General features: G+C 55.5%; 3 protein-coding genes and 1 long non-coding RNA gene across 6 annotated transcripts; 2 read left to right on the top strand and 2 right to left on the bottom strand.

The window, feature by feature from the left end:
- Positions 1-14,670: 14,670 nt before the first annotated feature.
- Positions 14,671-30,056, top strand: PLCXD1 (phosphatidylinositol specific phospholipase C X domain containing 1). Of its 2 annotated transcripts, none has more exons than XM_070784030.1 (7): positions 14,671-15,453; positions 20,718-21,016; positions 23,303-23,439; positions 26,065-26,193; positions 27,414-27,569; positions 28,278-28,461; positions 29,412-30,056. In XM_070784030.1, the coding sequence occupies exons 2-7, from the start codon at positions 20,887-20,889 to the stop codon at positions 29,648-29,650; spliced, it is 975 nt and encodes a 324-aa protein (XP_070640131.1). In that variant the 5' UTR covers positions 14,671-15,453; positions 20,718-20,886; the 3' UTR covers positions 29,651-30,056. The 2 variants fall into 2 exon arrangements, with proteins under 2 accessions (XP_070640131.1, XP_070640132.1); XM_070784031.1 differs by lacking the exon at positions 14,671-15,453 and adding an exon at positions 16,468-16,675.
- Positions 30,057-33,920: 3,864 nt separating this feature from the next.
- Positions 33,921-42,163, bottom strand: GTPBP6 (GTP binding protein 6 (putative)). 2 transcript variants are annotated; one of them, XM_070784028.1, is made up of 11 exons: positions 41,794-42,163; positions 40,103-40,240; positions 39,627-39,697; positions 39,410-39,540; positions 38,861-38,931; positions 38,358-38,468; positions 37,952-38,110; positions 36,892-37,100; positions 35,384-35,532; positions 34,988-35,140; positions 33,921-34,284 (listed from the first exon to the last, which is right to left on the bottom strand). In XM_070784028.1, exons 1-11 carry the CDS (start codon positions 42,146-42,148, stop codon positions 34,161-34,163), a joined length of 1,671 nt encoding a protein of 556 aa, XP_070640129.1. In that variant the 5' UTR covers positions 42,149-42,163; the 3' UTR covers positions 33,921-34,160. The 2 variants fall into 2 exon arrangements, with proteins under 2 accessions (XP_070640129.1, XP_070640130.1); XM_070784029.1 differs by lacking the exon at positions 38,358-38,468.
- Positions 42,164-46,792: 4,629 nt separating this feature from the next.
- Positions 46,793-87,542, bottom strand: PPP2R3B (protein phosphatase 2 regulatory subunit B''beta). The gene is made up of 13 exons (XM_070784026.1): positions 86,441-87,542; positions 72,043-72,228; positions 57,472-57,575; positions 57,100-57,202; positions 56,079-56,153; positions 54,707-54,793; positions 54,104-54,260; positions 50,395-50,443; positions 49,697-49,786; positions 49,192-49,367; positions 48,335-48,453; positions 48,126-48,232; positions 46,793-47,454 (listed from the first exon to the last, which is right to left on the bottom strand). Exons 1-13 carry the CDS (start codon positions 86,777-86,779, stop codon positions 47,304-47,306), a joined length of 1,743 nt encoding a protein of 580 aa, XP_070640127.1. The 5' UTR covers positions 86,780-87,542; the 3' UTR covers positions 46,793-47,303.
- Positions 87,543-87,581: 39 nt separating this feature from the next.
- On the top strand, positions 87,582-88,502 carry LOC139181159 (uncharacterized). The gene is made up of 2 exons (XR_011565246.1): positions 87,582-87,818; positions 88,332-88,502. It is a non-coding gene; the product is annotated as an uncharacterized lncRNA (long non-coding RNA).
- Positions 88,503-135,435: the final 46,933 nt, after the last annotated feature.

Below are 135,435 nucleotides of genomic sequence, written 5' to 3'. Positions count from 1 at the left end.
AAACCAAAAGCTAGTTCTTTGAGAGGATAAATAAATTTTACAAGCCATTAGCCAGACTCATCAAGAAACTAAGAGATAAAAATCAAATCAACAAAATTAGAAATTAAAATGGAGAGATCACAACAGACAACACAGAAATAATAAGGATCATAACAGACTACTATCCGCAATTATATGCCAATAAAATGGACAACGTGAAAGAAATGGACAAATTCTTGGAAAAGTACAACTTCCGAAACTGAACCAGGAAGAAATGGAAAATCTTAACAGACCCATCACAAGCACGGATATTGAAACTGTAATCAGAAATCTTCTGGCAAACAAACGCCCAGGCCCAGACAGCTTCACAGCTGAATTCTACCAAAAATTTAGAGAAGAGCTAACACCTATCCTACTCAAACTCTTCCAGAAAATTGCAGAGGAAGGTAATCTTCCAAACTCATTCCATGAGGCCACCATCACCCTAATACCAAAACCACACAAAGATGACACAAAAAAAGAAAAATACAGGCCAATATCACTGATGAACATAGATGCAAAAATCCTTAACAAAATTCTTGCAAATAGAATCCAACAACACATTAAAAAGATCATACACCATGACCAAGTGGGCTTTATCCCAGGGATGCAAGGATTTCAATATCCACAAATCAATCAATGTAATACACCATATTGACAAATTGAAAAATAAAAGCCATATAATTATCTCAATACATGCAGAGTAAGCCTTTGACTCGATTCAACATCCATTTATGATAAAAACTCTCCAGAAAGCAAGAATACAAGGAACATACCTCAACATAATAAAAGCTATATGTGACAAACCCACAGCAAACATTATCCTCAATGGTGAAAAATTGAAAACATTTCCCATAAAGTCAGGAACAAGACAAGGGTGCCCACTTTCACCACTACTATTCAACATAGTTTTGGAAGTTTTGGCCACAGCAATCACAGCAGAAAAACAAATAAAAGGAATCCAGACTGGGACAGAAAAAGTAAAACTCTCACTGTTTGCAGATGACATGATCCTCTACATAGAAAACCCTAAAGACTCCACCAGAAAATTACTAGAGCTAATCAATGAATATAGTAAAGTTGCAAGATATAAAATCAACACACAGAAGTCTCTTGCATTTCTATACACTAACAATGAGAAAACAAAGAGAGAAATTAAGGAAACAATTCCATTCACCATAGCAACGAAAAGAATAAAATACTTAGGAATATATCTACCTAAGGAAACAAAAGACCTATATATAGAAAACTATAAAACACTGGTGAAAGAAATCAAAGCAGATACAAATAGATGGAGAAATATACCGTGTTCATGGATTGGAAGAATCAATATAGTGAAAATGAGTATACTACACAAAGCAATCTATAGATTTAATGCAATCCCTATCAAGCTACCAATGGTATTTTTAAAAGAACTAGAACAAATATTTTCACAATTTCTATGGAAATACAAAAAAACCTCGAGTAGCCAAAGCAATCTTGAGAAACAAGAATGGAACTGGAGGAATCAACCTGCCTGACTTTAGGTTCTACTACAAAGCCACAGTCATCAAGACAGTATGGTACTGGCACAAAGACAGAAATATAGATCAATGGAACAAAATAGAAAGCCCAGAGATAAATCCATGCACCTATGGACACCTTATCTTCAACAAAGGAGGCAAGAATATAGAATGGAGAAAAGACAATGTCTTTAACAAGTGGTCCTGGGAAAACTGGTCAACCACTTGTAAAAGAATGCAAGTAGAACACTTTCTTACACCATACCCAAAAATAAACTCAAAATGGTTTAAAGATCTAAACATAAGACCAGAAACTATAAAACTCCTTGAGGAAAACATAGGCAAAACACTCTCTGACATAAATCATACCAGGATCCTCTATGACCCACCTCCAAGGGTAATGGAAATAAAAGCAAAAATGAACAAATGGGACCTAATTAAACTTAAAATCTTTTGCACAACAAAGGAAACTGTAAGCAATGTGAAAAGACAGCCTTCAGAATTGGAGAAAATAATAGCAAATGAAGCAACGGACAAAGAATTAATCTCAAAAATATACAAACAACTCCTGCAGCTCAATTTCAGAAAAATAAATGACCCAATAAAAAAATGGGCCGAAGAACTAAACAGACATTTCTCCAAAGAAGACATACAGATGGCTAACAAACACATGAAAAGATGCTCAACATCACTCATTATCAGAGAAATGCAAATCAAAACCACTATGAGGTACCATTTCACACCAGTCAGAAAGGCTGCTATCCAAAAGTCTACAAGCAATAAATGCTGGAGAGGGTGTGGAGAAAAGGGAACCCTCTTACACTGTTGGTGGGAATGCAAACTAGTACAGCCACTATGGAGAACAGTGTGGAGATTCCTTAAAAAACTGGAAATAGAACTGCCATATGACCCAGCAATCCCACTGCTGGGCATACACACCGAGGAAGCCAGTATTGAAAGAGACACGTGTACCCCAATGTTGATTGCAGCACTGTTTATAATAGCCAGGACATGGAAGCAACCTAGATGTCCATCAGCAGACGAATGGAAAAGAAAGCTGTGGTACATATACACAATGGAATATTACTCAGCCATTAAAAAGAATACATTTGAATCAGTTCTAATGAGGTGGATGAAACTGGAGCATATTATACACAGTGAAGTAAGCCAGAAAGGAAAAAATCAATACAGTATACTAACACATATATATGGAATTTAGAAATATAGTAACGATAACCCTGTATGTGAGACAGCAAGAGACACAGATGTATAGAACAGTGTTTTGGACTCTGTGGGAGAGGGCGAGGGTGGGATGATTTGGGAGAATGGCACTGAAACTTGTATATTATCATATGTTAAATGAATCACCACTCCAGGTTCGATGCATGAGACAGGGTGCTCGGGGCTGGTGCACTGGGATGACCCTGAGGGATGGGATGGGGAGGGAGGTGGGATGGGGGTTCAGCATGGGGAACACATGTACACCCGTGGCAGATTCATGTCAATGTATGGCAAAACCAATACAATATTGTGCAGTAATTAGCCTCCGATTAAATAACTTCATATTTTTAAAAAAGAAAGAAAACAGGACTGAATTAATCTTACAAGTGTTTGCACAGCAAAGGAACCCTAAATGAAAGAGAAAAACAGTCTTCAGAATGGGGAAAAAAATTGCAAACAAAGAAATCACAAGGAATAAAGAAGATGGGGTACACAGACACGATGAACCATCACTCAGCCATAACAAGCAGGAAAGAATGCCATGGGCAGCCTCAGGGAAGAAGCTAGACATGATCATAGCAAGTGAGGTGAGGGGGACAGGAAGGGATATTAGCATAAGATAGCATTTGTATCTGGGATCTAAAAATGGATACAGATGATACAGACTTTCATCTTTACCACAGAGAAAGTCTCACAGGCTCAGAAGAGAATCAATGGTCCCCAGAAAGAAAAAACAAAACTGTGGGACAGTTCGGTTCAGTCGCTCAGTCGTGTGTGACCCTTTGCAACCCCATGAATCTCAGCATGCCAGGCCTCCCTGTCCATCACCAACTCCCAGAATCCACCCAAACTCAGGTACATTGAGTCAGTGATGCCATCCAACCAGCTCGTCCTCTGTCGTCCCCTTCTCCTCCTGGCCTCAATCTTTCCCAGCATCAAGGTCTTTTCAAATGAGTCAGCTCTTCGAATCAGATGGCCAAAGTGTTGGAGTTTCAGCTTCAGCATCCGTCCTTCCAATGAACACTCAGGACTGATTTCCTTTAGGATGGACTGGTTGGATCTCCTTGCAGTCCAATGGACTCTCAAGAGTCTTCTCCAACACCACAGTTCAATTCTTTGGCACTCAGCTTTCTTTATAGTCCAACTCTCACATCCATATATGACCACTGGAAAAACCATAGCCTTGACTAGAAGGACCTTTGTTGACAAAGTAATGTCTCTGCTTATCAATATGCTGTCTAGGTTGGTCATAACTTTCCTTCCAAGGAGTAAGCATCTTTTAAATTCATGGCTTCAGTCACCATCTGCAGAGATTTTGGAGCCCAGAAAAATAAAGTCAGCCACTGTTTCCACTGTTTCCCCATCTATTTGCCATGAAGTCATGGGACCGGATACAAGACAGGGAGTAATGAACTGATTCAGTCTAACATCAGGGAGGCTAATTTTTTTTTTTAAGTATCCACCAGGAACCACTGTGTAAACAGGAATGCTATTGGACACTGTAACATCCTAGATCAGAAAAGAAACTGGAAGAGAAGATATACACATCTAAGTACAAGTGAATCAAGTTGCTGTCGATCCAAAAGAAAAAAAAAAAAACCCACAACCTTGTCATTCAACTACATATGCCAAATCAAAATAGCGAATAAAGGTATAAAAAAGGAATCAGAAAGGCTGACTCTGCTGCCCTCAGGACATGGTGACCCGGATGGTGTCACATCCCTGGAGCCTGAGGTGGTTTTGGTCCCAAGACTGGAGGGTCTCAGTGCAGACGGAGCTGGGAGCGTGTGGCAGGAAGTGTTACCCCACGATGGACCTGGGGTGCCTCCTGCCCTCTGCATGAGCTACCAATCTGCAGATGCTGGCAGAACCTCCTGCAGAGAAACCAAGCCTACATCACCCAAGAATTGGTGGAGCCTCCAGGCTGAAACAGGTTTGCAAGGTCCCCTGGTCACTCTATGTCCCCTAGGCTGGGGTTCCTACCTCCAGCCTCCGTCCTTAGCGTCACCCCACCTACAGATGACAGCACCCTCTGCAGAGTGGTGTCCACAAACTGGGGTGTGTCCTGGAGACCCTGGGTAAGGGGGAAGGAGAAATGAGACTCAAGTCTTGGGTGTTTCTTCTGGCACATTCCACTCTAGCTGACAAGCCATAAACAGAGTTTTCAATGGGACGCAATGCCTGGGGACCAGAGTGGGGCAGGAAACAATGCTGTTTCCTTAGGGCCGTCTTCCAGAAAAACAGCTTAAACCTAATGCTGCTTGGCTCTTCATATTCACGAGGCCTGCGGACTGTAAACTACCCCTCCCTTCCAGTCATGTCCCGGGGTAAATCATCAGACAGGAATTCAAACAGGGCCACCTTTCAAGAAGGCAATGTCAAGAGGTAAACTGTAGTCATTCTGTACAGTATTGCAAAGTACCAGGAGAATTCCTCCGGCTCACCAAGTGTTCAGTTCCGTTGCTCAGTCGTGTCCTGCTCTTTGCAATCCCATGGACTGCAGCATGCCACTATGTATTATATCCACACTAACCAAAACTCCCATGAAAAATCCCTTCCCACAGGTCAGAGTGGCCACCGTCTAAAAACCTACAGAGAATACGTGCTGCAGAGGGTAGAGGCAAAAGGGAACTCTCCTACACTCTCAGTGGGGGTATAAATGGGTGCGGGAACTATCAAAACCAGCAACAAGGTTCCTTATCAGATAAACACCGAGAAACCACATGGCCCGACAATCCCGTGTCTGGGCTCAGACCCAGAGAAAATCAGAATTCACAGTGACCCGTGACCCTTGTTTTCAGGGCAGCTCGACTGACAATGGCCAAGAACTAGAATTGCTGCTGGCCAAAATCTTGGCCTTCTCTGCCCAGTGAAGCCAAATAAAAAATACAGAGACAGAGTTTGAAGGAGATGCGGAGGTGGCTTTTATTCTCAAGCCAGCAGAGAGGGGAACACAGTAGGGTCATGCCTCAAGGACTGTGCTCCCCTTCCCCTGCCCATGAGGAGTCTAGGGGCTTATATAAGGCAAGGGCTCACAGTCAGGAGTCAGTGATGAGGAACAAAGGGGATAGTATCTCGATTTCTTCCTCATGAATTTTTTCAATGACAGTCATAGGCTTAAGTCAGTAACCCAGGAACTGACTCCGGCAGTGCGGTGTCTCTGCGGCCTTCTTCCTGATATGTAAGAACAAGGGGAAGGGTGTGGTAAGGGTAAACACCAGAGGATGTATTTAGCATATAGTCCAAGGAAAAAGTGTTTATTGTAGCTCCAGCAGTTAGGGGGCAGAAAAGCAAATTTAGTTACAGACATTCCGAGTTATGAGCAGTTAAAGGTAAAAAAAAAAAAAATTAGGAATGTTCACACCTGCTCACTGCTTTATCTCCTTTCTTCTCAAAAAAGGGAAAGAATAAAAAACTCACTCCTCTTTTTTTCCTTTGCATGCATTCTCAGTCACTTCAGTCGTGTCCAGCACTTCGTGACCCCATGGACTGCAGGCCACCAGAATCCATGGGATTCTCCAGGCAAGAATGCTGGAGTGGGTTGCCATGCCCTCCTCCAGGGGATCTTCCCCAATCAGGGATTGAGTCCATGTCTCCTGCATTGGCAGGCAGATTCTATACCAGCTAACCCACCAGGGAAGCCCCTTTTTTCCTTCCCCCTGCAACAAATTCAACCAGGATATCCATCGACAGGAAAATGAAGACAGAGTGGTGCACCTCTGCACTGGAATGCTACCCAGCCCTGAATCAGAACGGAATAATGCCAGTGACAGCTGCGTGGATGGATAGAGTGATAACCACACTAAGTAAAGGAAGGCAGAGAGAGACAGACAAATATCAGAAGGTATCACTGACAGGTATCTTCTTAAAATTAATGCAAATGTAGGCTATTACACAGTAGAAACAGACTCACAAACTTAGAAAACCAACTTATGATTATTAAAAAAATCAAGTTAGGGATGCAGGACAAATGAAGAGTTTGCAAGGAACAAACAGACATCAATATACATCAAACCGAGAACCAGGAAACAATGGTTGAATAGCAAAGGGAAGCCTACTGGAGACACTGTAATCCTCTATCTGGGGAAAACGAACCCAAAAAAGAATTGATAAATGTCCGTGTATCACTGAATCAAGCTCCTGTACACGTGAAACAAACACACTACTGGAAATCAACCCTACTCCAAAATAAAACAAGAATGCACAGAAAAAGAAATTTACAAGTGGAGTTTGAAGCAAAAGCAATGCTGCCGCCTTGTGGCCATTTGTTGTAACAGCAACTCTAAAAGCTGTGTGCAGTTCAGTTCAGTCCTCAGTCGTGTCCAACTCTTCGCAACCCCATGGACCGCAGCACGCCAGGCTTCCCTGTCCATCACTGACTGCTGGAGTTCACTCAAACTCATGTGCATCAAGTCGGTGATGCCATCCAACCATCTCATCCTCTGTCGTCCCCTTCTTCTCCCGCCTTCAATCTTTCCAGGCACTCAGTATTCACAACGTCCGTGGGGTTGTAAGTAAACAACTGCCCTCCGGAAGTATCCCAGGGAGGGTCAACAAACAAGAATTCAAAACTTAGCAGACGGTCACAGAGCCAAGCTCAACAGGTACCTTTAACTCACATCCTTTAGGAAAAAACTCACACAAAATGACGTCCACATCGCTAAATATCAGGGAAGTGCCTGTCAACCCTGCAATGAGCTGTCACCTCAAACCGGTCAGAATGGCCACTGTCAAGCCCTTTACAAACATTAAGTGCTGTAGACGCTGTGGATAAAAGGGAACCCTCCTCCTCTGATGCTGGGAATATAAGCTGGAGACAGCCCCTCTGAAGAACAGTGTGTGGGATCTTTCAACAATTAAAACGAGAATGGAATTAGAATATTCCCCAACACCATACACAAAAATACAAGATCTAAATGGAAAGATGGAGACTATGACATTCTTGAGGAAAATATACACAGGACACACGTTGACATTCATCACGGGAAGTTCTTTTGGGCTCCAGATCTTAGAATAATGAAACATAAATCAAAAGTAACCAAACAGGACCTAATTAACCTCAAAGCATCTGCACAGAAGAGGAAACCCTAAACAAAAGAAAAAGAGAACTCTCAGAATGAGAAAATATATTTGCAATCAAACATACCCACAAGGAATTCGTGTCCAAAACATAGAGTTTGTGCAGCTCAATGTCAAAAAAACAAAGCAAGCAACCCAAGAAATAAAAGGGCCCGAGATGGAAACAGATCTCTTCCAAGAAGGCACAGGGACTCCCATGAGGCACAAGACAAGATGCTCGTCACCTCTGTTAGTGACAGGCCCATCAGAAGGCCCTGGGATGGGAGGATCCCTGGAGAAGGAAATGGCAACCTGCTCCCGGATTCCTGCCTGGAGAATCCCATGGACATAGGAGCCTGGGGGGCCGCAGTCCATGGGGTCACAAAGAGTCAGACACGGCTGAAGCAACTCAGCACACACTTAGCGATCAGAAGCGCAGTTTGGTATAATGCCACCGACAGCATCATGGATGGACACACTGATTAAGCGCAGGTCAGAGACAGACAAACGCCGTGAGATATCACTGAGAATTACACTCCAGTGAGTGCAGTGAAGTCGCTCAGTCGTGTCCGAATCTTTGCAGCCCCACTGACTGCAGCCCCCCAGGCTCCTCCATCCATGGAATTCTCCTGGCAAGAATATTGGAGTGGGTTGCCATGTCCTTCTCCAGGGAATCTTCCAACCCAGGGACTGAACCCGGGTCTCCCACATTGCAGGCAGATGCTTTACAATCTGATCCACCTAAAGGAAATGAAGTATCTCACCCAGTTAGAAACACTCACAAACTTAGAAAACCAACTTACAATTATCAAAAAGATGTTAAGGATGAGGGATAAATTAAGAGTTTGCTAATAACATATACATATTGGAGTGTTCTTAGTCACTCAGTCGTGTCCAACTCTGAGACACCAAGCTCCTCTGTCCAGGGGGTTTTCCAGGCAAGAAAACTGGAGTGGGTTGTCACTCCCTCCTCCAGGGGATCTTCCTGACCCAGGGATCGAAACGGCGTCTCTTGCATCTTCTTCATTGGCAGGCAGGCTGTTTACTGCTAGCGGCACCTGGGAATTATGAATACACATTATGAATATACACATTACTATGTATCAAAGAGATGATCAAGAGGGACTTAGTGAAGAGCATGGGAATACACAGTCGTCACCTATGTAGAACAAGAACCCAGAGAAAGAAGAGATAAACATCTGAGTATCACTGAATCAAGTTCCTGCACATCTGAACAAACACAGTTTCAGAAATCAACTCTACTCCAATAGAAAATAACAACGAATGCACAGAAAGAGGGGAAAAAAAGAAAAAACCTGGGCCCTGAAGAAATGCTGCTGCCTTGCGGCCACTTTGTGTAACAGCAACTCCGAAAGCTCTGTTGCCTGCGTCCACACCGACTCTGCAACTGCGTGGACCGCAGCCCGCCAGGCTCCTCTGTCCATAGGCTTCTCCAGGCAAGAGTACTCGAGTGGGTTGCCATGCCCTCCTCCAGGGGATCTTCCCGACCCAGGAATGGAACCTGCATCTCCTGCATTGGAGGCAGATTCTTTACAGTCTGAGCCACAAGAGAAGCCCCACTGCCTGGAAGGGGTTGTTTATAAAGACCTCAATCCCGGCACACCTGGGAAGGGCTGGCCGGCCGGGTCAGCCAATCCTCACCCCTCAGGGGCTCATAGAGGCAGAAAATAGGCCTTGCTGTGCTGGCCAAGTGCAAGGAACAGCAGTGCAGTCCTGAGGGTCAGGATGGACGTGGGCTGCAGCTCTGGCTGGTTTTCTAATCATTTTATCTGGCCCTCAAGTAGGAGGCAGTTTCGAGCAGACCTTCTCCTAGTGAGAGGAACCCAGGAGTCCGGCAAAGGGGGGTGGTGGGTGGAGACAGTGCCCGGCGCAGCAGAAGCCTCTGCAAGTCCTGGTGTTCGGAGTATGCACAGAGCGAAGCCCAGAGTCACTGACCTTCCAGGAGCGGCTGTCTGTCCGTCCAGGTCCTGCTCTGAGCGGCTCAGGGTCAGCTCTGGCCAGGAAACGGGCTGGGGGTGTGCGGCGGTGACCCCTGTGTGCTGAGCTGCGCCCAGACGGGCCCCTCCCCTGGGATCAGCCCCCATGAGCTCATGCCCTGGGAGGGGTGTGTTAACAAGCTCCCTCTCTTTGCAGCTGGCACACTGGCGATTAGGGTGCAGATTAAGATCAGCTGAGGGCAGAGGGTCAGGGCCCATTCGGTTGTGGCCCCGCAGGAATCCAAGCTCACTGTGCTCGCTACAGGACAGGAGGTGTTGAGACCAGTAACAAAGCTGTATTCTTAGAGCCAGATGAACAAGATGGCCAGTGAATGTCTCCAAATAAACATCTTGTTGGACTCTGGATGTCGGGTTCTTTCAGGAATCAGACAAGGGGGACGTGAGGAAACCAACTAAAAAGACCCTCATCAATCTTGCAAATACCCTGGAATGGCGAGCCTCAGGCAGGCCGACATGTTAATTTCTTCCTTCCTGCAGTCCCCAGGGGAACAGGGTTCTGAACAAAGGCGCTGTAGCTCATCTGTCCGAAGAGGGGCAGGATTCTCAGAGCGGGGCCATTAGGTGTGATTATAATAACAAAAGCAAGTCAGTCAGTGAGGCACCAGAAACAGTTCCAACCCGGAAGAACTGTCTTACCCTGCCCTGTGGGAAGGTGCAGGCTTTACAGGGTCCTGCCTGGGAAGAGTGGCTTCCCGTTGCCCTTCCCTCCCCAGCGCCTGGCACCACTTCCTGTCCCTGGGTTTGAAATCATAACGCCTAGGTGATGGTGTGACCAGCGGTGGGGGTAAGTGATGAGGTCATGAGTGGAGACCCCATGAACAGGATCCCAGTTCTTATGACAGAGACCCCCAAGGAGCCCCCTCAGCCCTTCCTCCACCTGAGGACACCATGAAGACCCCGCCCCCCACCAGGAACGTAGTTTCACCAGAACCTGCCCATCCTGACACCCTTATCTCAGACTTCTGGCCTCCACAACTGTAGAAGATGCATTTGCACTGCCGACGCTCCCATCCTTCTATTTTGCTATGGCAGCCCAAGCAGACTCAGACAGTGAGTCCTTCTGCGTCTGCTTCTCTGTCTGAGCATCGTGTGTGCAAGGTCCATCCACGTTGTATCCCGTGTCAGAGCTTCACTCCTTTTCATGGCTCTGTCCTATTCCACTGTGAGCGTGGACCCCATGCTGTTTATCCACCCATCCATCCATCCACCATCCCAGCATCCCATCCACCATCCATCCACCCATGCGTGGGACACAATCCATGGGGTTGCAAGCAGTCGGACACGACCGAGTGACTCAGCACACAAACAGCAGTCAGGGCGTCTGCCATCCGCCTCCACGGAGCTTGAACCTGTGCTGCTGCAGCTGCTGACTTTCAACACCCCCGAGGGGAATTCAGGCTGCAGAGTGAGGCTCTCTGTGCTCCAGGGAAACTGGTGGAACAAGTCTTTGGATAGTTAGGATATTTTCAGGAACTGATTTCATGATCCCAATCTTTGCATTTCCTCATATCTAGAAATTAAAAGACACTGCTCCTTGGAAGAAAATCTATGAAAAACCTAAACAACGTATTAAAAAGCTGAGATATCACTCTGCTGACAAAGGTCTCTATTGTTAAAGCTATGCTTTTCCCAGTGGTCATGTATGGATGTGAGAGTTGGACTATAAAGAAAGCTGAGCACCAAAGGATTGATGCTTTCTTTCTTTTTTTTAATTTTATTTTTTAACTTTACAATATTGTATTGGTTTTGCAATACATCAAAATGAGTCAGCCACAGGTAAACATGTGTTCCCCATCCTGATGCTTTTGAACTGTGGTACTGTAGAAGACTCTTGAGAGTTCCTTGGAATGCAAGGAGATCAAACCCGTCAATCCTAAAGGAAATCAACCCTGAATGTCCATAGGAAGCACTGATGCTGAAGCTGACGCTCCAATGCTTTGACGAGGTGAGATGTTACAAGGTTCGGCACCACTGTCTGGGGACCACACACCCTCCCCCGACAGGCTGGAAAAGGAGGAGGGGGTGCCAGGGGGCCTGTGGGAGGGACCTGGAAGGAGAAGGGGACTGCCAGGGGGGCATGTGGGAGGGACCTGGAAGGAGGAGGGGACTGCCAGGGGGGCCTGTGGGAGGGACCTGGAAGGAGGAGGGGGTGCCAGGGGGCATGTGGGAGGGACCTGGAAGGAGGAGGGGGTGCCAGGGGGGCCTGTGGGAGGGACCTGGAAGGAGGAGGGGATGCCAGGGGGGCATGTGGGAGGGACCTGGAAGGAGGAGGGGGTGCCAGGGGGGCCTGTGGGAGGGACCTGGAAGGAGGAGGGGGTGCCAGGGCAGCATGTGGGAGGGACCTGCAGCCCAGGCTGGGGCTGGGTGAGAGCGTCCACTGTTTGCTCATCCTCCCTGGGGTTGCTCCGTCAAAACAGAATTCACAGGCCATCACTTTTACCTGAACCTATAAATGGCTCTCCCATTCCCTGAAGGAACATCAGTCAGAAAGATAAAGCCCTGGCACCTGGTCCCACGTGCATGGACCCTGAGGACATGGGAGCAGACACCAGGGTCACGCGTCCTTGATTTCATTCATGTGAATCATCAGAGCAGCCAACCTATGGAGACAGAAGCACCCGCCGTTTCCAGAGGAAGCGTAGGGGGCACCGGGTGACTGGACTTCACTGGTGGCTCAGTGGTAAAGAGTCCGCCTGCAATGCAGGAGATCCCTCTGCCGGGAAGATTCCCCTAGGGGAGGAAATGGCAGCCCACTCCAATATCCTTGCCTGGGAAATCTCACAGAGGAGCCTGGAGGACTGGTCCCTTGGGTTGCAAGGAGATCCAACCAGTCAATCCTAAAGGAAATCAGTCCTGAATATTCACTGGAAGGACTGATGCTGAAGCTGAAGCTCCAATACTTTGGCCACCTGAAGCAATGAACTGACTGATTGGAAAAGATCGTGATGCTGGGAAAGATTGAAGGCGGGAGGAGAAGGGGATGACAGAGGATGAGCTGGCTGGATGGCATCACCGACTTGATGGACATGAGTTTGAGCAAACTCCAGGATTTGGTGATGGACAGGGAGGCCTGGCATGCTGCGGTCCATGGGGTCACAGAGTCAGACACGACTGAGCGACTGAGCACAGCTCTCACTGCGTGGCTGTGAGAGGCAGCCGGAGGGCTGCGAGGAGGCGGCGGCGGCCTCTGAGCTGTGCCTGGAGGAAGAAGGTGGGGGTGGGGTCAGGCAGGGGAGCAGCAGCAGCTGGAGCAGTGTCCAGAAAAAGCCTGGCTGTAAAAAGGCACAAGCTCATTGTCACGTCCACAGGTCACTGGCTGCACGGGTGGCTGCGACCAGGACGGTCCCCAACGGGGTCTCCAGCCGAGGTCGGTGCCCTGCCCACCCAGCTCCAGTGGAGGTCGGCACCCTGCCTGTCCAGCCCCTGAAGCCCCAGCATCCTTGGGGGGCCCTCTGCATGCAGAGCCAGCGATGCCAGGGGGATGCCTTCATTAGGGTCTCTGGTCCCTTCTACTGTCTCTGACCCCCCACCGCCCACCAGGGTGAGGAGGGACATCCCCCTGCTTCACGCTCAGCCGTCCAGAGGGCAATGTCCCTCTATCTGGAACCTGAGGGAACTGTGCAGTCCTGCCGCAAGGCCACAGAAGCAGAGCCAAGAACCAAGGTAACCTCAGAAGCTGACTTGAGCCCCTTTGTCCTGTCCTGTTAAGTCCGACTCTTTGCGACCCCATGGACCGCAGCCCGCCAGGCTCCTCTGTCCATGGGATTCTCCAGGCAAGAATTCTGGAGTGGGTTGCCATGCCCTTCTCCTGGGGATCTTTCCAACTCAGGAATTGAACCCAGGGATCCTGCATTGCAGGCAGATTCTTTATCATCTGAGTCACCAGGGAAGCCCTCAGGACAGAAAATTCCTGCTAGACGGCTGGCTTTAGGTGACTGGTTGGGGCACTATAGGGGTCTACTAGAGTGGGCATCTTTGTGTAATTTTGGGGTCTGGAAGCTTGTTAGCAAAGATCAGGAGGCTTTAAGCAACCAGTAGAAAGGGACTGGGGCTTCCCAGGTGGCGCTAGTGGTAAAAACCCACCTGCCAATGCAGGAGATTTAAGAGACCCAGGTTCAATCCCTGGGTCAGGAAGATCCCCTGGAGGAGGGCATGGCAAACAATCGGACACGCCTGAGCGACTGAGCACGCAGAGGGTATAAACACTGGCTCCTGACCCGTGCAAACTGTCGGGTCCCCTGCTGCACCAGGTAGTCAGCCTGCTTCGCTCACGGTGCTCACAGGATCTCTGCTCTTGGTTCTTAATCAGCTCACTCCCTTCTGAAATCCCTTCTGTGTCTGGAAATTCTTTTCCAGCAGAAAGCAGGACTTCTGGAGACTTGGAGAAATCCAGGTGCTGTGACTGAGGAGGGTGACAGTGAGGCTGGGAGGGGATCTGGCTTGGAGGGAGAGGAAGCCCTGCCCGGAGGGAGGGACAGGGGCAGGAGGGAGCTCAGATGAACGCGGGAGGGGAGCCCCCAGAGGGAACAAGCAGCTCCTGAAACAGGAACTCAGGGGCGAGGGGACCACCTGCAGCTGTTTCTCTTAGCCAACCTGTGCTGTCTCTTCCAGCCCCCAGGGACTGTGGCTCCCGGGCTCCTCTGCCATGGGGCTCTCCAGGCATGAACACTGGACTGGGTTGACGCTTCCTCCTCTGGGGTACCTTCCCCACCCAGGGCTTGAACCCGCTCTCTGGCATTGCAGGCAGATTCTTTACCTGCAAAGCCTGGCCACCAGGAGGGTTCCCGGCAATAAGCTGGAATTCATGGTCCGGCTCTGATCCCTTGACCTCCAGCCATGATGGGGGGAAGGGAGGAGGGGGGACTAGCCGCTTCACTGCGAGGAGCAGAGGGGCTCACGGAGGGCGAGGGACTGACCCGCCTGGGCTCTGTCACCTCAGGCCAGCAGGTCTGCAGGCGAGGACTCGCCCTGGGGATCCACCTTCAGCCGCAGAGACCACACAGGGCAGTCAGGGCTGGGACAAGGGCCACTTGGGGCACAAGGGCCGGACTCTTCAGTGGAGGACTTGGCCACCTGCCACCCAGTGTGACCCGGCGGGATCAAAGGCTTGGAGGCCTGGATGATGCAACGGAGCCCTGGGCTGACAGTCCTGTTTGCCCCGGTCCTGGGCAGCAGCAACCACATGCTGGACAGCGGCCAGCGCTCAGCCAGGTGGTCAGGTTGCCCTAGCCCAGCTCACGGCCCTCAGGGTCCCTGTGGTCACACCCGGGTCACGCTGGCATCCCACCGTCTGGGCACTGGGCCCACGACGGCCCCCGGGCAGGGCCGGGCCCTGCAGACTATCTGTCGGGGGCACCCGGGTCCCCCCACCCGGCCAGGCAGCGCTGTCCTCACAGGAGTCCGCCGCCTAGAGCCGGGCGATGCAGGGGTCGGGGCGGGGCAGGTCTGGGAGGCGGTCCCTCTACCTCGGGGAGTGGGTGTTCCCGGCATCTAGTCGGGCCTTTGAGGAAATGCCTGAGGCTCCCGCGGGCAGAACGAGCTCAGCGAGCAAGCCGGAGTCCCGGCTGGACTCCGCGGTCAGAGAGCGCGGTGCGCACGCGGCGTCCCCCGGCAAGACACAAGGGCAGACTTCCGAGGTGAGGCGGGGGTCCCGGGAGGTCTGCGCGCTCGGGCCCCGGCCCTGGGCGGCTGGACTGGGCGGCGGGAGGGGCTGGAGGGCTGGGACCTCCCGGGGGAAGGGAGGCAGCCACCTGGCGTCTCCACGTGGAAGGAGAGTCCCTCCGGGTGGTAGCGCAGAGCCCGACAGAGCCCCTGGACTGCGGCTCGCGGGGAGCAGTGACAAGCCCATCACGAGTCCTGAGCCGGTGCTGACCCTGTGCTGGCTGTTGCCACTGGGGGAGGTCTCCATCTTGTCCTGACGCTGAGGGGGTAGGGCCACGGGCTGGTCGGAGTGGATGGGCACTTTGGGAGCCCGGGAAGTGCTTGGGGGACCCAGGGAGCGTTTCAGGGGGCTGGCAGAGTTTGCGGGACAATGAGCCTTTAAGGGGGCTGGTGAGTTTGGGGATCCAGTGAGTGTTTCACGGGGCGGCGAGTATCTTGGGGACCCAGTGAGTGTTTCAGGGGGGCTGGTGAGTTTGGAGGACCCGGTGAGACTTTCAGGGGGCTGGCGAGTATCTGGGGGACCCAGTGAGCTTTTCAGGGGGCCAGCGAGAATCTGGGGGACCCAGTGAGTGTTTCAGGGGGCTGGTGAGTTTGGGGATCCAGTGAGTGTTTCAGGGGGCTGGTGAGTTTGGGGGACCCAGTGAGTGTTTCACAGGGCTGGCGTGTATCTGGGGGGGCCCAGTGAGCTTTTCAGGGGGCTGTTGAGTATCTGGGGGACCCAGTGAGCCTTTCAGGGGGCTGGTGAGTTTGGGGACCTGAGCAAAGGTCTAGGAGCCTAGTGCTTGTGAAGCCTGCTGACCACTCGGGGCCGGGTGAGCTGGACGACAGGAACGGCTTTGTGCTGGGTTCGCCGGCCCTGCGTTGCTCCATCCATTCATTCACCTGAGAACTATGCCCTGGGCGCCTCTGTGCCCATCCCACCCGCAGATGTGCGTGCGGTCACACGGGGCCTCCCCCGTCTCCCCCCAGGGCCCGCGGGGGCGGAACCTGCCCTCACCGGCGCACGCTCACCTGAGTGGCCGGAAGACACAGAGGGCGTGGCAGGCACATGAGGAAGTGCCCCGAGGAGCGAAGCCATGGGGGCGTGCTCCCTGGGGTGCTGTCCGAGGCCTCGAGGCTGGGTGGCCCTACTGCCGAGCACTCCTGAATCTGCACTTGGAAACCAGACAGCTGGGGCTCACAGCCAAGGGAGAGAGGGTAGGTGACCGACACATATGTACTTGGGAGACGGGAGAGTGCCCTGCAAGAACGGGATGGGTGTCCACGGGGGATGGAACATTTTCCCTCCTTTCACAGTGAAGCCACCACAGTCTCAGGCCAGTGCAAACAGGAGGGTGAAGGGCTTGTGACACAGTGACCTGGATTCTGATGGAACAGGCCCAGGGGTGTGGACACAGGAGGGCTCAGGACGGGGCAGGCCTGTGTTACGGGCAGACGTGGGTCAGGACTGGGCAGGCCTGTGTTACGGGCAGACGTGGGCGGGACACCCAGCGGCCAGGAGGCCTGTGTTACGGGGAGGGGACACAGGAGGGCTCAGGACGGGGCAGGCCTGTGTTACGGGCAGACGTGGGCGGGACACCCAGCGGCCAGGAGGCCTGTGTTACGGGGAGGGGACACAGGAGGGCTCAGGACGGGGCAGGCCTGTGTTACGGGCAGACGTGGGCGGGACACCCAGCGGCCAGGAGGCCTGTGTTACGGGGAGGGGACACAGGAGAGCTCAGGACTGGGCAGGCCTGTGTTACGGGCAGACGTGGACGGGACTGGGCAGGCCTGTGTTACGGACAGACGTGGACGGGACACCCAGCGGCCAGGAGGCCTGCGCTATGGGGAGGTCTCCTCTGCGAGGGGAAGAGACAGACAGACACACACACAGGCGTCCGCAGGATGCTGACGCAGACGCACCAAAGGAACCCTTCGAGACGGGCGCACACACCCACAGGCGCCCCCCACGGTGCTGTGCTCGGGCTTCCGACATACTGTTTTGCTGTGTGTTCTACTTGCATCTCGCTGAAGCTGATGAAAATCATATTCGGATTAGGCGAGACTTATTCTGAAGGGTTATTGTGAGGAGCAAAGGGGACTTCCATGAGGATAAGAGTCCTCCAGGGAGAAGGACTGCTACTCTAGAGAGCCGATTACATAGGGGTAGGGCTTTATTTGTACAAGTGGCACTACTACTGTGGAGAGGTGCCTAATATGATAGAGGGGAGGTACAACAATCAATGGGGCCATGACCACGTAGGGGGATATTCCTGTGGAGAAAGTGAAAGTCGCTCACTCTGACTTTATACAGGCCACGGAATTCTCCAGGCCACAATACTGAGGTGGGTAGCCTTTCCCTTCTCAAGGGGGTCTTCCCAACCCAGGGAGTGAACCCAGGTCTCCCGAAATGCAGGCGGGTTCTTTACCAGCTGAGCCACCAGGGAAGCCCTACTGTGGAGAGGGGACCCTTAATAAAGGAGGACCCTTACTGTAGTGGGGGACTCTTACTGTGGAGCGGGAACAGTGATAATAGGGTCACTCTGATACCTTGGGGGCTGTTACAGTAGAAGGACAACGACAATGGGGGAACTATTGTAATAAAGGGAACTATTACAATAGAGGGGGCCATTCTGCAGAGGGGGACTATTACAGAAGAGGCAGAACTATATCTGTGGAGGGAGGACTCTTAGCATAGAGGGGCTGTTACGAGAGGAGGGCTCTCAGCGTTGAGAGGGAACTGTTACAGTGTAGGTGAGACTGTTGCAGTAGAGGGTGGTCTACCACTGTAGAGGGTGGTCTACTACTGTACAGAGGCGACTACCACAAAGGGAGAGTGACTGTTATAACAGAAGAGGACTTACCTTAGGGGGACTATTGTAAGGAATGGGGTCTATTACTGCAGCAGGGACTATTACAGTAGAAAGGGGACTGCTGAAATTGAGGAGGACTGTTACTACAGACCAGAGAAGGCAATGGCACCCCACTCCAGTACTCTTGCCTGAAAACCCCATGGACGGAGGAGCCTGGTGGGCTGCAGTCCATGGGGTCACTAAGAGTTGGACACGACTGAGCGACTTCACTTTCACTTTTCACTTTCATGCATTGGAGAAGGAATTGGCAACCCACTCGTGCTCATGCCTGGAGAATCCCAGGGATGGCGGAGCCTGGTGGGCTGCCGTCTATGGGGTCGCACAGAGTCGGACACGACTGAAGCGACTTAGCAGTAAGTACTATAGAGGGGGACTATTATGATAGGGGAGAGACTATTAATATAGAGTAGCGACAACAGAAGAGGACTATTAGTGTAGAGGGGAAACTATGAGAATAGAAGCAGGACTGTTATAGTAGAAGGGGGACTTTGACTGTGGAGGGGGAACACTGACAATAGAGGGAGATTATTAGAGAGACTTTTACAGAGACAGAATTATTACAACAGGGGGTGGACTATGCCAGTAGAGGGGGACGTTTACCATAGAGGGAGATTATAGCAACAGAGGACTTTTACTCCAGAGGGGGGATATCAGAAGCAGACGATTATAATTATGGGGACTACTGCAATCAAGGAGAACTATTATTGCAGAGAGGGGACTATGAGAGTACAGGATTATTACTCCAGGGGAGACTACTACTGTAGAGGGGGAACTTTGACAACAGTGGGGGAGCCATCACTATATAGTAGGACTATGACATTAAAGGAGGCTTATTTTTAGAGGAGAGACTTTTACCACAGAGGGGGTACTATTACAAGAGAAGTATGACAACCGAGACAGGACTATTAGTGTATAGGGTGGAGGGCTATGACACTAAAGAACTATTACTCTATGGGGAAACTGTTACTGTAGAGGGAGACTATGACAATAGAGGGGAGCTCATACTGTAGAAGAGGAACTATTACTGTAGAGGGGGGACTATGACAACAGAAGGAGAGTATTACAAGTAAGGAGGACTATTATTACAGAGGAGGGGCTCTGACAGTACAGCAGCACAGTTACTGTAGAAGCGGAATTTTGAAATAGAGGGCTGTTACTCTAAACACTATGACATTAGTGTTAGTCGCTCAGTTGTGTCCGACTCTGTGACCTCATGGATTGTAGCCCATCAGGCTCCTGTGTTCATGGGATTCTCCAGGCAAGAATACTGGAGTGGATTGCCATGCCCTCCTCCACTATGAAATTAGAGGGGCTATTACTACAGAAGGGGAACTATTACTGTAGAGAGAGGACCTTAAGAATAGGGACAACCCCTGTCCGTGGAGAGCAGTAAACCTAAGAATAAAGGCCCAGGCATGTGTTTGCCATGAAAGGAGTCCTGATGGGACGTGGACCACAGGCCCTGACTCGGGAAGAGCCGTGAGGGGAGGCTTCTGCCCAAGCAGGGACAGTGGCTGCAGTTGGGGATGGGCAGGTGGAACCAGCGGGTCGCAGGCCCATGTTCTGACCGGTCCTGGGAATGACCGGGTCGGCCGAGACGGACGACCCTAGGGAGGGACTGGTCTGTGTGGCCGGGTCAGGGAAGTGAGGATCTCAGTCTCTACAGGGAGGGGTCTTTGCGGAAACTGTTTGCAGGACATGGGGGGTGAGGGCGGGGCTTCCTGGACCCCCGGGTCACCTTCAACACCACGCAGATGGCTCTGTCCCCTCTCCCCGGTGGGAAGACGAGGCACAGAAGCTCGGGGGCGATGTCAGGGGCCAGGCAGGTGGCCGAGTCTGCAGCCACCGCTCAAGTCCGGGTCCGTGTCTCCAGGTGATGGTTTTAAACCGTCTCCTTGCATCATGGGATGGCCGCGCTTGGCCCCACGGGGGTAAAGCCCAGTGTTTTCACTCCCCTGTCCCCGCCCTGTCACACCCACCCAAAACAGGAGAGGGGACACTCAGACCCTGACTGGAGGCGCTCCCAGCTTCTTAGCTGCTCAGCTGAGCTGGACAGAGCGCCTCGGGGGCGTGAAGGGGGTGTGGCCTAGCGCCTGTGCTCCATCCCCCTCGGATGGAAGCCCCCGTTCCTGGAGACCCGCCGGGTCAACCGGGGCCCCTTAGAGGAGGGGGCTGGTGCAGAGCTCGAGGGTCGGGGGCCCTCTGGAGGGGGTCGCCAGCTGCAGCCGCAGGGAGAACAACGTGAGCTGCTGGGGTCTGTCTGTTGGTCCCTGTCCCTCCTCCTGGTCCCTGTCCCTCCTCCCTTGCTCCCCCTCAAACCCTCACTTCACCTCCCGTGTCTCTCTTTACGTCTCGGTCCATTTCTCTCTGTCTCATTCTGTCTCTAGAGCTCATCTGCCCTCTGCAGCACCCCATCCTTTCTCTTGGAGAGAAGCCCGCAGGTTCCCGTTTCTCAGAGCCACGCCTCCGCGCCGCCAGCACCGTGCCTTCTGCACGTCCTGTTTTAACTCCTGCAGAGCCCCGTTTCCTCCCCAAGATCTCCCGGCTCGGCCTCCGATGGGCGGGCAGGTGAGCTCGCCCGGCTCCTTCAGCGGCCTGCCCTACGCCTCCAAGGCGAACGCGGACTGGATGTCGGCGCTGAACTCTCAGCTCTGGGACGTGCCGCTGCACCAGCTCTCCATCCCAGGTGAGGCCCCGCGGGCTCGGCTCAGCGGGAAGGCTGCCGCCAGACGGTCCGTGTGTGCGAAGCCTCAGTGCCAAACATGCACACATGCAGGCACACACACGTGCATGCACACACACACACACCACACACACACACACGCATGCACACATACACACCGAACACACATGCACACAGGGATACATGCACACACAGTGCACACACACATACACACACCAGCGCCTTCCCTTCTGAGTCCACTTTATCCCCATTCAACCTGGAAGGTACATGAACCCCGGAGAGGCTGCCTTCAGGACACATGGCACCCTGGGCGGGAGGCGGGCGGGGCGGGGCGGGGGGGGGGGGGGGGAGGTTGTCGTGCTTTCTCAGCCTCTGACCTACTCCCGGGGACCCCTGGGAACTTCAGCTCCCTCACCTTCGCGCCCACGTTTTCCATCAGAGCTCGTGCGGCACGTTCTGCACTTGAGCCTGGAGGGCCCAAAGTTTAAGATGTCCACCGGCCCCCAGACGACTCGGTAAGTGGTACCGGAACTATCTAATTAAAATGAGGAACTTCTGACTCCAGTCAGTTTGGTCGCAAAGTGCTGCAAAGCTCAGCCGTGGGCGGGCATCTCGACTTGGGAATGCCCAGCGGTGCCCAGGCAGGTGGGCACTTCCAAGGCAACACTGCTGTGCTCAGGCCATCGGAGGGGCAGCCACCAGGGCCTGGGCAGGGAGGGTCCCCACCGGCCAGCACCAGCCTGCTCACCTCCCAAGGTGCAAACGCTGTCCTCCACCCGCACTCCTCTGGCCGCGACCCTGGGCACTGCCCGCTGGACACGCACACGAACAGCGGGAGAAACAGGAAGTGCTGTTTCCTACGGAAAGCAGCTTCAGACCCCTCCTCGCCCTCTCAACGGCTCTGGGGTTTGATGCCCGCCACCCCACCCTCCCCGGGAGGAGGCCCCCACGGCCCTTCCCTGCGGGTGTGGAGCAGGCAGGGAACCGCGGACCCCGTCTCCGCCCTTCTGCTGCTTCCCCACGAGCAAGGCCATGGGGGCCCTGCAAGGAAGGGGCGTCCGGGTCTTCAGGCCACCTCCACCCACGAGGGGCCCGCTCTCCTTAAATAGAACTCCTGAGGCCCTCCAGCAGGCCCGGGCACCACTCACCTGCTTCGGTCTTTGCAAATGCACCTGTTCTGGACATTTCTTATAAATGGGCATGGAAAATGTGTCTTTCTGTGTCTGCTTCTCTCGCTGACCATCGTGTGTTCAAGGTCCATCCACGATGCAGCCTGTGTCACAGCTTCACTCCTTTTCACGGTGAGTCACACACCATGGTATGCATGGACCACATGCCGAGAACCCACCCATCCGGCCACTCGTCCACTCATCCATCCGTCCATCCACCCACTCACTATCCATCCACTCATCCATACAACCACCCCCCACCCATCCACCCATCCGTCCCTCCATCAACCCAGCTATGCACCCACCATCCATCCATCCATCCATCCATCCATCTACTTATCTATCCACCCTCCCATCCACTCTGCCATAACAGCATCAAATCAAATTATACTGTGAACTTGTAAATCCTCCTTGACCCTGAGAATAAATTTAAAAAAAAAAAAAAGGGAGAAAGAAATACAGCTCGTCCAAACCTATGTTCAGAGACGGAAGGGAAGGGTTTCTGGCTTGTCCCCAGGTGACTGCCAAGGTGTGGATCTGTCCACACTGTCTCTGCAACACAGCACACAGATTTAAAAGGAAAAAGAACAGATGAAACCGGCATCATCAAGAGCCTGAAAATCCTATGAATAACTTCAAGGAACTTGTGACTAGAGAGGGTCTGTCTGTGCTCACTCATGTCGCACTCCCTGTGGCCCCACAGACTGCACCCGCCAGGCTCCTCTGTCCGTGGGACGCTCAGGCAAGAATCCTGGACTGGGTTGCCGTGCCCTCCTCCAGGGGATCTTGCCCCGGGATCAGACCTGCGTCTTTTATGTCTCCTGCACTTGCAGGCGGGCTCTTTGCCACGAGCACCTCCTAGGAAACAACAAACCATAAAATCAAAAGCCATCTTAAGCCTTTGCTGTCCCAAAACGCGGCTCCCTGAAGAAACTGCTCTTCACTGTCTCACACTGCAGAGACCCCATTGCGAAATAGGGTTCAGTTCCCTGGTCTCGGTGGATGTGACTTTCAGGATTCCCCGTGCCCTACAGCGCTATAGCTGTGCGTCCCGAGGGCAGCTCGGGGGCACAGAGGACAGGCTCGGGGGTGACGTGTCCCCTGCCTGGTCTGCCCACAGGGAGCCATGACACGATGACCTACTGCCTGAATAAGAAGTCACCCATCTCCAGCAAGGAGCCGAGGCTGCTGCAGCTTCTGTGCAAAGTGCTGCCGTGTGTCACCCTGCCCATGGTGCTCAAGTGGTCCACCACCCAGGTGAGGGTCTGCGGGCACGCCCGGGCCAGGCCCAGCTCCAGCCGCTGGTGTCACCCGCGGGCTGTGCCCTTGTCCCTGTTGGGGAAACGGAATTGAGAACAAACTCCCTGTAAAGCACAATTGTCCTTCAGTCGCTCAGTCACGTCTGCGTCTTTGCAACCCCATGGACTGAAGTCCACCAGGCTCCTCAATCCACGGGATTCTCCAGGCGAGAACACTGGAGTGAGTTGCCATGCCCTCCTGCAGGGGATCTTCCTGACCCAGAGAGCCTCCCAGAAAGGCAGCAAAGGACAGAGCTTTACTGTGGACCAGCCTGAAGCCAGAGGGGGACCTGCGGACTATGAGCATCACAGGCTGAAGTCAGAGAGGCTGTGGGAGGGGGAGGGAAGGGGCAGGGTCCCGCCCGTTGTGCAACTGAGGACAGCTCCTTCCTGCTCCCAGATAAGCAGTAGCTGAGTTCTGGCGTCCTCTGAGGTGGGTTTGTGTTTGCGACACCCCCTCCAGGGAGGCTTCCTTGGTGGCTCAGGTGGTAAAGAATCCGCCTGCAATGCAGGAAACTCAGGTTTGATCCCTGGGTGGGAAGATCCCCTGAAGGAGGAAATGGCCACCCACTCCAGTATGCTGGCCTGGAGAATCCCATTGACAGAGAGCCTGGTGGGCTGCAGCCCGTGGGGTCCCAGAGAATGAGACACAGGCACTCCCTCCCTTCCCCTGCAGTGCTCCTCCCAGGCGGCTCCGGGTTTAGGGGGTGGGGAGAAGCCGCGTGGGCAGCAGTCACTGTGCAGGATGGAGAGGGGTCCATGGCGGGGCCTGTCTGTGGGGAAGGGGCACCGACTGGCAGCGGCCCTGTCGCTGGCACACACGCCAGCCGGGGGTGGATGCTGAAGCATAGAGAACCTTCCCCAGGCCCAGGGGCCCACCTGGGGGGCAGGCTGCCCCACCTTCCTGTACCCTGCCAGGGGGGGCACTCACATTCCTGGTTTTTCAGCTCCCAGGCTGGTCCTCCCAGGGGACCAGAGGCTGTCAAGCACACCTCTTGCCTCGTGTAATTGTTACGTCTTGCCTTGTGTAATTACTTCTTCCTGGGAGGTCCCCAGTTGCTGAAATCCTGCTGGGGGACCTGAGGGGCAGAGAGCAAGGGCTGGAATGTGGGCAAGCCTCATTCCTGCCCGGGTCAGGCACCTGTAGCTCGGGTCAGGCGCCTGTAGCTCGGGTCAGGCGCCTGTAGCTCGCACCCAGAGGGACGGGTCCACCAGAGCCCGGGAGGCCTGCAGGGCTGGGGGCCCTCGGCTCTGAGGGTCCCTTGGTGCCAGGGTCCCTCCGTCCTGGGGGGCCTGGGTGCCAGGGTCTCAAGTGGTACGGCTGCCAGGGAGGCCCAGGGTGTGCGCGGTGGCTGGGGGGGGTGGTCTTGGGGGGTGTTGAAGGTCGGCAGCTGCAGCAGCCCTTGACTTAATCCTTTTAGAGGTGGATGGCAAGTCGTAGCTGACAATATTCATATTAGTCTTTGCTTTTTCTTTTATTTTGGATTGGATGGAGGGGCTGTGACTTTCTTTCCCATTTTTTTATCCTTTTATTTTTTTCTTTTTCCATTACGACTCCATGCAGAGAACACAGTACCGTTTTCTGCTACTAGTTGATGTTAATATTCATTTTTACTTTTTCTTTTATTTTGCATAGAGGAAGACTATCGCTTTCTTTCCCTTTTTTTAAATCCTTAGATATTTTTCTTTTTCCATAATGATTCTGTGTAGCGAACACAGTACCATTTTCTGCTACTAATTTATGTTAATATTAGTCTTTGCTTCTTTTATTTTGGATAGAGCACATCTGTTATTTTCTTCCCAATTTTTTATCCTTATTTTTTTCTTTTTCCATTATGACTCCTTGTAGAGGACACAGTACATTTTCTGCTACTAATTTATATTAGGGCTTCCCTGGTGGCTCAGCTGGTAAAGAACCTGCCTGCAATGTGGGAGGCCTGGGTTTGATCCCTGGGTTAGGCATATCCCCTGGAGAAGGGAAAGGCTCCCCACTCCAGTGACCTTGCCTGGAGAGTCCCATGGACAGAGGGGGTCTGTGGGCTGCAGTCCACGGGACTGCCGAGAGGTGGACACGACTGAGCAACTCTCACTTTTCGTTTATGTTGCTGTGATTCTTTGCTTTTTCCTCTTATTCACACGCCGGGCAGAGGTTTCTTCCTTTCCTTCTCCCCTTGGTTCCTCCTTGCCTTCCCCAGTGCCTTTGTGGGGGTGGCGGCAGACCTCTGTGGCTCTCGTGTGTCCTCACATCCGAGGGTCCAGCTGGGCTGTCCTGGAGCCCGCGCTGGTGAACCCACTGGGGGCTTCCGCCCAGGGACTGCCAGGGAGGAGGCTGAGGCTGGACCCTGCAGGGGCCCCAAGACCACGGTCTGGGCCCAGGCTCTGTGGCTGCACATGACCAGTGACCCTGCAGACCCCGCTGCCAGAAGCAGGGCCTGAGCCTGGCGGCGCCAACACTGCTGACTTGACAGTGGACGACGCGGCCCTCAACTGGGCGTCCTCAGCGCGGGCCCAGCCCCCGAGGGCGGCGACGAGCTGAGGCGGGGCCGCCCTGTGCCCGGCACCGGTGACCGACCCCTGTGTGCAGGTGCTGAGCGTCACGGAGCAGCTGGATGGGGGCGTGAGGTACCTGGACCTGCGGATCGCACACGTGGAGGACGGCTCGGAGAGGAACCTGCACTTCGTCCACATGGTGTACACGACGGCTCTCGTGGAGGTGGGTACGCGCGGGCCAGGCGGGACAGGCTGACCTGTAAGGAGCAGCACAGGTCCACCCCGGTTAGAAGACGCTGACCCCTAAGGGGACAGACACACGTCTACTCAGACAGACACACATCCACCTCAGACAGACACACGTCCACCTCAGAAGACACTGACTCCTAAGGGGACAGACACACGTCCACTCAGACACACACATGTCCACCCCAGTTAGAAGATGCTGACCCCTAAGGGGATAGACACACGTCCACTCAGACAGACACACGTCCACCTCAGAAGACGCTGACCCCTAAGGGGACAGACACACATCCACTCAGACACACGCATGTCCACCCCAGTTAGAAGACGCTGTCCCCTAAAGGGGCAGAGGACAGACACCCACTCAGACTGATACACATCCACCCCAGTTAGAAGACGCTGACCCCTAAGGGGACAGACACACGTCCACTCAGATGGACCCACGTCCCCTCTAGTCAAGAGAGGCTGACCCCTAACAGGATGGACACATGTCCACCCCAGTTAGAAGACACTGACTCCTAAGAGAATGGACACATGTCCACTCAGACAGACACACGTCCACTCCAGTTAGAAGACGGTGACCCCTAATGGGACGGACACACGTCCACTCCAGGCAGGAGAGGGCTGGCCTCTGGCATCAGTCACTCAGAATCCCTGACCAGCGTGCATTTCTGAACTCACACCTGTAGCCCTGGCCTCTGGGGCATCTCCCGCAGTTTAGCTAAACCGGGTCCCTGGCGCATCTTCCTGCGTCCAGTCCATCCTCTCGGCTGCCAAGTCACTTCATGGCTCCCTCTGGCCATGGCCCCTGTGCCCCCACCACAGACGCCAGCAACCCTCGGGGTCTGGGGGCACCGTCCCTGGGTCTCACTGTGCACGCACCCTGGCCTCGCACACTCCCTGCACTGCATACCTTACACGATTCTATGAGCACTGCTCCCTGCTGCTGCGCAGGCACACACACGCGTATCTGTGCACACACAGGTCAGGACCACATAAACACACGCGTATGCACCCGTGCGTACAGGAGCGTGCACACACCCCACCCGTGGCCCCCGCTGCCCCTCGGGAGGCTGGGTCCCCGGGAGCAGCGTCTTGCTCGTGTCTGTGTGTGTCGGGACCCCCGACCTGTGTGTGCAGTGGCCGTGCTGGGGTCGTGCTTGTCTCTCACACAAGGCCCTTCTCGCCACCCCCGCTCAGGACACGCTCACGGAGATCTCCGAGTGGCTGCAGAGCCACCCCCGGGAGGTGGTTATCCTGGCGTGCAGGAACTTCGAGGGCATGACGGAGGACCTGCACGAGTACCTGGTGGGCTGCATCAAGAACATCTTTGGGGACACGCTGTGTCCCCGCGGGGTGAGCAGGCGCCGCGGGCTCCCCATGCTCTTGGCAGCAGGGGTGGTGGGAGTGCCAGGCTTCACTGGAATCACGGACCATCCGCTCGCTGCATGAGGCTGATTCAGGCACCAGGTGACGCTGCTCAGGAAGCCCAGGAATCCACCCACCACTGTCTCCACTCAAACACGCCAGTAACCAGCCCATCACTGGTCACAGGCACCCCCAATAATCCGCCCTGCCCGGTCTCCACTCAGACACCCCCAAAATCCAACAATCACTCCTCAAGATGCCCCAGTAACCCACCTGCCATTTCCTATTAGAAACCCCAATAATCCACCCACCTCTGTTTCCACTCAGGAACCCCAATAATCCACCCATCACTGCTCAAGACACCCAAGTAATCTACCCACTAGTGTCTCCACTCAAACACCCCCAAAATCTACCAATCACTGCTCAAGACACCCCAATAACCCACCCATCACCATCTCCACTCAGACACCCTAGTGATGTACCCACCAGTGCCTCTACTCAGACACACCAGTAATCCACCATGACTGTCTCTTCTCACGGAGAACCCAATAACCAGCCCACCACTGCTCACAGACGCCCCAATAATCCATACACCACTGTGGCTTCTCGCACACCCCCAATAACTGACACATCGTCACAAGGCACCCCAATAACCCCTGTGCACACGTCTCACGGGCACCCGGATGATCCCCCCAGGAGGTGCCAACTCTGCGCCAGCTGTGGTCACGGGGCCAGCAGGTCATCCTGTCGTACGAGGACGAGGCATCCGTGAGCCGTCACACGGAACTGTGGCCCGGGATCCCCTACTGGTGGGGGAACAAGGTGAAGCCCCAGGACCTCGTAAACTACCTGGAGCTCATGAAGAGCCACGGCCGGCCGGGTGAGTGCCACCTCGCACCGAGACACCTAGCCACACGCGTGTCCAAGGGCACGGGGCTGGTTTTGGGTTCAAGTGGAGAAATGGAACGGGACGTGTTAGGGGTATTACTCTGTCCACCACAGGGGGTCAGGACGTGGACATCCATGCGGACATTATTGTGCCCACCACACGGGGTCAGGATGTGGACAGGACGTGGACATCCATGCAAACATTACTGTGTCCACCACACGGGGTCGGGATGGGGCCATCTTTGGGGTCACTGTCCAGCCTGCCTGCCCTCTGTAACAGCAGAAATTCATGAGTCAACACCCCTGTGAGCCCCTGCTGTCTGAACTTTGGTCTCTGTCAGACATGTGAAGCTCTGACCACTGCGGAGGCCAGAGTCTGGATGGGGTGACAGTGTGGGCAGGTGACCCCATGGGTTAGTGGTTGCATGGGTGGGTGACCCCATGGGTTACTGGTCACATGGGCAGGTGACCACGTGGGTGGGTGGCCGAGTGGGTGGGTGACTGTGTGGGTGAGTGAACAGTTTGAGTTTCTGACCACATGGGTGGGTGACTGTGTGAGTTGATGACCCCGAGTGGGTGACCACATGAGTGGATGACAGTGTGAGTGGGTAATCATGTGGACAGGTGACCGCATGACCTCACAGGTTAGGGACTCCGTGGGTGGGTGAACACGTGGCTTGGTGGCCAGGTGGCTTAGTGACCCACAGGCTGCTGACCCCGTGGGTGGGGGACTATGTGAGTTGCTGACCCCATGGCTGGGTGACCTCCTGGGTGGGTGACCACGTGGGTTGGTGGCCACGTGGAGGGGTCACCGCATGGGTTGGTGACCATGTGAGTTGGTGACCACATGGGGTGGTTGGCCACATGACCCCGTGGGTTAGTGACCGCACACGAGGGCGGCTGGAGCCAGCACCGTGAACAGAAGCCCCTCTCTTGTCCCAGGCGGGCTGTTCGTGGCCGGCATCAACCTCACGGAGAACCTGGAGTTCATCCTCGTTCACCCGGCCTGGTCCCTGGAGAAGCTGACCCTGAGTGGGCTCCCCTACCTGTGCGCCTGGGTGCGGGCCCAGTGCCCGGGGTCGGCCGCCGGCTGCACCAACATCATTGCGGGCGACTTCATCGGGGCCAGCGGGTTTGTTAGCGACGTCATTGGGCTTAACCAGAAGCTGCTTCGGGGCTGACTGACGGCGCGCGGGTGGAGCGGGGCATCCCGGAGGCTGGTCCTCGGGCGCGTCCTGTGACGTCACCGGGCTGAACCGGAAGCTGCCTGGGGCTGACCGACAGCACGTGGGTGGAGCTGGCCATCGCGGAGGCTTCTCCTTGGTTGTGTCCTGTGACGTCACTGGCCTTAACCGGAAGCCGCCTGGGGCTGACAGACGGTGCGCCGAGGAGCTGGGCACCACCGAGGCTGTTGTCAGTCCTGTCCTGCGGGGCTGGTAATCCGTCCGTCCATCCACGGAATGTGGGTGGCTGCAGAGGTGGGGCCGGGTGGCAGGGTCCTCCGTGTCTCTCAGCGGATGTAGGGTGTGAGGTGATGATTAAAGGCGATGGTGTGATTTGTACAATCACATCTTCCAGGGAGACATACTGGTTCTCAGGTCTGTGGCTTCCCCGTGGGAGAGGCTGGGGAACACCCTCCCTCTGGGCGCTGAGAGCAGCAGACACAACCCCCAGCTGGGTCGGGGGGCGGGGGAGGAGGCAGTATGACACAATTCATAGGAGGGGCCTGAGCGCATTAAGATCCCACTGAGAAATCCCTTTTATTAGATGAGGGCCTTCCCTGGTGGCTCACCTAAGAAAGCCTTCTTATCTCTCCTTGCTATTCTTTGGAATTCTGCATTCAGGTGGCTATATCTTTCTGTGTCTCCTTTGCCTGTCTCTTCTCAGCTATTTGCAAGACCTCCTCAGACAACCACTTTGCCTTTTTGCATTTATTTTTCCTGTGGATGCTTTTGATCACCACCTCCTGGACAACGTTAGGAACCTCCGGCTATAGGTCTTCTGGTACTCTGTGCGCCAGATCTAGACCTTGAATCTATTTGTCACTTCCACTGTATAATCACAAGGGATTGGAATAAAGCAAAGAAACAGGAAAACAATAGAATGGGAAAGACCAGAGATCTCTTCAGGAAAAATTGGAGATACCAAGGGAATATTTCATACAAAGACAGGCACAATAAAGGACAGAAATGGTATGGGCCTAACTAAAGCAGAAGAGATTAAGAAGAAGTAGCAAGAATACACAGAAGAACTGTAAAAAAAGGTCTTAATAACCTGGATAACCACAATGGTGTGATCACTCACCTAGAGCCAGACATCCCGGAGTGCAAAGTCAAGTGGACCTTAGGAAGCAACAGTACAAACAAAGCTAGTGGAGGTGACGGAATCCCAGCTGAGCTATTTCAAATCCTAACAGATGGTGCTGTTAAAGTGCTTCACTCAATATGTCAGCAACTTTGGAAAACTTGGCAGTGGCCACGGGACAGGAAAAGGTCAGTTTTCATTTCAATTCCAAAGAAGGGCAATGCCAAAGAATGTTCAAACTACTGCACAACTGCATTCATTTCACATGCTAGCAAGGTAATGCTCAAAATCCTTAAAGCTAGGCTTCAATGGTATATGAACCAAGAAATCCAGATGTATAAGCCTGGTGTAGAAAAGGCAGAGGAACCAGAGATCAAACTGCCAACATCTGTTGGATCACAGAAAAAGGGAAATCCAGTAAAACATCTGATTCATTGACTACACAAAAGCCTTTGTGTGGATCACAACAGACTGTGGAGAATTCTTCAAGAGATGGGAATACCAGACTACCTTACCTGCCTCCTGAGAAACCTGTATGCAGGTCAAGAAGCAACAGTTAGAACTAGACATGGAACAACAGACTGGTTCAAAATTGGGAAAGGAGTATGTCAAGGCTGTACACTGTCACCCTGCTTATTTAACTTACATGCAGAGTACGTCATAGATGGGCTGGATGAAGCACAAGCTGGAATCAAGATTACTGGGAGAAATAGCAATAATACATGCAGATGATACCACCCTAATGGCAGAAAGTGAAGAGGAACTAAAAAGCCTCTTGATGAGGGTGAAAGAGAGAAGTGAAAAAGCTGGCTTGATACTCAGCATTCCAAAAACTTAAGATCATGGCATCAGGTCCCACTTCATGGCAAAAAGATGGAGAAACAATGGAAACAGTGACAGACCATTTTCTTGGGCTCCAAAATCATTGTGGACGGTGACTGCAGCCACAAAATTAAAAGATGCTTGCTCCTTGGAAGAAAAGCTATGACAAACCTAGATAGAATACTAAAACGCAGAGACATCGCTTTGCTGACAACAGTCTATAATCAAAGCTATAGTTTTTCTGGTAGTCATGTACAGATGTGAGAATGGAATCATAAAGAAGGCTGAGTGCCGAAGAATTGATGGTTTTGAACTGTGATGCTGGAAAACACTCTTGAGAATCCCATGAACAGCAAGGAGACCAAACCTGTAATCCAAGAGGACATCAACCCTGAATTTTCATTGGAAAGACTGATGCTGAAGCTCCAATATTGTGGCCTCCTGATGGAAAGAGCCAACTCACTGGAAAAGACCCCAGTGCTGGGAAAGACTCAGGGCAGGAGGAGAAGGGGGCAGCAGAGGATGAGACCGTTGGATGGCATCACCAACCCGTGCATTGGAAGCACAGAATGTTAACCGCTGGACCACCAGGGAAGTCCCAGTTTGTGGCTTTTTGTGACCAGACAACCAAGAGGTTGCTAGCGACTTTCATGATAATCCTTGAAGTATCCTTGAAAGTCCAAGGTCGATGGAGCAAAGTGCACGGCTGCTGGGTCAGAAAATTAACCAGGGCTTCCCTGACAGCTCAGTGAATCCGTCTACCAATGCAGGAGACATGAGTTCTGTCCTTGATCCAGGAAGATTCCCACATGCTGTGCAGCAACTAAGCCCATGCGCCCCAACTACTGAGCCCTATACTGTAGCACCTGGGAGCCTCAACTGTTGACGCCTGTATGCCTCGAGTCCATGCTCTGCAACAAGAGAAGCCACGGCAACGAGAACCCCGCACACCACAGCTAGAGCAGCCCCACTGTCTGCAACTAGAAAGAAGCCCACACAGCAGCAAACAGCCAACACAGAATACAAAACCCAACACAAAAATTCAAAACAGAAACCACTAGCCCACACAGTGAAGGATCTAGGCTCTAAAATTCATCTTGGTACCCACCCGCGTCATACGGGTGTTGGGGGCGCCCCTGGGGGCTGCCCCCCACTCCCCTTTCCTGTGACCATGGCCTTCCATTCACCTAGCCAGGCCTGTGCTCAAAGGCTTGGGCCCCAATGGGGGCGGGGTTGGGGGGAAGGGGGAGCCTGTCTGCAGGAGGGTCTCAGGACAGTCTGGGTACTTGGGTGGTCTTATACCTGTTCTCACCATATGCCAGCCCGAAGCCTCTCTCTGGGACCCCCTGAGATCCTGGGACCCTGAGACCCCCACCCCCTCCTTGTCCCATGAAACCCCTGCCCTCTGCCCTGTGAGACCCAACCTCCTCCTCCCTGGGATCCCCTCTCAGCTCCCTCGGGGGTGTCAGGCCCAGCAGTCGCCGGCCTGTGTCTGTGGCAGCTCTGAGGTGAGTTCTGCTCCCCTGAGTTCTTGGGGTACAGCTTCTAAGACTTGGGGGGACCCCGGGGAGCAGGTGGGGGGATACTGGGAGGAGAGGGGACCAGAGGCCAGAAGTGACCTGCACTGTCCTTCCTGTGTCTGACAGACTGGGAGGAATTGGGAATGGAGCTGGGAGGAACTGGGTGGCCAAGCCCTGGGGATCCTGGAAGAGAGCATGACTGACGGGGCCCTGGGACCACGTGGGACCGCCAGGGCAGCCCTGGCCCGCTGAGGGGGGCTGGACCCTGGGAGCCTGGGGGTTCATCCCAAGTCACATGCTCACCACCCACCGGGGTTAGGGTTAGTGCCCATCCACCCCACCTAGCAGACCCAGGAGGATGGAGACCAGCAGGGGCTGAGCTGAATGAAGGGGAGCGGCCAGAGGCTCAGGTGCCCTGAGGCCCTGGCTGGCTGGCTGGCTCCCCGGTCTGCTCATCCCTCTGAGAGGGTGCTCTGCTCCCAGACCCTCCACAGCCCCGCTTCTCCACCCCGTGCAGGGCCTGGCTGTCAACAAGAAACCAGAACTTGTATTTTCCTTTAGGTGAAAACACCTAACGCCTGTGCGGTGGGTTCTGTGTGCTGGGCCCTATTAATGAGCAGATCCTTCCCGCTTGCTGGGTTCTTGTTTTAATCACTCCCTGGACACTGCTGTGTGCAAGGGCAGGCTGTCGGATGGGACCCGTGTGAGATACACAGCAGACACACAAACTGGACCTGCCTGCCTAGAGGGCAGCGTTCACGGGGTGTCTGCTGGGCGGCTGGTGCACAAAAACCACAGAGGCTAGTTCACACACACACACACACCACACAAAGCTTTACTGGTGTGTGGTCAACCACCCTGGACAGACATCTGCTCCCCAGACGCCCCGACGGTCGCCCAGAACCACTTGACTCCCACCGGGTCCTGTCCCCAGCTCGCTGGCGGGGGTGGGGACGGTGGGGTTGGGGGCGAACACCCACCGCACGTGCTTGTCTCTGAGACTGAACTGTGCAGCACCCTCATCTGTGGGGAGGGGTGAATCCTTTCACCCCGGAAACAGCTTCCGGAACCTTCCGTAAGCAGAGTCACTGATGATGACTTTCACATCGGCAGCCCCGGCCTCGGGGATCACGTCCACCGCCTGCACCGTAGCCTCCTGGTGAAGCCAGCTGCGAGGGAGACGCCATTGGCGGGGGGCGGGGTGCAGGTCACAAGATTGGTGGGCGGGACACGCGATTGGTGGGAGGGAGATGTGATTGGTGGGGGGACACGCGATTGTCGGGGGGGGACACGCGATTGGTGGGCGGGAGACTATTAGTGGGCAGCAACACAATTGATAGGCGGGAGACGTGATTGGTGGGAGACGCAACTGGTGGGAGGGACACATGATTGGTGGGAGGGAGACGTGATTTGTAGGAGGGACATGCGATTGGTTTGAGACACAACTAGTGGGAGGGACACACGACTGGTGGGAACCAAGATCCCAACAGTGTCTGAACCCCTACCCAGCCTTCCCGGGATTGGAAGGCCAGTATCTCCCACAGTCCTGGCGAGTGGACACAGGGCCATACGCCTGCTCGTGCCGGGAGGGAGCCGCAATTGATGGGAATGGAGACCCTGACCGAACCTGAACCCCGACCCAGCCTTCCCAGGGTAGCGGGAGGAAACTGGGGGTGGGGGTGGGGGGCAGTACCGTCCGCGTTTCGAGGCATGGACACGCGGCCGGACCCCTGCTCATACGTGGAGAGCGTGGGGACGTGGGGGTGACAAAGCCGCCCAGCACCGTGGCCTTGCCCGCTAACAGGAATGACACCCCACCCAATACAGCGATCATCGGCGCTACCACCCGTCCAACCAGCCCACCCCACGCACCTCAGCTGCGGTCCCGCCAGCCGCACGCGGAGGGTGAGGGTCCGTCTCCCCGTGGCTCGCAGGACGGCGTCCTCCACCCTGGCCATCAGCTCATCCAGCCCGAGCCCCAGAAGGGCAGACACGGCCAGGACGTCGGGCTCCGCGGGTGTGTACCTGTCCGGGCGGCCAGCACAGCACACTCAGCAATGACGAGCTCACCTGGGCACCAGGTCACCTCGTTGTGGACTCGTATCATACACTCCAGGGGTGGGGGGGGCTCACCCGGGCACCAGGTCCACCTTGTTGTGGATTCCATTGTACACTTCAGGGGTACGGGGCAGGGTGGCTAACCTGGGTACCAGGTCGCCTCCTTGTGGACTCCACCTTACACTGCAGGGGCCAGGGGAGGGGGCTCACCCGGGCACCAGGTCCACCTTGTTGTGGACTTCCACCATGCTCTCCAGGAGGGCGTCTGGCAGGCCCAGGCCCCACAGGGCTGACAGGACACTGGCCTTCTGCAGCTCCGTCTCGGGGTGGCTCACATCTCTGACATGGACGATCAGATCCTGAGGACCAGACGGGGCAGGTGGTCAGATCTTGGGGCCAGGGGCTCCCACCCCCAGCCCCGGAGGACCCGCCAGCCCCAGGACACTGCTCCTCCCGGTGAGGGCAGAGCTCCCCACCATGGGGGCCTATACCTTGAGGGGTGGGTGCGACCTGAGACCACAGGGTGGCTCTGTGGTGCACACAGCCCCCCAGCCCCCTCATTAGGGTTTCTGTAGAGGCTGCCACTCCCTGTGCGCCTGGACCCGAGAGACTGCTCGGCACCCCCAAACCTGCCGTCCCCGTCTCCCGCGCCACAGTGCTGACGCTGCCCCTGGGTGCAGCCGCTGACCCCACCGTCAGCAGCCCAGCCAAGTGCCATATTCAAAGCTCTGGGCCGGCCCACTTTCCTGTGAAACCTTCAAGCTCGCATTTTAAAGAAGTTCTTTCCCCTGTTTCATGTTTTACACACAGGTTCCTCATGCACTGGGAAAATATGGATAAAAGGGAAGTAACAACGGAGGGTAATTATGTCACGGAAAGGAGGTGCTCTGTCTGGTTTTAAGGGATTCACTTCTAGGTTCTCTTTTTGATGAAATAAATTTTCTTTTACTTCAGGTTTCATTTCAGAAATTTTACATTTTAAGGAACCTTAGAGGATGAAGCTGACAGCTGCACGGTGCCCTCAGCCTCAGCTGCTGTAACCTAGAAGGTCCCGGGGTGCCTGTCCCTGGGCCCTGCCACCCCCCCTGCTGAGTAAACGCCAGGCTCTGTTGGGGTTCACTGTTTCTGGGCCCCGGATACGGCCAACACAGAAAGGGAAACCCCTCTTCATTAGCATTTCCTTCAGAAAAATTACAGTTGTAGGGCTTCCCTGGTCAACTTCCTGGCAAGTGGTAAGAAATCCACCTGCCAATGCCCAACATGTGGGTTCAATGCCTGGGCCGGGAAGATCCCAAATACCGCGGAGCAGCTAAGCCGGTGCATCACAACTAATGAGCCAGCACGCTGCAAATGCTGACCGCCGCGGGCTACAGCCCCTGCTCGGCAACGAGAGAAGCCGCCACAACGAGAAAAGCGGGCGCCACAACCAGGGAGAGACACCCACCGCCACGACCAGAAGCCCCACAAGCCGCAACTAGAGAAAGCCCAAACAGCAGTGAAGACCCAGCACAGCCAAAAATAAGTGCTAATAAATAAAAACCAAAACTTAAAATTGTACAGTCAGGCCTAGCTCCCTGAGTGGAGCGGCTTGAGAGGATCTGGTCCCTGTGATATCCCGTGTAAGGGGACACAGCCCTGTGCTGTCGTAAGGAGCGAACCACCTCCCCTTCCCGTCTGTTGGTAGCTGAGGGGGAACCGGCCTGGCCCTCCCCACTCACCGAATGGGCCACGTCCTGCAGGGTGGCCGAGAAGGACTCGACCAGGCTGTGGGGCAGCTGGGAGAGAAAGCCGATGGTGTCCATGTAGAGGACCGTCAGCGCGGAGGGCAGCCGCCCCGCGTGGGCCGTGATGTCGAGAGTCGCGAACAGCTGGTTCCGGGGCTGTATGGCGGCGTCCCCGGTCAGGGCCTTGATCAGCGTGGTTTTCCCTGCAAGTCGGGGACACGGGGACATGCGTCTCAGGCCATCTTGGGTCCCCTAGCGTCCACTTCTGAGCTTGGGCTGCTGGACGGTGGGATGGGAGCAGGGAGGGTGTCTGAGCCCGGAGTTCTCTGCAGGGCCCTGGTGCCAGGCACGGGTCATTAAAGAACACAGCTGCTGTTGTCCAGGATTCGGGGTAAGATAGATCGGGCCTGGGTGGGAGGGTTAATGTAGACAGACGAGGGGCATGGTGTAAACAGTGGTCACATGTGTGTGTGAGATAGGGAGGCGTCCCTGGTGACAGAGGGAGGTGTCCTGGACCATGAGTTGTGATGTGGGTGTCCTCATACAGAAGCGTGATGGTGCAGTTGGGCAGATGCTATGTGCCTGCCATGGGATGGGAATGTAGACACAGGCCCACCCAGCTCTGCCCTAGGGAGGCCCCGCCTACCAGTGCAGCCGGAGGGAGATCCCACCCACCACCCTGGCCCCAAGGCGGGTCCACCCACCAGCCCCACCCCAATGAGGCCCCGCCCACCAACACAGGGAGGCACCACACCAGCACAGCCCCGCCCCAGGGAGGCCCCGCCCACCGGCACAGGCCCACCCCCAGGAGGTCCGCCCATCAGCCCCATACAGCCCTGCACAGTCCAGGGGGGGCCTGCCCACCAATGCAGCCTGAGGGAGATCCCACCCACAACCCTGGCTCCAGGGCGGGTCCATCCACAAGCCCCGCCCCAGCGAGGCCCCACCCACCAGGACAGTCCCGCCCCAGGGAGGCCCCGCCCACCAGCTGCTCCTTGGGGAGGGCCCCTGCCCCTTGCCCCGCCCAGGCCCCAATCCCTGACCCGCCCCTCACCACAGTTTGTGTATCCCACTACAGAGACCACGGGGAACTCCTTCCGCCTACGCTGCTGCCCCAGAAGGCGCCTCTTGCAGCGGAGTCTCTCCAGGGCCTTCTGGATCTTGGCTTCCCTGTCTCTCAGGAGACGCTGCTGCAACTGCAGGAAGGACTCCCCTAAAAACACCCAAGACGGCGAGTCAGCGAGCAGGCCCGGGGTAGAAAGGCGGCAAGAGCTGGGAGGTGAGGGGTGGGGCGGGTGGAGGGGAGGAGGGGCGGCCTGTGGGGCTCTGACAGGTGTCAGGACCCCGGGGACAAAACCGCTAGCCTGCGTCCCCGGCACAGCCTTGGCACCTCCTGTTGGGAGACGGCTCTGTCCGGAGGAAGGCGGCCTTGACCCGGCCCTACTGCCCTTTGGGGTCACCTGGTCTCCCCCTTATCCCTGAGAAGGAAAGGCCGAGGGGAGAGTCCGCATGATGGCCACAGTGGGCTGAGCAGTGCCCTAGAGATGCATCCACGTCCTCACGCCTAGGACCTACAAAAGGGGTCTTATTTGGAAATGGGGTCTCTGCAGAGGGGATGAAGTGAAGGACCTGAAGTAGGGTGGCCATAAACCCAAGGACAGAGTCCGTATAAGACACGGACACAGAGGAGAAGCCACGTGAAGATGGAGGCAGAGACAGGAGGGAGGTAGCCACCAGCCCAGGGATGGACACCTGGAGGCCCCAGAAGCTGGAAGAGGCGGGAAGGACGCTCCCCTGGCCTCTGGATGGAGCTCAGCCCTGGGGCCCCTTGACACCCACCCTTTTTGAATGCAACCGCGGAGAGGCCCTCTCAGGACTTGTGGGGGACACTGTCCCCTTTGTAGGGGTGGTGGCCATGATAACCCCCTTCTGCACACCTAGTGAGGAGACCTCAGACACGTACCTGACCCCATGGTGTAGCGAGAGCTCCGTCCGCGTCCGCCCAGGTGGGCAACATTGCTTTTCACGTGGGACCTAGCTGGAAACGGGTTGGCTCAGCAGACGGGCGGACATGTGCGTCCACCACAGAACGTGGGGTGAGGACAGAGCAGGGGGCTGGGGTGGGGGTGGGGTTCCTGGAGGAGGGATCGCTGGGGGCCCCCTCCGACATGGGCCATCACGGGCGAGGACAGAGGGCCCCTCCCTGGGTGACATGTCTCTGCTCGAGTACAGATGGGACCCGCGGCCACAAGCTTGAAGCCCTATCCACCAAATCCCACCCTCAGCATGCCTGGCAACATGTCTAGATACATGAAAACTACAGAAAGTCCTGGGAGGGCTCCCTAGAGAGGGTCCCGGTTGGGGGGGTCCCTAGAGAAGGTCCCGGTTGGGGGTCCCTAGAGAGGGTCTCGGTGGAGGGGGTCTCCCTAGAGAAGGTCCCAGTTGGGGGTCCCTAGAGAGGGTCTCGGTGGTGGGGGGGGTCCGTCTGCACCGGCCCGGGTCCTGCTCGCACCTGAGCAGAGGGAGCTCGGCCAGCGCCACCTGCAGTCGCGCCTCCTTGGTGCGGGCGTTGCAGCGGAATATGTGAAGAACCACGGTGAACCGGTCAAACACCGGCACGCGCCAGGCAGCTTCCAGGTCTTTCTAGAAAAAACAGAGAGCGAGGGAGGGAGGGGATGAGCCGTGAGCCCAGGCCCCTGGAGACCTGCTGACCCGCTGCTTCACCATACCTTGGTGGGCGTGGCCAGCCTCTCCACGTTCAGGAAGACAGAGGTGATTTCCGGGGACCCTCTGATCCTCTCTAGGAAAAGAGAACCCCCGGTCAGAGGCCGGTGCGCCCACAACGTAAGTCTGGGGAGCGGCCCTGCGCTTTGATCGGCTGTGTCCCCCGGACATCCTCTGGGTCTCAGAGCACAGTATTCAGGGAGCATGGAGCATGGGTCAGGGAGGACCAGGCTACAGTCCATTTCCAGGAAAATAGGTCTCATACCTGCTGAAGCTGAAGCTCCACTACTCTAGCCACCTGATGCCAAGAACCAACTTACTGGAAAAGACCCTGATGCTGAGAAAGATCGAGGGCGGGAGGAGAAGGGGACAACAGAGGATGAGATGGTTGGATGGCATCAACCACGTGCCATGAGGCCCAGAGGGACGGTCGAGCTCATGCCACTCTAGGAGGGGGCTGTGACACATGCGATGGACTCACCTGTCAGCTGCTCCAAGGTCCCTCTGCCGAAGATGAGCTTCTTGTCTGGCGTCTTGGTGCGTACCACCATCGTGTCCACCACCGACCAGCCGTCCAGCGTGCACACCAGCGCTCGGGCCTCCGCCACCTGCCATTCGGCTTAGGGGAGAGATGGGCCGGTGTGAGGGCCACTTCCGGGAGGGTCAGCACTGCCCAGGGTCCTGGCCCACATGCCCCCAGGCTGGGATGGCTTCCTGCTTCCTGGCCACACAGAGATTCCCAGAAAGCACCCAAAAAGGCATTTCCTTGAAGTGGAGATCTGTTCTGGGTGGATGGTCAGGAGTGGGACGGAGGATCGGGGAAGGAACAGGAGGGGAAGGGAGGGTTACAGGCGAGGGGAGCCAGAACTGAGCAGGGGACGCAGGGACAGCGCCCCACCCCACCCCCGCCATGTTGGAATTGGGCAGGTCTGCCCCGTGGGGACTCAGGGTCCTTTATGACCCACTAGACAGCATGTCCCATGAAGCTCCCAGGGCCCGCAGAGCCTGCCGTCCTGTATGTGGGATGGGCTGAGTCCCGTCCTGGGAGGGTGTCACGTCCTGGGTGACCAGAGCCTAGTTCCAGCCTCCCTCAGTGGCCGCCCTTGCCAAGCCCATCATGAGCAAGGAGGCGCCCACCCAGGGTCTGTGGCCCTGAGGAGTCAGAATAATGGGGCTGGCGGGAGGCAGGACTCACCCAGGACAAGAGTCCGGAGGAGTGGGGACACAGGCCGTGGATCAAAGGCGATCAGGACCTGCCCTGTCCTCGTCCCTCCTCCGGCCGGTCCCTCGCAGGGCAGCTGATGGACAACAGACACGTGGGCAGCGGTGCCACCACGTGGCTCTGAGCCCTGACGGGGTGGACAGGGCTGGCGCAGGTCTGGAGGGGCTGGGAGCCTGGGGGCGATGGCCCGGAGCACAGTTGTGCCCTGGCTGTTCTCCGGTGAGACGTGAAGCTCAGTGGCCAAAGCTTCACGGGAGGTCAGCCTCCCTCCGGAGCCCGTCCCCTCCACCCTGCGACCACAAGCGCCCCCGCCCCGCCGCTCAGCGCTCAGCCGGTTCCCGTTTCTGCTACAGAAGCTTGTGCACCATCTCCGGGCTTAGTACTCAGCGGCACAGAGAGAAAGCGGGTCCATAAAAGGCTTAAAACCGAGGGGCACCCCGCGTGCACCCCGCGTGAGTTGCTGGGATCGTTTGCATTATGGATGGGGAGGCCCCGGGGGAGTAGGGCAGAGCGACACCCAGGAGTGGCTCAAAGGGAAAGGGGCTCGCTGCGCGCAAAGCAGGAGGGAGCCTGTGCCCAGAATAGGCCCATGGTAGGGAAGGGGACGCGGCTCCCGGAGCCAGCGAGGGAGGTTCAGCCTCCGAGTCCGCCTCAGAGGCCCCTCAGAGGCCCCACCTAATGGGTTCAGTAGGCGGTTCAGCCTCCGAGTCCGCCTCAGAGGCCCCACCTAATGGGCTGCAGCGTCGTAGGCAGGCCCCAGAAACCCGCCTCCGGCGCCCCGCCCCCAGAAGCCCCGACCTATGAGCTCCGGTCATCGAGGTCCAACCCCAGAATCCCCGCCCCCAGAAGCCCCGCCTCCGAAGCGCCGACTTCCCCGCCCCTTAAGCTCGAGCCTTCTCGCTCCGCCCGATCCCGCCCCCGTCCCCGCCTGGCCCCGAGCTCTCGGTCACCTCGGGTCCCCTGCGTCTTCCCGGGCCCCCACTTGACCTCAGGGTGAACCAGGCACACGCGCTGTATCCCCGCGGGCAGCAGCGGGTCCCTCCTCAGAAGCTCCTCCTCGTCTTCCTCCTCCTCCGCATCTTTGGGCTCCTCCTCCCCGTCAGCCCGGCTTCTCTGGCCATCCGCACGTGAGCCGCCCCCTCCACCCTCCCGCCCCTCTGAGCACCCCAGGCCCCCGCGGACAGCGGCGAGGGCGCGCTCGGGGTGGGGCGGCGGCGGCAGCAGTGCGGCCCTCGGGGGCCGGCAGCCGCGAACCGCGCGAGACAGCCAGGCGCCCCCGCGGCCCGCGGCCCGCAAGGCCCACATCCCGCGCACCTCTGCGCAACAGGGCGGGACCTCCGGGGCGGAGCCAGCTCCCTAGCCAGCTGCCCGTCGGTTACTCGGGTCAACAGGGCGGGGCCTCCTCCCTTGCCGGCTGCCCATTGGTCACCCGTTTAAACAGAGCGGGGCTTTGGGGCGGACCCAGGTCTTACAGGCTGCCCATTGGTCGCCGGGCACTCGCCGCCGCCGCCTGATTGCTGTGCGCGAATCTCGGCCCGGAGGCGGGTCCGGGCGGTGCCGCCGGGCACGCGCCTTTCTCTGTTGGGGGTGCTCGCGGCCACCTCCCCTGGCGTGTAGCGCCGGAACCGAGCCGCGCTGCGCACCCAAGCCGGGCCCCACGACAGCCTCCGCGCGGGGCCGGCGGTCTGGGCTTGCGGGTCTAGTTCTACCCTCGGGAGCCGGGAGCTCTGCCTTGCGCGTCCGAGTGCGCCCCCTAACCCGGAGGTCCCAGCTCCTGCCTTGGGGCCTGGAATCTGACCCGAGGGTTACCCTGAACCGTGTTTCGGGCTCCGCACCCGCTCCACGGCTCTGAAGTGTACGCTGGTGGCTCGACTGTGTTCCTGGGGGGTCCACATAGGTCGCCCCCGGACCCTGAACTCTGCCCTGGGGATGTGTGGGGCTCAGTTCAATTCAGTTCAGTCGTGTCCGACTCTGCGACCCCACGAACCGCAGCACGCCAGGCCTCCCTGTCCATCACCAACTCCCGGAGTCCACCCAAACCCATGTCCATTGAGTCGGTGATGCCATCCAACCATCTCATCCTCTGTCGTCCCCCTTCTCCTCCTGCCTTCAATCCTTCCCAGCATCAGGGTCTTTTCAAATGAGTCAGCTCTTCGCATCAGGTGGCCAAAATATTGGAGTTTCAGCTTCAGCATCAGTCTTTCCAATGAATAGTAAGGACTGATTTCCTTTAGGATGGACTGGTTGGATCTCCCTGCAGTCCAAGGGACTCTCAAGAGTCTTCTCCAACACCACAATCCAAAAGCATCAATTCTTCGGCGCTCAGCTTTCTTTATAGTCTAACTCACATCCATACATGACCACTGGGAAAACCATAGCCTTGACTAGACGGACCTTTGTTGACAAAGTAATGTCTCTGCTTTTTAATATGCTGTCTAGGTTGGTCATAACTTTCCTTCCAAGGAGTAAGCGTCTTTTAATTTCATGGCTGCAATCACTATCTGCAGTGATTTTGGAGCTCGGAAAAATAAAGTCAGCCACTATTTTCCCATCTATTTGCCATGAAGCGATGGGACCGGATGCCATGATCTTAGTTTTCTGAATGTTGAGCTTTAAGCCAACTTTTTCACTCTACTCTTTCACCTTCATCAAGAGGCTCTTTAGTTCTTCACTTTCTGCCATAAGGGTGGTGTCATCTGCATATCTGAGGTCATTGGTATTTCTCCTGGCAATCTTGATTCCAGCCTGTGCTTCCTCCAGCCCAGCGTTTCTCATGATGTACTCTGCATATAAGTTAAATAAGCAGGGTGACAATATACAGCCTTGACGTACTCCTTTTCCTATTTGGAACCAGTCTGTTGTTCCATGTCCAGTTCTAACTGTTGCTTCCTGACCTGCATACAGGTTTCTCAAGAGGCAGGTCATGTGTCCTGGTATTCCCATCTCTTTCAGAGTTTTCCACAGTTTATGGTGATCCACACAGTCAAAGGCTTTGGCATAGTCAATAAAGCAAAATGAGATGTTTTTTCTGGAACTCTCTTACTTTTTCAATGATCCAGCGGATGTTGGCAGTTTGATCTCTGGTTCCTCTGCCTTTTCTAAAACCAGCTTGAACATCTGGAAGTTCACAGTTCACATATTGCTGAAACCTGGCTTGGAGAATTTTGAGCGTTACTTTACCAGCATGTGAGATGAGTGCAATTGTGCGGTAGTTTGAGCATTCTTTGGCACTGCCTTTGGGATTGGAATGAAAACTGACATTTTCCAGTCCTGTGGCCACTGCTGAGTTTTCCAAACTTGCTAGCATATTGAGTGTAGCACTTTCACAGTATCATCTTTCAGGACTTGAAATAGCTCAACTGGAATTCTATCACCTCTACTAGCTTTGTTCGTAGTGATGCTTCCTAAGGCCCACTTGACTTCACACTCCAGGATATCTGGCTCTAGGTGAGTGATCACACCAAATCGTGATTATCTGGGTTGTGAAGATCTTTTTTTTTACAGTTCTGTGTATTCTTGCCACCTCTTCTTAATATCTTCTGCTTCTGTTAGGTCCATACCATTTCTGTCCTTTATTGAGCCCATCTTTGCATGAAATGTTCCCTTGGAATCTCTAATTTTTTTGAAGAGATCTCTAGTCTTTCCCATTCTATTGTTTTCCTCTATTTCTTTGCATTGTTCGCTGAAGAAGGCTTTCTTATCTCTCCTTGCTCTTCTTTGGAACTCTGCATTCAAATGAGTATATCTTTCCTTTTCTCCTTTGCTTTTCGCTTCCCTTCTTTTCACAGCTATTTGTAAGGCCTCCTCAGACAGCCATTTTTCATTTCTTTTTCTTGGGAATGGTCTTGATTCCTGTCTCCTGTACAATGTCACGAACCTCCGTCCACAGTTCATCAGGCACTCTATCAGATCTAGTCCCTTAAATCTATTTCTCACTTCCACTGTATAGTCATAAGGGATTTGATTTAGGTCATACTTAAATGGTTTAGTGGTTTTCTCCACTTACTTCAATTTCAGTCTGAATTTGGCAATAAGGAGTTCATGATTTGAGCCACAGTCAGCTCCTGGTCTTGTTTTTGCTGACTATATAGAGCTTCTCCATCTTAGGCTGCAAAGAATATAATCAATCTGATTTCGGTGTTGACCATCTGGTGATGTCCAAGTGTGGCTCACAGGCCCCAAATTTGGCCTTGAAGTGTCCTGACTCGGGGGAGTATGATGTCTGCCTGGGTAGCCCGAGTCTAGGACTGCACCCCCAGAGCCCAAGACTGCCTTGTGTGGGAAGTGTTACTGGGGTTCCCAGACGTCCTGAACCCTGCTTTGGGGTCCCATTCTACCCCTGGAGTGCCTCAAACCCTGCAGCCAGGGCTCCATTCTCTTCTTGGGGACCCAAGAGCCTGCCTTGGTGGGGGGGCTCTGAGTGCAGCCCTGGGGTTCCCAAATCCGGCCTGGCCCTGAACTTTGCCATGGGTGTCCGAAGCTGAACCCCCCACCCACCCTCGGAGGTCCCAGATGCCGCGTGGGCCTTCCCAATAGGGTCCCAGGGTTTCTGTTGGATGCAGGGGATGGAGAAACGGATAAACTGCAGGCTGGGTGGGATGGACAGCTACATGGAGGCGTGGGCCACTGTACAGGTAAATGGACAGAAAGGTATGCACAGGAATGGGTGCACAGGTGGGCAGACAGAAGAAAGGATGGATGGATGGACACAGGTAGAAGGGGAGGCATGGACGGGCAGATGGATAGATACGGATGGCTGACCGCACAGATGTACGGATGGACGCATGGACCAATGGGTGGCCAGTGGGGGCAGGCGTCTGGATGAGCAGACGGGAGGGTGGAAGGAGGGAAGGAGGGCAGGAGGAAGGCTGGATGTGCAGGTAGAAGGCGGGCGGGGGACTCTGCTGGTCACTGTCACCCGCCCCCACCCCCCCACAAAAGGAAGAAGCCTGGTCAGGAGACCGCTGTGCGCACCTCCTGACACGATGGAAACTTTGCTGTCCTTGGTCACAGGCGTTTTCCCCGATGGCCTTTTCAGTCTTACTTTTGCAATGGGTGGATGGGTTCTCATCTCTTCAATCTCTAACCCCCGGGGTCCACACGTTCTCACCAGGTTTTCTTTCTCCACGTTCTCTGAGCCTCCTCTCCTCTCCGCTGACCTCCCACGTCCGCCTCTCGGCGGGATGATCCCGGAGACAAGTGGGTTCCTCTGGGAACTCGGCGGCCAAGGGGAATGCCCGGCCTGTCTGAGCTCTGAGGAGATGGTGGCCACGCCCGTCTCCCAGGGACACCCAGAGCCTTTCCCAGGAAGACATGGCTGTGGAGTCCGCCCTCTGGACGGCGGGACGGCCAGGACGACAGGCCCGCGTGGCCCCGTGGGGTCCGGCGTGAGGGACCCCTGCTCCAGCTCTCACCGCCCCACCCACTCTTGGAGCGCCTGTGTCCGTCAGGGGGGCTCAGCTGCGGGAGGGAGGGACCCTCCGCGAGGTCTGCTCGGTGCCAGGACCTGAGACGACCTGCGCAAGGCCTAGTGGGGGGATGCTCCTCGGCCACCTCCACTGGACACATGGGAGCCCACCCTCCCCTGGAATCTCGGGCTGATGCCGAAGCACGGAGCGGTGCTGGACCCGAGATGGGCGGAGTGGAGCCCGGGCGTCTGGTCTCACGGTGTGGTGTCTGCAGGGCAGGCTCGCACCCTGTCGTGCACAGAAGTGACCGCGGGAGAGGTGGCCGCCCGGGGCCGTGCAGGGACCGCCGTGGCCAGAGTGCAGGCTGCACGGGCCTGGGGCCCCAGCCTGTGACCTGCGCCCAGCGGCTCCGCGTCCGGGGGGCCTGCATGCCCTGCCGTCTCCCTGCGGGGACCCCCACGTCCGTGTGGAGTCCATCTGTGACCCACGTTCAGGATCCCCAGCTACTGTGCCTCGTTTTGTCTCAAGGTTAGCCTCGGGCTGAAAATCCTTAAATTCTTTATTTCAAAATACAAACGTGATCTCATAAAACTCTTTAAACCGCTCTGCACAGCAAATAGAAGGTAACTTTACACATTTTGTACACATACACAGAAACGCGGGGCCGCACTGACCTGGGTGCTCCTTGGCCCTGGCCAGGGCGGCCTCCCCACAGGGGCCCCGCGGGACAGCGGGCGCTAGGGCTCCTGGAATGTTCCTGCCGACACAGCCGGCCCAGGGTCAGCGCAGGGACGGCCCAGGCAGACTCGCCACAGCGCCGCCGGGTTCCCACCGGGGTGAACCGTCCGCGGACAGGGGCCTCCACGCGCCTGGACGGGGCAGCAGGCCTAGGCCGCCTGCCCGCTGGGGAGGCACTGCGGGGCCGTCTGCAGCCGCTTCTGTGCTGAACAAAGACGCACGCACCACAGACAAACGCACTGCACTTGGTGAGGCCGAAGGCAGCTCGGCCGTGTTTCCCACCCACAGGCCGCGGGGACCCGAGGGGCCGCGGGTCACGAGGGCGGCAGGTCGTCGTCCCCACACTCGTACTCGTACAGCTCGACGGCGCCCAGGCTGCCCGGCGCCTCCAGGAAGGGCCTCTGGGCCAGCGGTGACCTCAGGGCGCTCAGCTTCTGCTCCATCGGGCTGAGCTCGGCCTCGTACCTGCGGGGAGGGGCCCATGAGGACAGCGCCCGCCCTCCGCGCCCACTGAACAGCTGTGTGCACCCCAACACCCTGACAAGTCAGGGCAGGACAGCGGGCCCACTGAGCAGCTTTCCCCCCAAACCCCCAATACCCCAACACGTGGGGGAGGACAGGCGGGCCCACTGAGCAGCTGTGCCCCCCGAGCAGCTGTGGCCCCCCCACCGACACCCCGACAGGTGGGGGCAGGACAGGCAGGCCCACTGAGCAGCTGTGCACTCAGCAGCTTAGCTGCCCAGCTGGCTCCCCACCCCGTCCCCCTACGTGGGGTCTGCGGCCCTTGGTGGCCTGTGGGTGCCACCCCCGGAGGATAGATGGAACCCTGGTAGGTGCCCCACAGGGGCCCTGGCAGGACCCTCCGCAGGCTGGGGGAGGGCCTGACTCAGCAGGAAGAGCTCCCAGAGTCAGAGCGCTGAGGCTGGGCACCTGGGGCAGGACCAGGAGCGGTTCAGAGTCAGAGCGTGCCTGCCCTCGGCGGTAGGGCCGCAGTCCCTTGGAAACCCTCCCCAAGAAGTGGCAGCCAGAGGTGGCGTCCTCACTGCTCCCGCTGGCAGCCTGTTTCCCTGCCCCCGTCCCTGGCCTTCCCTCGACTGGGACCCGGTTCTCCCCCCTCCCATTCTTCCCGCACTCACCCGTCCTCCCAGGGGTCCCCTGCGGCCTCCTCAGCCACCAGGATGTCGTACTCCTCGGCGGCGAAGCGCTCCCAGTCGGACAGCTCGGGGCCCTCACTGTCACTCTCCTGTGGACGACAGGCAGAGCACGGTGCGGTGTCGCCCAGGAGCCGCTCGGTGCCCCCACCCCCGCACATCCCCCACCGGCCTCCCCCGTCACCTCCCCTCACCCTGAGCAGGGATGCCTGCTCTTTCTGCTCGTGGTCCAGGTACTTCTCGATGTTGAAGAAGGTGTCGAAAAACACATTGGCCAGCTTGCAGCGCTTCAGGTCTTGCAGCGTGATCCTCCCTGTGGGAGGGGCGCAGCCGTGAGCACACGGGTGGGGGTGCACGGAGGGGACTTCAGGGGACAGCTGGGAGCGCGGGTGGGCAGCGTGGGGCGTGAGCGCTCAGGACAGCTGCGGGGTAAGCGCGGAGGAGTCTCATGGGCCTGTGAGGTGGCTCATTGGCACGCGGTGGGGAGCTCCTGGGTGCAGGGCGGCTCATGGATGCACGGGCACGTCGTGAGCACACGTGGGTGGCTCTGAGCACACGCGGCTCCCAGGCACCCCGAGGAACCCAGGCCCCTCGCGTGTGCAAAGCCACAAGCCTTACAGCACAGCACCGTGCGCTCTGCCGCCAGCCCGGCCATGGGAGTGCTCCCGGTGTGGAGGAAGCCTGGCGGGTGGCTGGAGGACCAGAGCCCTGTGTGTCCCTAAGGGTTTGTCGGGGTATACAGGGGGTCCGCACCGGGGCTCCCTACCCACTGGGGTGTCCCCCTCCCCAGGAGCACCCCAGTTCCCAAGGGCATCCCCCCGGGCTGTCCCCCTCCCCTGGGGTGTCTCCCACTGCCGGGTGCCCCACTTCCCTGGGGCACCACACCCCCCCCAGGCTGAGCCCCTTCTCCCCCGAAACTCCCCACCCCGGGGGCAACCCTATTCCCCAGAGCATCTCCACCCCCTGGGTGTCCCCCTACCCTCTGGGGCCCCACTTCCCTGGGCGCCCCCCCAGGCCATCCCCCTTCCAGGGCCTCGCCCCCACACAGCACCTTCAGTCTGGGGCTTCACCAGGTCCAGCATTTGGCACAGGCAGTCCTCGAAGGGCAGGGCCTCGATGGCCATGCTGTCCAGCCGCCGGCACTGCTCCTCGTAGAAGTACTCCAGCTCGAACATGGACAGCGCCCCGTCCCCGTCCAAGTCCATGCAGCGGAACCAGTACTCGATGCTGCGGCCGGGAGGGTTAGACGTATGCTGGGACAGCCGTCCACCCAGACCCGCTCTGACCAGGGTGACCCCACCCCCCAGGTCCAGTACTTGATGCTGCTGCCAGGAGGGTCACACGTCCGCCAGGACAGCCGTCCACCCAGACCCGCTCTGACCAGGGTGATCTGCACATGGACAGACCCCACTCCCAGGACCACACCCTTGTGTGACCCCCTCCGAGACGACCTCACGGGGATGGGCCGCGGGGAGTGCCCTCACCGATGGGTGACCACTGGGCTCCTCTTGAGAGGGCCCTAACAGCCTGAACAGAGCGCGGGCCCCAACACCCACCTGGTGGGGGTCTTCTTGTCCTCCTCGGAGATCAGAAACCAGACAAAGTCCGCGTAGCTGATTTTTCCTTCCTTCTGGACCTTTTTCCCTCTGGATTCAAGAGATAAGGGCGGTGTCAGGGAGAAGCAGCCTGAGGCGGGGGTCCCTGCCCACGCCCAGGGATGACGGGAGCCCTGCAAGGACCCAGTCCCAGATTTGTTCCCACCCGGAGGTGCCTGACAGGCTGTGTGGCTGCAGGGGAGGGTCTCGCAGGGCTGGAGGGGGCGGGGGGACGAGGATTGGGGCAGAAGAACCTGCCCAGCTCAGAGCCCCCTCAAAGCCTTGCATGCCCAGGGCCTGTGTCCCCCTCATGCATGGCATCATACGCCAAGAGCGTGCTTTGTGTGCCCGTAACTTATGATGTCACAAGTATGATCATGCGTGTCCTTTACATATGCCTGCACATGGCAAAGGCGTGTATGTCCTTTACATATGACCTTTTGAATGGCACATGTGTCTCTCTTACTCATGACTTCCTGTGACAATGGCGTGTATCCCCGTTGCCTGTGGCCTCATATGCCAAAACCCTATACACATGCTCCCAAGGCACCACTTCAGGTGCCTCAGAATACGCCCCCACCCCGGTCAGGAGTGACAGGCAGGGCCGGATGCTTCCGGGAAAGCCAGCCCAGCCCTGCTGGGAGCCTGCTGGCACGCACCGCGTCACAGCGCCGGAGAAGATCCGGTCAATCATCTTGGTGGAAATAGCTGCAAAAGAGGAGTCAGGCTGTGAGTCCCGCTCGGGGGTCCTGGTGCCCTACGCGGCGGCTGTGGACGTGGCCAGGCGGGCTCCAGGCCGAACCTGGAGACCCAGGTCTGGCTGGGCGGGACCCTGGGGGCCTGAATTTCCTGCACACGCCTCCTCGGACACTGCCCACTGCTTCCCAGTCCTGGGTGTGTGTGTGTCGGTGTGTGTGTATATGTGTGCTGTAAGGGCTGCAAGGAGATCCAACCAGCCCATCCTCAAGGAAATCAACCCGGAATATTCACTGGAGGGACTGATGCTGAAGCTGAAACTCCAATACTTTGGCCACCTGAGGCGAAGAGCTGACTCACTTTCCCTGATGCTGGGAAAGATTGAAGGCAGGAGGAGAAGGGGGCGACAGAGGATGAGATGGCTGGTGCCATCACCGAGTCAATGGACATGAGTTTGGATAAACTCCAGGAAATGGTGATGGACAGGAAGGCCTGGCGTGCTGCAGTCCATGGGGTCGCAAAGAGTCAGACACGACCGAGCAGCTGAACAAAGGTGTGTCCCAAGTTGTGTCAGTCGTGTCCGACTCTCTGCGACCCCGTGGACTGTAGCCCACCAGGCTCCTCTGTCCATGAGATTCTCCAGGCAAGAATACTGCAGTGAGTCGCCATTCCCTTCTCCAGGCGATGTTCCTGACCCAGGAATTGAACCTGAGTCTCTTGCATCTCCTGCACTGGCAGACAGGTTCTTAAACCAGCTGAGCCTCTGGGGAAACCCACCCAGTCCAGGGACCTGAGCCAGAGTCCAAGTTTCAGAGGGAGGCGCTGGCCCCAGAGCTCCAGGAACAAGTGGAATGTGGACAGCAGGACGCACATTCACTCCTGCACAGGCTCTGCCTCCAAAAACACAACGCGCTTGTGGTCAGAACCCAGATGCATGTCAACCACGTTCACGGAAGAAAGAGTGGAAGGCCGGGGCTGTCAGATGGATCACCACACACGGGGTGGCTTAAACAGCACATGGTGACCCTCCCCTCGTCCTGGAGGCTGGAGTCGGAGCCCCAGGTGTGGGCAGGGTTGGTCCCTCCTGTGTGTGTGGACGGCGTCTCCTCCCCGAGTCCTCACATGCTCGCCCCTGTGTGCATCTGTGTCCCGACCTCCCCTTCTCATCACGACCCCAGTCCTGTGGGATCAGAACCAGCCTAGTGACCTCATTTCACCTTCAGCCCCTGTTTAAAGACCATGTCCAAACACAGCACCTCCTGAAATCTCAGGGATCACAACTCAAGTATATTAATCTTGGGGACACTTTTCAGCCCCTACTTAGGCAAGTAACCACAAAAAAATGGGGAAATACAGACAAAACGTCCTTTCCTCCCCATTCATCCTGGCTCAATGAAAGTCTACTCTGAGAGGAACAACTGGATGGTGTCAGCTGCTGAACGGGGTTTTCCAAAGAGATACATCCACATCCTGCCTCCTGGCGTGGGAACTGGATCTTATGTGAAAACAGGGTCTCTGCAGAGGTGATAGTGAAGGTCTGAGATGAGGCCCTCCTGGATGGGGATGGCCCTAAACCCAGGGACAGGGTCCTTATAAGACACAGAAGGGAGACACGGACACAGGAGAAGGCACGTGGAGACGGAGGCAGAGACGGGAGGGAGGCGGCCACCAGCCCAGGGACGGACGCCCGGAGCCCCCAGAAGCCGGAAGAGACGGGAAGGACCCTCCTCTGGAGCCTCTGCAGGGAGCCCAGCCCTGGGAACCCCTGACCTCAGATGTGTGGTCCCCAGGGCTGGGGGAGGACGGGTGTTGAGCCCCCATCTGTGGTCTTCTGTTACAGTTGCCTCAGGTAACCCTCAAGGCCCTCGTGGGTCTCGGGCCTTCATAAACAAGTTCATTTAGAATCTCCGGTGTCACAACTGGGAGGATAACTTCCTGTTTGAGGGCCCCCCCACGCACATGAGAACAGCCCCAGGGAACCAGGACAGCTGACTCAGATGCACTCCCACACCTGGCAAGATGACGGCAGAAAAACCACTCGGGACGGTCAGCTCCACCCCGGCCCGCTCCTCTCCACACAGGAGGGCGAGCCCATGCAAAACCCACACTGATACAGCCTATGGGCACGCCGGGGACTGTACTTGAAACCACCCCATGTCCTGTCCCAGCCAGCAAGACCCCCGTGTCCCAGGGTCACTAGTGTCCCCAGGACAAACGAGGCCATGAAGACCCCAGCAAGCGGCCCTGTTTGGTGACAGACCCCCAAAAGCGGCTGACGAGAGCCACCGGACGTGAGAACCACACAGGTGGACAGAAGGCCTTGGGGACGTGGCAACCAGCCCTGGACCACAAGGTGGGTGCCTCAGGGCCTGATGAGCGCATCCTGGCCACCAAGGCCTGTGCTGATCTCACAGCGGGGTCAGAGTCGAGACCAACAGTGGAACTGAGAGGAACCCACGCACACTCAGGCGTCCATGCACCAGGATCGCGGGGCCCTTGGGGGACCAGCCTGAGGGATTCAGGGAGTAGACGGCTGGCCTGGGGGACTGACCTCGGAGGCCCATCCAGGCCACACTGACCACAAACAAATGAATGCCCAGAGAATTCAGAAACACGCTCACGGCTGCAATTACCTGACAACCCATCACATCAAAACCTACAGTTTTAAAGAAATAGTTGACAAAACTAAAAATCCACCACACAGGTAAATTTTAGCCCATTTTGCGTACCCTGAAGGTTTGGTTTCTTGTAAAGGGAGGTGCAGGGAACTCAAACCAGGGTTCTGTGAGAACCTAGAGGGGTGGGAGGGGACATGTGTGTACCTATGGCTGACTCACCTTGAGGTTTGGGAGAAACCAACACAATTTTGTAAAGCAATTATCCTTCAATTAAAAAAGTAATAAATTTTTAAAAAGCATTTATACAGGCTTCCTCACTGCTGCTCCTAAAATTCAGGGAGGCTGGGTTTTAGCTTTTCCAGCCTCTATGTCGTGAGGACAGACAAAGGCTCTGGGGTCAAACCCAGAGGATGGAATCTAAACCTCCCTAGGAAACGTGTCTCTGCTGTTCTCAACAGGCCGAATCCAGGCCTGACGCCGCCAGCCCACCCGTCACGGCCACAGGGCCCTGGGCTGGGACTTGGTGTCCAGATGGCACCGTGCCCCCACAGGCAGGCGCTAGAGGGCCTGGCAGCAGGCAGCACCAGCAACACGGCAGGAAGGGCGACACAGAGCCCTGTGGGAACAGGCGTCTCCCCTGCGGGGACAGGTGCTGTGAGCCCAGTGCTGACCCGTGGACTGGCCCCCACCGAGCCCATCAGGGGACCCAGCCTGAGATGGTGGCAGGCGTGACCCCCCCTTCTGAGGGACACAGAGGAGACCGGGGGTGGGAAGAGTTGGGGAATGAAAAGGGCTCCGAGGGGGAGCCACCAAGTGCTGGACATCTCCCCGTCCACGCCAGCCTGAGGGCGCCCCCAACGCCATGCCGTGAGTGTATACCTGTCTCCTGTGTCCCGCAGCAGGTCCGGCGGGAGTCCAGGTCAGGCCCCGAGGGTGAGGGGTCGGGTGGCATGGGGGCAGTCGCGGCCTCTCTCCGGAGACCAGGAGCCCCCATGTAGCGCCCGCTCCGGCGGAGTCCCGGCCCTGCCCCACCCCCGGCAGGGGGAGCGCTCACCATGATCGTTGTGTCGGGCCAGGTCCTGCGCATCAATGAGCAGGTCGTGGTCCGTGTCCAGCTCCCAGAACTTGCAGTAGATGACGTAGAAGTGCTCATAGGAGAAGAACTCCGTCAGCTGGTTGATGTCTGCCTCCTCCTCCAGGAGAGCCACGTTCTGCAGGACACAACACAGAACTGCCAGTGGGGACTCCAGGGCACGGAGTGCAAACAGGCCGTCCAGTGAGGATGGGCCCAGATCCCGTGTCGGGGAGGCAGGGTCAGAGCAGGGCAAGGCCGTGTGAGGGCCGGGAGGGGCAACCGGGTCAGGGGTGCACCGGGGTCAGGCCAGGGTCACAGACACGGAGGGGAGAAGGTGGGGGATGGGGGAGGAGAGGAGGATGGAGGGTCGGTTCCGTGCGGATAGACTACAGGGTGGGAGGTAACTGATGAACAGAGGGATGGACGGGTGGGCGGGTGGGGGGACGTGTGGGAGGGGGGACGGATGGACGGGGAGGGGCGGGGGGCGTGCCTGGGCGGGGGGGGGGGGGGGGGGGGGGGGGGGGGGACGACGGGCGGGTGGAGGAGGGGTCACTGTCCCCATCCTGAGACCATAGCGCGCACCTGCAGGAACGTGCTCCTCCGCAGCTCGGCGCACGTGATCCTGCCCGACCAGGACCGGTTGACGGTGTAGAAGATCCTCTGGATAACCTGCGGGGCACAGACGGGGCACGTCAGCCCTGCACAGTGATGTGGGCGCTGCAGGGCTCCACGGGAGGCCCACGTGTGAGCGCGCCAGGCTGCCCGGTGACCCCCTGGGTGGCCTCCCCAGGGACTTGGGACGGTGTGCTGCAGGACCACGAGCCGCCAGCAGAGGGCGGCCGCCCCGCACACGGCAGAGGGTCGGGAAGGAGGCCCGCTGGATCCCAGGGTGACCCAGTACAGCGGGAGCTGCCCTCGGCCGCCCTCGAGCTGGATGGGGCGGGGACAGCAGCACAGGGGCCGGCAGCCCACACAGCGCGGCCTAAAGCTCGGCTCCGGCCCTTCCGCGAGCACCTGACCAACCGCCGGGAGAAGAGCATGAGCTCGAAGCCGAGAGAGCGCCCCCCGCCCCTGCAAACGGAGGCCCGGCAGGGCACAGGGCCCCCTGGTCCGGACGGCAGTGCCTTGGGACAGGACGCCCCCTCCCCTGTCCCCCTCCCCCTCCCGTCCCCACCCAGGGCGCCCTCTCTCTGTCCCCATCCACGATGTCCCCTCCCCTGCTCCTGTGAGACGGCCCCTACCCACCCCGCTGTAGGCTGTCCCGTCCCCTAGGACAGCCGCCACCCCGTCCCCTGTGTGTTTAGGAGCCCTCGGCATGCAGCAGTGTCTCCGGCCCGCGGTCAGTGTGGCTGGAAGCAGCCTCAGCTTGGACGGTCACTGCTAGTCAGGGAGCAGAGTGGCACGGTGTATGCGTGAGGCGGGCCTGGGAACCACGGGCACAGGAGCTGCACAGGTGCCCACACCCCCACCCCGCCCCGCCCGCGTCCCCTCCCCCTGCGTGTCCGCCCCACCCACACGTGTGCACTCTGTGCTGCAGGACAAGAGTGCTCCCAGCCCGTGTTTCCAGGGGCTGCCCACCACCCACCTGCACCGAGAGCCAGGCCATGTGTGTGGGCAAGAGCCCTTCCCCCCAGGTGACCCCGGCCCAGGGCAGGGGCGGGGCCTGGGCTGCAGGTCCGTGTCCCCAGGCGGGGCCCACGCCCCACGCAGAGCACCCGGGCCTGATGCTCAGAACCTGAAACCCTGCTGCCCGGGAGGTAGAGGGTAGGGTCTCTGGACATGCCCTCACCTGCCAGGACCTGCGCCCCATCCGACCCTGGGGCTCGGCGACATGCCCTGCGTGGGGCCCATGTGGGCCACACTGCTCACCTCTCCCGAGCCCCAGAGAAAAGGACCACAGACACCTGAGCCTGGTGACAGAGTGGGGAGTGAGGGCCACGGACACTGCACTCACCGTGGTGATGTAGCGGGAATGGAACTCGGCCGCCTCCTTCAGGAACGCCAGGCCGGGATGAGTGTTCACCACGTCCTGCAGGGGGACAGCACCCAGCCCTGGGACACGCCACGGGACCGCCCACAGTCCCCAGGGCCGAGAACCCATGTGTCCACCAGAACCCCAGGGTCGCACAGGCAGGCCCGGAGCCGCCCCCGTGGAGTCCCCTCGAACACACAGGTATATGAAATCACGTCAGAGCAAGACTGTACTGTCGGGCCGTGTCTGAGGAAGGACGGAGCTCTGAGCGGAGGTGGCTGTCACGGCCTCTCATGACCAAGGGTGACCTGACACATATGAACACGCACACACCAGCGTGTAAGGGCACCCCACACTCTGAGAAGGAGCATGTGACACGTCCTTGTGTGATGAAGGACTAGAGTCCCGGGAGCCCTTTAAACGGCTCTCACTCACGCCCTCTGCCTAACTTTGCCTGTTCCATGTTTTAAGTGGAACGTACAGGTAGCCAACCATCACTTTAAATTCTCCTCCAGAAAATGGAGCATGAAGTCCTGAACAAACTGTGCTAAAGGAAGCAGAAAGGCATTTGGAATGAGCATCCTGCAAACCCTGACCCGGTCTGTGACAGCCTGGCACTGAACGGCCCGGTGCCCGTCTGAGTCCAGGCGCCCAGGCTCAGGGGTGGAGCTGTCCACTCCGTCCCACTGCTCATACGGCCCCTGAGGGGCTGCACGGGGCCAGCCCGTGGAGGCGGCCCCCCGAGGGCACAGAGCCAGGCTCCCAGACAGCAGAGGCGGCCCCCAGGGGCAGAGAGCCAGGCTCCCACACGCAGGTGTAGAATAGGGATGCGCCTGTGAAGGGGGGGGGTGGGGGTGTGTGCAGCAGAGACAGGACATGCGTGTGGTGGGCAGGTGCAGATGGGGGTGTGCACTGCGCAAGGCAGTGACACATGGACGGCGGCATGTGCAGTGCACAGCAGGACACACGGGAGAGGGGCACGGAGTGGGCGGCGGGCACGCACCTGCAGGAAGGGCACGAAGTCCTCCTGCACCAGGTAGCTGCAGCCGGGGCTCACGAGCAGGTGCACGAATTTGGCGGCGTCATCATGACAGTTCTGCAGGACCCTGAGCGACAGAGCACACCCCCACTGACCCCCTGCGCGTCCACAGGCCCCCGCCCAGACTCGGGCCCCAGGAGGTACATGGCAGCTGTGCCGGGAGCCCCAGGCACAGTCTCCCCTAGACGTGACCGTCCCGGCCGCCGGGAACCCCCAGATGTGACTGTCCTAGCTGCCGGGACCCGCAGGCAGGTCTCCCCCAGAGTGACGGTCCCGGCCACAGGAGTACCAGCCAGGGTGGGGGACAGCTGGGGACACCCCCCTCTCGGGACTCACTTTCTCCACATGGCGACGAACTTGTGGACAGACACAGAGCCGGTGCGCTCACCGCCAGCACTGCAGAAGAGCGGTCCTTTCCAGTAGAGCGGGCAGCCACAGGCCTGCGGGAGGGGCAGGGACATGGGTGAGCTCGTCCTGGCCCCCACGGCGGCCCGACCCCAACGAGGCAGGGAGAGCCGCTGTGTGCAGACGGCGCGCCCCACACAGCCCAGCGTGTCTCTAAGGACACGGCAGCCCCTCGCCCTCAGTCACACGGGTGATGGGGACACAGACACTGCTCCTGAGGATGCGCTGTGCACCTCGTCCCCCGACCAGAGCCTGACAGTCAGCAACCGGGACAGGGGAGGTGAACACACCCCTAACGCCAGAGTCTCAGCATCTCATGACCCATGAGGAGAGCATAAATGACAGAGGAGACCGTGAAATACTCGGGACACAAGGACGCTTCTGCAACACCGCACATCTCAGGGGTCACAGTGACCACATCGCTCACAGTCACAGCTTTCAAGACCCTGATGCTGGCAAAGACTGAAGGCGGGAGGAGAAGGGGACGACAGAGGATGAGATGGTTGGATGGCATCACCGACTCGATGGACGTGGGTTTGAGCAAACTCTGGGGTTGGGGATGGACAGGGAAGACATACTGCAGTCCATGGGGTCACAAACAGTCGGACGTGACTGAACGACTGAACAACAACAGAAGGCATTGAAGAGGAATGGAAACAACGGAGACGCTCTGACTGCTTTATTTCCTGGTGGCAAGACTGCAGATGGGCTTAAGTTTCGCCCTCAACACTTTGGTCAAATCCTGGGACAGACACCAGCAGACGTGAACACCTTTACCAACAGTCCTGCAGACACCCAACTCATGCGGGCAAAACCAGCAGAGTCCAAAATAGATGGGAACACTCCCCCCAGACCCAGGTTCGACTCCTGGAGTAAGATCCCATGGAGAGAGAAACGGGAATCCACTCTACCATCCCTGCCTGGAGAATCCCACGGACAGAGGAACCTGGCGGGCTATATTCCATGGGGTTGCAAAGTCAGACAGCCCTGACCGACTGAACAAGAACAGAAAAAAGGCAAACAGCTCAGTGAACGGCTCAGGGTGACCCCCCTCAGGCCCACGAGCTGTGCACTGATGGGCCCCGCAAGCAAAGAGCATGAACGGGGTCAGGACTGCAGAGGGAGACGTGGAGGAAACACGTAAGCAGATCCCAGCAGACACGACCGCGTGACGATCTTGAGAGCAGACCCAGACACTGGCCACAAGAGGACTTGTGGCTCCCACCGGCGACCAGGGAGGGGGTGCCCTGCACCAAGGCTGTTCCCGCAGCACCAGTGCGCATCCCAGCCAGCATCTCACAAACCCAATCAGCACACGAGGCAGGGCAGCCTGACGCTGTTCCCGCAGCCCCAGTCTGCATCCACAGAGACCCGGCCACAGCCATGGGGAGAGTGTGAGAGCAGGGAAGACATGCAGTGAGGACAGGAAGGGTCAGCACTGAGGAGGGAGCACCACAGTGAGGACGGGGAGGGTCAGCACTGAGGAGGGAGCACCACAGTGAGCATGGGGAGGGGTCAGCGCTGAAGAGGGAGCACCACAGTGAGGACGAGGAGGGGTCAGTGCTGAGGAGGGAGCACCACAGTAAGCATGGAGAGGGGTCAGCACTGAGGAGGGAGCACCACAGTGAAGATGGGAAGGGTAAGCACTGAGGACGGAGCACCACAGTGAGGACGGAGAGGGGTCAGCACTGAGCAGGGAGCTCCACAGTGAGCACGGGGAGGGGTCAGCACTGAACAGGGAGCACCACAGTGAGCACGGGGAGGGGTCAGCGCTGAGTAGGGAGCACCACAGTGAGCATGGGGAGGGGTCAGCACTGAGGAGGGAGCACCACAGTGAGCACAAGGAGGGGTCAGCACTGAGGAGTGAGCATCATAGTGAGCACGGGGAGGGGTCAGCACTGAGGAGAGAACAGAGCACCACAGTGAGGATGGTGGTGGGGTAGGCAGGGGCCAGGAGTGTCCGGATCCTGGGGTAGGATCGCCCTGCCCGGCTCTAGAGATGACCCATTGCCCACATGCAAGAGCGTCCAGGGCGTGACTCCTACATGGCTGCAGAAGGTGCCAAGGCAAGTGGGTGTTGGAGGAGGGGGCTGCTGAACGGGTGAGAAGCCGCTCGGCACCATGTGCAGAAGTGCCCCTTCTTCCTGCCCCATGCAGGCAATCACCCCGCTACGAGCACAGTTCGTACCTGAACAGAAGAGTTTACCACCCCAACTTACAGAGGAAAACACAAGAGAAAATGCTCATGGCCTACACTTTCTATCAAGGACAGAAATACGTAAACCACAAAATAAAGAATCTGAGGACCAGGCAGGATGTAAACTAAAACCATCTGTAATTCCAGAGGCTGACAGAAGAGTGGAAAGGCAAGGGAAGACTGGAAAAACCGCTGGGACAAGGACCTCTGACCAGTGCTCGCATCTGGAGAACACACAAGACACGTGGACCTCAACACTAAGGAACACTGGGTGCTTGACGGGCAAACGATCTGAACACACATGGCGTCAAACAAGGTATAAATGACACAAATGGTACGCACACAGATGCTCAGTGCTGTGCGTCATTAGAACTGTGCAGCCAGAACAAGTGCCCGCTGTGATTCTACACAGGTGAGGTGCTACTGAACTAACCAATCCAGTGACAGAAAGTGCCCAGGGGGGCCTGGCTGGACTGGGCTGGACCGATAGTGAGTTGGGGGTTTGCCAGAAACGCTTCTGATCTGACGGGTGGACAGTTTCACGGAGACACGCACACCCCCAAAGGGGATGAAGCTGTCCACAGTAAATACCTACTGCTCAGCTCACGTCATTGTCCCCAAGACAGCGCCCAAAAAAGGGAAAGATGCCGACAAGAAACACATACACCATCAGAGACTGAACCTAGCCGTTACAGAAACGAGACGAGAAGCTAGAGTAAGCGACTTCAGCACCCAGACACACACACACAGACACACACACACATCCCAGTGTGACCTCAGCGTGCACACACACATCCCCCCAGTGTGACCTCAGCGTGCACACACACCCCCCCAATGTGACCTCAGCACGCGCACACACACACCCCAGTGTGATCTCAGCGTGCACACACACACACCCCAGTCTGACCTCAGCACACAGACACGCCAGTGTGATCTCAGCACGCACACACACACACACAGCACTCACACATCCCAGTGTGACCTCAGCATACAAAGACACACACACACACCCCAGTGTGACCTCAGCACACAAAGACACACACCCCAGTGTGACCTCAGCACACAAAGACACACACACACACACACACCAGTGTGACCTCAGCACACAGACACACACACACAGACACGCCAGTATGACCTCAGCACACACACAAACAGACACCCACACATCCCAGTGTGACCTCATCATGCACACACGCGCACACACACACCCCAGTGAGGCTGAAAACCGCAGACACCAAGAGCCGGCGTCTCATTGCTCGCTATACGTGCCCAAGACAGGCACACCGGAAGATGGCCTTGTACTTCATGTTAAATTAAACATACTGCCAGCAGATGACCCACCAATTCAACAGGCATTCCTTACCTCAGGCAGATGCAGAGCCTTCGCTGGAATCCTGGGAACACAAACGTAAACAGCGGCTCTATGCACGAGACGGCACTGGGAAGGCCCAAACATTCACGCACCGGTAAACACACACCGAGGGACACGCGCGCACAGGAGGCCACTCGGCAGTAAACGCTGGGGACAAATACCACAGGTGTGCCCAGAAACCAGAGACAGCCCCCACGGGTCCCCCGTGACATTCTTGACCAAGCGAAACAACGGCAGCAGAAGGCCCGGGAGTAGGGTGCGTGGGGCCCGGGACAAATGCCGTCTGGAGGAGCAGACACAGAGAGACCATACGGGGCTACAAAGAACTGCACACAGCAGAGGGGCGGAGCACTGCTGCCAAGACACAAAGGCCAGCCCAGCGGCCCTTCTGGGGAGCTGGGAGCAGAGGCCCGTCCTGCCCCACTGACCCCTGCACACAGCCCTGCCAAGGTGGGGGCACACGCCCCAGCCAGGCCCTCGGGCCCGACCACCGATCAAGGAGTCCAGGAAGCCTGGTCAGCAACACGGGGAGGGGACCTGGAGCAAGAGGGGGCGCGTGAGACATCCTGGTGTCCCCTCTGTTATTCAGTCACTAACTCATGTCTGACTCTGCGCAACCCCATGGACTGTAGCCTGCTGGACTCCTCTGTCCATGGAAGCCTCCGGGCAAGAATACTGCAGAGGGCTGCCGTTGCCTGCTTCAGGGCATCCTGCCAACCCAGGGATCTAACCCACGTCTCCTGCACTGGCAGGCGGGTTCTTTACCACCGAGCCACCTGGGAAGCCTATAGCGCTCCCTATATAAATCCAAAAATTGAATCACCGTGTTATCCAACAGCCCCACTCCTGACCATGTTATCTGGAAAAGATGAAAACTGAAATTCAAAGATTCATGCCCCCAGCGTTCACAGCAGCACTATCTATAACAGTGAAGAGATGGATCCCAGGGGCAGACACTGACACTGTGGAAAACTGTGTACTTACGGTGGGGAAATTTTACTCTGTGCCCATTATATCTCAATAAATCTGACTGAAAAACGAAATTAATTGTTTGATTCAAGAATCTAAGAAAAACTGACAATAGACAAATGTGTAAGAAAACAATAAAGATGTGAGCAGAGACTGATGAAACAGGTAAGCAAAAAACTGAAGTACTCTACGAAGCTGACGGACGCTTATCTGAAAAAAGAGAAGTGAATCTCTAGACTAGTCAAAATGAATCAGAAATAAATAACCCTACAAATAAAAATGGCCACACATACAGATCTGACATTCTTGTATTAGAAGAATATTGTCAAAATGACTCTACAGCCCAAGGTAATCTACAGATTCGGTGCAACTGCTATCAAATTAACTGGTGACATTTTTCACAGAACTAGAACAAAAACTTTAAAAATCTGTATGGAGACATAAAAGACCCCAAATAGCCAAAGCAATCTTGAGAAAAAACTGAGCTGGAGGAGTCATGGCTTTAGACTAGAAAGCTACAGTACTCAAAATTGTATTTGTTGTTGTTCAGTCGCTCAGTCCCGTCCGACTCTTTGCGACCTCGTGGCCTGCAGCACGCCAGGCCTCCCTGTCCTTCACCATCCCCCGGAGCTTACGCAAACTCGTGTCCACTGAGTCAGTGATGTCAAAAAGTGCGGTACTATGACGTGAAAACAGTGTGGGACTGGCATAAAACAGACGAAGACACGATGGAGCAAGACAGAGAGCCCAGAGAGAGACCCACGCGCCAGACAGAAAGCCCAGACAGACAGGATGGGACAAGACAGAGAGCCGAGAGAGAGACCCACGCACCTAGGATCAATAATCTATGACACGGGGGCAAGAACGCAGGATGCAGAAGGCAGCCTTTTCAATACGTGGTGCCGGGAAAACTGGAGAGTTACAGGCCAAAGAAGGAAAGCAGAACACACCCTAACAGCATACACAAAAGAAAACTCCAAATGGATGAAAGAGCTAAACATGAGACCCGACACTACAAAACTCCTAGAGGAAAACACAGGCAGAACACTCTCTGACATCAATCACAAAATACCTTTCTGGACCTAACTCTCAGAGTAATAGAAACAAAAACAAAAAATAAACAAACGGGATCTGATGAAACATACAAGCGTTTGCACAGCAAAGGAAACCATAAACAAAATGAAAAGACAGAATGGGAGAAAATGTTTGCAAACGATGCAACCAACAAGCAATTGATCTACAAAATATACTAATAGCTTGTGCTTGTACAAAGAGCTCCTGTTTGTATATACAAACAGTTCAATATGAAAAAACAACCCAAGGGACTTCCCCGCTGAGCCAGTGGCTAAGACTCCATGTTCCCAAAGGCGGCCTGGGATTACTCCCTGATCAGGAAACTGGATCCCACGTGCTGAAACTAGAGCGCCTCATTCCACCAGTATCAAAGATCCTGGATGCTTCAACCAAGACCCAGTATGACCGAAGAAATAACAAACGTGTGCTCAGTCACTTCAGTCGTGTACAGCCAAATAAATAAACACATCGCTTCAGTTGTGTCCAACTCTTTGCGACCCCATGGACCACAGCCCACCAGACTCCTCTGTCCGTGGGATTTCCCAGGCAAGAATACTGGAGTGGGCTGCCAAACCCTACTCCATGGGATCTTCCCGACTCGCTGATCAAACCCAGTCTCCTGCATTGAAGGCGGATTCTTTACCACTAGCGCCATCCTGGAAGCCCCAAATAAATAAATACATATATTTTTTAAATCCAATCAAAATATGGTCAGAAGAGCTCTGGAGAATGAAATGGAAACCCACTGCAGTATTCTTGCCTGGAAACTTCCATGGACAGAGGAGCCTGGCTGGCTACAGTCCATGGGATTGCGTGGGGCTGGACACGAATGAACGAGTGGCTTTACTACCACCAGAGAGCTTCACCCACATGGCACAACATGGCCCAGTCAAATAAAGAAGAAACATGAAATAAGATGGTCAGCAGAGCTGAACAGGCATTTCTCCAAAGAAGACAGTACAGATGGCCAAAAGCACGTGAAAAGACATTCAACATAACTGACTGCTGCTGCGGCTGCTGCTAATTCGCTTCAGTCGTGTCCGACTCCGTGTGACCCCATAGGCGGCAGCCCACCAGGCTCCGCCGTCCCTGGGATTCTCCAGGCAAGACCACTGGAGTGGGCTGCCCTTTCCTCCTCCATACACACACTGCTGATATATACAATAGAGAATCAACAAGGACCCAAAGGGGAAGGGATAAAACAGGGGCTTGGGAGTAACACATACACACTGCTGATATATAAAACAGACAATCGACAAGGACCTACTGTACGTAGCACAGGGACTCTACTCAGTACTGTGTGATAATCAAATGGGAAAAGAATCTGAAAAAGAGTGGATGCCTGTCTAAGGATGCCTGACTCCCTCTGCTCACACACACTGTAAATCAACTCTTTGTTGTTCAGTTGCCCAGTCACGTCCAACTCTGCGATCCCATGAACTGCAGGCTTTCCTGTCCTTCACTATCTCCCAGAGTTTGCCCAAGTTCATGTCCAGTGAGTCTGTGATGCCATCCAACCATCTCATCCTCTGTCGTCCCCTTCTCCTCCCGCCCTCAATCACTCCCAGCATCAAGATCTTTTCTAATGAGTTGGCTATTCGCATCAGGTAGCCAAAGGATTGGAGTTTCACCTTCAGCATCAGTCCTTCCAGTGAGTATTCAGGACTGATTTCCTTTAGTATTCACTGCTTTGATCCCCTTGCTGTTCAAGGGACTCTCAAGAGTCTTCTCCAACACCACAGTTCAAAAGCATCAATTCTTCGGTGCTCAGCCTTCTTTATGGTCCAACTCACATCCATACAGGACTACCAGGAAAACCAAAGCTTTGTCTAGACGGACTTTTGTCGGCAAAGTAGCGTGTCTGTGTTTTAATTCGCTGTCTAGGTTTGTCTTTGTTTTTCTTCCAAGGAGCAGGCGTCTTTTAATTTCAAGGCTGCACTCACTGTCCACAGTGATTTTGGAGTCCAAGAAAATAAAATCTGTTACTATTACCATTGACAGAAAATAAATAAATAAGATAGAGATAAAAAAAATACAATAGACCAAGAACTGATTCTCTGAAAGAGTACACAAAATTGACCAACCTTTGACCAGGCTCACCAAGAAGAGAGAGCAAATCCAAAGAAAATAAGAAATGAAAAAGGAAAAATATCAACAAATATCACAGAAATACAAGAAATCTGTAAGAGAACAGTGTGAAGACTTATGTGCCAAGCAATCCAACAACCGAGAAGAAAAGGACAGCTTTCCAGGAACACACAGCCCCCAAAACGGAATCTCAAAGAAACAGTAACTCGAACAAAGAGACCATTGGAAGTGAAATAGAATCTGCCATCAGAAAGCTCTGTACAAACAAAAACCCACTACCAGATGGTTTCACCAGCTAAATCTAGAAACACACAAAGAAGAACTCTTACTGATCCTTCTCAAACTGCTTCGAAGATTGAAGAGGAGGGAATACTCTCAAAGACAAGCAAACATCACCCAAATACCAAAACCAACACTACCGAAAAAGAAAATTACAGGCCAACATCTTTGATAAATACAGATGCAAAAATTATCAACAAAATACTGGCAAACCGAATCCAACAACACATAAAAAAGATCATACACCATGACCAAGCGGGATTCACCCCAAGTGCACAAGGATGGTTCGACATACGCCAATCAATCAATGAGACACACCGTGTCAACCAAGTCCAAAAGTGCTGTTCAACATCCATTCATGACAGACACTCTCACCAAAGTGAGTGCAGAGTCAACACATCTCAACATAACAAAAGCTATCTATGACCAGGCCACAGCCAGTACTGTCCTCAACGTGAAAAGTCGAAAGCCTTCCCTTTTGGGAACAAGACAAGGATGTCCAATCTCACCATTTCTATTCAGCACAGGACTGCAAGTCCCAGCCAGAGCAATCAGACAAGGAAAAGATATAAAAGGTGTTCAAACTGGACCCGGAGCGGTGGGATGGGGTGGGAGATGAGACGGAGGCTCAAGCACATATGTATACCTATGGCTGATCCACGTTGATGGATGGCAAAAACCAACACAATACTGCCATTATCCTTCAATTAAAAATACATAAATTAGAAAATAAATGGTATCCAAATTGGAAGGCAAGTGGTAAACTATCACTATAGGCAGATGATATGATACCATAAATAGGAAACCCTAGAGACTCCACACACAACAACTCTGGAACTGATAAATGAATTCAGCAAGACAGCAAGATATAGGAGTAACATATAGAAATCAGTTGCATTTCTTCACACTAATAATGAAATAGCAGAAAGGGAAAGTAAAAAAGAAATTCTTTTTAAAACTGTATCCAAAAAAATAAAGCCAACCAAGGAGGTGAGAGAGTTACATGCTGAGAAACTAAAAAAATAATTAATCAATAAATTAAAGATGATTCAAAGAAACAGAGAAATAGCCCATGCTCCTGGATTGGAAAAATTAATATGCTTAAAACAACCATTCTATCCAAGCAATCTACAGATTTAATGTGATCCCTATCAAATTAGCCATGGCATTTTTCACAGAACTGGAACAAGCAATCCTAAACTTGATATGGAATCACAAAAGACCCAGAGTTGCCACAGCCATCCTAAAGAGAAAGAACAAGGCAGGAGGCGTAAAGGCCCCAGGCCTCAGACAGTGCTGCAGAGCCAGAGGCAGCAAAGCAGTGTGTGTCGCTGTTATCGCTGCTCAGCAGCTCAGTCGTGTCCGACTCTGCGGCCTCACGGACCGCAGCACGCCACGGTTCCCTGTCGTCCACCATCTCCCAGAGTTTGCTCAGATTCATGTTCATGGAGTCGGTGATGCCATGCAGCCATCTCATCCTCTGTCAGCCCCTTCTCCTCCCGCCTTGAAAACACTGTGGTGCTGACACAGGAACAGACACCCAGATCAGGGGCTGCAACAGAGACTCCAGAAATAAACCCACAACTATCGTCAGTCATGCTCTGACCAGGAGGCAGGAATATACAATGGAGAAAAGAAGACAAACGCTTCAGCAAGTGGTGCTGGGAGAGGTGGAGAGATGCATACAAATCCGTGAAGTTAGAACACACCCTCACGCCACACACAAAAAAACTCAAAGTGGCTTAAGGACGTAAACGTAAGACACGCGGCCACACAACCCCTAGGAGAGAACACAGCACAACATGTTTTCTTAGGTCTGTCTCCCAAGGCAACGGGAATAAAAGCAAAAATAAACAAACAGGACCTAATCAAGCTTACAAGCTTTTGCTCAGCAAAGGAACAAAAGACAACCCACAGAACAGGACAAAATATTTGCAAACGATGTGACTCACAAAGGATTGATTTGCAAAATGTACGCATAGCTCACACAACTCAACAACAACACAACAATCGAAAAACGGGCCAAACGTCTAAACAGACATTTCTCCAAAGAAGACACACAGATGGCCAACGGACACAGAAAAATATGCTCAACACCGGTAATTATTAGAGAAATGCAAATCAAAACTACGATGAGGTACCACCTCACACTGCTCAGAATGGACATCACTGAAAAGGTCTACAAATAACAAATGCTGGAGAGGGTGTACAGAGACAGGAACCCTCCTACAGTGTTGGGAAGAACGTAAATCGGTGCAGTCACTGTGAAAAAGTTTGGAGTTTCCTCAAAAAACTAAGAACAGAACTGCCATATAATCCAGCAATCCCACTCCTGGGCATATACCCAGAAAAAATTCTAATTCAAAAAGATACACGCACCCGTGTTCAGGGCAGCATTATTTACAACAGCCAAGACACGGAAGCAACCTAAATGTTCATCCACAGATGAACAGATAAAGAAGTGGTACAGATACGATGGAACACTACTAGGCCACAAAAAGAGTAACACGATGCCATTTGCAGCAACATGGATGGACCTAGAGGTGATCGTACTGAGTGAAGTCAGTCAGACAGAGAAAGACAACACCTAATGATATCATTTGTATAAGGGTGTGAAATACGGCACAAACGAACTTATCTGAGAAACAGAAAGACTCACAGCACAGAGATCAGACTTGGGGCTGCTGGGACGGGGCAGGGGGTGTGGCTGGAGAGGGATGGACAGGGAGTTTGCGATCAACAGATGCAAACTGTTATATATACATGATGGATACACAACAACGTCCTACTACACAGCAGAGAGAAGTGCGTCCGATATCCTGTGATAAACCATAGTGGAAAAGGATGTGCGTATCTGTACAGCGCACGTTGTTGTACAGCAGAGTTACCACAACATTGTGCTGCTGCTGCTAAGTCGCTTCAGTCGTGTCCGACTCTGTGCGACCCCACAGACGGCAGCCCACCAGGCTCCCCCGTCCCTGGGACTCTCCAGGCAAGAACACTGGAGTGGGTTGCCATTTCCTTCTCCAATGCATGAAAGTGAAAAGTGAACGTGAAGTCGCTTAGTCGTGTCCGACCCTCAGCGACCCCATGGACTGCAGCCTACCAGGCTCCTCCATCCATGGGATTTTCCAGGCAGGAGTACTGGCGTGGGGTGCCATTGCCTTCTCCAACAACACTGTAAATCAACTCTAATTCAATTTTTAAAAAGGTGAAAAAAAACACCCAGAAAGTGGGACAAAATATTTACATACCATATATATCCGATAAGGGATTGTATCTGGACTACAAAGAATGCTTATGAGTCAACAATAAAATGACAAACACCTCAACTGAAAAACAGTCAAAGGATCTGAAGACACACTGTCGGAAAGAATACATAGAAACGGCTCACAAGCACACGAACAGTCTCAACATCAGGCAGAGAGGAAAGCGGTAGTCGCTTCAGCCGTATCTGAGTCTTTGTGATCACAGGGACTGTAGCCCGCCAGGCTCCTCTGTCCAGGGGATTCTCCAAGCCAGAATACTGGAATGGGTTGCCATTCCTTTCTGCAGGGGATCTGCCTGACCCAGGTCTTCTGGGCTCTTTACCATCTGAGCTACCGGGGAAGCCTGTAGTCAGGAAGGAAATGCAGTTCAAAACCACAGGGAGGCAGTGCTGCCCTCACACCGGGAGGGCCGGTCCTCAACCAGAGAGACAGGGAGTGCTGGAAGAAACGTGAACACGCTGGAGCCCTCGCACGGCGCAGGTGGGAACTGTGGCAAAGAGTCCTGAGGTTCCTCAGAAAGGCAAACAGCGCCACTGTCTGAGGCCGCCATTCCACTCCCTGGGCCTCGACCCAAGAGAAATGCAAACGCATCCACCTGCACAGACCTGCAGCACAGGAGAGCCCACAGCACCATCGCTCACAAGAGCCAAAGGCCAGAGCCGCCCGAGTGCTCCTGAAGGGCACAGCCGCCCAAGTGTTCCTGAAGGGCACAGCAGCCCGAGTGCCCGTGAAGGGCAGAGCCACCCATGTGTTCCTGAAGGGGAAGCACGGAAAGGAACAGTAAAAGGAGGGCAGCTCTGACACAGGCCACAGTGTGGATGGACCCTGAACACACGACGCTCAGTGAGAAGTGCAAGCACAGAAGGACACACAGAGTGTGATTTCATTGATAGGAAACGTCCAAAACAGGCAAATCCATGGAGACAGGAAGTGGATTCATGGTTGCCAGGGACTGGGGGAGGGGAGTGGGTGGGTACATGGATGGATGGGCAGGGGGGTGGATGGATGGACAGATGGATAAATGGACAAGTGTGTGTGTGGGTGGGTGGATGCATGGATGACTGAATAGATGCGTGGTTGGGTAATGAATGGATGGATGATGCAGAGATGGTTGGATGGACAGATGGATGGATAAGTGGGTGTATGGATGGATGGATGATGGATGCATGGTTGGGTGGGTAGACAGGTGGGTGGATGGACTGACAGGTGGATAGATGGGTGGATGGATAGGTAGATTGATAGATGGATGGATGATGGATGGATGGATGGGTGAGTGGGTGGATGGATGGATGGGTGGAAGGATGGATGGATAGATGATGGATGGATGAATGGATGGATGCATGGATGGATGGGTGGATGGATGGATCATGGATAGATGGGTGGATGGATGGGTGGGTGGACGGATGGATGGATAGATGACAGATGGATAAATGGATGGATGGACAGATGGATGGGTGGGTGGGTGGGTGGATGGATGGATGGATGATGGATGATGGATGGATGGATGATGGATGGATGGATGGATGATGGATGGATGATGAATGGATGGGTAGGTGGGTGGGTGGATGGATGGATGGATAGACAATGGGTGGATGGATGGATGGATGGATGGGTGATGGATAGATAATGGATGGATGGATGGATGGATGGATGGATGGGTGATGGATGGATGGACGGATGAATGGATAAACAGCATGTGGCCCGTGCACACACTGGAAGACAACTCAGTGACTGAAGAGAGGGGAAGCTCTGACACAGGCTACAGCGTGGATGGACCCTGAACACAGGGTGCTCAGTGAGAGAAGCGGGCACAGAAGGACAGACAGTGGGTGCTTCCGTTTATACAAAGAGTCAGAAAGAGGCAAATCCACAGACACTGGAGGCAGACTCGTGGTTTCCTAGGGATGCAGGGGAAGAGGAGGCGCGATGGCAACCACGGGGTACAAGGTTTCTTTCTCGGGTGGTAAGAGCTCACTGTAGAGAAGGCTGCACAACCCTGTGAATACACTGACGGCTGAGCTGTACACTTTAAATGGTGAATTGTGGTGCACATGGATTCCATCTCAAGAAAGGTTTTAGAAAAAGAGAAAAAGGCAACCCCTAAAAGCTGAAGGCAGAAAGGAGCACGTGGAGTCACTCAGCACACAGTCCAGCAGAGCTTTTCAGGACGTGCACAGCAGACAGAGAGTTAGCAGCCGGGGCCAAGAGGAAGAGATCTTACAGGAGCGGCAGGGGTGATGGGGGAGAGAAGGGAGGCAGAGAGGAGGGGAGGGGGAGAGGAGAGGAGGGGAGGAGGGCAGGCGGAGGGGCAGGGGAGAGGAGGGGACACAGAGAAAAGAGAAGGCGCCCGCAGCACTGGAGACAAAGGAGAGAGGCTGGGCACTGCCCTGAAGAACCAACGTGTAACTCACAAGCAGCCTGCGCGGCAGGCAGCGTGACCCCTGGGAGATCAAACACGTGGGAGGTGCCCACCCACAGCTGTCGATGACAGCGAGAGTTGGGCTGCTGGGAGCATGCGGACCCCACATGTGGGCACAACACCGGCAGGCAACCTGGGGCCTCTGACTGACGTGAAGCAGGGGCCTGTCCTCTGTCCAGCAAGCCTCCCAATGCAGGAGACACGGGTTCGATCCCTGACACAGGGTGATGCCCTGGAGAAGGAAATGGCAACCAGCTCCAGTATTCTTGCCTGGAGAATCCCACGGACGGAGGAGCCTGGAGGGCTGCGGTCCACGGGGTCATAAACAGTCGGACACGACTGAGTGACGGACACACACACAGAGTGAGACAGCAAGGGACCACAGGGAGCCCGGGCCCCTTACAACAGCCACCCAGCCACTAGGGACGGCCGAGGACACCGTGTCGCGTTCCTGTAGGAGACGGTGCAGACACCAAAACGACTGGGCGTCCACACGGAGGAGCCAGAACCGCACTCTCTGCGATGAGCACTTTGGTCACACTCAGGGTCAGTCTATAGTCACACACGCGGTGTGTGGACTGTGGACACGCATCCCTTGGACGGGAGACACACGGGAAGGCCTGAGCTGAGCCCGTGGGGACGGTCCCTCCAAGATCACGAGGCCCTGGGGAACAGCACGCAGGCCGTCCGTGTCCTCCAACAGCGAGGACAGAGCTCAGCACGTCCTCTGTGCCTCAGGCTCCAAGGACGGCAGACAGCGGACGCAGAAGCCGAGCCCTGGGCCCGCCCATGCCTGAAGAAGGACCCCCCACGTGCCCGCGGGGACACCCACCTTGGCCACGCGGCCCATGTCCTCTATGGTGGCCCTTTCATGCGGGAACTGGGCGAAGGTCCTCTCGATCTTGGTGATGACGGCGTCTATGTTTACCGTGTCCTGCGGGCGGCCGCGGGGGAAGTAGAAGGTGGGGATGCTCCGGCTCGCGGCGGGCGGCAGGGGCTCCTCCTTCCTCGTCTGGACCTGAGGAAGACAAGAGTGAGGGCCTGGGCACGTGGGCACCTCCTGGGGATGCAACTCAGTGAGGGCCTGGGCACGTGGGCACCTCCTCGGGACCCACATTCAGTGAGGGCCTGGGCATGTGGGCACCTCCTCCCTCTATTTTCATCATCGGAGGCAGGTCTGATTCATGTCTCCCCCCACCGCCCCAAGCCCAGTTCACCCACTGTGGACGGGGCACCCAGACCATCACTACGGGCTGACTGCAGACACAGGAGGGCACGCAGCCCACAGGCAACGGCACATGTGACCACTGGCCTGGTCCACAGTGCCCCGCCTCCCTCATCCTGCTTCAGCTGTGAGCCCCTGGAGAAGCCAGCTTACCGCCCAGGCTACTGAGAGAACCTGCCCCGTGTCCTGCGGGAGGTCAAGGGAGGCGTGGCGGGCTGTCCCCTTGGTGGCAGGTTGCACCTGTGACCGCTTGTGCCCACACCTGCCCTGCCCCGTGGAGGTTTCAGCCCCAGCCAGCACAGCCCTCAGGAAACACACGGCCCCAGGGCTCTGCCTCCCAGGACGGGCAGCAGCGAGCACCACACAGGAGCCAACAGCACGCTTTCAGCCACAGCTGACGTCAGCCAAGCATCTCCCAACACACCTACCACTTGGTGGTGTGGGGTGTCCACCCGGTGCCTCATCAGGTGGCCTGTGGGCGGGCGCAGTGGCCCACCAGCCCTTCCAGGGCCGGGGGGCTGGGAGGGGTTGCATCCAGGGAGGGACACAGCAACAGGGCCTCTGTCACCCCAGGACAGCCTCCCCTCAGACCCCACCCCCTTCAGAGGCCCTGTCACCCCAGGTCACGGGGTCATCAGGACTCATGACACACCCTTCTGCCAGAGAGCTCTGGAGCCCGTGAGCCCCCAACAGGATCACAGAAAGAAACCCACACCTGGACACAGGAGGACAAAACCCGAAGACCCAAAGGCAGCCAGCAGGTGCTTAAACGCAGCCCAGGCATGGGAAGCAAGACAGATGAGGGGAAATCTTCAAAGAAGCAAACAACCGGGGCTCCATCCAACTCTCAACGGAAACAACAGATTCTAGAAGCCAGAGGAAGACAGTGCCCGCCTTGTCCCCTTCTACCTGTGAGGAGGCGGCTGTCACATGACGTGAGCACTGAGATGTTTTAACGACCCAAAGAGAACAGAGAGCCAAAGTGAGCGTGCAACAGACAGCTGGCCCAGGCGACGCTGAGGCGTGCACGTCAGTGGGGAGCAAAGCGCCCCCAGATGGAAAATCTGAACTACAAGACAGGGTGCGGGGGGAGAGCAGTGCCTACCTGGCTAACTCCACACGCATCCACCAGAGAAATCAGTCATAAGAACACCATTTTACTTCTTTCTGAAAACTCCCAAGAAGATGACAGCATAAAACGCAAGGGAGATAGAATGGAAGTGTGTGAGAGTTTTGAGTTGGATGATAAAGATATGGATTAACTCACTTCCTACAAAAATGACCCTGTCAGCTGAGCAGTGACCTGGTGGGAAGCACTCCAAAGGGAAACAGGCAAAGGAGAGCACGCAGAGAAATACAAACAAACCAGAATAGACTCAACGTCACGTAAGTGAACTAAACGTTCCAGTTAAAAATACAAAGGTCGGAGGCCCTGCCTGGTGGCTCAGTGGTCAAGAACCCACCTGCCAACGCAGGAGAGGTGGGTTCAATGACTGGCCGGGGAAGATCGCACATGCTGAAGAACTGAGCCCGTGCGCCACCACTACTGAGCCTGCGCTCCAGAGCCCGGGAGCCACAGCTACTGAGCCCGACTCCCCAGCTGCCCCGAGAGCCCATGCCCTGCAACAGGAGAATCCACCGCCACGAGAAGGCTGCACATCTCAGGCAGAGAGCAGCCCCCGGTCACCAAAACTAGAGAAAAGTTCGCGCAGCAACCCAGCACAGCCAAAAGTAAACTCAAATCAAGTTAACTTTAAAAAACAGGAAGATCAAACAACGACAACAACAAAGGTTTATTTATAAGACATACGCATAAGGTCTCAGGACACAACAGCTGAAACTTAAGTGGAAAGAGATACAGCGGCCAACAGCGATGGGAAGAAGGCAGGCACCGCTGTGTTCACGCCCAGAGTGGGCTGGGGGCCTGGACTTCCAGAGAGAGGTCGGGACACCGCGCTGGGGCCCACCACGGGCGGCGCCGCCGACCCCGAGCTGACCGCTGCCCCGGCGTGGCCTCAGCGCCCACCAAGCCCCGGAGCAGGGAAGTGCGGTGCAGGCAGGCAGGGCCAGGCGACGGGAAAACAGAAGCGCCGGGTGCGGACACGGGAGATTTACAGAGTTATCTCTGGGCCATAAATAGCGCGGCCGGCACAGCTGCGCGACAGGCGCCCTTCGCCAGCACACAGGGCGCCGCAGGGGCCGCGTCCGGCCGAGCGGGGCTCCCCAGGGCCGGAGAGAAGCGGCGGAGGACGGCGCCCTGAGCTCGGTGCGGCCGGCTGGACGTCCGCGACGAAGGCAGAAGGGGCACAGCCGTGCATCTGTGTGGGTGAGAGAGACACGCACACACACAGAGGACTCCCAAGTGGGGCTGGGCCCCCTAAGCAGCCCGCAGAGCAGGGGCGCCGGCCTCGCCCCGCTCCCGCCCCAGGCCTCCCTGTCGGCCGTCAGCACGGCACCTGCTGCCAGCGGCAACTTCTGTCGCGGTGCGGACACCCGCGCTCCCTGATGGCGACTGCGGAGACCAGAGACGCCAGCGGCCCTCGGGACACGCGCAGCCGCGAACAGGACAAGACACGGCCTCGTGGAGAGCGAGGCGCCCCTGTGCGGCGGGAGGGGCCACACGGGGACAGTGCCCGCCTTCGGGAGCAGCCCGGCGCCCCCTCCCGGCACGGCTTCTAGCACGTCCTCAGCCGGTCGGCGTCTCCGCGGACAGAGGGTGCGCGCTGGGCCGGCGGGGATGACCATGGGTCTAAGCACCCAGGAGGGGCGCAGGGCGAGCGGAGCAGGGCCGGGGGCGGGGCAGCACGCGGGGCGCAGCCGGCAAGGGCCCCATTGGAGCAGAGACCCAGGTGTGGGGACACAGGCGGCAGAGGCACCCAGCGGAGGGCAGCACCAGGCTGGGAGGCCCTGCAGGCCGGAGCCTCTCCTCCTCCAAGCCTGGGAACCCTCCGCACAGGCTGGAGAGGCTGGGGAGGGCCAACTACGACTTCAAAGGGCCCACTGATGGACACACAAACAGATGAGAACATGTGCGCCCCTGGGGAGAGGACTGTGCGGCCCACGGAGCCAGGAAGCAGGGCTGGGGTGTGGAGCTGGGGAGCAGCCCAAGGGCCCAAGTCCATGGGCTCCAGGACCGTGGGGACCACGTCTGACCCCCGGGTCCCAGGAGTGCAGACCAAGGGGGCACACTCAGGGGCACCCTGCACAATGATGTGACCCCCCGGGGCCTGACACGGGCAGAGTCTGCAGGTTAGGCTGTCAGCACAGGGAGGGGAGGGGAGCCTGGACTGTCACGGCACCAGGGTCTCCCCTCCGTGGGGAGCCTGGACTGTCACGGCACCAGGGTCTCCCCTCCGTGGGGCCCCTGCATCCACCTGAAGGGCCCACAGGGAAGCTGGATGGGTGAGAGCGGGACCAGGACCAGGGATGGAGGAGGGGGGCGGGGGAGCCCATCCCAGGGCCTGCTGCGCCCCAGATTCAGTCCCGGGGATGGAGGCCAGCACCCAGCTTGGACGGGGCGGCGGCACAGCCGGGCGGGGTTCTCGTGGGCTTGGGACACGCGCTGAGGGCCGCCACGGAGGACAAGCTGGGGGCCTGAGGGCTGCTCAGCGTGCGCTTGGCCCGGACGTCCACAAGTAGGGGCTGGATAGGAAGAGGGCTCTGCAGGAAGAGGAGAGCCTCACCCCTAAAACACGACAGCCACACTGCATACGTTCCTGTGGCCCTGAACCCAGCACGGCTGCACCAAGCTGCAAGTGCACGTGTGTGAAGCACCGAGTCCATCTCCACATGCCCTCCAGGCCCACACACCCTCACCACCCCCGCCACAGCCCTCATACCCCCAACCATCACGTCTCTCCTCACCCCATCCCCTCCTCACCCCATCCCCTCCTCACCCATCTCCACACACACCCCACCATCTCCCTCCAGACCCCATCTCCATATGCACGGCCCCCACCATCCCCTCCTCACCCCATCTCCGCACACCCTGAGGTTTGCAGCTCCCCCAAGGATATGTCTGGAGTCCACACTCAAACACCGAGAGGTGAAACCAGAAGCCAGCCAGGGGAGCTCCCCTCCCCAACACTGTCCCCAGGACACTCCCCTCTCAAGAGCTGAATTCTGCACCTGAAGAGCACTCACTGCCCAGGGCAGGCGCCCTCATTCCCAGGAAAGATCGCCGGGATGTGTTTTCTGTAACCTGAAACTGCTTCCTCTGAAAGGCCTGAGTGACTGGATAAGACGCACAGCTGTCCTGGGAAAATCAGGCTTTCCTGCAGCTCCTGCCTGTAGCCAGGGCTCCCCTCCCCTCCCCCTTGACGAACATCAAGGCCTGGCCACCACCGGCGGAGGGCTCCCCGATCCGGGGACACCCCAGCACTACTGTGTACCACATAAACAGCAACCAGCAGACGTGCCCCTCCGTCTGTAAAACGAGATCAGCCTCATCTGATCGCACACTCCGAGTCTGAACAGACTTTCCTGCCCAAACGGGGCACCGATTTACAAGCGTCACCCACTCGCAGACCAAAGCTCACACGTTAGAAAGACAGCTGTCAGACAGAAAAAAGAAGGCCCAATAGCTCTCTAAAAGTTCAGACATGGTCCCAGGATGGGGAAAAACTCGATTTAAAGTACCAACAGGAAGCAAGCTTTTCCCACCCCAGACAGGCCGGTATGTAATTCGGCGACTTTTTGCTTTCTTAAGGCCACCAGATGACCTTAACTCCTCGCCTGGGAGAAAATACAAGCGATTCACAGTGCCAAACATCCCTGACAGCAGAACCTGCCGTTACCAGAAGACCCCAGGGTGGCCGCGGGTTCTACATGCCCCGGTCCCTTTACTCGACTTTATAAACCACAGACGAGGCCCAGGCAGAGAGAGACAGGCTTTGCTCTTGTGCCCGCGGGGGAGAAGCACCGAGAAGTTTAAAAGCCGAGTGCCTGCTGAAACCAACGAGCGATGCGCTTCCTCTAAAGCGCTCAAACTCCACACGCGCTCGCAGCGAACCGCGCTGGGTCCTGAGAGCACTGCGTTACTGCGACGGGCGCTGTGCTCCGACCACGCGGGGAGGCTGCCTGTGCGCCTGCGGAGCCAGGGCTAAAGCCTCCCCAGCCCATTCAGTCCGCTCCGCAGGCGTTTTCCAGGCACCGCGGTCCTTGCGGCTGAATCTCCCAGAAAGGAGCTGTGGGCGCCTCGCTTCAGAGCGGCTGTCCCAACAAACTTCACGGGCCACACACCTGCTCTCCGCGCGCAGGGGCGCTGTTCCCGGGCAGAGGTGAAGCCCCCAGCCCCCCAGCACGGGCAGCCCCCCGCCCCGACCTCTCCGGGGCTGAGCGGACGCAGCAGCCCCGCGGCCCGCACCTGCTGGAAGGCCTTGAGCCGCTTCTTGAAGCGCGAGGGCAGCACGAAGTCGCAGCCGCGGGCCAGCGAGGCCAGCTCCTGCCGCAGGTCGGGGTCCTGGCGCAGGGAGAGGTCACGGAGCCGCATGTCGGCTCGCGTGGGCCGCCGCGGCCCGGGCCGGGTGCGCTCGCGGGGCTGCGGCTGGCCGGGGCCGGCGGGGTCGGGGCGGTCCAGGCGGCCGGGCTCAGCGCGCTCCATGCGTCGCCGGCCGGCGCTCTGGGGGCCGGACCCCGGGCGCGCGCATTCCTCCGGCGGGGCGGGCGCGCACAGCGCGGGCAGGGGAGGCGCGGCTAGCAGGCGGCGGGCGGCCCCTCCCCGGGCCCCGCTGCGCTCCGCGGGGCAGGCCGGAGGCAGGGCGCCCGCCCCGGGCCAGACCGAGCGCTGGACGAAGCGCAGGACGCCCGCCCCGGGCCAGCCCGCTGCGCGTGGAGGGAGGCGGCCGCCCCCCGTCCCCCACCCCCGACCCTTGCTCTGCTCAGCCCGCAGACAGGCCGCCGAGGCCCGCCGCCCGCGGGCTCCCCGGGAGGGACCCGGCCTTCTCTCCGTACGCCGTCAGCCAGCCCAGGGCTAAGCTGGAACCTAGCGGCCCAGACGCGCGGGCCCACAGCCTGCCTGCGGCCCAAGAGCTGTTCCCTGGGAAACTGGCGGCAAAAGAAGGGCTTTGGAGGTCACCACCCACGCGCACTTAGGAGTGTAGGGGAAAAAAAAACAAAACAGTGAAAGTGTTGCTCAGTCCTGTCTGAGCGACCCCATGGACTGTAGCCCGCCAGGCTCCTCGATCCGTGGGATTCTCCAGGCAAGAATACCGGGGTGAGCGGCCAATTCCTTCTCCGAGGACATCTTCCCCATCCAGGGATCAAACCCAGGCCTCCTACACTGGCGGCGCGTTCTCTACCCTCTGAACCACCAGTTGGGAAGATGTTCACTCAACCTGTACACTATCTCCTGTGAAAACTCGGGGTGCGGGTGCAAGCGAGGGTTCTACCGCATTCCGGCGTGTACACAGGTGCACAGCGTGATGAGAACCAGAACACGGGGAGGAACAGAATCCGACTCAGACCGTCATGTACTGGGAACCCTGAAAAGGGAACCCGGGCCCTGACGTGGGGGTGGACTCCCCGCAGAGCCAGGCCCGCTCTGGGCGGGTCTCCCCGCCCTCGCCCCCCGGACACGGACACACATGCAGTCTACCCCTGGCCTGAGGGTCCCACCCCTGACATCGCAGGACCCCAGGGACGCATGTCCCTTCACCCTTCCCTGCCCCGGGACAGAGCTGTCTGGGGAAATGGCCTTGGGGGTCAGGAGCCTCTTCACTCACCCACCCTCTTCCTGTCTCTCTAACGGACTTCGGGTTTGGGGCTCGTTTTTTTCCAGCCGTGTTTGTCTCACAGAAACAGAGGGCAGAAGTCCAGAACCGCCTGCAGGGCCCAGGTTCCCCTGTCAGGAACAGCCTGAGCGGGGCACTGCGTCTGTTAGAAATAGGAGCCCACATCACTGCGGTGAGGAACCCACGCAGATAAGGCTGCCCTGAAGACGCGCAGTCTCCCCAGGGTGCGTCTGGTCCTGCACACCCTGAGGGTCCGTTCAGACAAAGGCACAGCGCTGTGTTGCCACCACTGCGGTGTCACTCAGCAGGCTTGCTGCCCTGGGGGGTGTACGTTTTTTAAGATTTTAAAATAGTATTTTTTATGTGGCCCACTTTTTAAAGTTTTCAATGAATTTGTTACAACATTCCTTCTGCTTCATGTTTTCAGTTTTTGGCCCCGGGGCATGTGGGACCTTAGCTCGAAGATCAGCAATCGAAACCGCAGATCAGCAATCAAACCCGCAGATCAGCAATCGAACCTGTACTCGCTGCCTTGGAGACGAAGGTGTCAGCACGGGACAGCCAGGGAGGTCCCTCCCCCAGCCCCTGCCCTGGAGTCCGTGGGCTCAGCCGGTTCACGCCCGCTCCCCAGCACCATCCATCCACCCTGTATCCGTGCTCCGCCCTTCCTGAGTGTCCCCAGCGGGAATCACAGGGATGCAGCCTCTTCCGGCTGCAGCGTCACCTGCCCCAAACTCCTGCTCAGGACCCCTGTCGTGTGCCTATCCTCTGCCTCTGCCCCTCTCTCGGCCCCGCTCCGTCCTCCTGTTCCCAAAACATCCTCAGGGGCTCAGGGCTCGGCGGCCGACCCCCACATCCCCCATTCTGCAGACACGGGGACAGTCTGGGGCAGAGTGTGTACCACTCAGTGGCCACGGCGCCATCACATGTGGTGTGAGGTCACGGTGCCCGAGGCCTGCCCTGTCAGACCCGCTCACAACACGCAGGAAGGCCCCCAACAGCATGCTGGGGGGGCCCGTGCTCGGGACAGACTTCTCATTTCAGGATGTCAGCAGGGGCACCGGGGGCTCGGAGACTGCCGATGCAGGCACGGCCCTGCCAGTCTGCCTTGGGGGCCAAAAACCAAAACATAAAACAGAAGGAATATTGTGACAAACTCATTAAAACTTTAAAAGGCGGTCCACATCAAGATAAAAAAAAAAGCTTAAAAATATAGTGTCGGGAACATGGTCACTTATTACAGTCATGTCTTTGTACAGTGAGGAATCACAGACTTGTTGAAATGTACAGAGGTATCAAATCACTGTGTTCTGTGCTAGGCTTCCCAGATGGTTCAGTGGCAAAGAATCCACCTGCCAATGTAGGAAACTCAGGTTCGATCCCTGGGTTGGGAAGATCCCCTGGAAAAGGAAATGGCACCCTACTCCAGTATTCTTGCCTGGAGAATCCAACGGACAGGAGCCTGGCGGGCTACAGTCCATGGGGTCACAGAGAGTCAGACACGACTGAAGCAACTTAGCACACATGTGAAACTGGTGGAAGAGATGCAACCTACGACAAGTCACTTGCTACAGAGACAGCTTGCAAATCCCATAGGGATAAATAGAGCAGTTGTGCCCAGAACAGACACAGAACTTGCCAACTGAACGAGAAAAAGCAACCAACCCATGTGTAAACCAGAAGCGCATCCGAAAACACACCCCAGCAGAGAAGATGCTTGAGGACAAGAAGGTCACCTGGGAAATGGTGACGAAGCCCCAGAGGTGCCGCCAGAGAGCCGTGTTATGGACAGGGGCCAGTCAGGTGCCCGCCAGGGATGGGTCGCTGGAACCCTGGGCTGCTTTCGGGCAGGGAACACCCACGGTGCAGACCCTCTGGAACACCACTTGACGGGGTCTTGAAAAGAGAAATGGGTCTGTGACAACCTAGAGGGGTGGAATGGGGAGGGAGGTGGAAGGGAGGTTCAAGAGGGAGGGGACACGTGTATGCCTATGGCTGATTCACAGTGATGTACGGCAGAAACCAACACAATATTGTAAAGCAATTGTCCTCCAATTAAAAATAAACAAATTTTCAAAGCAGTCAGAGATGCTGCTGAGCCTTAAAACGCAGCCGTTACTCCACAGGCGTCTCCTGGGACCGCAGTGGCCTCCCAGGTGGCTCAGGGTAAAGAACCCGCCTGCTAAGGCGGGAGACCTGGGTTCGATCCCTGGGTCAGGAAGATGCCCTGGAGGAGGAAACAGGAAAGCACTCCAGTATTCCTGCCTGGAATTCCATGCACAGAGGAGCCTGGAGGGCTGCAGTCCGTGGGGTCGCACAGAGTCGGACACGAGTAAGAGACTGACCCTTTGCTGAGATGAGAAGAGACGAGGTGCTCGTGAGGACTGAGCTTGGACGTCCTCGGCGCAAGGATCCGAGAGCTGGGGGCCAGAGCCAGGGCCAGGGTCCACCTGACACAGCACGAGGCCCCACGGTCCGGGAGCAGCGCTCAGCGAGGACCCGGGAGGAGGGCCGGGCGCTTGACCGTGGGGAGCGTCCTGGGAGAGCTGGCGGGTGCTTGGACCCCTGCAGCTGTAGAAGAGACCTCAGATGGTGTGCCCTGGCCCAGAGCCCTGGATGCCTCGGGGCCCGGGGTAAGACGAGACGAGTTGTGTGAACAGCTTTCCTAGTCCTGTGAAAGCTGACGGGAAAGCGCCTCATCTTCCTAAACTAAGCCAGCTCCTCTCCACCAGCAGGGACGCCACAGAAGTGCCCTGCACGGCCCTGGCGCGCTCTGCCCGTGCCAGGGACTGGGAGGATGCGGGCCACCTGACGCTATCGACCAGGGCGCCGCTTCAAAGCTCGCCACAGCGCACACACAGGAACGGGGATCCCAGCCACAGGGTGGGGGTGCAGACGGCCCAGGTCTCGGTCAGACAGGGCCTCCGCCCAGGGGAGCACTGGGGCCCTGCAGCCGCAGGGAACCCCTCAGCCACAGGCACCCCCACATCTAGGGAGCAGCAGTGGCCACCACCTCCTGATGGACACCAGCCGCTGCCACATCCTCGAGCAGACTCTGAAAGCCTTCTTCAGAGATCCCACACACGAGACCCGGCATCACCCTCCTAGGGGGCCCCATGCCCCCCTTCCATACAGGGACCCCGCTTCCCCTCTTCAGAGACCCCACACCAAGCTCCTAGGGGACCCCGTGCCCCCATCCTCTTCACGGGGACCCCGCTTCCCCTCTTCTCTTCAGAGACCCCACACCAAGCTCCTAGGGGACCCCGTGTGCCTCCTCCTCCTCACAGGACTCTGCACCCCTCCTCCTCACGGGGACCCTGCTTCCCCTCTTCTCTTCAGAGACCCCACACCTAGCTCCTAGGGGACCCCGTGCGCCTCCTCCTCCTCACAGGACTCTGCACCCCTCCTCCTCCTCACGGGGACCCTGCATCCCCTCTTCTCTTCAGAGACCCCACACCAAGCTCCTAGGGGACCCCGTGCGCCTCCTCCTCCTCAAAGGACTCTGCATCCCTCCTCCTCACGGGGACCCTGCATGCCCTGTTCTCATGAGACCCTGCATCACCCTATGGGGCCCTGTGCCCCTCCTCCGTCTCATGGGGACCCCGCACCTTCCCCCAGGGCAGAAGGCAGTCCCAGGAGGTGAGGAAGCTTAATCTGGACTGAACGTGGACTGAACATGGACTGGACCTGGACTGAACCAGAGCCCTAAACCAGGGCTAAACCATGACCCTACACCGGGACTAAACCAGTACTGAGTCAGGTCAAGTCAAATCACCAGGTAACTAGACACCCCATATCTACAAACAGAAGCAAAGCACTAAATGTCTAAACAAGTAGATAACAAATTTCACCAAGGGGCAAAGCACTGGAACGCATGCACTGTCGCTGACGGAAAATGATGAGATGCAAGAAGACAGAAAGATATCCGGAGCCGTGGGCTGGGAAACTGGACATTTTTAAGGTATTAGTGGTGCCAGATTGATCTACAGACTCAACGCAGCCCCAGTCAAAACTCCAACAGGCTTTCCTGTGGAGGTTGACAAGCTGATTCTCAGGGTTACACGAAGATGAGAACATTAGGACAGCCTGAGGTCAGAGAACATCTGAGAATCTCAGACCGTTTTAAAAGAACTGGGTTGGCCGTACACCACTTGCTTTCCACAGGTTCACCCCCAAAGAGCTGCAGAGTGAGACTTCAAACACAGATCACGGGATCAGAGATCGGGAAACAGACCCATATGCACAAGGCTGACTGATTTTCAACAATGTGACTCACAGTGCAGCTCTGCAAGAAAAGAGAGACTTCAAAGACGGCTGGTTACCTGGATATCTTACACCACACACAGAAACTGAAGAGAAATGGATCAGAACTCTAAACGCAAAAGGGAAAACCAGGAATGTTTTAGGAGGAAAACAAAAGGCAACCATGACAGCCTGGGAGACTCACACGTTTCATAGATTGGATGCAATACATAAGAACCATGAAAGAATGAAATTGATATAATTTAAAAAAAAACAGCTTTTTGTGTTCAAAAGACATGTTAAACCAACAACAAAATGGGACAAAGACTGAAGAGAAATATGTGAAAATATAAGTCTCACAAAAGAGCTGCATGCAGATTCTACACAGAGCCCTTATGTTGCTGTTGACTGGCTCAGTCGTGTCCGACTCTTTGTGACCCCACGGACTGCAGCCCACCAGACTCCTCTGTCCATGGGATTCTCCAGGCAGGAATACTAGAGTGGGTTGCCGTGCCCTCCTCCAGAGGATCTTCCCAACTCGGGGATCGAACCTGTGTCTCCTGCATCGGCAGGTGGATTCTTTACCACTGAGCCACCAGGAAAGCTCCACATGAGGTTTCTTCACTTCCTACTAGCTCTTAGAGAACACAAACTCAGAACTTTTCTTATAGCATTATATGTAGGAACATTTTCCTAACACTAATTATCCATTTCTTGGGGTCAAAGAAGTCTTATCATTTTATCCCAATGACAACAGTCCTTTTTGGGTTACTGGCCTCTCAAAATTCAACTGAAGCCAAAAACTCCACATTCACCGAGACATGTTTAAAGCCACCTTCAGGCCCCAGACAAGGTCCATCAACAGTTCTTTTTGGCCGCAGCAGAATGTTGGCTGTTAGCTCCCTGACCACGGGTGGAGCCTGTGCCCTCTGCACTGGCAGTGTGGAGCCAACCACTGGACCACCAGGCAGGTCCCTGTCATTCCTTTTTGAAACCTCTTGGGACAGTTAGGAGAGAGTCATTCTGCTTTCCCTCAAAACCGGGTCCTCAGGGGACTTCCTTGGTAGCCCAGTGGCTAAGACTCTGGGCCCCCAAATCAGGGGGCCTGGGTTCGATTACCGGTCAGGGAACTAGATTTCACAGGCCACAAGTAAGACCCTGGTGCAGTCAAATAAATAAATAAAAATAAGCAAATATTTAAAACAAAAAACCAATATCCGGGTCCTCATGGTGACTTACTCTATCTGGTCATGGAAACTGCAGACCAGAGAAGGGGTCTTCAGTCTTACCCGCCCCCGTCAGCACTTCTTTCATTTAACAGACGCCCCCCCACCCCCCGACTATTCCAGCCCCACCGCCGAGCCCCGTCGCATCCTTCCAGGCAGAAGCTGGTGTCTCCACGGCCCCAGGCAGCACAGTGCATGAACCTGTTCTTGGGGAAACACCACTCTGGCCTGAGGATTCACGCCCACACTCTGTGGCTTTCTGCCTGCCATGCATAAATGAGGTCTTTCTCAGGCGTCAAAGCTGCCCCCCTCAAGTTTTCTGTAAACAGTTCCAGTCCCAGGGGGACTCACACAATTTATGGGGTCACAAAACACAGGAATTCATCTTCCAGTGATGTCTGTTGGGCTGTGTCACAAAACACACCTAGTGACAACGTGGACGGCTCACCACGGGAGGTTCCGGGGATCCCAGTAAGAGCACCAGGCAGTTGGCGGGAGGACGGGGGACTGTCACTACTGCAGGCAGCTCTCCAAGCCCTGGCTCTCCTCACACAGCCACCTCCTCATTTTAGCGGGGGGGGGGGGCGGGGGGGGGGAGGCTGAGGCAAGACGTCAAGAGCAGGGGTCCCCAACACCTGAGCCGTGGACTGGTACCAGTCTGCAGCCAAGCTGCACAGCAGGAGGTGAGCAACACAGCTTCCTGTCTATTTACAGCCACCCTCAGTGCATCTGGACTTCCCAGGCAGCACTAACGGTAAAGAACCCGCCTGCTAATGCAGGAGAGGAAGGAGACTAGGGTTCAATCCCTGGATCAGGAAGCTCCCCTGCAGAAGGGCATGGTAACCCACTCCAGTATTCTTACCTGGAAAATCCCATGGACAGAGTCTGGCGGGCTACAGTCCCCCGGGTCTTGAAGAGTGCGACACGACTAAACATCAAAACGACAACAAGGGGAGCGATATGCACCCACCACTCTTTTTCTTCTTCTTTTGATTCCCCCTATGTGTTTTCCATAAACACCTGGAGACGCTTTATTATATTTAACCAGCACAGAAGCACTTTACTCGTATAGGCACTGCTGTCCAACTGTCCTTATTGTAGAAAAACTGTTAGTCCCTCAGTTATGTCAGATTCTCTGTGACCCCTTGGACTGTAGCCTACCAGGCTCCTCTGTCCATGCGATTCTCCAGACAAAAATACTGGAATGGGTAACAATTTCCTTTTCCAGGGATCTTCCCCACCCAGGGAATGAACCTAGGTCTCCTGCACTGTGGGCAGATCTTTACCATCTGAGCCACCAGGGAAGCCCTGTTGTCAAAACTCAGGGACAAAAGCAGACGAATCTGGGATAAAATGTCAACGTTCACAAACTAAGCAGAGCAGGAAAAAAAGCAGCCATGCATGCATAACTAAAACCAACTGTAAACAAACTCCAAAAACATGATCAATGTGGAAGATGTCGAAGACAGTACTTTTCAGCGGGCAGGACTTTTTGGGGGGCGAAGGGAGGAGATGAGATGGTTGGATGGCATCACCGACTGGATGGACATGAGTTTGAGCAAGCTCCCGGAGTTGGTGATGGACAGGGAAACCTGGCGTGCAGAAGTCCATGGGGTTGCAAAGAGTCGGTCACGACTGGGCGACTGAACTGATCACTGGTCACTGGTCACTGAAGGAGACAGCCTACACACTCAAGCGGTTAGCACGCTTGACATTCCTCCACCTGCCTCGGCCACCCCCAGCCATATGTCGGTGGGAACCCCCCAGTTACCTTCGCAGGCGTCAGCAGAAGCAAGAGGAACTTACTACTCTCGTCCCTCCGGATCGTCGAGGCCCTCGAACCGGCGGCCCACTCCTGGCACTGGAAGCGGCTCCCACTGGAAGCGCGGTGGACGCTGGGGTCGGGCCGGGCGCCCCGGGACCTTCGCACTCGCGCGGCCTCCAGGCGGGGTCGGGGGCAGCGGCTGCGAGCCGGGGCCCCGGCTGCTCCGCGTCTCCCGCACCCCTCTCGGCCCTCACGGGCATCTGGATCCTCCGCAAGCAGTCCCGGAGCATCGCCTGCGTGCTGGACTCGCTGAGCCAGCACAGGAAGAGCTCGTCCACCTTCATCTTCAGGACCGGCTGCAGGACCTTGCCGGGCGGCATCTCCGGGGCTCGGGCCCTCCTTCCCGAGGGACGCCCCCACCCCTCTTTCCTCGCGCACAGGTGCCTGAAGCCGGGACCCACGTCCGGCCTGAATGGACCACACACGGGGCCGGCGACCAGCCCCTGAGGGCACGAGCCAGTGGGGGTCAAGGGCCCCGGGGCAAAAGACGGGAACCTGGCCGGGGGGCTCCTGGGGTTTGGTGAGGAGGCAGCGACCTGGCGGGGGGCCCGGGCCCGGGGTTCGGGAAAGAGGAGGCCCGGCCCGGTGGGGGTCGCGGGCCTGGGGTCCTGGGGTCCGGGGTGAGGCGGCGCCCGGCCCGGAGGGGGTCCCGGGGTCTGATGAGGAGACAGCCTGGCCCGGCGAGTGTCGCGAGCCCAAGGTTCGGGGAAGAGGAGGTCCGGCCCGGTGGGGGTCCTGGGGTCTGGTGAGGAGGCAGGGACCCGGCGGGGACCGCGAGCCCCGGGTTCGGGGAGGAACTGGTCCGGCCCGGTGGGTTTCGCAGGCCCGGGGTTCAGGAGGTCAGGGGTGAGGCGGCGCCCGGCCCGGTGAGGGTCGAGGGCCTAGGGTTCGCGGAATACGACGCCCGGCCTGGTGGGGGTCGCGGGCCCGGAGTTCAGGAGGTCAGGGGTGAGGCGAAGCCCCGCCGCGGGGTGCTGCGCGGACTCGAGGTCCCGGCTGAGGCGGACGGTCCGACCGCGGGGGAACCCGCCCAACTCAGGGCAGCTTCAAAACGGGCGCGCCGGGACGAGCGCCCAAAGAAGGTCTCCTCAGCCGTGCGTCAACGCGACGCGTGGCGTCATCACACGGCGCCGCCCGTCAACGCCCCGAGGCAGTGCGGGGCGCCTTGGTGAGCCGGACGCTGTGCAGGGCGCGTGGGCGCACCGGAGGGCACTCAGGAGCTGGACTGTGGACGGGGGCGAGGGGTGGCGGGCACCGGACTCGAGGCCTTTTACTTCTTAGGCTTTTGGTGGGTGTGGCCCCGCGCCAGCTAGACGCCCTGGCTTCCCCCAACCGCTCGCAGAACTGCGCGCATGCGCGGTGAGAGCTCGTCGGGAGGGGCACGCGCGGGTAGTTGGCTGGGGGCGGGTGGTGGTGGGGGGGGGTGGTCGAGCAGGCGCAGTGCGTGTCTGTAGTGGCGGCGTTCGGGAGGCCTGTCGGTCGAGCATGCGCAGTGCGTGCCCGCTGGGAGCGACCCGGGGGCAGGGCGGTGTGCCTGGAGGCGAAGGGCTACAGGGGGAGCATGCTCTGCGTGCCCGCCGAGCGCGGGAGCGGGCACGCGCGCCGCGGGAGCGAGCGCAAGGCGGGGTCGGAGGCCAGTGCAATTTCTTTTAGATAAACGGGCCCCTTCGAACCGCAAGGGTCGCGATTACGTTAAGTGTGTTAAATCTTAATGATGCATTGGAGGCGTGTAACTGCTTTCAAGCTGGCCTTTCAGGGGTGGTTTACTTCTGAGCCATCGGCTAAATAACTCTTGTTAAATTGTGATTTTGTTTGTAATGATCGCATACTTTGTCTACTGAAAAAAATAATTCTTTTTCTTTTGTCACTCAGTCGTGTCCGACTCTTTGCGACCCCATGGACTGTAGCCTACCAGGCTCCTCTGTCCATGGGATTTTCCAGGCAATAGTACTGGAGTGGATTGCCATTTTCTTCTCCAACGGATCTTCCCGACCCAGGGATCAAAAAAATAATAATAATAATACACCATCTCAAAGCTGAGAATTGTGTTTTAATTTGAGGACTTGCTGAAGACAAGCTCAGGAGGTATCCTCTCAGATCTTTCTGAGGGACTTTTCAGAAGACATAAAGGAAGGGCCGTGATATATAGGGTTTTTTGCAACAAAAAAGAAGATTAGAACATCAAAAGATGACAGTAATTTAAAGAAAACCAGACATCACAAGTTAATGAATTTAGCGCTTTTCTATGTGTGGGAAAATCTAAAAGTCTGAGTTCTATCCCTGGGTCGGGAAGATTGCCTGGAGGAGGAAATGGCAACCCACTCCAGAATTCTTGCCTGGAGAATTCCATGGACAGAGGAGGCTGGAGGGCTACGGTCCATGGGGTCATAAAGACTCAGACACGACTGAGGAAATACCATTCCATTGCATTCTGTAGGAATTAATGACAGGATGAGCCTGTGTGTCCTGAGAAAGGGAAAATATTTATATCCAAGTTGATGCTGTTGTAGACCCACAGCCCTCGTCCTTGACGAAGCCCACCTTGGGCTCTCAGTGTTCCCCCCCGTGGCTGGAACCTCACACTTGCTGGGGACGCTGTTTAGAATATGTGAGACACAACAGAGCGCACTGTCCGGTGCACAGAATTCTGTTTTTCTTCATCCTAAAACCCTCAGGGTGCACCGTTGGGGTGTCTGCAGCGGCCAAGGGCTTGGCGGCCTCGACATCCTTTGGTTACCGATACGGCAGACGATGTTCTGTTCACATTGTGTGGCCGATACCGCAGACGGTGTTCTGTCCACATTGTGTGGCTAAAGATAAAAACGGGAGTATCCTGGGTCACGAGAGGGCCACCACACGGGAATCCTGTGCAGTTGGGAAGCTGATGCTTGTGTGTGCACGTTGTCAGTTCTGTGAAAGTGTTAGTCACTCAGTCATCTCTGACTCTTTGCAATTCCATGAACTTTAGTCCCCCAGGCTCCTCTGTCCATGGGATTCTCCAGGCAAGAATACTGGAGTGGGTTGCCATTCCTTCTTCAGGGGATCTTCCTGACCCAGGGATCGAACCCGGGTCTCCTGCCTTACAGGCAGATTCTTTACCATCTGAGCCACCAGGGAAGCCCATGTCAGTTCTGGAGGGAAGCAAATATTAATACGTGTTTCTGTTTGCATTTATCACACATAGACATCTTCTCAGAGCACAAACAAGCTTTTCACTCTGGGTCTGTAAATGAGCTGCCACTCATCCGTGTGGTTTTGTGTGTGTTTGGGGGGGGATGGGATTTTTCAGTCCCTGCACAAGACGGCTTTATACCCTGGGGTCTGCAAGGCCTGTGCGTCTGCCAGCAGAACATTAACAAACTCCAGGAGGGAAACAGAACCTCCTTCAGTCTGTGCGGTGGGGCGGGAGCCTGCCCCAGGGGACAGAGAGGTGCTGTGAGCTGGAGGCTGCTGGGGTCTGGGATGGGCACAGCCACAGCTAAGCGGGGGCAGGACCCTGCTGATAATAGAAGTGTAAGCTCTGCTGGCTGCATCTGCCTCCCAGGGGTGGCCGGCGGTCTCAGGGCAGAGGGTGGGGGTGAAGAGGAAGATTCTAGAAGCCAAGGACAAATTGGCACTTGCCATCTCATCTGAAAAAGCAGAGACATCACTTTGCCGACAAAGGTCCATCTAGTCAAAGCTATGGCTTTCCCAGTAGTCTAGTACGGATGTGAGACTTGGACCATAAAGAAGGCTGAGCTCTGAGGAACTGATGCTTTTGAACCATGATGTTGGAGAAGACTCTTGAGTGTCCTTTGGACTACAAGGAGATCAAACCAGTCAATCCCAAAGGAAATCAGTCCTGAATATTCATTGGAAGTAGTGACTAATGCTGAAGCTGAAACTCAGATACTTTGGCCACCTGTTGTGTGAAAACACGCTGATGCTGGGAAAGATTGAAGGCAGGAGAAGGGGATGGCAGATGATGAGATGGTTGGATGGCATCACTGACTCAATGGATATAAGTTTGAACAATCCCTGGGAGATTGTGAAGCACAGGGAACCCTGGCGTTCTGCAGTTCATGGGGTGAAAAAGAGTTGGACACGACTTTAGTGACTGAACAACAGCAACTGGCAGTAAGGACTTGGTGCCTTCACCCCTGTGGTTTCAGTCCCCAGTTGGGGCACTAAGATTCCACAAGCAGTATGGTGTGGAAATTAAAAAAATTAAAAAAACTAATCTTTTTTGGTTAGTGTGCATTTTGATAAGCATCCAAAGAATAAGAATGTTGAATGAAATAGAAAAAATGACATGAACTCACCCCTGTTCCAGCCAAATTTTAGCATAAAATTTGAAAAATCCCAAATTTTAGCATAAAATTAAAAATAAAAAACAATTTCTAAAATAAAATTTGAAAATTGCAAAATTTTAGTATAAGATAAAAATTCTAAAAAAAGATTGGGGAGCGTGCAAATAACCTGCCCTTTTATCCACATGAATGAGTTTTACAGAAGTTACGTGTGTTCCTGGTTTTGTAGTGTTTCTAATGAAACTGTCCACACAGCCAATGATGGTCTCCATTCAGTATACCCATTGTAAGCGTGGACCCAGGACCCTGACCTATTAAGGGACTTTGACCCTGCCCTGTTCTGTTCTTTTTGTTTGTCCAGGGGCGGTCACGGTTGTGATCAGTTGTAACTTCTCACCCTCAGCTTACCGACTCTCTCGGTCCCTCGTCTTTTAATTTACTGACAGTTTGTTATGCTGGGACGTGGCATAACTAAATGGGCTAACATTGGGTCATCTGAGTGTGTGCTACATGCCCAAGAATGTGGATAAATAACACGGTCCATGATCTCGGAGATCTGGTAGTGTAATGGCATGGGAGAGGGGAATCATTTACTTAGATACTTCAGCGTTCAATTACATGGTATGATGCAGAAAGACGACAGAGAAACATAGGGAGAGAGGACAGGCTTGGGAATGGGGCAGTGCTGTTGAAGCAGAGTCTTTAAGGATGACTAATAGCCTTAAGGGGTTTCCCGCGAGGTGCTGGTGGTCAGGAACCCGCCTGCCAGTGCAGCAGACATGAGACCCGGGTTCCATCCCTGGGGCGGGAAGATCCCCTGGATCGGGGCATGGCAACCCGCTCCAGTATTCTTGCCTAGAGAATCCCATGGACACAGGAGCCTGGTGGGCTACAGTCCGTGGAGTCGCAGAGTCAGACACGACTGAGTGAGCAGGCACTCCAGAGGACAGGAAGAGGACAGGCCTGCGGGCAGCGGCCTCAGACGGCGCCGGGCTCCTTCCATCACTGCTCACCTGGGTCACACGTCGAAGGGGACCCCAGACAGATGCCCCTCTGTGCTGGTTCCCCCACCCTCACTGCCACCTGTTTGTCAACAAAAAGTCCGTCAGTAAATGCTCTTGTTAGGGTTTCATGTGTACTCTGAATTACCTCCCTGACAAGCCCCGCCGGTTCACCCTCCCCTCCCTGCCCCCAGCTCCATTTCAAGGTTTTTTGATGATACAGAAAAGACTTTGGTATTTGGATAATAAAATTTTCTGACTTGCCTTCCGCCACCTTCAACTCAATTTCCTGTCCCAAGAGACTGTCCGTCTCTGTCTGTGTGTGTGTGATAGAATCGAATCCAATTCCTTATTCATGGGGAAACAGCTGCGGTTTAATCTGAATATTCAGCACTGTGAACAGGTCAGGGTAATGGATGGAGTATGGAAATGTGTCCGGGGCAGGTAATGAAACCGCAGGACGCGTGGCTGGAGTGCAGGAAATAATGAAGTGGATTGCACGTCCCCACAAAGTGCGGAATTGCGCATTACAGCGCACGGCCCCGCGTCCTCCTGTCATCGGACCCATGAGAGCTCCGTCTTGGGGTGGGGAAAACGGTTGGTCACAGATTACGACTTTGATATACAAGAGGGTGTGGAAATGCAGGGGCCGCCTGCCCCAGCATCCACGCACAAGACGGATGTCCCCGTGGGAAATGAGTGTGAGCTGTGGGTCACGTAAGCTCAGACAGTAAAGAGTCCGCCTGCAGTGCAGGAGGTCCAGGTTCCATCCCTGGGTGGGGACAGTCCCTGGAGGAGGGGGGCTTACGCCCTGGAGGAGGGCGTAACAACCCACTCCAGTATTCTTGCCTGGAGAATCCCGTGGACACAGGAGCCTGGCAGGTACAGTCCATGGGGTCCCAGAGAGTTGGACGTGACTGAGCGAATTTCACTGTGGGTCATGCAAGATATCGACGCATCTCCTAAGGACTCCAAGGGCCCTGGAGGAGACACAGAACTGCAGACACATTAGAGTGTGTGCGTAGCTGCTCAGTCATGTATCCCACTATTTGCGAACCCATGGACTGCAGCCTGCCTGGCTCCTCTATCTGTGGGATTTCCCAGGCCAGAATACCGGAGTAGGTTGCCATTTCTTCCTGCAGGGGATCTTCCCAACCCAGGGATTGAACCAGTGTCTCCCACACTGCAGGTGGATTATTTACCATCTGAGCCACTTGGGAAGCCCCACTTGATACAGACAAGGGTGGACTTTCACAGGATGGACAGCCTGAACCATCAGACGCTGGCCCATCCCAACACGGGAGGCAGGACAGGGATTCCTGGGCACAGGAGAGTGTTGGGGTAGACAATTTGTGCTAAAAATGAAGAGATTCGCAGCCTGCGAGGGACCTGGGCTGTGCGCTATGGTTACCTGTCCTAGGAAAGCACACGCGTTGGGACTGTCTTATTTATGCTGCAAAAGCCGGTGTTTAGTGTGTTTCTTCCTTGGTCACCATGCCGGACACACTGCTGGGAGAGATTTGGGGTGCACAGAGGGGGGACTGGAGGGGCTTCGGGAGGGGACGTGCCTTCCTGGGAGGCGTTTAGAGCAGTAAGACTTAACTTTTCCCCAAAGTCTCGCTGAGACACGTGTGATGCCCACAGGGCCCCTGATACAAGAGGGGGTCAGCACCGTCCTTGTGCAGACCGATGGGGAAGCAAGGTCTTCAGAGAAGTCCAGGAACTGGGCTGGACCCACAGGGCCCAGGGGCCCAGACGCACTCCGTGGTGCCCTTTCCTCCCCTTCCTTCCTCATCAGCCTCTCAGAACCTCAGCACAGGGCCTTATGAAGAAGCAGGGTCTCTGCAGCTGTGATGGAGTGAAGGGTCTGAGATGAGGTCCTCCTGGATGGGGGTGGCCCTAAACCCAGGAACAGGGTCCTTATAAGACACAGAAGAGGAGAGACACGGACACAGAGGAGAAGCCACGTGGAGACAGAGGCAGAGACGGGAGGGAGGCGGCCACCAGCCCAGGAATGGATGCCTGGAGCCCCCAGAAGCCGAAAGAGGCGGGAAGGACCCTCCCCTGGAGCCTCTGGACAGGGCTCAGCCCTGGGACCCCTTGAGCTCAGATGTCTGGTCTCCAGGGCTGGGGGAGGATGGATACCTTGCTTTTAAGGTGTCCACTTAGCAGGTGTCTGCTGGCCCCGGGGAGCCCACACAGTAGGGGACAGCGGGGATTGAACACAGCTCGTCAGCCTGGAGCCTGGCTGCGAGCAGACATCACAACGACTGTACTCAACAGCACACTCGGTGTCTCGTGACAGACGGTTCAGGCGAGTCTGCCCGGACACCGTGGTCCTTCTCTGGCCACCACCCCCAAGGCTGAGGAGGTGGCTGTCTGGACTACCATGTCCCCCACCCACCAGGAGCCTTGGGGAGGGGACAGCTGGCAACAGGCTGGTGTTTGGCAGCACATAAGTTGCGCTATTTTAAGGGCTCGCGTGCGTGCCCCAGAGGTTACATCCCAGCACATTTCAGGAAGTGACAACCACACGTGAACTGCAGCTACCGCGCTGAGCGGCTGTGGCAGTGAGGCTCTCAGAGGACAGAGGCGCCCCGGGCGCTGGGTGGGCTTTTGCCAGGAGCAGGGGGATGCGGAGCCCGCGTGGGTTCCGCTGACAATGTGGAGTTTGGTGTTGGGTGTGCGGGGCCATGCTCGGGAGGAGACTAGATAGTTCCGTGGTGTCGGCAAGTGTCTTCCTCCGTCTCCCCAAGGGCTGTCCTGGCAGTATGGGAAGCAAACTCTTCCTTGCAGGAGCTCAAATAGCCAGTGGCACCACTGATGGTCACACAGAGCGGATGCCGTCAGTGGGAGCTGAAGACCACCAGCCCCTCCACTGCCTGTCCCATCACCATCGTCAGGGTGACCAGGGGTCAACACGGGTCTTGTTTTTGGCTGTCTCAACTTCTCTGCCGAACTGTCCTGCCACCAGGACTAGGGCAGAATTAGATCTGTGCGTCAGGAGAAGTGTTCGTTGCTTGGTCGTGTCCAACTCTTTGTGACCCCATGGATTACAGCCCGCCAGGCTCCTCCGTCCATGGGATTCTCCGGACAAGAATGCTGGAGTAGGTTGCCATTCCCTTCTCCAAGGGATCTTCCTGACCCAGGGATGGAATCCACATTTCCTGCATTGCAGGTGGATTCTTTACTGTCTGAGCCAACAGGGAAGCCTGGGTTTCAGAGAGGAATTGGTTTACTCACTGGGGCTGTGTTTTTGACTCTCTGTAAACCCAAGCCAGACCACGTTGCCCAAATCAGTCAAATGCTTTCTATGCGGACGCACTGGCGTGGTGGATGTTGGAATCCTTGAAAACTAACTCACGTATTGAGCTTGAGTTTCCTTCCAGACACCAGATGAAAGGGAAATAGGTGGTAGACAGACAGACGGTAGACAGATAAGCAGATAGATAGATCATAGATACACACATGCAGTGGGTGAATGTATAGACTAGAGATACACGGATAAATAAGCAGATAGATAGATCATAGAGACACACATGCAGTGGGTGGATATATAGACTAGAGATACACGGATAAATGATAGATTAGATGGAAATGTAGGTGATACATAGATGATAGATTTATGATACATACATACATAGATGCTGTGTGCTCTGTCACTCAGCTGTGTCCAGTTTTATGTGACCCCATGGACTGTAGCTGACCAGACTCCTCTGTCCAGGGGATGCTCCAGGCAAGAATACTGAAGTGGGCTGCCCTTTCCTCCTCCAGAGGATCTTCCTGACCCAGGGATGGACCTCGAGTCTTTTGCATCTCCTGCATCGGCAGCTGGGTTCTTTACTGCTGAGCCATCTGGGAAGCCCTGATTAGCAATTAGGTTTTCTCATTAAAAACTAGAGTCCGCCCATCACAGGCAGGGGGTCTTCATCACTGCATGTGTTCAGCAGGCTGCACCCACCAGCCCTTGAAGGTCCCCCACCTGGAGGGTCTGAGTCCACAGGGAAGACTGTGTCCCACCCGTGCTCTCGAGGGGGAGGCGGAGCCCTGGCCCCTTGAACGTGATAACTGCCCCCAAGGAGGCCTCAACCAAGTGCCTTCTGCAGCTCCGAGCTGCTTGTCTGGCAAGGGCTGCAGGTCAGTAGCATATGCTTATGGTGCCAATGAGGGTGCAGTCAGGTGGACTGTGCTGTCAGAGTTCAGAGGACGGAGCCCCACGTGGACGCTGAGTGCCAGGAGAATGGCTGGGCTGGTCCTTCGGCTCATGAAAAAGAGTGCGCTGGAGGCCTTCCGGGGGCCTCCCAGGTGGCTGGAGTGGTCAAGAACCCACCTGTCAAGGCAGGAGATCTGAGAGACATGAGTTCAAGTCCTGGGTTGGGAAGATCCCCTGGAGGAGGGCATGGCAACCCACTCCAGTATTCTTGCCTGGAGAAGCCCATGGATGGAGGAGCCTGGTGGGCCACAGCCCATGGGGTCGCAGAGAGTCAGACACGACTGAGCTACTAAGCATAGCACAACTAGAGAAAGCCCATGCCCGGCGATGAAGACCCAGCACTGTCCGAAATGAATGAAGGCATTTTTAATAAGTATGGTAGACACACACAGGAAAAGACCACGATGCTTGGAAAGAGTCAGGGCAGGAGGAGAAGAGGGTGACACAGGATGAGATGACTGGATGGCACCACTGCGTCAATGCACGTGACTCTGAGTTAACACCGGGAGATGGTGATGGACAGGGAGCCCTGGCGCACTGCAGTCCACGGGGTCGCCAAGAGTCGGACACGACCGAGCAACTGAAGAACAGGACAACCGCAAGCACTTCAGTTCATTTAAGGAACTGTTGTGTATTTTTATAATTTCCCTCCAGCTGAATGCCATTCATTTCACGACGATGATGTTAACTTGAAGCAAGCTGGACACGACTTGACAACCGAGCAGCAAAAACAGACGCACAGACACACGACGCCAGTGAGGGCCTGCGGAGGGCGGCCAGTGAGGGTCCAGGCGTGGACAGGGTGCCGTGCCGGGCTGTGTCCAGCGTCTCTACAGCGCGGGGGGCGGGGGGACCACATGTCGCCTGGCCCACGTCTCCCGGACGCCTCGCCCGTCTGAGTGGGAGAGTTTATTTCTGGCCGCAGGACAAGTGGACCAGATTCCGACGGTCTAAAAACATCCCCCGGGAGCGTGCAGGGGACATGTGTCCACACGCCTCCCTGCCCGACACCTGATATTGGGCGGCCTGGGCAGGGCTATTTCGGGACGGCAGCTGGAGGAAGGCTGGAGCCGGGCGGTTCTGCTGTTCGAGCGGCAGACGGCCGAGGGATTCCTAGCCTGGCTGACATGTTCACTCTCCAGGCTTCCTGCATTGAGCTGATGAAAGACGGGCTGACGTGTCCACATCCAGGGCTTGGGAGCCCCGAGGGGATGATAACCTCAAAAGGGCCCCCCTGGGACTTCCCTGGTGGCGCAGTGTCTAAGAACACGCCTGGCAGTGCAGGGTGGTACTCCGGTTCCCTCCCTGGTCTGGGAAGATCCAACATGCCGTGGCACAACCAAGCCCGAGTGCCACGACTACTGTGCTTGCATACCTGGGGCCCGCACTCCGCAACAGGAGACACCACCGCTCTCTCCCGCTGGACAAAGCTTGCTCGAAGCAGCAAACACCCAGCACAGTCAAAAAATACAATTGTTGATCAGTTGTTCAGTCGTGTCCGACTCTTTGTGACCCAATGGACTGCAGGATGCCAGGCCTCCCTGTCCATCAGCAACTCCTGGAGTTTACTCAAACTCATGCCCATCGAGTCAGAGATGCCATCCAACCACCTCATCCTCTGCCGTCCCCTTCTCCTCCTGCCCTCAATCTTTCCCAGCATCAGGGTCTTTTCCAATGAGTTAGCTCTTCGCATCAGGTGGCCAAAGCATTGGAGTTTTAGCTTCAACATCAGTCCTTCCAATGAACACCCAGGATTGAGTTCCTTTAGGATGAATTGCTTGGATCTCCTTGCAGTCCAAGGGACTCTCAAGAGTCTTCTCCAATACCACAGTTCAAAAAGTATCAATTCTTCAGCACTCAGCTTTCTTTACAATCCAACTCTCACATCCATACATGACTACTGGAAAAACCATAGCCTTGACTAGACAGACCTTTGTTGGCAAAATAATGTCTCTGTTTTTAATATGCTGTGTAGGTTGGCCATAGCTTTTCTTCTGAGGAGCAAGCGTCTTTTAATTTCATGGCTGCAGTCACTGTCTGTAGTGATGGTGGAGCCCAAGAGAATAAAAAATAAAGTGATTAATTTTATAAAAAAGCAAGGTAAGCATCCTGTGGTCAGACCACTTGGCCCCAAGCCTCCCGGCTCAGTTATGGAATCCCTGTTACTGAAGTTCGTTTTTATTTTCCTCTGGGTCAGAGACAGAGAAACTGCCCTGTATCAGAACTGTGGAGCTTCATCCCAGCAAGGACGCACAATTCCGATTTCTGACCCCTGCACTGATGTCAGAAACCCATTTCCCCTCCCCTTGCCCTTCAAGCAGAGCAAACGCTGATGGGTTTAAGTCCAGTCTGCCATAACCCTGAGGCGGCAGTTTAAAGAGGCAGGCAGGACCGCGGTGCAGAGCGATGACCGATCCCCGGAGGGAAACGGGTCCTAGATCCTCGGCAGCTGCTTCATTGCTTCCTAAAAGGGTGAGGGCTTATTTAATACACAAAGAATTTTTCAATCAGCTACTATGATGGGATGCATCAACTCTGTTACTGATGACAGGCTTGCAGGGCCAGACTGGCACCCTTCCCTCAGATTTCTATGGGGAAATTGACCCTAAACCCTTACTTTGTGCTGTGTTTTTTTTTTTTTTTCTTTTTAGCACTTCACAGGCCTGCACATGGTAAGAACCACAAATCGCATAGCGTAATTGTTTTGTCTTCCAGAGACAAAAAAAAGGGGGGGGGGCTTTTTGTTCAAGCAGGTAATAAACCTGGACAAAACATAACCGTTATTTTTTTAATGCATATGTATGGAATCTAGAGCTTCCCTGGTGGCTCAGTGGTAAAGAATCTACCTGCCAATGCAGGAGACACAGGAGACTTGGGTTCCATCCCTGGGCCAGAAAGATCTCCTGGAGGAGGAAATGGCAACCCATGCCAGTATTCTTGCCTGGAGAATCCCATGGACAGAGGAGCCTGGCGGGCTACAGTCCATGGGGTCGCACAGAGTCAGGCTTGGCTGAGAACACTCCCGTGGGTATGACTCTAGAAGGATGGTACTGAGGAGGCTGTTTGCAGAGCAGCACAGAGAACAGACTCACGGACAAGGGTGGGAACAAGAGGGAGAGGGGAGATGAATGGAGAGCAGCGTGGATGCACATGCACCAGCATTTGTAAACAGACAGCAGTGGGAATTTGCTGTGTGACTCAGGGACCTCAAACTGGGGCTCTGTAACAACCTAGAGGGGTGGGAGGCAGATTCAAGAGGGAGGGGACATATTGCACCCATGGTTAATTCATGTTGATGTATGACAGAAATCAAACCAATATTGTAGGCATCAATCAACTAAAAATAAATATTAAACACATATATATTGTTGTGTTAAAGTGAAAAAGTTCTACCAAAAAATAAGAAGGATGTCCCTGGGGACTCAGTGGCTAGCGTTCTGTGCTTCACTGCACCGGGCAGAGGTTCTGATCCCTGGTTAGGGGACTAAGATCCCACATGTTGCATGGAACAGCCAAAAGAGGCAGAAAAAAAGAAGAAAAAACCCAAACGGTTCACTGACGTTTACGCATTCCCATGTACCTTTGATCTCCAATGACGAGGCTGTGTTTCTGTGATCTGTTTTCCAAAGGAACAAAAGACTACTTGTCTGTTTGGTGCATCTGCTTTGATATCTATTTGAAATAAAACCTGAATTTGTGTTGGAGATCCAGCAAGTCACTCCTAAAGGAAATCAGCCCTGAATATTCATTGGAAGAACTGATGCTAAGGCTGAAACTGCAATCCTTTGGCCACCTGATGCGAAGAACCGACCCATTGACAAAGACCCTGATGCTGGGAAAGACTGAAGGTGGGAGGAGAAGGGGGCAACAGAGGATGAGGTGGTCGGATGGCATCACCCACTCAATGGACGTGAGTTGGAGCAAGCTCCAGGAGACAGGGAAGGACAGGGAAGCCTATGTGCTGCAGTCCGTGGGGTCGCAGAGTGGGACATGACTGAGCGACTGAACAACAGCAGCGGCAGGTCTGTGTCGCTGCCCATGGGGTTCCTCTGTGCACTGTGCTGTGTCCAGGGGTGAAGGATGCTCCCAAGGCTGGGTGCCCCGGGACCCTCAAGGACCCCACAGTTCCCTCATTCCTCTGGGCCGTGCCAGGCTGGGGACAGGGCCAGTTCAGGGTCCACTGAGCGGCCAGCGGCTCTCTCGCCTTGCGGTAGCCACTGCTCACGCCCTCCCCTTTCTGTCGTGTTTGTTTAAACTCAGACATTCAAAGTCTGTGCTTCCTTTAGCCACGACAGGTGGGCAGGAGGGTGACCACTTAGCTTTTATTTTTTTTCTAATTGAGTTGTTTCCCTTCAAATTCACGTAAGTATTCAGGATGATGGTAACTGTGGGTTTTTTGTAGACACCCTTCGTCAGGTTGATGGAGAGCTTTCTGTTCTTTGTGTATTGATTTTTTATCATCAAAGGTGTTGGCCTTTTTTTCCAAATGCTTTTTCTGTGTAAATCACAATAATCATGTTTTTTTTTTCTTTATGCTATTCGTAAGGTGGGTGAAACAGATTGATCTTGTTTAAAAACAGGGCTTTACTGAGATATGAAAGCTTCCCTGATGGTTCAAGCAGTAACCTTGTCTCTCCACCTACAATGCAGGAGACATGGGTTTGATCCCTGGGTCAGGAAGATCCCATAAAGAAGGGAATGGCTACCTACTCCAGTGTTCTTGCCTGGGAAATCCCACGGACAGAGGAGCCTGGTGGTCTATACTACATGGGGTCGCAGAGAGTTGGACACACCTGAAGCCACTGAGCACACAGCAGGCTGAGATATAGCTCACATGAGACAATTTACCCATAGAAGGGCCTGATTCACCGGAGAACTCTGCTCAGTGTCACGTGGCAGCCTGCATGGGAGGGGGTTTGGGGGGAGAACGCATCAATGTATTTGAGTAGCTGAGTCCCTTCACACTCCACCTGAAACCACCACAGCGTTGTTATTTCACGATCAGATCAGATCAGATCAGTCGCTCAGTCGTGTCCGACTCCTCTCGACCCCATGAATCGCAGCACGCCAGGCCTCCCTGTCCATCACCAACTCCCGGGTTTGGGGGGAGAACGCATCCATGTATTTGAGTAGCTGAGTCCCTTCACGCTCCACCTGAAACTACCACAGCGTTGTTAATTCACTAACCCCAGTACAAAATAGAAAGTTAACTAATCGAGTGTTCAGTTCATGGATGTTTTAACGTGTTTACCGCGGAACAGCCATCAGCTCGGTCACTTTCAGACCATGTTCACCAGCTTAGAACGAAAGTCCACGTCCCTTTGCCATGACCCTGAAGCCCTCCAAGCAGCTTCTGGCACCATGGATTCATTTTCTGTATCCATGGATTTTCGTGTTTGGGACATTTCCTGTAAGTGGAATCCTTTTCCATAGACGGGTGTCCCTCCGTGTCTGCTTCCCTCACTGAGAATTGTGTGTTCAAGGCCCATCCATGCCGTAGCCTGTGTCAGAGCTTCACTCCTTTTCATGGCCACATAATATTCCACCGTGCTGACAGACCACATGCTGTTTATCCATCTATCCATCCACCTGTCATCTATCCATTCACCCATCCAACCACCCATCCATCCACACACTCATCCATCCACCCATCCATAAACCCTCCACCAATCCATCAATCCATCCTGCACCCCCTCATCCATCCGTGCACACTGTATCACTTCTCAGATGTGCCTCTGAATAATGCCACTGTGGGCATGGTTGTGCAAGAATGTCCTTCAGACCTTCCTTCCAATTCTTCAGGGTAAACACCCAGAACGGAGGCTGCTGGGTCACATATGCAGTTCAGTTCAGTTCAGGCGCTCAGTCGTGTCCGACTCTTTGCGACCCCATGAATCGCAGCATGCCAGGCCTCCCTGTCCATCACCAACTCCCAAAATTCACTCAAACTCACATCCATCGAGTCGGTGATACCATCCAGCCATCTCATCCTCTGTCGTCCCCTTTTCCTCCCGCCCCCAATCCCTCCCAGCATCAGAGTCTTTTCCAATGAGTCAAATCTTCACATGAGGTGGCCAAAGTATTGGAGTTTCAGCTTTAGCATCATTCCTTCCAAAGAACACCCAGAACGGAGGCTGCTGGGTCACATATTACATCTATGTAATTTTTTTTTCCCCACAGCAGCTGCACAATTTTGCCACCGACATGGATAAAACTTCCCTGTAAAAAGTCCTGTTAACAACTGTGGTCCTGTGAGCTTCTCTTTCTGTTGTTGTCAAGTGCTTAGGGATGTTGGATATGCCGGGTTGAAAATATGGCCCCAACCTATACCTGTGCTGGGTTCTTGTTCAGTTGCTAAGGCGTGTCTGACTCTGCGACCCTATGGACTGTAGCCCACCAGGCTTCTCTGTCTATCCTCCGTCCATGGGATTCTCCAGGCCAGAACACTGGAGTGGGTTGCCATTTCCTCCTCCAGAGGATCTTCCCAAGCCAGGGATCGAACCCGTGTCTACTGCATTGAGAGCGGATTCTCTACCACCGAGCCACTGGGGAAACCTCCCTCCTGTAGGGAATTAATGCCTTTAGGGGCTCACAGCGAGCTGCGGCTGGTGGCAGTTGGCGACACCTGGTGGACAAGACGGAAATGACCATCGCAGGCGAATCCTTCCAACCAGCCCGCTCTCCCAGCAGCTTCAAGGGTTCTCAGCCGGAACCCAGAAACCTGGCTGAGCACAGGCGCCCAGACTTCACCTGACCGCACAGATCTGCTGGTCTCCGTGACCGGACAGCTCTGCAAACCCTGTGAGCACGGCAGTTAACCCAGCTCATGGCCCGGGACGTGGCCACGCTCCGGAGGTGTGTCTGTCTCACCGGTCACCCAGACCTTCTTCCTGACGGCGGGCGTGGGGTAGCAGCTGCCACCATGGCTGGGGTTGTGGGGGGGACAGCTGGGCTTGACCTCTCCACCGGCGAGGTGGCTTCCTTCCGCCCTTCCTTCCGGGCAGGCTGGGTCTGTTTACAGGTCTCTGTGGGCGTCGCCACAGCCATTTCCCATCTTGTCCCCAGGAGGGTGACCCTTCCATCCTGACACCCACCCCCTCTCTCCCAGCAGACCTGCCCACTCTGGACCTGCTAGAAGAACGGCATTCCAGGGGCTCCGATGCGGCTTAAGAGGCTTGGTGACGGTCCTTGGGGTGAAAGCCAAGGCAGTATACAGTCCAGGAGGAGGGGGACAGACCGGCGGGGTCAGCAAGGTCGCACGGGCCTGGATCTACACGCGCATGTGCCTGGCACAGCATTTTAAAAAATTTATAACTTAATGTGTAGTTTATTTTGATTCTCTTTTTAAAACTGATGTACGCTTGATTTACAAGAGTGTACTAGTTCCTTGGAAGAAAAGCTATGACCAATCTAGACAGTACATTAAAAAGCAGAGACATCACTTTACCAACAAGGGTCTGTCTACTCAGAGCTACAGTTTTTCCAGTAGTCACGTATGGATGTGAGAGTTGAACCATAGAGACAGCTGAGCTCAGAAGAATTGATGCTTTTGAACTGTGGTGTTGGACAAGACTCTTGACAGTCCCTCGGACAGCAAGGACACCAAACCTGTCACTCCTAGAGGAAATCAGTCCTGAATGTTCATTGGAAGGACTGATGCTGAACATGAAACTCCAATCCTTTGGCCACCTGATGCAAAGAACCGACTCTTTGGAAAAGACCCTGATGCTGGGCAAGATTGAAAGCAGGAGAAGGGGATGACAGAGGATGAGATGGTTGGATGGCATCACCGACTCGATGGACATGAGTTTGAGTAAACTCCAGGAGTTGGTGATGGACAGGGAGGCCTGGCGTGCTGCAGTCCATGGGGTCGCAATGAGTCAGACATGACTGAGCGACTGAAGTGACTGCTTCCAGGTGTACAATGTAGGGGTTGACCACTTTTAAGTGGGGGCAGGGGAGACACCAACCTAACCCTCCCAGGCTGTGGGCTGTTGGGTCCAGACTTCTACCCACCTGTGAGTAATCTCTCTCAATAGTTCTGTCTTTTATCTCTCCATCCGCCCATCATCCACCCATCCACCCATCCATCCACCAGCCACCCATCTATCCATCCACCATCCATAATCCATCCATCCATTCATCCACCCATCTATCTATCCATCCATGTATCCACGCACCCATCAATCCATCATCCACCCATCCATCCATGGACAACTTGGATGGTTTCCCCCACTTGGCTCTCACCCTCAAGGAGGGTTCTGAAGCTGCATTGGCTGGACCTGCCTCTGGCTCCAGCTGAGAACTGACCATCATGGAGAGTGTGGGGCCAGAGAACCCAAAGCCTGGGCCCAGACCAGAGACCGTGGTGGCTCACGCCGTGGGGTACGGGAGGCAAGACCCGGCTGGAGATGGAGCCCCAGGAACCTGCCAGCTGCCTGGAGGTGGGAGTGCAGAGGAGGACAAGCCCAGGGCTGGCCCAGCCAGCGGGGCCCTGGGGGTCTGCCATTTACCATCTGAGAAGGAGCCAGGAGCTCATTCATTCGTGTTGACTATTGTTTAGTCACTCAGTCCTGGCCGCTGTCTGTGACCCTATGGACTGTAGCCCCGCCAGGCTCCTCTGTCCATGGGATTCTCCAGGCAAGAACACTGGAGGGGGTTGCCATGCCCTCCTCCAGGGGATTTTCCCAGCCTGAGAATCGAACTTGTATCTCTTGCATTGCAGGCGGATTCTCTGCCACGGAGCCTCCAGGGAAGCCCCGAGCTCAGCATTAGCTGCCGCTGTCCCTGAGATGTGAACAGGCTTTGTTTGTGTGGAAAGAAGCGGAAAAGGCTTATAAAGAACACACAGGTTCAGGGTCTCTAGGCGTCCAGCCAGTGCGGTTGAAGTCAAGATGGAAAACGCAGCGGCCGGGAACAGCTGTGGCTGCCGGCTCACATCCCAGGCCAGCCCCGGGCCCCGCCCGGAATTCCAAAGTGCTTGCTTTCATGAGGCCAGGGCACATGCTGAAAGCCACTGGCTATTAATAGGGGCCAAGCAGTGAGCCGAGATGCCCACCTGGTGAAAACCTCCCGCCCGGCGTTGCCAAGAGCCAGGACAGTAGCGGGAGGATGGGGCCAGAGTGACTGAGCCTGGACGTCCAGCAGGACTGAGAATCCCCGCTTTCCATGCCTCTGTGGGTGGCAGGGCACACTGCATTTTAAAAAATTGATTAATTTGTGTATATTTTGATTCTTTTTTATTGAAGTACGGTTGATTTGGGCTTCCCAGTTGGCACCAGAGGTAAAGAACCCGCCTGTTAGTGCAGGAAGACGTAAGAGATGCTTGTTCGATCCCTGGGTTGGGAAGATCCCCTGGAGGAGGGCATGGCAACCCACTCCAGTATTCTTGGGCTTCCCTGGTGGATCAGTTGGTGAAGAATCCACCTGCAATATGGGAGACCTGGGTTCGATCCCTGGGTTGGGAAGATCCCCTGGAGGAAGGATAGGCTATCGACTCCAGTATTCTTGCCTGGAGAATCCTATGGACAGAGGAGCCTGGTGGGCTACAGTCCATGGGGTCACAAAGAGTCGGACACGACTGAAGCAACTGGCCACGGCACATGGCACATGGTTGAGTAACAAGATTATACTGGGTTCAGGTGTACAACTAGGGATTCACCTTTTTACAGACTGTACCCCATGTATTGGAGAAGGGATAGGCTACTCACTCCAGTCTTCTTGGGCTTCCCTGGTATCTTAGTTGGTAAAGAATCCGCCTGCAATATGGGATACCTGGGTCCAGTCCCTGGGTTGGGAAGATTCCCTGGAGAAGGGGACAGCTACCCACTCCAGGACTCTGGCCTGGAGAATTCCCTGGACTGTGTAGTCCACAGGATCGCAAAGAGTTGGACACGACCGAGTGACTTCCACGTTTTCACCCCTCGTGTAAAATGCTGCCTCTATTCTCTGTGCTGTTCCGTCTACCTCTATTGCTGATTTGCTTTATACACAGTCGTTGTATCTGTTGGCCCCTGTTCCCTAAACTGACCCCTGTCCAGTCTCCTCTCCCCACTGGGAACCACCAGTGTGTCCCTTATATCCGTGAGTCTCCTGTTTTGTTGTATTTGTTTGTTGCCTCTCCTTCTGCTTTGCTATATTTGTTCCTTTCTTTAATTTTCTCAATTCCACACCTAAGTGGTAACGCACAGGAAGTGTCTGACTTATTTCACTTGGCGTCGCGGCCCATCCATGTGGTCACTCGCCTTTTAAAGGGACGCACAGCGGCTGAGCGCGGCCTCGTAAACCGCCGTGACCCCACACACCGCACACCCTCCGGCCCCGAGCCTGGGGGGCGGCCGGCCAGCGCTGACCTCACCCTCGGGGATCGCGGAGCCCTCCGCGGGTCGGAGGAAATGACCCACACCCGGGGAAGCAGGGGCGGGTAACACAGCCTCCCTCGTCCTCCGGGCCTGGCTCACTCGGAACATCCAGACACCCCTGGGCCGGGCACGGGGCAGGGGCCGAGCTTGACCCCGGAGCGGGCACCGCGGGCGCCCTGGGCCCGGCTCTCTTTCCAAGTGCATGTAAGGAAACAGGATCTCTGCATCTGAGACCTCGGGGCCGCGCCCCCGGCCCGCAGCTGTCGCGGGAGCTGTGTTTGTGCGGTTGCTGGGAGACACGGGCTAGAAATAGGTCAGCAGGGGCTGGAGCTGGGCGTGGAGCGGCCAGGGCCGGCGCTGTAAACAGTGACAGCCGGGGCTGGCATCTCGGTGGGCACGGGCGGTTATGGCCGAGACGCGCCTCAAAATAGCCTTCCCGGGGATTTGCGATGTGCCCACAGGCAGTGCAGGCAACCCTGAAGACCCCAGAGGAGGAGGGGCCAAGTCAGAAAACGAAAAGGGCTCTCCCGAGAAGGGTTAACTGTCTGGGCACTTTTGTAACTGCTTAGGGGTTTCCCACAGCTTCTTAAAGCTTCCATTAGCAGATGTTAGGTAATTAACTGCAGCTGCACGAGGGTATCAATCGACACATCATTCAAACAGAAAACTATTTTTTGCTGGTCTTATGTTCTGTTTTCCCCATATGTGTTGTGAGATGTGATCAGATATGATTCTTTTGTAACATGTGTGCCTAATTTTGTACAAGGCTGCCAGTTTTGAGGTTTTGTTTACTCTTTTGATGCAGAAGACCAGGGGTTCGATCCATGGGCGGGGAAGATTCCCTGGAGAAGGAAACGGCAACCCACTCCAGTATTCTTGCTTGGAGAATCCCATGGACAGAGAAGCCTGGTGGGCTACAGTCCATGGGGCTGCAGAGTCGGACAGGACTGAACCACTAATATTTACTTATCGACACTTACTTTTTAGAGCTTATTACAGGTAGAAATAGCATTGGACTTCCCTGGTGGCTCAGATGGTAAAGATTCTGCCTGCAATGCAGGAGACCCAGGTTTGATCCCTGGGTCAGGAAGATCCCCGGAGGAGGGAATGGCAACCCACTCCAGTATTCTTGCCAGGAGAATCCCATGCACAGAGGAGGCTTTCGGGCTACAGTCCATGGGGTCGCAAAGAGTCAGACACGACTGAGTGACTAAGCAACAACAAGAAATAACATTGGTACTTATTTTCCTATAACCTTGCCCATTAGTGAAAAAGATGAACTTTTAAAAGCCTCTAATTGAAAGAAATTAAACTTCCCTTACTAAAGTAAAAAAAAAAAAAACCAATGTCACAAAGCAACCCACCTGCTTTATTTACTGAGCCTTGACAGCCTTAGCGAACAGCCGAGCATCTTTGAATTTGACCCAGAGTCCGTGGATGTGAACTTTGAGCCTGAGAGCGACAGGCCTTTCACTAAGCTGAGACAGACGGGAGGGGAGTTTAGGGGAGAATGGATACGTGTATATGTCTGGCTGAGCCCCTTTGCTGTCCACCAGAAACTATCACAGCAGTGTTAATCAGCTATACCCCAATATGAAAAAAAGGTGGGGGGAGGAAGATGAGATAGAGATTAAAAGAAGACAGCAATTATCTCTTAATTACTTCGCAGTTCAGGACCTGGGCACCCCAGGTAGCTCTGCTTAGTCACTCAGTCGTGTCTGACTCTTTGCGACCCCGTGGACTGTAGCCCTCCAGGCCCCTCTGTCCATGGCATTATCCAGGCAAGAACACTAAAGTGGGTTGCCATGCCCTCCTGCAGGGGATCTTCCCGACCCAGGGATCAAACCCAGGTCTCCTGCACTGCGGGCAGATTCTTTACCATCTGAGCCCCCAGGGAAGCCCCCAGGTAGCACTAACTCATGCAAATTGAACACCACTTAGTTTTTGCGGCCTCGTAAGCATTTGACGGGAATGCTTACACAAAGGAACTGAGGTCTGCAACACGGGCCAGGTCTTGACACGTGGCTGCTTAACCAGCGCTGTTTATCCTGTTGGTAACGGAACATAACACTTTGTTTTCACTGTTTTAAGCGCACAGCCCAGCAGCATCGATATTGTTCACACTGATGTACGACCCTCCCCACCATCGTCTCCGGGACTTCCTCACCTTCCCAGACCCAGACTCCGTGCCCCTGAAACGTGGACTCCCAGCCCCCGGGCTCACCATCTACCCTCTGTCTCTGTGAATCTGATGACTCCAGGGACCTCCACGAGTGGGATCTCGGTGTCGATTGTTTGCGGTCTTTTTTTTCACTTAGTGGAGAATCCCATGGACAGAGGAGCGTGGCAGGCTATAGCCCATGGGGTCGCAAAGAGTCAGACACAAGTGAGGAAATCCACCCACTGCAAGAAGTACTTGGTCAGACGTGGAGAAGAACCTTCCTCCCCACAACCCAGAGTGGGTTCAGTGAGGTTTGAATACACTCTGTTTCCAGGGGAACATTCATGAATCTGATCCCAGAGCCCAGTGCCTGCTTTAATCAGGAAAGCCGTGAGGCCTTGTGGTTGTTGAGTCGCTGAGTCGTGTCGGACTCTCCGACCCCATGGGCTGCAGCACAGCAGGCCTCCCTGTCCTTCACCATCTCCTGGGGCTTGCTCAGATTTATGTCCATGGGTGAGTTCCAAGACTGAATTCAAAACCACTTCCTGCCACATCTGAGCATCCTATGGCCGGCAGGGAGGAGACGCACAGGATGAAGATGCAGAAGGCCCCCGAACACCCACCCAGCAGGGGATCCAGGGCTCCTCGTGGCCCCCGTGGCTGACGGGCCCCCCAGGGACACCCCCCCACCCCCGCTCTGAGACCAGGGACACCCCATGGCCTAGGACCAGGCAGAGGTGGGGCCCGCAGCTGGTTCCCGTGACGCCCGCGCCCGGAGTGGAGCTGAGCAAACACGAGCAATGCTGCTCGTGGCCGCGTTCCCGACGGCCGGATTCCGTGGTCTCTCTTTAGTGGCCTCGGAGCGCCGGGCGGACGGGGTGCTCTCGCTGGTAGACAAACATCGCCGCCACCCGGCACAGAGGCCGTGTTTACAGACCCCGCCGTCTGCCCTGCCGGGTCCGGCGCCCTGGGCGCGCATCCGCCCGCGTCTGCCGGCGCTAATCCCACGGCCGCCTCCCGGCTACCTCCACACCCAGGAGGGGCGCCCAGGGCTTCCCAGAAGCCAGGAAGGCGTCTGCGGCCGCTGGGCTGGGCTAGGGCCCTGCCCGGGGGAGACAAAGTGCAGGGGGGCCGGGGGGCCCCGCCTGGGACTCACGTGTGCGGAACCGGGGGCGGGCAGGTGGGCGGCCTGGGGTTCCGACATCGGACCCAAACCCTTGCTGGGTCTGCTGTGTGGGCAGCAGAATACAGGTCCTTGGGTCTTCTGAGCGCTCTCAGGCTGGGCCCATAGTCTCCCTGACCCGGGGAGAGGGGGGCGCTCGGTGCTTATGGAAGACAAGCAGCGGGGGGGGGGGGGGGGGGGGGGGTCCCTTCTTCCTTCAGAGGCTCGGGATGGGGTGCGAGCCCTACCATCCTCCAGACCAAGACGGAAGGAAGGTTTCTCTTGGCTTTTGCACGCCACGAGATGCTTTTCCCTGATGACAAGAGCAGTCCGCACAGGCTCCCGGCAGAAAATTCCAGAGAATAAGAAGAGAATTGAGAAAGCGAAAAAGAAAGGGCTTCCCTGGTGGCTCGAACGGTAGAGTCTGCCTACAGTATAGGAGACCTGGGCTCAGTCGCAGGGCCAGGAAGATGCCCTGGAGAAGGGAATAGCAACTCACTCCAGTATATATAGGGCTTCCCTGGTGGCTCAGCTAGTAGAGAATCTGCCTCTAATGTGGGAGACCTGGGTTCGATTCCTGGGTGGGGACGATCCCCTGGAGAAGGGAATGGCTACCCACTCCAGTATTCTTGCCTGCAGAATCCCATGGACAGAGGAGCCTGGAGGGTTACAGTCCATGGGTTGCAAAAGAGTCTGACACGACTGAACAACAGCAGCAGCTCGTCTTATAAAGCTGGGATCTCACCAGGATAACAGCTGCTGCTGCTGCTGCTAAGTCGCTTCAGTCGTGTCCGACTCTGTGCGGCTCCAGAGAGGGCAGCCCACCAGGCTCCTCCATCCCTGGGATTCTCCAGGCAAGAACACTGGAGTGGGTTGCCATTTCCTTCTCCAAGGCATGAAAGTGAAAAGTGAAAGTGAAGTCGGTCAGTCGTGTCCGACTCCTAGCGACCCCATGGACTGCAGCCCACCAGGCTCCTCCGTCCATGGGATTCGCCAGGCAAGAGTACTGAAGTGGGTTGCCATTGCCTTCTCCAGGGTAACAGCAGATGCTTTTATATCCAGAATTTATTTTTCCAGTTAAATTGTGTGATGAGCAGTCTCTGTACCACAGAGACACACACACACACACAACCCTCAGAGAACGTTTTTTTCTTCTTCCAAGTGACGAAGCTGTTTCGCGGTGCGGCTCCTCCGCGGTTGATTCAGCCGTTTCCTTGCTGTGCAGGCGTTTCGCTTGTTTCCAGATTCAACAGGAGGAGCTGCTCGGTGAGGACCGCGCCCACGCACGGACCCTCGGGCGCGGCTCTGATTTATGGCTCTGGAGCGGAGCCCGGAAGGCAGGGAGGCAGGAGCTCCTTCCAGTCTTCGACACCGAGACGCTGAAGGCTGCACTGTCGGCTTTATTACAGCGTAGGCCTCCGCCGGGTTATCATCCCCTCGACGCCGTCCAGCCCCACTGAGGAAAACGGCTTTGTAGGGGTTTCCAGCGGCTGCTGTCACGAAGTACCAGACTAGGGATTTCAAACCACACACATCCGTCCTCCCCAAGCCCTGGACCAGACGTCTGAGGTCAAGGAGTCCCAGGGCTGAGCTCCCTGCAGAGGCTCCAGCGGAGGGTCCTCCCTGCCTCTTCCAGCTTCTGGGGGCTCCGGGCATCAGTCCCTGGGCTGGTGGCCGCCTCCCTCCCGTCTCTGCCTCCGTCTCCACGTGGCTTCTCCGCTGTGTCCCTGTCTCCCCTCTTCTGTGTCTTATAAAGACCCTGTTCCTGGGTTTAGGGCCACCCCTATCCAGGAGGATCTCATCTCAGACTCTTCACTCCGTCAGCTTTGCAGAGACCCTGTTTCTAAACAAACCCCATTTGTAGCTCTTGGGGTGTCAGCATGTGGAAGTGTCTTATGTTAAGGGCACAATTCAGTCTATAAGGGCTTCCCTGGTGGCTCAGTGTCTTATGTTAAGGGCACAATTCAGTCTATAAGGGCTTCCCTGGTGGCTCAGAGATAAAAAACCTGTTTGCAATGCAGGAGATATAACAGATACATGTTTGACCCCGGATTGGGAAGATCTCCTGGAGGAGGGCATGGCAACCCACTCCAGTATTCCTGCCTGGGAAATCCCATGGACAGAGGAGCCTGGTGGGCTACAGTCCAGGGGGTCACAAAGGGTCGGACGCAACTGAGCGACTAATGCTTTCGTTTTCCACAGAAGAAGCTCGGAGTTTGGAGGCACCTGAGATGGCGCTGGGGCCACAGGATGTAGATGGCTGCTGGCTCCGCAGGCCACGGCAACAACGGGATATTTATCCCGTGTGTGGCCTGGGAGCCACGGAAGCAAAGAGGCTGCAAGTGGCTCTGGCCCTGGAGCGGGCCCAGAGAATTCTTTTCTCCTCCGCACTACACCTCTCGGCCCCGCCCTGCGGAGTTTAGCTTAGGAGACGCCCGTTGACCATCCGCTGTGGCGACTGAAAGTGCACGCGTGCATGCTGAATCGCTTCATGCATGTCTGTTTGTGACCCCATGGCCTGTAGCCTGCCAGGCTCCTCTGTCCATGGGATTATCCAGGCCGGAATACTGGAGTGGGTTGCCATTTCCTCCTCCAGGGGGTCTTCCCGACCCAGGGATCGAAGCTGGGTCTCCTGAATTGGCAGGTGGGTTCTTTACTGCCTGAGCCACCAGGGAGGCCCTGGAAGTGCATAGACAAACAAAATAATATATAACTGCTGCTCGTGGGCGTTCCTGGGAGGAAGTGACCTTGTAGCCTGCAGAGAAGGGCAGAGTAGGGGTTTGTCCTTGGGCTGGTGGTGGAGCTGTCCACGAAGAGGGGAGGACATGCAGATGGACACCGAGAGCACCCAGGAGGAGCCAGCCGTGGACGAGGAACAGCAATCCAGGGGTCAGCCTGTGCAAAGACTCTGAGCTCCTGGGAAGGAGCTCGGCAAGTTCTCAGAGCTGAAGGCAGTCAGGGTGGGCCAGAGTCCAGGCAGAGTATCCCTGGGGGGTAGAAGGTGTTTAGAGGCTAAACCCTGGAAGACTCTTGAGAGTCCCTTGGACAACAAGGAGAGCCAACCAGTCCATGCTAAAGGAAATCAACCCTGAATGTTCAGTGGAAGGACTGATGCTGAAGCTCCAATACTTTGGCCAACTGATGCATAGAACTGACTCCTTGGAAAAGCCCCTGATGCTGGGAAAGACTGAAGGTGGGAGGGCAAGGGGACGACAGATGAGATGGTTGGATGGCAACATCGACTCAATGGACATGAAAGTGAAAGTCGCTCAGTCGTGTCCGACTCTGCAACCCCATGGACTATGAAGGCTGTTGAATTCTCCAGGTCAGAATACTGGAGTGGGTAAGCCTTTCCCTTCTCCAGGGGATCTTCCCAAACCAGCGACGGAATCCGGGTCTCCTGCAAGTGTGAGTAAGCTCCAGGAGTTGGTGATGGACAGGTAGGCCTGGCGTGCTGCACTCCATGGGGTCGCAGAGAGTCAGACCCAGCGACTGAACAAGAAAATCCGGGATCTGGGCGCCCATTCCCCATGTAGCCACACGATGGCGGTGTCACCCACAGAAAAGCAGAGACGTCCCTAAGGGTCTGCACAGTTTTGGAACGCATACTTCTTTACCAAAGTACTTAAAATTTTTCTCTGCTGGCCAAATGGAGCCTTCCCCACCTTTCTGTGCTTAACGTGGCTGGCATTTATTTATTTCTTTCTTTTTTTTAAGTTCATTGTAAACTAGGCTTCCCTGATGGCTCAATGGTAAAGAATCCGCCTATCAATGCAAGAGACATGGGTTCAATCCCTGGGTCAGGAAGATCCCCTGGAGAAGGAAATGGCAACCCACTCCAGTATTCTTCCCAGGAGAATTGCGTGGACAGAGGAGCCTGGCGGGCTACAGTCCATGGGGTTGCAAACAGTTGGAAGGGGACTTATCGACAAGCATTCATAAATTAGCGTGAACCCTCTTCCGGCCTGACCCAGGACCCTAACTTGGTCCAGGTTACATCACAAATCAACTAAGCCAGGAGGGATGCTGGCAAGCTTGCAGGGTGCTCCTAGCAAACCACACCCCCTCAGCCGTCTCTCTGACTTCTGCCTGACTCTGTGGATTCAAGGGTCACCACGCAGACCCGATGTAATCTGATTCAGGAGACAGCTTCCAGCAATATCCCACGTCCACCCCGGCCGGCCAGTGAGCCCAACAGAGCAGACACCAAAAGCCTGGGCGTGGCGCCGTCCAGAAGGCGTTTAGTCGGTTTCAGCTGCTTGCAGGGCGTGCAGGGCGGCCGGCGTGATCCTCACGTCCATGCGCAGGCGTCAGATGGGGTTGGGTAGGTGTGCGGGGGTCCTAGCGCCTCCCCGCACAAAGACGGTCCAGCTCAGCGTTGGCTGAAAGACCGCTTTCCCTGCAGGTTCACCGGGAACTGCACGGTCAGCCTTTCAAGGTTTCCATGAAGATTTTCTCTCTGCAGAAATCTTTAAGGAGCCAACAAGTGAGTGAAGTGCCCTGCTGTCATCCTCTGTGGAGACTCACGTTCTGAGGGGCATGGGGGTCTCCTGACGTCCAGGTGAATGGTTACCGGAGGGAAGCCTGGATACAGGCTGCAACGTGCATGGACCCTGAACACACAGTTCTCAGGGAGAAGCAGACACACAAGGGCACACAGCGTGTGACTCCATTGACAGGAACCGTCCTGAATAGGGAAATCCACAGAGACAGAAAAAGGGGATTTGTGGTCCCAGTGGCTAGGGGAGGGGAGTGGGTGGATGGAAGATGGATAGAAGGATGAATAAATGATTGATGGATGGATGATGAATGGATGATTGGGTTGATGGGTGGATGAGTGGGTGGAAGGATGATGGATGGATAGATGGATGGATGGATGGGTGATGGATGGAAGGATGGATGGATGGATGATGGATAGGTGGTTGGATGGATAGATGCATGGATGGATGGGTGGATGATTGATGGATGGATGATGGATGGAAGGATAGATGGCTGGCTGGCTGGGAGGATGATGGATAGGTGGTTGGATGGATAGATGCATGGATGGATGATGGATGGATGGATGATGGATGGGTGGTTGGATGGATGGATGGATGATTGATGGATGGATGATGGATGGGTGATGGATGCATGGAAGGATGATGGATAGGTGGTTGGATGGATGGATGCATGGATGGATGGATGATGGATGGAAGGATAGATGGCTGGCTGGCTGGAAGGATGATGGATAGGTGGTTGGATGGATGGATGCGTGGATGGATGGATGAATAAACAGCATGTAGCCCAGCCACACAGTGGAATATGATGCAGCCATGAACAGCGGGGCAGCTCTGACACAGGCTGGACCCTGAACGCAGGATGCTCAGTGAGAGAGGCAGACGCAGAAGGAGCCGCGGTGGGTGATTCCACGTGTAGGACCTGGACGCCGGCAGATGTGTCAGGGTTAAAGCTTAGGCTTCCCTGGTGGCTCAGTGGTGAAGAATTTGCCACGGGGTAGCAAAGAGACGCAGCTGAGAGACTAAGCAAGGAGCTGCCAGTTTATCCCTTCCCCCGCCTTATCCCCCGGTAACCGTAGCTTTGCTTTTTGTGCCTGTGATTCGATTTCCATTTTCTAAATAGGGCCACTTCTATGTCATTTTTAAGGTAAGCAATTTGGGGGCATTTATGCACTCACAGTGCTGTGAGACCACCGCTTCTATCGTCCAGAGCATTCCCGCTCCCCCAAGGGGACCCTGTCCCCATTAAAAGTCACTCTCCGTCCTCCTCCTCCCATTCTCGGCTCCACTCACTCACTTCCCGTCTCTGTGGATTTGCGTGTTCTGGACGTTTCCTATAAATGGACAGACACACTGCGTGTCCTTCTGCGTCTGCCCCTCTCCCTGGGCATCGTGTGCTCAGGGTCCATCCACGTCACCGCCTGTGTCAGGGCCTCTCTCCTTTTCATGGCTGCGTCATATTCCACTGTGGGCAGGGACCCCTCCCCCACTCTGCGTGTCCTTTTGCGGTCTTCTTTATTCCTACTGAGAACAATTCTTCTGAAAGTACCTTGATGATTATCCTTACAACGAGCATCCTTTTGTGTCGGTTTGACGTGCGGAACAGCGGAAACGAGGGCAGGCGTCCAGTGGAAGCAGAAACCCGTGCTGGAACGTGGTGTGGGGCAGGGAGCGGTTAGCTGCCCACATGAATCCTTGCTCCCTCCTCCCGTGGTGCTGGCCGCGTTTTTGGACTTGAGTGTCAAAACCTAGGCTTTATTTTCCTACAGTCTTGCAGCTGGGAGGGTCTGCGCCCCAGTGGGTGGGCTTGAGCAGCTACCGTGTCACGGGCTTCCAAGGCAGGTCTGAACCTGGTCCGGCCCGTTCCCTGTTCCAACTCAAAGGGACTCAACCAGGGAGGGCAGCTCAGCTCGGGCAGTTGCCGTATCCAGATCACAACCCCACCGTCCACTAAGCTGGGCCGCAGCCTCCGGCTCCTGTGGGTTCCCGTACATCGGAAGTGTAGGGGGAATCTTTGTGACGATGGCGGAGCAGACCCCAAGCAACACGAGAGAGAAAGTGTGGGTGCCATTGCAGGGGATACCGGCGTGACCCCCCTTTTCCATCTCCTGCGTGGAAACATGGAGAATGTTCTCCAGGGGGGTGCTCCCACCTTCACGCCCGATCAAACTGAGGGTGGAGAGGCTGGACTGTCTGAGACGCAAGAAGACAGGTGGACAGAGAGACTGAGCGCGTGTCCAGCAGTCGTCTTGGGGTCCTGGGGACACTGCGTGGGAACTGGCTGGCCCGCCGTGTTTGGGGGCATTTGCTTCATCAGACAGAAGAAGGTGTGACTCTGAAAACGGAGGGAGACAGCATGCGTGTGCTTGCTCAGTGGCTCAGTCGTGTCTGAGTCTGCAACCCCGTGGAGTGCAGCCCGCCAGGCTCTGCTGTCCATGGGATTCTCCAGGCAGGAATACTGGAGTGGGTTGCCATTCGCTCCTCCAGGGGATCTTCCCAACCCAGGGATCAAACCCAGGTCTCCTGCGTTGCAAGCGGGCTCCCGCCCCCCCTCCTCTGACCCTCTTAGCACCCGGCTGATGGTCTGAGGTCAAAGTGCCTTGCTGGAAATCCGAGGTCGGGCTTCATCATGCTGTTTTCTGAAATAAGCCGGACGCCTCCATGATGAGGGGTGGGATTTCAGAATTTTTTTTTTTTTTAAGGAAAACAAAGCGTGAGGCTGAGAGAGCAAAGGTGATCCTGGAAATCTTTGATAGAGTTTCTGAGCGGGACTCCCCCTGGGGCCACAGGAAGCACTTTCTCAGGACCCGAGGTGAAGGGAAGGTTGAGGGTCTGCTACGTGGATACAAAAGGTCAGGCTGATGTTAGATTTATCTCGTTTTGGGTGGAGAGGGAAACGGTGAGATGTGAGAAGACCCTTGTCTGGGTGTAGTGTTTCCAAAGGCATTCGAGACTTCTTTGTTGGCAGAAAGCATTGCTTCCACTGCTTTCAAATCTTTGTATCAGTTGCTGAGTCCAGCTCTGCGGCCCCCCTGGACTGTAGCCCAGCAGGCTCCTCTGTCCATGGGATTCTCCAGACAAGAACACTGTAGTGGCTTGTCATTCCCTTCTCTGGGGGATCTTTCCGACCCAGGGGTCAAAGCCCCGTCTCTTGCACCTCCTGCACTGCAGGTGGATTCTTTACTAGGAGCATCTGGGAAGCCTGGCTGGGATCAGAGAAATGTTTCATTGTCGGGGTGGGGGTGCTAGTGATAGCAAATGTGAAGAGCATTTTACGGTTTAGAAAGCAATTTTAGAGCCCTTTAAAATGTTTGGAGCTGATGTAGCTTTCAGAAAAATGCAGTAGCAGGAATTCCCTGGTGGTCCGTGCTTAGGGGGCTCCCCAGGTGGTGCTAGTAGTAAAGAACGTACCTGCCAGCGCAGGAGATGTAAGAGACACGGGTTCGATCCCTGGGTCGGGAAGATCCCCTGGAGAAGGCAATGGAAGCCCAATCCAGTGTTCTTGCCTGGAGAATCCCATGGACAGAGGAGCCTGGCGGGCTACAGTCCACGGGGTCGCAGAGTCAGACAAGACTGAGTGACTAACATTTACATGGAATAGGGTCTCTGCAGAGGTGATGGAGTGAAGGTCTGAGATGAGGTCCTCCTGGATGGGGGTGGCCCTAAACCCAGGGACAGGGTCCTTATAAGACACCGAAGAGGGGAGACGGACACAGCGGAGAAGCCCCGTGGAGATGGAGGCAGAGACGGGAGGGAGGCGGCCACCAGCCCAGGGAAGGATGCCTGGAGCCCGCAGAAGCTGGAAGAGGCGGGGAGGACCCTCCCCTGGAGCCTCTGCAGGGAGCTCAGCCCTGGGACCCCTCGACCTCAGACATCTGGTGTCCGGGACTCGGGGTGTCTGGTGCCCGGGACTTGGGGTACAGGGGGGATGTCTGTGGTTTGAGGCCCCAGGTTTCATCTGTTACTACAGACGCTGGAAGCTCATGCAGGTTGCAACAGCCCCATGTCCTCCTGGATGATGGGAATGACTCTTCATTCTCAGGTAGGAGAACCGCGCATGAAATGAAAGTTCTCCTCGCCGACCTTAGCAGCAGGGCGAGCCGGAGCGGGGCGTCTCACCACCCCCAGGACCCTTGCTGGTGGGAATCCGGCATGCTGGGGTTAACCCGCCCCCATGTCCTGGTGTGACCGGCCCTTCCCTGAGCCCCTCGAGGGCCCAGACCCCAGCCCAGCCGGGCCTCACGCTGCCCCAGCGAGTGGGCCCCCCTGCCCAGCCCCGCCTGCCAGTCAGCATTACCTGCGGAGTTGCAGCAACAGGCCTTTGATGTAGCGCCTGACACGCAGAGACGGCAAGGAGGAAAATAACTTTAAAAATGTTAAGAAGCCTTAATTGGAGTTAACATAAAAGGAGACGCGGGGTGTTAATTGGTCTGTCTCGGGCGCGAGGCAGGGGCCCCGGAGACCCGGGTCCCTTACCCCCTGCCCAAGTGTCAGGGCTGGCATCTTTAATTCAACACGCTTTGTGTTAATTACCTCCGGATAAGGTGGGCTTTGATTGGGAGCCCTTTGTGGTGGAATCACGGCGTATCGCCCGGCCTTAAGATAAATACATTAGGGCCGAAGGAGGAGAAGGGGAGAAGCGCTCTGTCCAGCTGTGAGTGGGGCGGGGTTTGGTGATCGAACGCCCGGTGGGAGAAATATTTCCTCGAGGCCTTTGTTGGGGGGTGGGGGGTGCTTCCTGACACCCCCCCCCACCTCCATCGTGCTGGACAGCGGGAGCCGTCTGCTCATGGCCGGGCGCTGGGGCCTGTCCGCGATGAGGTGGGAGTCCGGGCTGTTCGGAGGGAGCCGGCCCCCTGGGCGGGGGGCCAGAGGGTCCCCACGGCTCTGTGCCGTCTGCCATGGGTGCAAACGAGGGAGCCAGACGGCTGACGCTGGGAGGGGGTGGACGGGTGGGTGAGCGGGGTGTGGATTTGGGGACTACGTGCGTTCCAGGTCGCTCAGTTGTGTCTGAGTCTGCGACCCCGTGGACTGCAGCCCGCCAGGCTCCTCTCTCCATGGGGATTCTGCTGGCAAGAACACTGGAGTGGGTTGCCGTGCCCTCCTCCAGGGGCTCTTCCTGACCTGCGGATCGCACCCACGTGGGCAGGTGGGTTCTTTACCGCTAGCAGCACCTGAGAAGCCCAGAGAGGTGACAGCTGACTGGAGAGCGTGGAGTTGAAACTGTCTGGGGGTAGGGATGACCGGGGCCGAGGGAAGTGCAAGTGGCGACCCCCAGTTAGACCTGGTAAACGTGTGTCTGACTGTCCTAGGGCTGACGGGAGGAGTCACCCCGCCCAGTAGCAGCCCACATCCTTCTCACAACAGCAAGACTGCTGGTAACAGCAGTGGGTGCAACCATTTCCCCAGAAAGATACGTGCACCCGGAACCTGGAAGGGGACTGTGGAAAAGAGCTGTGTTCATCTTATAACACCTGGAACCTCAGAAAGGCTCCTGATGAGGAAAGACAGTCTCTGCAGAGGTGATGAGTGAAGGTCTGAGATGAGGTCCTCCTGGGTGGGGGTGGCCCTAAACCCAGGGACAGGGTCCTTATAAGACACCGAAGAGGAGAGACACGGACGCAGAGGAGAAGCCCCATGGAGACGGAGGCAGAGACGGGAGGGAGGCGGCCACCAGCCCAGGGGCGGACGCTGGAGCCCCCAGAAGCTGGAAGAGGCGGGAGGACCCTCCCCTGGAGCCTCTGCAGGGAGCTCAGCCCTTGGACCCCTTGACCTCAGGCGTCTGGTCTCTAGGACTTGGGGAGAGTGGATGTCTGTGGTTTTAAGCCTCCTGGTTTGGGTCATTTTGTCATGGCTGCCCGAGGAAACCCATACATTGAGCTTGGTTCTTGTTGAATAGACATATTCAGAGAGGGCAAGGCAGGGCCGACGCGTTCCCAGGTGTCTACACACACTCCCAGACACAACGCGTGTGCATCTGCCTACCACTCACTGCTTTTCACAAATGAAAACATTGGCAGAAAATAGAACACCAATGGTCAACTTTTCCTTTTCACTAAACATTTTTTTAGGACATGTGGGTTCAATCCCTGGGTTGGGAAGATCCCCTGGAGGAGGGAATGTCAACCTGCTCCAGTATTCTTGCCTGGAAAATCCCATGGACAGAGGCGCCTGGTGGGCAAGTTGCAAAGAGTCAGACATGCCTGAGCACACACACACACATACACGCACACACACACACACACACACACACACACACAGACTTCTCTTTCTACAGACTTGGGGCAGAGTGAACGGCCTTTCCCATGATGGGTCACAACACAGGATATACCTCCTACTCAGCCGAGCCTTCCTGGGGCTTCTGATTCCCTGCGGCGTTGAGGGGGGTCTCTACCTTTCTCAAATGCAACATGTCCCTCTCCTGGGCTGGCAAATCAAATCTTGACACGCGGGCACTTGACACATGGGTGATTCAAAAGGCGTTTTCAGTGCGAGGACCACTGATGCATAAATACCAAAGCAGCTTCAATACCAAAGCTTGAAGAATATTTCTCCACCACACCTGACATTGAACCAACATGGCTGGTCACAGTAAGTGGGTGTGTTAGGTCTGAAGGTCAAGGGTTCATACTTTTTCGGGATTCAATTGATCAATTTGTTGTGGTCATTTATTGACGTATATGAACACCCCACATGGACCTCCCTGGCGGTCTGGTGGTTAAGGATCCGCCTGCCAGTGCAGGGGACACAGGTCCGATCCCTGGTCCTTGAGGATCCACATGCCGTGGGGCAGCTAAGCCCGTGAGCTGCAGCCACAGAAGCCCATGCACTCTAGAGCCCATGCTCCACAGCAAGAGCAGTGACTGTCGTGAGAAGCCTGAACATCGCACGGAAGAGCAGCCTCCACTCGCTGCAACCAGAGAAAGCCCACACGTGACGCTGAAGACCCAAAAATAAATAAACAAAAATTAAACAGGGACTTCCCTGGTAGCTCAGATGGTAAAGAATCTCCTTGCAATTCAGGAGACCTGGGTTCCATCCCTGGGTCAGGAAGACCCCCTGGAGAAGGAAACAGCAACTCACTCCAGTATTCTTGCCTGGAGAATCCCACAGACAGAGGAGCCTGGTGGGCTACAGTCCATGGGGTCGCAAAGAGTCGGACACGACTGAGCGATGAACACAAGGACCAGGAAAACAAAAACAGTGAGCGTTGCACGTGAGTATTTTTACATTTGTGCCGAAGCAACGTGACAGGAAAAATAAATTGCTGGCTTTAAGGGGTCATGAAAAGCCCTGTCTTTAAAAGGGTTTTTGCATCAATCAGTAGAAGGAACAGTTGATTGTGTTGAAAATCTCGCTGAGGAAAAGTTTAAGACAGACACCACCGCCACCACGGCCTGGGCTGCCGTCTTGGGCAGCTGGCATTTTGGGGGGCGGGGGCCTCACTGCCTCATCCCTGCCCCTCACCTCATTTGTAGACCCCAGATCCACGTTTCTATGCCCATGTGATGAATACAAGATCATTCCTTCCATGCCTGCGTGTTCTCAGAGTTTGCAGGGCCCTCTGTAGCACATGCATTGGGTCTGAATGAACCAGACCCAGCTCTGCCTGTTGGGTGTGCCGTCTTGCTTTGAACTTAGGTCAGTACAAACATATGCTGTGTGGGAATCCAAATTCCAATTTCCCTTGATTTGCCAAAGTTAGAGGCTAGTGGTAAAGAACCTGCCTGCTAGAGCAGGAGAGAGAAGAAATGCAGGTTCGATCCCTGGGTCGGAAAAATCCCCTGGAGGAGGAAATGACAACCCACTCCAGTGTTCTTGCCTGGAGAATCCCAGGGACAGAGGAGCCTGGCGGGCTACAGTCCATGGGGTCACAAAGAGCCGGACACGACTGAACGATGAACGCTTAACACTTTCAGCCTGCAGCAGGGCCATAGAGTCTTCACGCCCTGTCTCAGGACCTGAGAGTTAAAATGAAAGTGTCAGCCTCTCGGGGGGAGAGCATGGGCCCCGTTTCAGTACGAGGGGGTCACAGCCGTGGTCCAACCCAGCTGCAGGAGCCACGGGATCCAACTGGCCGGCAGGGCGTGGCCTAGGTGACCGTGGGTGCCGGGGAGCCTGGAGACGGTAGCCCCCGCCCCGCTTGAGCTGTGAGGAATGGAGGGAGGTGGTCAGCGCATCCTGGGGAGACAGGGGGGCAGATTACCTGTTGGAGGGAGCCTCCAGGGCCCAGCCCCTCCTGGAGCCGGGCAGAGTGGCCCTCTGGGCGTGCACACTGTGTGTTCATAACGGTCGGGACTGGGGGTCCCAAGGCTGCCCGATTGCTGCCTGGACCAGCGTGGGCTGGCTGTGGCGGTGTGGAGTCTGGTGTCTGGTTGAGGGGGGCCGGCTCGGTGCCTCAGAGCTTGGGCAGCTCCAGAGGGTCCCCGGGTGGCCGCCAGCATGGGGCCCATTAGCACCCGGGCCCGGCTTGCTGCTGCTAATTACCGCTGATTAGTATTCCCCAGCGAGAGCAGTCCGATCTGGGCTCCGGGCGAGCAGGCCAGGCTGCGGCCGCTTGATAAGGGGAGACGTGGAGAGCGGGGTGCAGCTAATTAGGCCTGGATGTCAGCCTTGATCGCGGGCGCCGGGCTGGCTGGCTTCACAAGCACGCGGCCAGCACCCCTGAGCAGAGGGTGGCCTGGTTGCCCAGCACCTCCGCGGTGCCCCAGGTCCCAGCCCCACCATGCAGGCCGCAGACCGGCTGAGCGCCCATGGCCCCCAAGGGCAGGTCCAGGGTCTGCAGAGATGTCAGCTGGGACCTTGGCCTGGGATCCGGGACTTGGTTTTCATCGCCCCTGGAGAGACATATGGGTGGAGGCAGAGATGATGTTCAGGGAAGAACCCGCAGACCCTGGAGATGGGAGGCCTGCGTGCAGGGTCCTGGGGGGAGGAGGCATGGCAGTGGGGACGTGGGAGGATCCGGGAGGCAGGTGACGGAGCTGAGTGGGGTGGGGCTGGCTGGACGGGCTACTTCTGCAGGCCGTGGGGTACAGGGCACGCCTGAGTTGTCTGCACCTGTCCCTGGGCTGAGGAGGGCTGCAGGGTGCAGGACCCAGAGACGGGTCCGCGGGATTTGTGCACTGGGTGGGTTGTTTGTAATCAGGATTCCCTGGTGACTCAGAGATTAAAGAATCTGCCTGCCAATGCAAGAGATGGGGGTTCAATCCCCGGCCTGGGAAGATCTGCTGGAGAAGGGAATGGCCACCCACTCCAGTATGCTAGCCTGGAGAATCCCATGGGCAGAGGAACCTGGTGGGCTACAGTCTACAGGATCACAAAGAGTCAGACACCACTGAGTGGCTAACACTTCACTTCCTGTAACAAAGGTCCACAAAGCATGAGACTTGAAACCACAGACGTCCATCCTCCCCCAGCCCTGGGCGCCACACGTCTGAGTCAAGGTGACTCAGGGCTGAGCTCTCTGCAGAGGCTGCTGGGGAGGGTCCTTCCCACCTCTTCCGGCTTCTGGGGGCTCCAGGCGTCCGTCCCTGGGCTGGTAGCCGCCTCCCTCCCGTCTCTGCCTCCGTCTCCACGTGGCTTCTCCTCTGTGTCCGTGTCTCTATTCTGCGATGGAGAGAAACATGGGGTAGAGTCCAGGAATGTACTCTTGGCACATTTGTGATTCAGCTGCTCGAAATTTCATTTCTTGTTCTTCATCCAGGAAGCCTGGCCTAAGCACAGACGATGGCTTAGGGCCAGTAGTATCCCATTGCTCTGGGTTTGATCCCTGTGTTGGAAAGATCCCTTGGAGGAGGGGAATGGCAACCCAGTCGTGTTCCTGCTTGGGGAACCCCGTGGACAGAGGAACCTGGCGGGCTACAGTGCATGGGGCCACAAAGAGTTACACACTGCTGAGCGACTGAGCACAGAGGTGCAGAAATCCCAACGCACAACCCAGCGGTTTTTACACACAACCTCTCGTTATGTTGCTCGTGTTGAGGCAGGCACTGGTTCCAACAGCCGGGAGGTTCCCACCTGCCGCTTCTGGGTCCCTGTCTCCTGAACTAATCTCACCAGGGCTCTGGTTTCTATGAGATTGTGAGACCTTTCTCATTTCACTTTTTCACTGTGTATGTCCACTCTAAGTGTATCTACAGATGTACACACACACATGTCACACGTATGTGATGGAATACATTATACACTGCGTTCTGTTACTGGTGGTGGTTTAATCTCTAAGTCATGTCTGACTCTTGCGACCCCATGAACTGTAGCCCTCCAGGCTCCCCTGTCCATGGGATTCTCCAGGCAGGAATACTGGAGTGGGTTGCCATGCCCTCCTCCAGGGGATCTTCCTGACCCAGGGTCTCCTGCATTGCAGGCAGATTGTTTGCTGAGTGAGCAACCACAGACCTTATGTAATAGCGCAAGCTGGTCTTATCTCTATTCCACTCTTGTGGGAAAGCATAGAGGGGTGGGTATTGGACAAGACCACCCTTCCCTGATTTTCAGACGACGACAGTCTACTGTTGACACTTGTCACTCCGGTGTGACCAACTCATGATGACCCATGGACTGTAACCCGCCAGGCTCCTCCTCTCTCCATGGGATTACCCAGGCAAGAATACTGGAGTGGGCAAACATTGGGCAGAAGGCCTATCTAGACATGTCTCCAAAGAAGACACGTAGATGGCTGAGAGGCAGAGGAAAAGATATTCAACGTCACTTGTTAGAGACAGGCAAACCAAGACTACAATGAGATATCAGCTCACACCAGTCAGAATGGCCACATCATCAAAAAATATCCGTAAACAGTAAATGCTGGAGAGGGTGTGGAGAGAAGGGGCCCCTCCCACAGTGTTGGTGGGAATGTAGATTGGTGCGGCCACTGCGGAGAGCAGTATGGAGATGCCTTAAGAAACTAAGCATGGAGCTATTGTGTGACTGCCACAGAGCCAGCCCTGCGCATTCTGTGAAGAAAAACGTGATCCGAAAGCATATGTGCTCCCCAGTGTCCGCTGCAGGGCTGTTTGCAACAGCCGAGGTGTGGGAGCAACCTTGGTGTCCATGGACAGAGGAATGGTGAGTCAGATGCAGCACACACACACACATGCACACGCACACACACGCACACGCACACACGTGCGCATGCACACACGTGCGCACGCACGCGCACGCACACACATGCACACACACACACACACCCCGGAATATTACTCAGCCAAGAAAAAGAATGAGGCAATCCCATTTGCCACAACGTGGGTGGACCTGGAGAGTGTCATACTGAATAAAGTAAGTCAGACAGAGAAGGAGAAATATCCTGTGACATCCCTGACACGTGGAATCTAAAAAGATAGGATACAAATGAACTTACAAAATGGAAACAGACTCATGGACTTAGAAAATGATGGTTCCAGGAGGGAAGGATAGGGGAGGGATAGTCAGGGAGTCTGGGATGGACATGGACACCCGGCTGTATTTAACACAGAGAACCAGCAAGGACCTGCTGAACAGCACAGGGACCTCTGCTCAATACTCTGTAATAACCTTATGTTCACCAGGGGGAAGGATGGGGGAAGGGATAGTTAGGGAGTTTGGGATGGACATGGACACACTGCTGTATTTAACATGGAGAACCAGCAAGGACCTGCTGGACAGCACAGGGAACTCTGCTCAATACTCTGTAATAACCTTTTGGTTCCCAGGGGGAAGGATGGGGGAAGGGATAGTTAGGGAGTCTGGGATGGACATGGACACACTGCTGTGTTTAACATGGAGAACCAGCAAGGACCTGCTGGACAGCACAGGGAACTCTGCTCAATGTCATGTGGCAGCCGGGATGGGAGGGGAGCTGGGGGAGAATGGATACACGTGTATGTGTGGCTGAGTCCCTGTGCTGTCCACCTGAAACCATCACCACGTTGTTACCTAGACTCCAATACAAAGCACACGGAAGTGGGTAACCATTCCCTTCTCCAGGTGATCTTCACCCCCACCCCAGGTATCAACCCCCCGTTTCCTGCATCAGCAGGCCCGTTGCTTACCGCTGAGTCACCAGGGAAGTCCTGAGGTCAGTCTAAAGCATCACTAAAGTGTTTGGGTCCGTTCTCAAACCCTGTGTTCTGCACGGATTGGAGTTAATGCACCTTCTTTTGTGGACTTGCCTAGTGGGGGGCGGGGACAAGAGACCGAGGCTCCCCGAGGGGCACCTCACTGCCCACTGCAGCACAGGGGCCCCTCTTCCTTATAACAGGAGGCCCTCGGGGACCCAAAGTGGAGACCCTGAGAGCCGGACGCAAAACCCATGGGATTCCATCTATGCAGGCAGCACCATCACCCACAGGCTCTGGATGAGGCAGCATCTGGGCCTCCCCGGGAAGGTCTCGCATTTGTTTTCTTAATGTTCATGTTATTTACATGGTGGTGCAGGTCCCAGCTGCGGCACACGGGCTTTTAGCTGCGGCACGCAAACTTTGGTTGTGGCCGGTGGGATCTCGGTCCCTGGCCAGGGATCGAACCTGAGCCTCCTGCACTGGGCACGCGGAGTGTGAACCACTGGGCCACCAGGGAAATCCTTGGTCTCGCTTCTCCGAAAGCTCACGTCCCAAGAACAGGTGCAGCGAGGTGGACCAAGGCGTACGGGTGCCTTCATTCCCCCAGCACGTGGGAATCGTTGCAACGGAGGTGGCCGTTGCAGAACGTCGCAGAAGGGAGTCCTCGGCCGGCTGGCTAGAGGGGTGCCCGTGGGGGTGCCCTACCTCCAGGCACGCAAGCTCAGTGCCTACGACACACCCTCTTGTCGGCTCCTCCTGCCTTGGAAGGCATCTCCAGGAGGCAGGAGGACTTGTCTCCAGCAGACAAGCCCGGGAACTAATGAGAATGCTTGTTGACAAACGCTCGTCAAGAAAAAATTCCAGGTGGGGTTGGGGAGAGAGAAGAAAACCTACGGACCCTCTCCTGCCCTCCTCCGGGGCCCCTGCCTGAACTCTCCCTGATTCATTCACTGCGAGGCTGAACCCGGCTCTCAGAACCATGCAAGTTTTTACAAAAAAGTTTACAGTCAGTCTTTTCAACTGTTGTCTGGTTTTTTTTTTTAAGGAAAAAGGAAAAAAAAAAAAAAAACAACCCAGAAAACCCACATCCCTCCCCGTCTTCCTTATTCTGACACCGTTTTCCTTCAGAAGATCTCACACTACAAGCGGGTACATGACATCCGCGGCGCTCCCCAGCGAACAGACTTTGCGTTTGATTTATGACATGGCTCCATAGGTGCGCTGACAGCTCTCAGATTGAAGCTGGGGCGAGCAGGGCTTTCAAGAGAGGCGGGCGATCGGGGGAAGCTCTGACGGTGCGTCCCGGGAGCCGGGCAGGCAGCCTTTGTAGAGCCCCCGCCGCGGAGGCCCCCACGCTGGGCGCGCCTCCCCGCTCACTGACAGGCAGCCCGCACTTCACCCTAATCACGAATAAAAGCCAGCTCCCTGTAGGTTACAGATCTTCTCTGTTTTGACATTGACCTTAATACATAATTTAACCACAAAGCCTGAGCAATGTGGAACAAGATAAGAAAAGACCACAGAACTGGCAAATAAAGTGATGTTCAATCAGAAATCATATTTGTTCCTGATGGCAGAGACGGGGGCGTTGAGGGGAGAGAGAGAGCCAGCTGGGGAGTGCGTGGGGAGGGGAGGTGGGCAGGGGAAAGGGGGGGTGCCCGCCTGGCCCGCTGGTGCGCATGAGTGGTCCGGGGCGGAAGGCTGTCATTATGAAAAAGTTGGTCCTGGATCCAGGATGCAGGGCAGCTGTCAATTAGCATCAGGATCCCAGAGATACAACAGGTTTGGAGAGGTGCCTGGGTACTGGTGTGCCTGTTTGTTTTCATTGAGAAGTGGGAGTCCTGCAGAGCATGGAGAACAAATGTTGACTGTCTTGGGGGAGCCAGGAATTGACCATGGAAAGGAAGGGGGCAGGGGGTGCCTGGACCAGTTGGGTGCTGCCTGTGCCTGGTGGGTGACGCCTGTATCCAATTGGTGTTGCCTATATCCAGTGGGTGATGACTATACCCAGTGGGTGATGACTGTATCTGGTGAATGGTGCCTGTATCCGGTGGGCAACGCCTGTACCTGGTGGGTGATGGCTGTTCCCAGTGGGTGATGGCTGTATCCGGTGGGTGATGACTGTATCTGGTGGGTGATGACTGTACCCAGTGTGATGACTGTACCCGGCGGGTGAGGTCTGAATCCCATGGGTGATGACTGTATCTGGTGAATGGTGCCTGTATCCAGTGGGTGATGCCTGTATCCAATTGGTGATGCCTGTACCCAGTGGGTGACGCCTGTATCTAGTGGGTGGTGCCTGTATCCAGTGGGTGATGACTGTATACAGTGTGTGATGACTGTACCTGGTGGGTGACGCTTGTATCCAATTAGTGATGTCTGTATCCGGTGGGTGATGACTATACCTGGTGGGTGATGTCCGAATCCCATGGGTGATGACTGTATCCGGTGGGTGATGCCCGTATCCAATTGGTGATGCCTGTACCCAGTGGGTGATGCCTGCATCCAGTGGGTGATGACTGTAAATGGTGGGAGACATGTGTACCTGGTGGATGATGTCTGTATCTGGTGGGTGACCTCTGTACCTGGTGGGTGATGTCTGTATCTGGGCATCTGTATCTGGTGGGTGATGTCTGTATCTGGTGGTGACATATGTATCTGGTGGTGATGTCTGTATCTGGGCATCTGTATCTGGTGAGTGATGGCTGTATCTGGTGGTGACCTCTGTATCTGGTGGGTGGTATCTGTACCTGGTGGTGACATCTGTGTCTAGTGAGTGATGTCTGTATCTGGTGGTGACATCTGTGTCTGGAGGTGACGTCTGTATCTGGTGGATGATGTCTGTATCTGGTGGTGACATATGTATCTGGTGGTGACCTCTGTATCTGGTGGGTGATGTCTGTATCTGGTAGTGACATATGTATCTGGTGGTGATGTCTGTATCTGGGCATCTGTATCTGGTGAGTGATGGCTGTATCTGGTGGTGACCTCTGTATCTGGTGGGTGGTGTCTGTACCTGGTGGTGACATCTGTGTCTAGTGAGTGATGTCTGTATCTGGTAATGACATCTGTGTCTGTAGGTGACATCTGTGTCTGGAGGTGACGTCTGTATCTGGTGGATGATGTCTGTATCTGGTGGTGACATATGTATCTGGTGGTGATGTCTGTATCTAGATGTCTGTGTCTGGTGGTGACGTCTGTGTCTGGAGGTGACATGGGTGTCTGGAGGTGACATCTGTGTCTGGTAGGTGATGTCTGTATCTGGTGGTGACGTCTGTCTGTATCTAGATGTCTGTGTCTCGTGGGTGATGTCTGTACCTGGTGGGTGACATCTGTATCTGGACATCTGTACCCAGTGGGTGATGTCTGTACCTGGTGGTGACATCTGTGTCTAGTGTTGACATATGTATCTGGTGGTGACGTCTGTGTCTGGAGGTGACATCTGTGTCTGGAGGTGATATCTGTATCTGGACGTCTGTACCTGGTGGTGGCGTTCATGTCTGGAGGTGACGTCTGTGTCTGTATCTAGATGTCTGTGTCTGGTGGTGACGTCTGTGTCTGACAGGTGATGTCTGTACCTGGTGGGTGATGTCTGTACCTGGTGGTGACGTTCGTGTCTGGAGGTGACATCTATATCTAGTGGTGACGTCTGTGTCTGGCAGGTGATATCTGTATCTGGTGGGTGACCTCTGTATCTGGTGGTGACGTTCGTGTCTGGAGGTGACATCTATATCTAGTGGTGACGTCTGTGTCTGGCAGGTGACGTCTGTATCTGGTGGATGATGTCTGTGACCACAGGTGATATCTCTACCTTGCGATGCCTGTACCTGATCAGGGTACCAGTGCCTGGCAGGGTGTCCTGGTGTGAAGGTAGGAATGTGTAGGCAGGTGCAGCGGCCTGTGCCCCAAACCCTCTGAAGGTTCAGTAGCTTCAGCATCACTGCCCGGCTCACTCCATCCTCCAGATCTCTCCAGTGTGTCTGCTGAGTCCCGTGGTTACACCGCACTGTGTGTGTGGGGGCTTCTGTTTTTACTGAGCTCCATGAAATTTTCAGAGCTTGAATCAGAGGGCCCTAGGAGGCAGGTGGGTCTGGCGGGGAATTCAGAGCTCGAGTGTCAGGGCCCCTTGGAGTACAGGTCCAAGCCTGCCTGGCTGGGAAGATCACCTCCTGTGGGAAGGGTGGTGGGAACCAGGGCTGTGCCAAATGCAGGTGGGGTGTTCACAGGTGAGGGTGGAGCTTTGGTCCTGGACCTCTGGTGGTTGAGGAGGTGGGTCGGCTGGTGAGGGGTGTCCAGCGCCTCCAGGCCTGGCCTCTCAGCACTGAGTGTCATGGGGCTCAAGACACTCTGTCCAGGGAGCAGGACACACACATCTGTCAGAGGAAAGTGCCAGTTTCTTGCGTTATGAGCTTGTGTAGCTTGTACACGGACAAAGAAGTGTGAGGGGAACGTGTGGGGTGACATACACACCCACACAAACACACACACATCTGTACACATGTTCAGATTCACACAGACACACTCACACAAATACACACACACACACGCCTGTACACATGTGCAGACTCACACAGATGTACTGACCCAAATCTGCACACACACACACACGCCTGTACACATGTGCAGATTCAGACACACTGACCCACATCTGCACAAACACACAGACACACACAAATACACACACACATGCCTGTACACATGTGCACACTCACCCAGATGTACCGACCCACATCTCCACATGCACACACACATATACACACACAGACACCTGTACACATGTGCACACTTACCCAAATTTACCAACCCAAATCTGCACAAACACACAGCTACACAAACATGCGCACACACCTATACAGATGTGCACATCATTCACCCATACTGACCCACATCTGCATACAGACACATGGATTCACATATGCACACCACCTCTATGTCCATGCATGCAACTCACCCACACACAAACCCACTGTACACAGCTCACACCTGCTCACACCCATATGTATAACACCAGTGCCTACACTCACCTCTGCACATATACACACCCACAGTTCTATGTACACGTAGACAGCCCTGCACCTACACTCACCCCCACCCACACACAAATCCATATCTAGACACACAAGCACACATGGCCATAGCCCACACCTACTCACATACAAACGTCCGCACACCCACACACAGGCCACACACATGTACACACACTTCTGCACCCTGCACACCCGCACACCCCCATACGCCCCCATTCCCACACACTCTCCACAGTGCCTGTCCAGTCTGCCAGGTTCCTGAAGTGGAGCTGACGGCAGGGGCCAGGACGGGGATGGCCCTGCTCCCCGGGACACCCCCTCCTCCTCAGAACGCCCCTTGATCCCCGGAGCACTCTTTCCTCCCTGGGAGGCTCCCTGCTCCCTGGAACACTCTTTCCTCCTCGGAACGCCCCCTGCTCCCCAGAATACTCTGTTCTCCCTGGGAGGCTCCCTCCTCCCCAGAACACTCCTCCTCCCCAGAATGCCCCGCCTCCCTGGGACACCCCCTCCTCCCCGGAACGCCCCTCCTCCCCGGAACACTCTGCCCTCCCCGGGATGCCCCCTCCTACCCAGGATGCCCCCTGCTCCCCAGAACGCCCCGTCCTCCTCGGAACGCCCCCTCCTCCCGTGGACGCAGAGAAAGGAGTCACCAGCTGCCCTCTCCTGTGGCCAGGAGGGTCTGCAGCAGCTGGAATCACTGAATCCCCACCTGCCCTCACCTCAGGCCGGCGGTGACCACAGAGCAGCCTGCTCACTCACGAGGTGGCCCTGTCCACAGCGGGTCCCCCATTTCCACAGCCCTACTTGTGGAGCAATGAGAGTCGCGGGCTTCAGACAGGCTTGGAGAAGCAGGTGGCTGGTGTGTGTCCGTGGGCAGCTGTGTGTCACGTGCGAACCACACATATGTCTCCAACAAAAGCAGTTACTCCTGTGGATAAAGAGATAAATGCTCCGGGGCGTTTTCCCTTTGGTCTTCCCCGTTGTAGCTCAGAGTGCTAATTTTGGCATCTTCCTGCGTGTAAAAGGTTCTGATGCTGTTAGACTTCCATGCTTTATACTGGAGACGAGTGCGGAGTTTTTGTAACATCTTGTCTTTGCATAGCTTACTGTAGCACAGCCCATGAGGCAAAAACTACTAATTAATTTTTCATGAAAAAATAAAAAATATATAAAGGAAAGAATTGAAAAGAGAGGAAATCATAACACAAATACTTTTGTGCATTTTGCTGGAATTTTTTTTCACGGTCTTCGCTTTTTTTTTTTTTAATGGCAGGGTTGTTTCTGACAACCTAGACTGGGTGAGCAACTTACTCAACGTTGCACATGTGGGTTCTGACTCAGGCTTCACTGGTCCCAAACAGGGTGAGCTTGGCTGGTGCAAATGGCTCTGGAAACAGCACAGAACACACACACGCACACTTCTAGGCAATAGAAACACATGCCTGGTGAGCTTCATTCTTTTCTGTTCTGGTGTTTTGTTACCTGTCCACGCGTCCATCCATCCACCCATCCATCAGTGTTCGTTCCTGTCCTCCCTGCCTCGTATCATCTACCACTGATGCATCCATCCATCACATGTAGTATCTACCCACCCACCTCTCTGTTCATCACCAGTCTAGGTCTATTATCTATCTATCTACCTAACTAGGAAGGTGGTTCTAATTCTTTACTAAGTGCTAAAGAATCCGCCTGCAATGGAGGAGACCCAGGTTTGATCCCTGGGTCAAGATCCGCTGGAAAGGCAGAGAAGGGAATGGCAACCCACCCCAGTGCTCTTGCCTGGAGAAGTCCATGGACAGAGGAACCTGGCAGGCTACAGCCCATGTGGTCGCAACAAGTCGGACACAATGGAGCGACTAACACTTTCACTTTTTTTTCATGTACCTACTTATCTATTGTCTTTCATCTATCTATTCTATTATCTGTCACCTCTATATCTAATATCAATCCATCCATCCACTATCTAACTATCCATCTATTATCTATCATCTATAACTGGAGAAGGGCATGGCAACCCACTCCAGTGTTCTTGCCTGGAGAATCCCATGGACAGAGGAGTCTGGCAGAGTCCATGGGGTCGCAAGAGTCGGACCCAACTTAGTGACTAAACCACCACCACCATCTGTATCTATCTGTGTCTTTTCATGTATTAAGGACTATATTTCTGTTTTTGTTTTCCTAGTTTGTCCGTTTCTACATTATGCGCATTTTCTGTAGGATGTCCGGTCTTTGCCCTTATTAAAAAAAGGTGTTACAGTAGGAATGTCAGCCATTTATTTGTGATATATGATGCAAACATTTTTCTCAATGTGTCTTTGTCTTTTGACTTTGCTTATAGTTTTTGGTTTTTTTTTTTTGAGAGGGGCATCAGTTGGGCCAAAAATATTCTTTTGCTGTTAAATCTGCCACTCTTTCTTTTTATCATATCTAGATAGCTATTCCTTACACACAGATCATGGGGGAATTCAACCAGTTTTTTTTTCTTTTCTATTGCTGATATAATTCCATTAAACAAAAGATACCAGGTAGGCAGTGAGTTCTGTGGCTCATAATGTCCGTAGCTGTTATATCTGGATTGCGTGCTGTGCCTTTAGCCCTAGGTAATGTCCTTCTTTGTCTAATTTGAGGGTCTTTTTGGTCTACCTTGTAGTTTGTCTTTGACTAGCACTTTAATCCCTGCGGTCAGATGGTTTTTGTTTGCCAGGCATTTGTCTTTCTGTTTGAAACTTTGAAATGTCTTTGTTTTAGGTGTGTTTCCCATGTAACACCTGCAGCCTTTCTGTTTTAATAGGCAAATGAAGCCTTTCACGCTTACTGAAATAAAGATACTTTCTCTTTCGATTCATTTTACTTTATAACCACTGTTTACTTTATAACCACGATATTATGCTGTTACTTTCTGTTTCTTTCAGTATTTGAGGAGTTCACATGGTATGTGGGTCAAGAAGCAACAGTTAAAACCAAACATGGAACAACGGACTGATTCGGAGTTGGGAAAGCAGTACAACAAGGCTGTACATTGTCACCCTGCTTATGTAGCCTCTATGCAGAGTACATCATGCGAAAGGCAGGACTGGGTGAAGCACAGGCTGGATTCAAGATTGCCGGGAGAAATATCAACAACCTCAGATATGCAGATGACACCACCCTTACGGCAGAAGGTGAAGAGGAACTAAAGAGCTTCTTGATGAAAGTGAAACAGGAGAGTGAAGAAGTTGGCTTAAAACTCAACATTCAGAAAACGAAGATCATGGCATCCGGTCCCATCGCTTCATGGCAAATAGATGGGGAAACAAAGGAAAGTTTCTCTCACTAAAGTGAGAGACTATTTCCTTGGGCTCCAAAATCCCTGCAGACGGTGACTGAAGCCATGAAATTAAAAGATGCTTGCTCCTTGGAAAAAAAGCTATGACCAACCTAGACAGCATATTAAGAAGCAGAGACATTACTTTGCCGACAAAGGTCTGTCTAGTCAAAGCTATGGTTTTTCCAGTAGTCAGGTATGGATGTGAGAGTTAGTTCATAAATGAGGTGACAGAGGATGAGATGGTTGGATGGCATCACCGACTGGATGGACATGAGTTTGAGCAGGCTCCGGGAGTTGGTGATGGACAGGGAAGCCTGGCGTGCTGCAGTCCATGGGATCGCAAAGAGTTGGACACGACTGAGCCACTGAACAACAGCAAAACAACACCACTCTTGTTAATTCTTTTCCTCTATCATTTAGGAAGGTGTGTCTTTGTTCCAGGGCTTACCTTTCTGTTCATATTTTTTAGGGTCCCCTCATTTGCTATCTTATCCTCTTCCTCTCTCATCTGTCAGTTTAAGTGCCTGAAGAGACACACACTTTTTTGCCTTATATGCATAATAAAAGTCTAAAATGTGTTGTCAGAATTGGTCTCTTCTCCAGCCTCCAGAGGACACTGCTTCGTCTTTTCTCTGAAATCCTGCCTTCCTCTTACAAGGACCCTTGCGGTGACCCTGGGCTCACCCAGAGAACCCAGGAAAATTCCCAAACACAAGATCCGTCACTTAATTACAACTGCACAGTCCCTTTCACCATATAAGTTAAGATATTCACAAGTTCCAGGTTAGGACATGGACATCCTTGGGGACATTATTTTGTCCACCACACAGGGTACCAGGAGGTGGACATCCTTCAGTTCAGTTCAGTCAATCACTTGTGTCCGACTCTTTGCGACCCCACGAATTGCAGCACACCACACTTCCT

This window comes from Bos indicus, chromosome X, assembly GCF_029378745.1.
Source record: "Bos indicus isolate NIAB-ARS_2022 breed Sahiwal x Tharparkar chromosome X, NIAB-ARS_B.indTharparkar_mat_pri_1.0, whole genome shotgun sequence".
Classification (NCBI taxonomy): Eukaryota; Metazoa; Chordata; class Mammalia; order Artiodactyla; family Bovidae; genus Bos; species Bos indicus.
The sequence above is the reverse complement of the archived record's forward strand: the minus strand, read 5'-3'. Positions and strand labels throughout refer to the sequence as shown.

Bases quoted from the DNA above. Each gene is read 5' to 3' on its own strand.
- PLCXD1 (XM_070784030.1), top strand. From the start codon at position 20,887: ATGGGCGGGCAGGTGAGCTCGCCCGGCTCCTTCAGCGGCCTGCCCTAC. The intron at 27,570-28,277 runs GTGAGCAGGCGC...TGATCCCCCCAG, and splicing joins ACACGCTGTGTCCCCGCGGG to GAGGTGCCAACTCTGCGCCA. The intron at 28,462-29,411 runs GTGAGTGCCACC...CTCTTGTCCCAG, and splicing joins GAAGAGCCACGGCCGGCCGG to GCGGGCTGTTCGTGGCCGGC.
- GTPBP6 (XM_070784028.1), bottom strand. From the start codon at position 42,148: ATGTGGGCCTTGCGGGCCGCGGGCCGCGGGGGCGCCTGGCTGTCTCGC. The intron at 39,541-39,626 runs GTATGGTGAAGC...TGTTTTTTCTAG, and splicing joins GGCTGGCCACGCCCACCAAG to AAAGACCTGGAAGCTGCCTG. The intron at 35,533-36,891 runs GTGAGTGGGGAG...TCTGGTCCTCAG, and splicing joins TGCAGGACGTGGCCCATTCG to GATCTGATCGTCCATGTCAG.
- PPP2R3B (XM_070784026.1), bottom strand. From the start codon at position 86,779: ATGCCGCCCGGCAAGGTCCTGCAGCCGGTCCTGAAGATGAAGGTGGAC. The intron at 50,444-54,103 runs GTGAGCGCTCCC...CCTCTTTTGCAG, and splicing joins GGCCCGACACAACGATCATG to CTATTTCCACCAAGATGATT. The intron at 47,455-48,125 runs GTGAGTGCGGGA...CCCTCCCCGCAG, and splicing joins GGGGACCCCTGGGAGGACGG to GTACGAGGCCGAGCTCAGCC.